Source organism: Microtus oregoni, unplaced genomic scaffold, assembly GCF_018167655.1.
Source record: "Microtus oregoni isolate MIOR12 unplaced genomic scaffold, Mior012 000011F_ref0000422, whole genome shotgun sequence".
In the NCBI taxonomy this organism is placed as follows: Eukaryota; Metazoa; Chordata; class Mammalia; order Rodentia; family Cricetidae; genus Microtus; species Microtus oregoni.
The window spans coordinates 51,672,951-51,812,970 of NW_024543070.1; the positions used below are offsets into that span (position 1 = coordinate 51,672,951).

At 46.0% G+C, this 140,020-nt stretch overlaps 7 protein-coding genes and 1 long non-coding RNA gene across 15 annotated transcripts; 4 read left to right on the top strand and 4 right to left on the bottom strand.

The window, feature by feature from the left end:
• The first annotated feature begins 1,694 nt into the window (after positions 1–1,694).
• On the top strand, positions 1,695–22,241 carry Cltb (clathrin light chain B). Of its 2 annotated transcripts, XM_041659765.1 has the most exons (6): positions 1,695–1,977; positions 6,613–6,659; positions 16,465–16,582; positions 16,787–16,898; positions 18,569–18,622; positions 21,797–22,241. In XM_041659765.1, the coding sequence occupies exons 1-6, from the start codon at positions 1,800–1,802 to the stop codon at positions 21,966–21,968; spliced, it is 681 nt and encodes a 226-aa protein (XP_041515699.1). In that variant the 5' UTR covers positions 1,695–1,799; the 3' UTR covers positions 21,969–22,241. The 2 variants fall into 2 exon arrangements, with proteins under 2 accessions (XP_041515699.1, XP_041515700.1); XM_041659766.1 differs by lacking the exon at positions 18,569–18,622 and having other exon boundaries at positions 1,697–1,977.
• Positions 22,242–24,406: 2,165 nt separating this feature from the next.
• Higd2a (HIG1 hypoxia inducible domain family member 2A) lies at positions 24,407–25,348 on the bottom strand. The gene is made up of 2 exons (XM_041659768.1): positions 25,143–25,348; positions 24,407–24,826 (listed from the first exon to the last, which is right to left on the bottom strand). The coding sequence occupies exons 1-2, from the start codon at positions 25,294–25,296 to the stop codon at positions 24,660–24,662; spliced, it is 321 nt and encodes a 106-aa protein (XP_041515702.1). The 5' UTR covers positions 25,297–25,348; the 3' UTR covers positions 24,407–24,659.
• Positions 25,323–33,092, top strand: Nop16 (NOP16 nucleolar protein). The gene is made up of 5 exons (XM_041659767.1): positions 25,323–25,697; positions 25,784–25,892; positions 27,032–27,101; positions 29,452–29,558; positions 32,523–33,092. Exons 1-5 carry the CDS (start codon positions 25,591–25,593, stop codon positions 32,664–32,666), a joined length of 537 nt encoding a protein of 178 aa, XP_041515701.1. The 5' UTR covers positions 25,323–25,590; the 3' UTR covers positions 32,667–33,092.
• A 2,143-nt stretch (positions 33,093–35,235) lies between these two features.
• Positions 35,236–43,760, bottom strand: Arl10 (ADP ribosylation factor like GTPase 10). The gene is made up of 4 exons (XM_041660635.1): positions 43,506–43,760; positions 42,875–43,073; positions 39,438–39,613; positions 35,236–37,215 (listed from the first exon to the last, which is right to left on the bottom strand). The coding sequence occupies exons 1-4, from the start codon at positions 43,686–43,688 to the stop codon at positions 37,042–37,044; spliced, it is 732 nt and encodes a 243-aa protein (XP_041516569.1). The 5' UTR covers positions 43,689–43,760; the 3' UTR covers positions 35,236–37,041.
• An 8,474-nt stretch (positions 43,761–52,234) lies between these two features.
• Kiaa1191 (KIAA1191 ortholog) lies at positions 52,235–66,492 on the top strand. 6 transcript variants are annotated; one of them, XM_041659908.1, is made up of 9 exons: positions 52,235–52,372; positions 52,939–53,045; positions 53,268–53,354; positions 56,647–56,825; positions 59,913–60,039; positions 62,220–62,344; positions 64,304–64,410; positions 64,531–64,670; positions 64,750–66,492. In XM_041659908.1, the coding sequence occupies exons 3-9, from the start codon at positions 53,327–53,329 to the stop codon at positions 64,956–64,958; spliced, it is 915 nt and encodes a 304-aa protein (XP_041515842.1). In that variant the 5' UTR covers positions 52,235–52,372; positions 52,939–53,045; positions 53,268–53,326; the 3' UTR covers positions 64,959–66,492. The 6 variants fall into 6 exon arrangements, with proteins under 6 accessions (XP_041515842.1, XP_041515844.1, XP_041515845.1 ...); XM_041659910.1 differs by having other exon boundaries at positions 64,753–66,492; XM_041659912.1 differs by lacking the exon at positions 52,235–52,372 and adding an exon at positions 52,384–52,701 and having other exon boundaries at positions 53,268–53,374.
• Positions 66,480–106,214, bottom strand: Simc1 (SUMO interacting motifs containing 1). Of its 2 annotated transcripts, XM_041659905.1 has the most exons (10): positions 105,993–106,214; positions 95,347–97,314; positions 92,225–92,457; positions 91,508–91,577; positions 82,410–82,564; positions 79,279–79,431; positions 77,141–77,269; positions 71,552–71,708; positions 71,319–71,403; positions 66,480–66,937 (listed from the first exon to the last, which is right to left on the bottom strand). In XM_041659905.1, exons 1-10 carry the CDS (start codon positions 106,119–106,121, stop codon positions 66,687–66,689), a joined length of 3,330 nt encoding a protein of 1,109 aa, XP_041515839.1. In that variant the 5' UTR covers positions 106,122–106,214; the 3' UTR covers positions 66,480–66,686. The 2 variants fall into 2 exon arrangements, with proteins under 2 accessions (XP_041515839.1, XP_041515841.1); XM_041659907.1 differs by lacking the exon at positions 77,141–77,269.
• Positions 106,215–116,138: 9,924 nt separating this feature from the next.
• On the bottom strand, positions 116,139–128,947 carry LOC121453151. The gene is made up of 3 exons (XR_005974978.1): positions 128,820–128,947; positions 127,185–127,248; positions 116,139–116,294 (listed from the first exon to the last, which is right to left on the bottom strand). It is a non-coding gene; the product is annotated as an uncharacterized LOC121453151 (long non-coding RNA).
• A 131-nt stretch (positions 128,948–129,078) lies between these two features.
• On the top strand, positions 129,079–136,745 carry Thoc3 (THO complex 3). Its single transcript, XM_041659618.1, has 6 exons — positions 129,079–129,401; positions 130,162–130,318; positions 131,541–131,745; positions 133,105–133,266; positions 133,359–133,459; positions 135,721–136,745. Exons 1-6 carry the CDS (start codon positions 129,135–129,137, stop codon positions 135,882–135,884), a joined length of 1,056 nt encoding a protein of 351 aa, XP_041515552.1. The 5' UTR covers positions 129,079–129,134; the 3' UTR covers positions 135,885–136,745.
• Positions 136,746–140,020: the final 3,275 nt, after the last annotated feature.

The window sequence follows — 140,020 nt, forward strand, 5'->3', positions numbered from 1 at the left end:
AGGAAGGAAGAGAAATAGTCTCACTGGTACAATAATGGCATGAAGGCTATCAGGATAACCAATCGCTTTTGGGTTGGATTTGAGGCCTGTCCGCAGGACAGAATTCATACCTGGTAGTGTAAACTGGTCAAGAGTCTCATGGTTCAAGAGGTCACAGGCTCTAGAGGGAATCTGCTACTGTTGTCCAACTGACTTTTAAACATTTATGTTTATAACCATAAATTAGTGTTGCTCTCAATTTTAGCCAGATAATCTTTTCTCTGCAGTAGTCAGCCGTGCATGCAGACTCATAACTAGTCAAAGTGCTGAGAATAGGTGACTGCTGGATGTCCAGCCCTATATGGGACATTTCTATAACACCACCCATCGGGGCCAGGGACCACTGCAGCAGAGGAGGCAGAAGGAACGCACACACCAGGGGCCAGGGACCACTGCAGCAGAAGAGGCAGAAGGAACGCACCCACCAGGGGCCAGGGAATGCTGCAGCAGAGGAGGCAGAAGGAATGCACCCTCCAGGGGCCAGGGAATGCTGCAGCAGAGGAGGCGGAGAGAAGGCAAGAACCAGAGGATGAGGATGAATGCTGTTTGGGGGCTGACATTGACCATGAACTCACTGCAGCTATGATCACCTGCCCAAGAGCAATAAGATAAATTAACATTCCATAAGACAGCATTAATTGAACTCAGTGGGCTATTAACACAGAAAGGAGAGGATATAAAGGTAGAGGGAGATGTGTTGGGGGTACCTGGGAGGAGTGAGATATATGAGGGGGATGCAAATGACCAAGATGCATTATTTACATAATGAAATTATCAAAGAATAAAAAGATAGTCTATTAAAAAAAAAGTCCCAGCCTGGTCTACAAGAGCTAGTTTCCAGGACAGGATCCAAAACTACAGAGAAACCTTGTCTCGAAAAACCAAAAAAAAAAAAAAAAGGCATGATGTGTGCAACATCTGGGAGGATGAGGCAGGAGACCAGCCTCAGCTACATAAGAGTTCGAGGTCAGCCTATGGCTATATTTTAAAAAAAAAGATTGAGGTTGGACTTTGAGGCATGACATAGAATCTGCCCAGTCTCAATACATATGTTAACTATCAAGGAAAATAGCATTTTACTATGGAGAAAGCAGGCTCCACCTTAACAGAGTAATCAACGTGAACCTAATCAATAACGGGACAAATTGGCATTCTACGCTACGAACTCGGGGTCACTATAAATATGAATAACTATAAAGAAATGTAAGAGCTCAAATCCAGAGACAAAACAACTGGCCCACTTCATGAACACCAGTGTCACCAGACACAGAGAAAGAGGAACTATCCTGATTTCAGGGGACCGTCACGCAGATACGGTACGCAGCCAGAAGGGGCGGCAGGATGTCACAGACAGTCCTGGGCCAAGTGAAGGCTCCGCTGCACGGACTGGCATGCAAGCCTTTCCGAGCCTCAGTTCCCTCCTCTCACGCAGGAAGAGGACGGTCGTGTTCCAGAAGAAACTTTTGGTGAATGGACCCGGAGTGGCCTCCGCGCAGCATCATGCCCTGGAGCAGGCGAGGCGGGGGCCGGGGGCGGGGGCGGGGGGGGGGGGGGGAGGCCGGGAAGGCTGCGGGGGCCTGCGGGCGGGGCGACCACCGAGCCTCGCCGGCCCCGCCCTCGGACGCTGACGTCACCACATTCCCGCGGCGGCTCCTCCCGCCGCCCCGCCGCTGCCGCCGCAGTGACAGGCGAGCCTGGCGGGTGACGGGAAGTGCGGGCCGCGGGCGCGGGCGGGAGGTGACAGCAGCCACGCGGGGAAGATGGCTGAGGACTTCGGCTTCTTCTCGTCGTCGGAGAGCGGGGCCGCCGAGGAGGACCCGGCGGCCGCCTTTCTGGCCCAGCAGGAGAGCGAGATTGCTGGCATCGAGAATGACCCCGGTTTCGGGGCACCTGCCGGCAGCCAGGTGGCCTCTGCGCAGCCGGGACTCGCGAGCGGGGGTGAGTCAGCGCAGCGGCCTGGAACCGGGGACTGAGGCCAGCACCGGGGGCAGGAGGCCCAGGCTCGGTCAGACCCGACCTGGGTTCCTGCAGTAGTCTGGAGCCTGGCTATCTGGGCTGATCAGAGGCACCCCGGGGGTTGTGTGTCGGTGGGGCCTAGGAAAGCAGGGAGGAGCCGGGGAAATGAGTTGGAGTCTGGGCTGAGACTGGATCCGCTGACTCTGGGGACAGGAATTTAGTCGTGACATTTTATCCCCAGGCCAGCTCCTCCACTCTCTGGCTTCGGAATCCTCCCCCTGCTCCGTTCTGAGAGTCATTGTCCCAGTGTCCTAGCTAAGTGGTACAGGTGTGGGACGAACGCAATCCTCCTGATCCAGGGTTTAGCGTTCATTCTGCCGGGAAGCAGGGGACTCTCCAGGAAGTCGCGGCTCTTCCTTGGGGACCGACCACCTGCTGTCCTGCAGCAGTGGAGGAGACATGTTAATTACATTTAATAATTTCACACATGTTACTGAACCCATTTCAGAACTGGCCACTGGGAGCCTCGAAAGGTACACTATTGAAACAGCTAGGAAATAGCAATCAGGAATTAGACTCCTTCTGTCCTGACCACACAGTCTTCCGTGTAGGGCTGTAAGTCTGGACAGGAGCACAAAGGGCCACGAGTCCTACCTTTCCTGTCTATAACTGTCTGGTTAGTGGATTTACAAAGGTGGCCCAGGACCTTTGTGGATGGCTTCAGACTTAAGGGTTCAGGACCTGTTTCCTGCAAGGTTATGTTTACGATTACTACTTCTGCCATAAGGAGCGATTTCGTATAAATATTTAGTTAAAAAAAAAAGGACCTTACTCCTAATAGACCCTGTTTCTTATTTCTGGTTGTAGTTTTAGAGCGGTTCAGTGGGCCTGCTGCAAATAAACATATGTATGTGAACACAAGGCTCTCTGACAGACATGTATTTTTCATTCAACATTTTGCTGTGTCGCCATCTCCACTGTGGACACAGAATGAAGGAACCGTATCTATGTATGGCTGAGGGGTTGAATCAATCAACTCCGACATGAGAAAAGTAGTAAGCCTTCTGTAGCATGCAAGGAATTAGGGTTTGCGGGGTTATCAGGGCGGCCCAGTGGGTGATGGTGAATCAGGGAGATGACACACGAGTTTGATTTCTGGAACCCACATATAAGAGAGAACTCACTCCCGCGTGTTCTCAGACCTGACATGTGTGTGCGCACCACAAACATACACACACACACACACACACACAATGAGTAAATAATAATAATGGAGAAGAAACCAGAGTTTGAGTGTCTGGCCTAGGGCTCCACAGCCGTGAGAGGTAGGCTTGGTTTCAGGCCTTCTGGATCCATACTGTTACTCCACAGACTAACTGTGTAGGTCTGCCTAGGAGATGACTGGATGCGGCAAGGAGAAGCAGAGGCCTAACCAAGCCATACAGGTCTGAGGCAGCAGCTCTCAGTTCCTCAGCATGGGCCCTTTATGTTCCTCCGTGGAACTCACTTGTCCAATTACTCCTTGAGAATGCTCTTCCCTCATCATCGGAGGCCCCAGGTCATTAGAAAGTCATGAGAAAGACAGATGACATGCAGGGCATGCATTCAGGCTGAGGACAGCCATGAAGGCCCCGGGGGTTAACAAGCTGTGGTCTTTCCAGGGACTTACAATTGGGACCGGTCACTGACTGGCCCTAGATATGAGACAACCAGGAGACAAGCAGTAGGTGATAATCCTTGGGGAAGCTGCCAGGGACACAGCCCTCTGAGAGTCTTCCAGACTCCTACATGTGGTGTTGCAGGTGCCCAGCACAGAAGTGGAGATCAGAGGGCGTTCAGGCACAAGCAGAATGGACCTGATGCTTTTTTGTTTTTGTTTTTGGAGGCAAGGGGTTTCTCAGTCCTGGCTGTCCTGGAACTAGCTCTTGTAGACCAGGCTGGCCTAGAACTCACAGAGATCCACCTGCCTCTGCCTCCCGAGTGCTAGGATTAAAGGTGTGCGTCACCACTGCCCCTGTGGACCTAAGGCTCTTAAGCCTAGCCAGTGCTAGGCAGCCTTCTCCTCTGAGTAGCAGGAGTGGGAGGAGCCTGGTAGTCTGAGGGAAAGGGCCAGGCCCTTCTGGGAGCTGGGAAGAAGCTAGCTCCAACAGCAGCCACCAAGGCACACCTCTGAGTCACCTCCCCTTATACAATGGGGTCTTCTGGCTCCATGTTGAGCTCACTAATGCTGGCTCTTAGGAGGCCCTGGGGAAAGTCTTGTGTGGTGTAGGACTGAGCCTTTCCTCTGAGCAGATGCCCCGCAGCAGGCTTGAGCCATGGACACTTTGTTTCCACTTGTCGGCCTTGGGTAGGGCCCAGATGGTCTACGTTTTCACTGACTTATGGGCAAACTCTGTGTGATCTGTTGCCCCTGCTGGGCCTCAGTAAGCTCACAGGAATGTTCTGGATTCCCAAATGGGTCAGGCATCTGAGGAGGCCCCACACAGAATGGCATATCCTTGGGACTTGTATTTACTTTGCTGTATTTGTTCTTGGGCTCTGCTGTAGACTCAGGGTCATAAATGTCTAAGAGCCAGAGAACACCGTGGAATAGACACTGGAGATTCTGTGAGTGGGTGTGTATGCCATCCCAAAGAAGCTGACTATGCTCCACCTTTCTGGAGGCTGAGGTGGGCACCAGGAAACTCATGTGGCCTTGCCAAGAGAGGTAGTGCCACTTCTCCAAAGGCTCTTCCCATAGGCACACAGTATCAGGAGTGGACCCTGGCAAGGGAAAGCTAGGTAGAGAAGCTACCCAGAAGCCCTGCTGAGGAGGATGCTCATACCCATTTGGGCTCACCCTCAGTTAGCGAGCAGGTCTCCTATGCAGTAGAAACCCTGTCTGAGTGGGTGAGGGGAGAGCTATCATAGTAGATCAGGACTAATCACTGCTTGACTCTGTAATGAAGCTAGAATTTATATCAGTGACAGGTGACTGACTGCCCTCCCCCCATGTCCTTTCAGGCTCGGGCAGAAGTACTGCTGTTTTCTCAGCCCTGTCTAACTTGTACAGGGCTAATTGTCCTTCTGTGATGACTGCATACGGCCTGCTGTGGGTCACAGCTAGTAGGCATGACAGGTTCAGAGAGGCCTTGCCAATTACAGTGAGCCCCAAAGAGCAATTGAATTGTCATTTGGCCAGTTGTGTCTGTTCGCCCATTCTATGCAGGAGCCCTTCCTGGGGAAAAATACGCATTCAGAGCCTGGTTAGGAGATCAATTCCCAGCAACCACATGGTGGCTCACAACCGTCTGTAATGAGGTCTGGTGCCCTCTTCTGGCCTTCAGGCATACACGCAGGAAGAATATTGTATATATAATAAATAAATAATTATTTTAAAAAAAAAAAAGGAGTTTATGCCCCCAGGCATACCAAACCATTGCACAAGAGTGGGACACCCTGTGTAGTGTCATTGCACGAGAGTGGGACACCCTGTGTAGTGTCATTCCACGAGAGTGGGACACCCTGTGTAGTGTCATTGCACGAGAGTGGGACACCCTGCACAGTGTCATTGCACGAGAGTGGGACACCCTGCGTAGTGTCATTGCACGAGAGTGGGACACCCTGTGTAGTGTCATTCCACGAGAGTGGAACACCCTGTGTAGTGTCATTGCACGAGAGTGGGACACCCTGTGTAGTGTCATTGCACGAGAGTGGGACACCCTGCACAGTGTCATTGCACGAGAGTGGGACACCCTGCGTAGTGTTCTACAGTACCCTAGAGATGAGACCTTCTTTAGTGCCTTGGGGAAGTAGAGAAAGCAGACTAAGGCTCCCTGTAGGAGGTGACTTGTACACCATTGAAAAAAAAGAAGTCCTTTGTTTATTCAGCATCTAGTGATAACTTGTACAAAGGCCCAGGTCCCATGCATGGGCATGGCTTTGAAGAACACAGCCATGGGGCTCTTCCGGGTGCTTGCCACTAGCAGGACAGACCAACCAAAGCAGGTGTGTAGGTATGAGATGGGGAGCACAGGCTGGACTGGTATAGGAGCGAGGGGAAGGCAATTTTGAGGGTCACTGTTGCAGCAGAAACCACAGGTAATTTGTGACTAACTGGATGTTAGACAAAGGAATTGGGAGGAGTCACTCACTGTGAAGACAAAGTGAAACCTTGGGAGGGGCACAGAGAGAGAGAGAAATAGGCCAAGTGTTGCCCAGGGGGAGCTGTGAGTCCTGCTCTCCCAGGCAGAGCGGTTGCTCAAGACTCCACCAGGACGTGCAGAGACACAGACCCTCTCTTCCTCATCCCTGGTGGCCTCTCCCTAAGCCTGCAGTACCCTTGCCTACTTACCGGGTCCCAGCTCCACAGTGTCACGTAGGTAAGGAACAGTGCACTGACTAGGTAATCTTGAGCAATCACAGTAGCCTTTTTGAGTCTCCACTTGAGAATCTGTAAAATGGGTCACTAAGTTTTATTACAGGGCTGTGGTAAATATTAATTATGACAGCGGGTGCACAGGGAACAGCCAGTTGTTTATATATCTATTATGTGTGTGGGGAGAGTGTCAGTATATCCATGGTTGTATGCACTTGTCAACTGGACGGTGAATGATTCTGTCTCCTTGCTCTTTCCAGCTGCTTCTGAGGACATGGGGACGACAGTCAATGGAGATGTGTTTCAGGTAAGCAAAGATGAGACTGTGCCAGGCTCAGCACCTTTAGTCTCCACTGGAGGTCACTTAGTGCTCACTGTCTGCTGCCTTGACCATTTTCTTGTCATGTTGGGGAGGGAACCATTGAAGGTGGGAGCTGATGAGTTGCTCAGGTTGTCCTCAGGAAGGAGTAGCATGGAACAAAGGAAATTAGAGCTCTGCCCAAGCAGGCGCTTCTGGTGGGAGGCTGGCCTGACTGAGTACTTTAGGTGGGCTCTTCCATTGGGAGACTACGTTCAGAATTTCTCCAAAAGGGTACCCAGAGTCTCTGCAGCGTGATTCCTAACACATACAAACTAAAACAGTCTGGATGTCCCAAATCAGGGGCCTAAACAGACTGGGAATCAAAGGTCCTGATACGAAGGGCTATCAGAGCTTCTTGCCCTTCCAGTCATACATGCCCTTATTAAAGCGTCCTGCGGAATGAATGACAGAACATCGTGGCACGTCACTTTCATTTTTAAGTGTTTGCATCAAATATTTGGAAAAGGCATTCCAGTTGTGAACGATGATACTGCTGAGAGTGAGGGGCCCTGGCTTCTATTGGCACCACAGGGACTGGAAGGGGGTGGATGAGGGTAGAGGGTGTTGTTGTTAAAGATAGTCTGGGGATGGAGCTCAGTGGAGAAGCTCCAAGTTAAACCCCAGCACTACAAAGACAGAACAGAACAAAAACAGACCGGGAGAGTGCAGACGCCAGTGGCACCCCCAGATCCCCACATAGGAGTGTAGAACTCCAATGTCTAGACGGAGCCTAGTCTTCACTCTGAACTTTGGTAAGACAAGGATATTGGGGACTGCAGCTTCCTGATCTCCTGAGCCCCACCCTGTGGAGGAGTTGGCCTCTTGGATCCTGGGAGAGTAAACAATACTTTCTTATGTAAGTGGGATGGGCTGGTCCTTACACAGGAAAACTGGCCTAGCCCCATTTCTGGAAAATGACTCAACATCAGGGAGTTAGAAAAGTGTCTCCCTAGGACCCCTCAGCTCCAAGTCCAGTTGCATACAGCAGAGCTAAGGAGTAAGTGTTATTCTTGTACTGTTAGGACTCTTGAGGGGCCACTTCTGGGCTCTAAGAACACTCATGAGGACTTTAATGGCTCAAAAGGTCTCTCTGTTCTAAAGTGGCTGTGCTGGAGCAGCACTTGGAACTGCAAGATGATCTAGACCATACTGAGCAGCAGATTTGTACTTTTCAATTGACAGAAGTTTGAGATTTACAGATGTTGGAGGGACTTATATGAAGTCACAGGGTCATATCAACCATTGCTGAAGTTTTCCTCACTTGGATGATCTGGCTGTCCAGGTCTTGAGCCACCCCTAACTACCACCTCCACCCCTCACTCCAACATCACTCTGCCTTTGGAGATCTGAAGAGCACAGTCTCAGACGTAGTTATTTTAATTAATTCTTTTTTTTTTTTTTTTACAAACCAATCCCAGTTCCTCCTCCCTCTTCTTCTCCTGTTCTTCCCCACCTCCCCCCACCCCACCCTCTTCCACTTCTCAGAGATAGTAAGGCTTCCCCTAGGAAGTCAACTAAGTCTGTCCCATCATCTTGTTGAGACAGGATCAAGCACACACACACACACACACACACACACACACACACACACACCTCCATGCCTATACCGAGCAAGGTATCTCTCCATAGAGAATGAACAGTCAGTTCATGCACTAGGGTTAGATCCTGGTCTCACTACCAGTAGCTCCATATACTGCCCAAGCGCCACCATTGTCACCTGCCTTCAGGGGGCCTAGTTCAGACCTATGCAGGTTCCCCAGTTGCCAGTTCAGGGTCCGTGGGCTCCCACTAGTTTGGGTCAGTTGACTCTGCAGGTTCCCCATCATTATCTTGACCCCCTGTTCTTATGGCTCCTCTTTCTCTTCGATTGTACTCCAGGAGCCCAGTGGTTCGTTGTGGATCTTTGGTTCTGCTTCCATCAGTTTCTGGATGAGGGTTCTATGACGTCAAGTAAGGGAGTCTTCAATCTGATTACGGGGAAGGCCAGTTAAGGCTCCCTCTCCACTATTGCTTAGAATTCCCCCGGGCAAGGGAGAGGGTCACAGAAGAGACGATTCCCTTAGTTTAGCAGCATAGCTCCGGCCTACCTGCATGGGCGTACACTCTGCACTGTGCTTCACTCTGTTGCTGGACCCAGAAAACTATCTTTAGGACGATCACAGCAGCATTTGGCATGCACTTTTAGGGGTGGAGACCTTGGATTGTGCAAACCCAGCACATCCAAGAGCCTCTATACCTCTTTCCTGGTAGACTCTGTGGGTGACAGCTACCAACCTCATCCCACAAACAGTTCAAGGGTTAGTGACCAGCACCTATTCCAGCTCCTCCGGACCCATGGGGACAGGGACAGGGATGGAGGACCCTTGCAGGACTCCTCCTGTCCTCTCCACCCTCCCTTGCATCTCTTCTCTTCTGTGAGCTACTGACAGGACTCAACAGCTCAGCCCAGCTTAGCTTGAGCTGCCCAATCCTGAAGGCGGATATGCCTCATCATCCTGGCCATCCCTGGAGCTTTAGCGTGCTCTTGGCCTGCAAGAAGTCCCTCAGGAGGCGGGTGGGGCAGGAGGCTGGGTGGAGATCAGCTGGCTTGTCTGTGGCCTCTTGCTTTCTGCTCCTGGCCATACCCAGCCCTTTCCTCAATGGAGCTTTGGAGGAGTTCAGAGTATTTCTTCAGCCACTAGTATGGCTATTATAGCCCTGGGCTGCTACACCTTCTGGAAGTGACCCCACCTCCTAGCCGGGAGGCTGAGCCTCGGTTGTGGCCTGACACTCACTGGCACAGACAGGAAAATAAATCCAAAGTGACCAGGAGAAAAGCCAGTGAAGTATTTCTCGGACCTGCCAGCCAGCAACGCTGCTAAACTCACGCTGTCTGGTAGTGAGGACCCTAGCCACACGGTGACAGTAAGCCTCAGTAGTCATACTTCCTTACGCGAGTGGGCAGTGATTCCATGGCTGTTGCTTTGTATAAAGCATTACTAGGTTCCTTGAGTGGGATGCTGTCATTCTCTTTCAGAGTTTGGAAATCAAAGTTGCCTAGGGAAGGGATTTTTCTCGACAGTAATCACCCAGTGCGTGGCAGAACAGGCACTTTAAGCCAGGCCTCTGATACAATGTTCAGTGTCTTTCCCGGGCCTTCCCCTGGCTTTATAATAAACCATTTGTTCATTCATTTCTCAACTCATATTCTTTGTGGGCCAGGCCTGCGCTGCGGTGGTGGATGTGAAGGCAAAGCCAATGGAGTGTTTGTCCCCAAAGCTCATTTCTAATGGAGTACAAAGACCTGGAAAGAAGTCACGATAGCCCAGGAGCTTGGATTTGAGAGTAATGCTGAGACAGGAGGTCATAAGTTCAAGGCTAGCATGGGGCACATTTTGAGGCCTTAAAAAAATCTAACAACTTGAGTGTTTTGTGTCTAAAACCAGCTGAGAGCTTTACAGGAATTAACCTACTTAATCCCAATTCCCCCTTACGAAGCTTCTTTTAATACCCTTTTTCTCTCAAGGAGATTCAATAGCTGTGCTAGTTACATGGCTTCAGTAACTTCAGGAGCTGAAGTCTGGGAGCCCAACAGGGAAGTGACACAAGAAGTGGGTTTCAAGGCCGTCTAGGGAGGCCTTGTGGTCCTGGCTGAGGGAACAGAAGGTAATACGACATTTGGCTCGGGCTCATCTAGAGCGCCTGTGGGGTCTGCTGCATAGAGGAACATGTCAGGAAAGCCCGTAGAGGCCACAGACCCAGGGCTGATATGACTGCCTAAAGAGGAGTCACACGTAACTCTCAGCCACAGCACGACAGCGGCCTCCTGTGTGGTGTAGGAAGTGGTCCCAGCTTGAGCAGATCTCATATCCTGGCCCTGGAACGAGGCCAGATCTACCTCAAGGTACGGGAGGTGTTTGGAACCGAGACTCATGTGCCCTGGGTGTGTAGGAGAATTCCTACAAGGGCTGCTCAGGCTTCACACCCAGACCACAGACAGCAGTGGAAGCCAACAATTCATTTTTCTGGCTTTTCCCAGCTGGATGACATTAGATTAATAACCTTTCAAGGCCTGGTTTCTCATTTGTAGCCGGTGTCCCCACAGGGTTGTTGGGAAAAGTACTCTGTGACCAAGACAGCGTCTTATAAATTACTGACTTGTCCACTAAGTGAGCTGAGGAGTAGCCTGGAGGTAGCAGTACAGGAGCCACAGAACAGAAGCAGCAGTGTTTCTGTCAGCTGTCTTGTGCCAAGGATGTTCACACCCAGTTATTCAGTTTGAACCTGGCTCTGTCACTTGCTTGCCAAGGGTGACCGTGGCACTTTGGAACTAGAGTTCCCTTACCTATAAAACAAGGGCAATCAAACCTTCTCAGAGGAACTGTAAAGATCAAAGACATCTGTTTAGTTACAAGTGCTCAGGAATCCTAACTTCTTCTTTTTTACATGATTTATTTATTTCTAAGTTATGTGTATTGGTATTCTGCCTGTATGCAAGTCTGTGTCAGGGTGTCAAATTCCCTAGAACTGTAGTTACAGACAGTTGTGAGCTGCCATGTGCTGCTATGTGGGTGCTGGGGATTGAACCTGGGTCGTCTGGAAAAGTAGACAGTGCTTTTAACGGCTGAGCCATCTCTCCAGCCTGGTAGATCATACTTTCTTAGGTGGCTAGAGGGCTGGGGAAGGGCATAAAGTATCCATGTAAACAGCCATTTCAGAAGCAACAAGTGCTCTGCAGACAATAAATACAGCTGTCCCCAGGTTCCAAAAGGAACTGGTCCAGAACCCTGAAAGTATAAAAATCCATATTGGAATAAAATGGTAAAGTATTGAGGCTGTGGTGTGGCTTAGCAGAACACTTACAAGGCCCCAGGTCCAATCCCAGCAGTGGGTGTGAGGGAAATGGCGTGATATTTGCATGTAACCCATCCACATCCTCCTGTGCACATTAAATTAGCTCTAGATTAGGTGTGATCCCTAATACAATGTAACTGCTTTGCAAAGAGTTGTCAGAGGATACTATTTAGGAAATAATGACAAGAAACAAAACTGGATATATTTAATTACAGAGGCCACTGTTGTGGAAATAACTTCATAGCTGAGGGTCAGTGACCGATGAGCAGACACAGAAGAGAGGCTGACTGTGGAGAAATTTTTTAGGAAAGTGGCCACAGCTCGGGGTGGGGCAAGGCCTGTAAACTCAGCTACCTGGGGGCTGAGGCAGGAGGATCAAAAATTCACCGCCAAACTGGGTAACTCAACAAGACCCTGTCTCAAAACAGGAAGGAAGGGAGGGAGGGGAGGAGGGAGAGAGGAAGGAAGGAGCAATATAGCTCACCCATTAAGAAGCTTGCTCTCAATCCTAATGACCTGAGTTTGATCCCTGGGACCTGCATGGTGGAAGGAGAGAACTGATTCCTGCAAGTTGTCCTCTGACCTCCATACTTACATGGTGTGTGCATACACACACAATAAATAAATGTAATTTGAAAAGAAAGCAGGAGGGGCAGGCCTGGGATATAGCTCAGTGGATCTGAGTTTATTCTATTACTAAGAAAACAAAACAAACAGTGGTCGTCATGGGAGGGCACTGGGTTGAATTAAACAGGAAGAGTGGTGAAGATGGAAGCCCTAGACCTAAGGGAAGAGAGCTCCAGACTAGGACACTTAGGGATGGGGAGGGACAGTGTGTCAAGAGTTCACTGACCACCAAATCAGGGGGCAGGAGAGAGCAGGACACTTGGATTTTTATTCAAATTGCAGTAGAAAGCCTTTGGGTTTGTTGTTGTTGTGTGTGTGTTTAAGATTAATTATGTATAGTGTTTCATCTGCATTTCTGCCTGCTGGCCAGAAGAGGGCACCAGATTGCATTACGGATGGTTGTGAGACACCATATATATGGTAAATGGGATGGGAATTGAACTCAGGACCCCTGGAAGAGCAGCCAGTGCTCTTAACCACTGAGCCATATCTACAGCCCTGTGTCTAGTCTTTTTTTGCGGTTTTTTTTTTTTTGAGACAGGGTTTCTCTGTGTGGCTCTGGCTGTCCTGGAACACTCTGTAGACCAGGCTGGCCTTGAGCTCAGAGGTCCTCCTGAGTGCTGGGATTAAGGGCGTGCACCACCATGCTCAGCTTTTGGGACATTTTAAAACTGGACAGGACATTATTTTAGTTAGGCTTTGCATGGGTCACTTTATTTGCATCTGGGGATTGAATCCAGAACAAAGTCATCAGGGGTTGAAAGGGAAGAAAATGGGAAGTAATCTGATTGGGGACATACCTTAGGAGAGTACCAACAGAGCTTCCGGTTAGACTGAACATGGGGTAGATAAGGGGAAAAAAAATCAAGGACACACATAAGGTTCAGGCTTCAACAGGGCCTGATGAGGTGTGGTTCTGTGTAGGAAAGTGTGTCCTAGGTGCAAGGCTGGGCATGTTTGGACCTGGCATGTGGCCCAGGGCTGGCCCTGCCCTCACTGCTCAGACACCTGCCATGGAGCCCTGCTGCTTCACAGAGTGCTTACCAAGCTCCTCCCCACAGCCGATACTGCCAGCTCTGGGGTCTTGGCTCATTTAGCCACAGCTCACTGAGCACCTATTGTATGGTTGGATTAGTGGTGAGACAGAAGGCTCCCAGATACTGTCCTGTGGGGGGGGGGAGAAGACATTAAACAACAGCAATACCTACAATTGCGCAAATGCATGAAGGGGGACAGGGAACCAGGATCTGGGGGAGTATAGGGGGCTGTGATGTAAGGAGGCCCTGCCCTGCCCACTGGGAACTTTGAGTAGATAGGAGAGGTGGAGAAGACTGTGACAGGGCACCTGGGATGGAGACGGCCTGGAATGTAAGGGTCTGGAGCATGCTGGGAGGAGGTGGAAATGCCTATGGTGGAGGAAGGAGGCAGGGCACATAGCAGTCAGAGCCCTGGGGGTCAGTGCCCACAGGAAAAGTGGAGGGCAGGGCACCAGCCAGGCACAGTGGCAGGACCTACTGAGGTTCACAACCCCCAACACTTCTGTCTCAAGCTCTAGCAACTCTGTCACCAGATCTGAACCCCACTACATCTCCTATCCACTTCTTGGCCTTGGTGTTCTCTTCTGTACAATGGGAATGAAAGATGAAAGTGATGGGCTGGTGAGATGGCAAAGCAGCAAAGGCACTTGTTGCCAAGCCTGAGGACCCGGGTTCAATCCCAGAACTCACAGAGTGGAAGGAGAGGACCAACTCCCTTAACCTGCCCCCAGACCTCCACACTCAGGTCCTCTCTCACACATACCAATAAATAAATAGAATGATTCTACTACAACCCTCTGGGCCATCATTCTGCGCAGGCACTGTCTGTCTTCCAAAGGGTTCTGAGTGTAGCTTGCTTAGCTAGCACAACACTCTGAGTTTCATCCCCAACACTTAATAAAGCTGGAACAGTGGCACAACCTGATTCCTACACTCTGGAGGTGGAGGCAGGATAATCACAAGTTCAAGATTATCTTCATTAGAACAAGTTCTAGGCCATCCTGGGCGACATGAGGCCCTGTCTCTATGCAAAGAAATAAATGTCTTACAAATCCTGTTGTATCAAACCCCAGCACCAAGTCTGAGAGGCCGTCTTACTACGAGTCCCATTCTTAGCAAAGAAAACAGGCTGGATATGTCCAGGAACTCACTCAGCCAAACGCACATCTTCCGGCTTTCAGCACTGGGATTGTATGGCTTTAGAGTCCAAGTCTGCCACAGCAAGGTTTTAGTATTTTATGTGTATGGGTATTTGCTTGTGTCTTAAGTTACTTTCCTATTGCTGTAATAAGACACCACGGCCAAGGCAGCTTAGAGAAGAAAGTTTATTTGGAGATTACTGTTTCAGAGGGTCAGAGTCCACTACCATCATGGTAGGGAGCACGGATGGCAGCAGACAGGCAGGCGTGGTGATGGAGCAGTAGCCGAGAGTTGGCTTCTTGAGCCACTAGCACGAGACAGAGAGAGCTAACTAGCCATGGGTGAGCTCTGAAAGCTCCAAGCCAGCCCCCAGTGACACAGCTCTTCCAACAGGCTACACCTTCTAACCCTTCCTAAACAGTTTTACCAACTGGGGACCAAGCATTTAAATATATAATATAGAGACTGTTCCCATTCAAACTTCCAAAGCCTGCATGTATGTCTATGCCTGGAGCCTACAGGCTCTATGTCTATGTCAGACCCTCTGGAGCTGAAGTGACAGATGGTTGTGAGCTGCCATGTGGGTGCTTGGAACCACATCTGGGTCCCCTGAAAAAGCAGTCATGCTCTTAACTGTCACAAGTCTTTTTCTGTCCTGCCACCCAACTCCCAAATAATGACACAGAAGCTTCTTATTAATTATGAAAGCTCGGTCTATAGCTTAGGCTTGTTCCTAACTAGCTCTTACAACTTTTATATTAATCTATGTTCTATCACGTGGTGTTACCTCTCTTCCATCTTGCACCTCCTCTTTCCTCTCTGTGTCTCCTGACTTTTCCTGCACGCCTCAATTCCTCCTCTTCCTTTCTCTCCCTGGAAATCCTGCCCATACTATTGGCCATTCAGCTTTTTATCACACCAATCACAACAAATATACCTTTACCCAGTGACCAAAGATCCCACGACACTTAACTGCTTAGCCAACTCCCTAGCTGTTCCCATCCCTGCCATCATGGCAAAGTTTTAGTATGGTAGTTCTGCCTGTCTCTGGGCTGCATGCTCACTCAGCAAATGTCTGTAGTCTCCTGTGTGCCAGGCACTGTGGAGGGCTCTGCACACAAAGTGATGGAACATAACAGACAAGGTCCCTGCTGTTACAAAGGTGATACTCTGATGACAGATGAATACATTAGTAGGCTGTATAAATAAGTTTTACCATGTAATACAACAGTAACAGATTTTAATAATGGTAGCACAAGGGACTCATTGTGTGCAAGACAAATGACGTCTACAGCTTTTTTTGTTTGTTTGTTTTTGAGACAGGGTTTCTTTGTAGCTTTGGAACCTATCCTGGAACTAGCTCTTGTAGACCAGGCTGGCCTCGAACTCACAGAGATCCATTTGCCTCTGCCTCCCAAGTGACAGCTTTTTTTTTTTTAAAAAAAGATTTATTTTATGTGTGTTTTGCTTGTATGTATGTATGTGTACCACCAGCATGCAAATGCCTATAGAGGCCAGAAGAGGGCGACTGATCCCTTAGAACTGGAGTTACAGACAGGTGTGAGCCACCATGTGGGTGCTTGGAACTGAACCCAGATCCTCTGCAAAAGGAAAAAGCCTCCTTAATGATGGAGTCATCTCTTCAACCCCAAATTTAGTTTTAAAACTCATTTTTTTGTTTGTTGTTTTTTTCGAGACAGAGTTTCTCTGTAGCTTTTGGAGCCTGTCCTGAAACTAGCTCTTGTAGACCAGGCTGGCCTGCTGAGTGCTGGGATTAAAGGTGTGCACCACCACCGCCTGGCTTAAAATTCACTTCATGTATCAACTCTACGGGAGTGGGTGCTATCACTTATCCTGTTTTCTGATGAACAAAAGGGAGTATAAAAGAGTTGGCTGGGCTTGAGACAATGATCAGGCACAGAGAGGTTGAGTGTCCTGCCTGGGGCCACAGGAGAGCAGAGCTGCTGGCAGAGGGAACACAGAGAGTAAAGTCACTGGGTGGTGGAAATGGGCTGGCTGGCCTGATTGGGGGGGGGGGCTATCTTGGTTGCAGTAGAGGAGCACAAACAGCAGGGCAGCCGTGATGGGCCGGGAACACTGTGCTTATGTTGTAGGAGGCTAACGGGCCTGCCGATGGCTATGCTGCAATTGCCCAGGCAGACAGGTTGACTCAGGAGCCTGAGAGCATCCGAAAGTGGAGAGAGGAACAGAAGAAGAGGCTGCAGGAGCTGGGTGAGGGCATAGCTGGGAGAGCTGATTCCAGCAGGGATGGCTGGGGCCCGGTGGGTGGGACAAGGTGAGGCAGCCTTGGAGTCTGTACAGGCCCACTTGGCTGAGGGTGGGTGCTGGGGCTGCTGCCTGGGGGCCAAGGGTGGGGCATCCAGGGTGGCTGTTCCCCACAGAAAAGTTGTGCTCATTCTTCTGCTGGGCTCACAGACGCTGCCTCTAAGGTGACTGAACAGGAGTGGCGGGAGAAGGCCAAGAAGGACCTAGAGGAGTGGAACCAGCGCCAAAGCGAGCAGGTTGAGAAGAACAAGATCAACAACAGGTGAGTGACTCTGGGGACCTGAGGAGACTGAGGGCAGTCATGGCAGCACGAGGGGTGGCTGTGAGGAGATGAGGTGAGCCATGAGCACCTGAGGGGTCTGAGGAGGCAATGAAGGCACCATGGAGGCAATGAAGGGCATGGTGGTGTTGGGGGCTGTTTTGAGATGGGTGATGTAGTAAAGACATGGAGGAAAGAGCTGCTGGAAGTCTGGGGTTCCTCAGCACGCCCACTCCTGAGCCCTCTCTGTGACTGACAGCAGCAGAACGGGTGCCACAATGGAGTGTGACTAGACTCTCCAGGACCCTGAGCCCTCTGTAGGTAACTCAGAGAGGCACAGGCCTGGTAGGGAGTCAAGAGCCAGCCTGAGTATTTGATTTTACTTTTTATAGAAATGACAGTACTTCATCCCAGTGTGGCTAAGGGATAAGCATTAATGGCCTGTATAAACGAAAAGGCCAGGACAGTGGCATTGGGGCACAAACAAAGTCAGTCAGCAGTCTCTCTGCTGCTCAGCTGAGCTTCCTTCTGCTCTGGGCTTCCTGTTGGACGTACACTGTGTATGGGAGCAGCAGCTTAGTTTTCTGCTCTACTGGGTTGGCAAGCTCGGTGAAAACAGCAAGCATCTAGCAGCTCCTGCCAGAGTTGGCTCGGGCTATGTGCCCAGGCCAGGCCCCTGACTGTAGAAAGGAGGGGGGCACTCCAATGGGACCCAGCCAGGGTGGAAGTCTCATTCACTGGGCTGCACAAGGGGGCCAGTGGACTGCAGGGTGAGCAGCTGATCCTGTAAAACACAGGCCAGATAGGGGCGTGGGTGCAAACCAGAGAACATGTTTGTGGACATGGATGCTCTCCTGCTTTGGATGCTGTGCCCTTCAAGATACAAGATCTTCCCGGGAGGGAGATATAACCAAAATGCTGCGTGCCAAGTTGGACACTGGGTGTCAGATGAGGACCCTTCTGTGTCCTCTAGGAGTTCAGAGGAGTGAATCACACGTGCGCAGCCAAACTTGGATCTATTGGGACTCTATGCGTGAAGATCATAGAAGCAAAGAAACAATTAGCATGCCAGAGAAGAACCAGTGTCTAGACCAGTGTTTCTCAACCTGTGGGCCACAACACCCCCCTCAGGGTCGCTTATCCATATCTCACATATCAGATATTTTCATTATGATTCATAACAGTAGCAAAATTACAGTTGTGAAGTAGCAACAAAATAACTTTATGGCCGAGGGTTAGCACAGCATGAGTGTTAAAGGATCTCTGCATTAGGAAGGTTGAGAACCACTGGTCTAGAGACTTGTCTTTGAGGGATGACAATGGTTCATCAGGAAAAGGATTAATATAAGGAAGAACATTCTAGAGCTGGGAGCATATAGTGTGTTGTTGTCTACAGGGAGTCAAGGTATAGAGGGAATGGTTTTAGGAAGTAGGTGGCTTATGGGAATGGCATTGGAAGGGTCTTGGGAAGAGACCTCATTGAGCAGTAGGAAGCCATCAAAGGTACAGCACTCTCCACTCTTATGGGTAATTGTTAGCTTTTAAATTGTACTTCCTAACATGTCTCCTATGGAGGAACTAACACATGTTTCTCTTTCTCTTTAACCCTGTGCCTGCCTGTCTTGCTGTCTGTCTTCCCCCACCTAACTCCTTCTCCTAACTTTCTCCTCAAGGATCGCTGACAAAGCGTTCTACCAGCAGCCAGATGCTGATGTCATTGGCTATGTGTACGTGTCTCTGCTCTCTGCAGGCAGCTGTGGAGGGCAGCCCAGCGGTTTTTCAGAGTCTCTTGTCTGTGTGGTATAAATGCATGTGGCTGGGCTCAGAGCAATGACCAGAGCAGCAGGCGAACTCCAGGGCCAGTGCAGCCCTTGCCTTTCACCTTCCATTTCTGTCCCTCCACCAAACTGGAGGCAGCTTTGTCCATTAGAGTTCCCAAGTGGGGGCGGAGGAGGGCGTGCACTACCTAGCGTCACATGGAAGGGCAGGGGTCACAGCAGCCTAGTTCTTCTCTGAGATGCTTCTTGTGGATGGGTAGGTGAGAAGGGGAGTTTTATTGGAGAAACACCAGGCATAGAGTGCTGAAGGCATAAACAGTAAGGGATGTCTTTGTGTCTACCCTGCCCCCACCTGAGCGCACTGACTTGACTGTGATGCCCGGCCCACTCCACAGCAGCCCCTCTCCTGTGTATCTGAGTTTGGAATCTGGCTGGCACTGTGCTGCTCTGGATTTGGAATGGCAAGCGGGTTTTCTCTCATACCAGCCCCAGGCGTAGGCAGTGCGCTCTGGACAGCAGTGTTGTTTACCCATTTCACACATGTCCTTACTGTTCCTGCTGGAGCCAGGCCTGCTGAACCACATGCCACTGCAGCCTCTGCTGCCATCTGCACTGTTCCTCCGTTACACAGCATGGGCACAGCAGGTAGCAGCCTTCCTTTCCTTCTGCCCACCCCCTCCTTTGCCCATCTGGCCCTTACCTGCTGGTACTAATCCCATGCCAGTCACTGGTCAAACACAGAGAAGAGACACATAGCCCTCACTCTGCGAGTTGCTCATGGATGGGAACACATTTATATTACGAGCTCTGGAAGCCGCCCTCTCTGCTGGGGACCCAGTGCTTCAGGCTCATGACTCTTGGCTGCACCTTAAGATTTAAAGATGAACTGCTGGGTAGTAAGGGTTGAGAAGGGCACTCTAGATGGAAGAAGCAGCTGGGGCAGAGGCCTGGAGGGGACTGGAGGGGTGGGGCTTGTGGGGATGGATGGACACTGAGGCTAGGAGGTCCCAACAGGACTCTCTGTTGTGCTAGGCTAAGAAACGTAGATTTAACCTCAAGGCAGTGGCGAGCCATGGAAGCTCCTAACAGGGAAAGGGACACCTGGCAGGAGTGGGTGCTGTAGAACACTGCTGGGTTCAGTGCTCCTCATGGACCCAGGGAAATGGTCCAGAGGACCCAAGGAGGCTACGAAGGAGACAGAATTGGAATCAAGACTTCTCAGCCTTCTACCTGCCCACGCATTTCCAAGGGAGCTTGAGCAAAGCAGATTCTGGTTCTGCAGGACTGAGGTGAGCTCAGCCTGTTTCTAACAAGCTCCATGGGGATGCCCATGCTGCCAGCCATGGCCCACAGATCAGCAGTAAAGACAGAGGGCAACCTCTTGACCCTGATGGGCAGCTCCAAGGATAAATCCTTCATCACACCTGCTGTCCAGCCACACACAGCATAGACCTGTCACCATGGCTGCTCAGGTCAGAGAACAGCTCAGAAGAGTGGAAACCATGCTTCTCCCTGCACAGGTTAGCCGAGTACACTGCAGAAAGACAAGATCATGACAGACGGCCACGTCATTGAGCCTGGGCCAGCTCTTCTAGTAGGTGTAACACAGTGGGGTCACCTGGAGAGCTCTGCTAACATCCAGGCCCACTTCCCAACTGCCCCCCAACTTTGTATCCTTTCTTCCCCCTCCCAAATAACTGAGTCCAATTGGTGTTGTTCATCAACTCCTCAGTATGGACCTATGGGGAGCCACACCAATAAACAAAACTGACTTCCCCTCCCCCAGAAGCCATAGGCTGTCTATACAGCTCCTCAGTTACGGGTGAGGGCTCGTGAACCCTTCCCACTCCATGCTAGAATGCTGACTGGTTTGCTCTTGTACAGGTAACGAGCTCCTGTGAGTTCATGCCTGCCAGTGTCCTGTCATGACAGAAGACACTTGCTCTCCATCCCTCTTGACCGCTGGCTCTATAAGATCTTTCTGTCCCCTTTCCACTATGGTCACTGAACCCTGGTGTGTGTTACAATTACAGCTGAGCACTCTAAGTCAGTGACTTTCAAAACTATCAACCAGAAATTCTGAAGTATGGTAGAGTTCTTGCCTGTCATACCTACAGACAGAAATTCAACACCTGGCGCCATCTAAACAAGCAGAGACTCCTGAAGCAGAGATCACCCCAGTTTTTATTCTAGCATGATTCCAACTGGAGCAAAGTTTCCAATAGAGCTTTCCCCAGGCTGTGACTCCATCCACACAGAACTTTCGAGCTCAGGTTTCTGTAGTCAGATATGCTTGTAGGCAATCCTACAGCCATTACATAGTTGGTTAGGGGGTCAGTCAGTATTCTCTCTTGGTGAAAGTCTTGGAGGTGTTGCAAACAGTTGAGGTAGAGGTAGAGACATAGCTTAGTGATAGACTTACCCAAAATATCTGAGGCCCAGGTTCAATCCCTAGTACTGAAAAAGAAGGACAGAAAGGCAGGGGGAAGCTGGTGGCTTTTACCAGGAACCCCAGTGCGGGAACTAATGATGGAAAGATGCTGAGTGAGCCCGGTGTGATGGCACACACTGTGCTCTCAGCAAGGTCAGGAGTTCAAGGTCAGTCTTGGCCATGCACCTAGCCTGGCCTATGTGAGACCCATGTAAACAAAGACAAAAAGGAAGGGGTAGGAAGGGAGAGACAGAAAACAGAATACCCAGACTAGGAAGGCCTTTCTGAGGAGGTGAAGCCCACCCTGGGAATGAAATGATAAGCAATGTGCTAGCCGGGTGCAGTGGTACACACCTGTAATCTCAGTACTGGGGAGCTAAGGCAAGAGGACCCCCTGAGCTCAATAGTGAAAGAGCAGCTTGGGCTCTAACAAAAAGCAATAGGCATGAGCCAGTGAAAAACCCTCTCAGAAGGAGGTGACAGTAAGTTCAAAAGCCCTAGTCTAGATGATTTAGGCTTCCACACTTAGGCCTAGGTTTTTTTCCAGGTGGCTGAAATCATAGGGCGCAGGGCCAGGGAGACTTCTGGCTAATGCCCCAGAGTAGGCTGCACACCACAGACTGATGGGAGCAGAACATTAGTTACCCAGGAGAAGACAACCATGAAAACGCCTGTCCTTTCTCCACCTTTAGGGCATCCGAAGAGGCCTTTGTGAAGGAATCCAAGGAAGAGACCCCAGGCACGGAGTGGGAGAAGGTGGCCCAGCTGTGTGACTTCAACCCCAAGAGCAGCAAGCAGTGCAAAGATGTGTCCCGCCTGCGCTCGGTGCTCATGTCCCTGAAGCAGACACCACTGTCCCGCTAGGTGCCTGCCATTAAGAATGGCCACAGAGCATGGGCCTTGCTGGGGCAGAGGAGCAGCTGCTTCAGCCAGGGTGGAACTTCCTCTGGCAGCTGCCACACACATCCTGTTCTGTTCCTCTGCTTCTCTGGGAGCTGGGAAGTGGGACCCTTACCCCTTTGAACCCCCACTCCCTCCTGGCCCCATGTTCCAGCCCCTCAAGACTCCTGAGTTCACTCAATTGTGACTGTCCCTCCTGATATATTTTTTCTTGGCTTAAAGGGTATGTTAACTCTTTTTACACTTATTTATTATTATCCTCTTTCTTTGGAAGCTGCAACTGGTGTCAGGGCTCGGTTTGTGCTTACAACTTTCCCAGCTTCATGCCCTCAAGAGGTGAGGATGTACTCTTGCAGACTCAGGAGCTGCCAACTGGAAGCAGGAACCCCAATCTCTGTGTGCTGTCTCCCCCAACAAGAGGAAAGACAAGCTCTCACAGAACACTTTTGCAACCTTGCCCTTTATGATTCTTTAACAAGCCTGAAGGTAGGGTCTCTGCTAAGAAAACTATGGCTCCCAGAGCAGAATCAGCTTGCAGTGTAGAAAGCAGGTGAGGCCAGTGACCTCTGTGGTGTCTGAGACTGAGCACATCAACTGCCAGACCTTCTTTCCTGGGAGTGACCGGGACCCTCTAAGATGTGGCAGGCCTCCTGCACCTCCTCTCCTCAGTTGTTCCCGCCTGTGGACCTGGGGTAAACAACAGTGACCACACCTCCTTCCCTTCAGCTGAGGCTGTAAACAGGACATTTAAGCCATTATTCTCTCCATGTATTTAAAAAGATCTGAGTAACTGCCAACAGTATTTGTGCCCTAAGACTGCTATAACAAAGTGCTAAAACCTGGGTGTCATAGAGCATCAGAAATTTGTTCTCACAGTTCTGGAGGCTAAATTCCCAAATCAGAGACCCATGAAGCCACTCCCTTTGTAGCTGCTAAGGCAAGATCTGTGCCTCTTTCTAAGTTCCAGCAGCTCAGGCATCCCTTGGCTTGCAGAAACAGCCCAACCCTCTGGTTCTGCCTACACCCTCATACGGCTGTCTTCATCCTCCTCCCATATATGCTTGTCCATATGGAACAATGGGCATAATTGTCCAAGTTTTGTTAAAAATATGGATACTAGTCTTACTGGACCAAAGTCTACCTTAAAGACTTTGTTGCCGGGCAATGGTGGCGCACGCCTTTAATCCCAGCACTCGGGAGGCAGAGGCAGGTGGATCTCTGTGAGTTCGAGACCAGCCTGGTCTACAAGAGCTAGTTCCAGGACAGGCTCCAAAGCCACAGAGAAACCCTGTCTCGAAAAACCAAAAAAAAAAAAAAAAAAGACTTTAATTATTAATGGCTATAAAGTTCCTATTGCTAAAATAATACCTAAAGAATTGAGAGTTGGAATCCAACTCTCCCGTGTATTTTAGGGGGTGGGCATCGTAACAGGAACACAGTGGACATGACCTTGAAAAGGGGTGCCATCTTCAGTTCTTTAGGCTCTGCCCTTGCCCTTGCATCTTGCACTGGGCTTCACAATGCAGTGTTCAACGCTGGCAATCTGCCTCCCAGCTAAGACCATGAAGGAGGTGCAAACGCCTGGCTCTAGTCATGGACCTTCCACTCAGATCTAAGTCATGTCAGGCACAAGAAATGTACCTTCACTTTCGTCCCATTTCCCAGCTTGAAGCAGGTGTTGAGAGGGTGAGAGTCACACATGAGAGGAGCTCAGCTCCTCAAGTCAACACAGTGCTGACCACAGACCCACAAATGCCTGCTGAGACTTTCGCGTCAAAAGCTGGGTGGTATAGATCAGCAGAGCCTGAGGGCCTCTGCAGAGACAGAACAGGAGTAAGAAGTAGACAAAGGATGGTGGTGGTGTGGGTATTGGACATCCCAACTCCAACAGGACTATGATAGGCCTCATCTAAAGGCTATAGAAACTTGAAGATTGCTGGCAAAGTTCCCCCTATTCCACCAAAAGGAACAAATTTTGGCCCACTGAACTAGAATCCTAAGGATGAACATTTGGGACACTCTACTTTTAACTAATGGCCAAGTGACTTGACAGTTACCAGGAAAGTTCGGGTGGCACTAGGATCTATGTTTCTCTCTCATGACTGGAGGTTGAACCTAGGGCCTCACAACCTGCTGTACAACTGAGCTGTATCCCCAGACCACTTAAAATTTTGATATTAGGTCTCACCAAGTTACTCCTCTAGCTGATCTTGAACTCTTGAAATTACAGGTGAGAGTCTTCTCCCTCAATCCGCAGAGTAGTTGAGGCTATAGGCACTATCAGGCCCCACTGATTTCTACAGGCCAATCCTACCAACAGCCTCCTGTTCCTTCCTAAAAACATGGACCAAAAATCAGGGCTTTGACCATAGGTATGAGACTAAGAATTCATCACATTCCCAGTGTATTAAGGCTTTATTAAGTAAGTAGTTAAGGGGACGCATCACAGATTTTTAGTGTGCAACCCAGCTGAAGTGAACCTGGGATTTCGGGGGAGAGGAAGATAGACATCAGTCACAAAAACCGGTCACTTCCTCATCCAAATGATGACAACAGAGTACAGTCAGAAACGGAGGGAATACGTCTGACAGGACTGTTTGTAGCTCCTGGGTTTTACAATGATTTCCATGGAGCTCTCAAGGCCCGGCCAGACACTCAGGGTCGAGACTTCATAGCAGATGCCGCTAACCCCAACAAGATGGCTACGACCGTGAAACCCTGGGCAGCGATCCGGGTGCGCATCATTATCTGGGAGCGGTGGCTCTGGCCGCGGTGGAAGCAGTAAAGGCCATAGGAGAGGGCAGCCGCCGTACCCAGACAGCCTGGGGAGAGGACAACACACACAGGGGGCAGCAGGTTGGGTCCTGCACGTTCTTTGAAGATGTAGCCCACCTCCACTCTCCCAGAGCCTCGTTTTGTAGACGACAACAGGAGGGCGAGAGGGGGTAGGTCTAGAGTTCTCTTCATCAAGCCCCGCAACACGCTCCGATCCGTTTCAGTTCTCCCCGCCCTACCCTTTCGTCACATCTTCCGCACACTCCCTTTCCCTCACCCAAGGCGTACCTGGTCCGCCCCTATTTCATTCCCCCCAGGAAATCTCTGACGCCTCGGTCTTCGGTTCCTAAAGCACACACTTACCTATGGGGACCATTGGGTTCTCACGGGTCTTGCGAATAAATTTCTCCTTGAAGCTCTCTGGGTTGCTGTAGACCGTGGGACTGAAGCCCTCGATGACTGGAGCCTGGGACGGATCGAAAGGCGCCTCTGAACTGACAGGACGGGGAGCCGCCATAGTCACCGGCACAGAAACAGGACAAAAATCCGGACTTCGAACCCCGCCTTCTAATGAGGTCACCACGAGGGCGGGGAAAGAACCTGCTGAGGGTAGTACGCAGGCGCTATTGCCAACTTTATTCTGGGAGTTGTAGTAAATCAATGTGGAGGCGCTACTAGAAAGACTACATTTCCCGAGAATCCCTGCGCGCTTGCTTGAGCGCAGAGCCTGTTAACACGCGGTTCTGGTAGTGTGGTCAAGAGTTAGAGCTGTTGCTTCTGAGTTTGAGCTCCTGGTGCGGCAGTCTGCGAGATGCCCAAGGCCAAGGGAAAGACTCGGAGGCAGAAGTTCGGTTACAATGTCAACCGAAAGCGTTTGAACCGGAATGCTCGTCGGAAGGCAGCTCCACGGATCGAGTGGTGAGGGGCCAGTTCGGAGGCAGGGGCCTCGGCTGGGATCGACGGCGAGGTGACAAGAGTCTCCATCTCTCTTTCTTTGCCGTTAGCTCTCACATTCGACATGCCTGGGACCACACCAAATCCGTGCGGCAGAACCTGGCGGAGATGGGGTTGGCCATGGACCCCAACAAGGCTGTTCCCCTCCGAAAGAGAAAGGTACTGATAAAGCAAGGTTCAGGAATGTTCCTCATCTCCACCCTAGCCCTTCCCTATTTTTCTTCCTTCCTTCATTGAGCTGAGTTTCAGAATTTGATCTCCCCGTACATCCTTCCCATAATTTCGACAAAGTCATTTGCTTGCACTAATTCTGGCCAAAGCCCCTTAACGACTCACACTTCCTCCTCAGTACACGTAGGGGCTTGGTGTGTAGTGTCATTCCTCCTCCGCCTACCATTTCTTCTCGGGCCTGTTTGGGAGTTCAGTGGAATTTTCTAGACTATGTCTTTTTTCTGTCCTTGACTGTCCAGAGCTTGAGACTGCCTTCCGTTATCCTTCACGTGAGGTATCTAGTTATTTCCCAACAAATCTATCAGGATCACCCTTTGAGCCTTTCAAAAATAGCACCCCACTTTGCCCAATATCCTCTTTCCTGCTTTAATTCACAGTAATTGTAAGCACGTAATGGTATGTTATTCATTTGCACATCTGTATATTCAATGTGCGTCTTCATCCCTTAACATAATCTTGAGTTTTGTTCTCTACTAAATTCTCAGGAAGCTAAGCTGTGACAGGTTAGTTAACCTAATAAATGGGCTTGCTGAGTCAATTTGGTGCATTGACTTTAGGCAAGTTTCTCTCTGTTCCTTCAGGCAAGTGAAAATGGCACAGCAGTTCTTTAAAGCAAACTTTAAGCTGTAACTAAGCGCTGTCAGGTAACTGACATGAAGAAGCTATCAGACATCGCTACCTGTGCAGTGTTTCACCGGGTTACCACACAGCAGAGTAGGAAAGGCACAGTCATAGAAAGATGAAGGGCTTGCTAAATTGCTTGAGTGTGGGCGTGAGCTTTCGGTGGGGCTTGGCGGGTCAGAGGTCAGTTTTCAGGAGTTGGTTCTCTTTCCATTTCGGGTTTTAGGGATTGAACTCTGGTGGGCCATCTTGATAGCCCTGCTTATGTTTCTCTTGATAACTTTGCTGGGACTTCAGGGGTTAGTCTGTTATCTAGTTCTGCCTGACCTCAGGCAGGGATTTTCTTACACTATAGTTGTGTTGTGGACAGTGTCCTTGCTTAGTCCATCAGACTTTCTCTGATCAAAGGTGCTTGTTTGTTGGTCTCACAGGCTTTGTTCTTACAGGTAAAGGGCATGGAGGTAGACGTGGAGGAGAGACCCAAGGACCTTGTACGGAAGCCCTACGTGGTAAATGGTGAGTGTGGGCTGTGTTCTAGGCCACCATCCTGCCTGTCGAAGGTGGAGAGGCACTCGGTCCCTTTACTACGGTGGGAGACGACGCTGTCTGATTGAGGGCTCGGAAATAGCACTATGTCATAGCTGAGACATTTTCCGGCTAAGATAGATGAGATTTAAATGTATGAACTCAGGTAAGACAGAGACATTAACAGAAGAGAAAATTGGGTATGAAAGGATGAAGAAGAAACCAATAAGTCTCAGGTTTGTTCCCAGTTTTACACGAACTTAAGATGAGCTGATTTGTAGAGAGTCTGCTGTTGTTTAATCTTTCCAGTGACAAATCTAAATTCCCTGTGAGTTTGACCCTGCAGGAAAGAAAGAATATTCTGGAATTCTTACCTACTTACCCTTGCCTATTGTGGGTTTATTTTTAACTTTGTATTTGGGAGTTGAACCCAGGGCCTCATAAATGCTAAGTATACATTCAACTTTTTTTTTTTTTTTTTGGAGCCTGTTTTGGAACTAGCTCTTGTATACCAGGCTGGCCTTGAACTCACAAATATCCGCCCGCCTCTGCCTCCCTAGTGCTGTACCACCACCACCCCAGGCTCAACCTTTTAACTATACCTCCATTGAGGTGTTTTTTTGTTTGTTTTTCTTACCATATCTTCTGATTTGAATCTCCTGATTTGAATTGACAGATGTTTGATATGAAATTACCTGAGTCTTATCTTTAGCTTATCTTTACAATTCACAGGAGAATTTTTTACACTGTTCAGGGGCTGGAGACATGACTCGGAGGTTAAGAGCACTAGCTGCTCTTCCAGAGGTTCTGAGTTCCAGCAACTACATGATGGCTCACAACCTTCTGCAATGAGATCTGGAGCCATTTTCTGGCCTGCAGGCATGCATGCAGACAGAACACTGCATAGTAAATAAGTCTTAAAAAAAAAATAGTTCATTTAAAAAAAATTTACACAGTTCATTGTGGGTGTGGGGAGAATTACTACACCTGACTGTATATACAAAGCTACATATACGTAATGTAGTAATAAAATTTATTTATTTTTCTCCAGACAGGGTCTGTGTTGCCCTGGTTGGCCTTGAACTCACAGAGATCCACCTTCATCTGTTTTCTAAGTTCTGGAATTAAAGACGGCGTCCTATAAGAATTTTTTTTTTTTTTAAGTTTTAAATTGTCGCTAAAAATGTTACATTTAATCCCAGCTCTTGGAAGGCAGAGGCAGGTGGATCTCTGTGAGTTCAAGGCCAGCCTGATCTACAACAAAAGCTAGCTCTGGGACAGGCCCCAAAGCTACAGAGAAACCCTGTCTCGAAAAAACAAAACAAAACAAACACATAAATTTACCTTCTTGGTCTTTTAAAAATGTACGGTTAAGCTGGGCAGTGGTGGCGCATGCCTTTAATCCTAGCACTTGGGAGGCAGAGGCAGGTGGATTTCTGAGTTCGAAGCCAACCTGGTTTACAGAGTGAGTTCCAGGACAGCCAGCGCTACACAGGAGACCCTGTCTTGAAAAACCAAAAAGTAAACAAACAAATACAATGTACAGTTCAGTTATGTTGAATGTATTCATACTGCTTTAAACCAGCTCTCCTGAACTTTGGTTTTGCAAAGCCGGGGTTGCCTTTGACAACCAGGTCAAAGATGATTTTGACTGTAAGAAATTTTAGTGCCTCACACTTAGATCAGATTGGACGACATTGTTTCTATAGTTTGCCCATTTGCCTCACATTTTTTTCCTACTTGCTGTGCTGAGATTGGATCCAGGGTCTTATTTGTGCTGGGAAAGCATGCTCCGCTACTATCTGCAGTGTGTCTGGCTTTTATTTGTGGCTTTTGTTTGCTTGGACAGAGTTTTGCTATATATGAGGCTAGCTATGAATTTGAGATTGTTTTGTTTTAGCCTCCTAAGTGATTGGCTCCGTGGTCCCTATTTTCCCTTCATATGGTGCAGCAAGGGATAAGGTTCAGCAATTCAGACCTTCCCATTTTAGACACTGGCGTAATACACCAGGAAGAGCTCTTCCGGTGATAGTAGCGCTGGAAGGGAGCCCAGCTTTGCATCTTTCTGCCCTGGGGCCTGGGACTGGTTAAGACTGGTGAGCTTAGTGTATTTCATTTTAAATCATAAATTGGGAATTGCTTTTCAGGGAGTTGCCACCCTGATGGACGAGCAGTGGTGGAAGGCTGACTTTGGGATTCTAGGGCCTGAAGAAGGGAGCTCTGGCTCTGATTTTGGGACTGTGCTGTTCTTGTGTCCTGGGGTTGGGTGGAGGGGTGTTTGGGCAGCTCAAGTAGTGCGGAAGGTAATGCCTTACTCCATTTCTGGCTTCTTTTACCCCAGACCTGGAAGCAGAAGCCAGCCTCCCAGAAAAGAAAGGAAATACCTTGTCTCGGGACCTCATTGAATATGTTCATTACATGGTGGAAAATCATGGGGAAGACTATAAGGTGAGGCCTCCTGGGAAGAACCACTTGGGCTTACTGGGAAAATACACTGGGCTGTTTCAGCCTGATCTGAGATGGAATAGAATGAAAGAGGAGTCTAGAGGAAAGCATCCCGGTATTTAAAGATTCTTATGTGTATGAGTGCTTTGCCCCTGTGTGTGTGTATTACATGCATGCCTGGTACCCGTGGAGGTCAGAAGAAGGTACTGGATCCTTTGTAACTAAAGTTGAAATTATGAGCTGCCATGTGAATGGGAACTCTTCACTGCTGAGCTTTTCCTTCTGCCTCCCAGCACACTGTGAGGTTACAGATGCACACCAGTGCATTTGATTTTTTATACAGGTTCTAGGGTGCGAACTTAACACCAGGCTTAGACATTGTGCTGGCTAGGTTCATGTCAACTTGACACAAGCTGGAGTCATTGGAGAGGAGGAAGCCTCAGCTGAGAAAATGTCTCTATATACTTAGGCTGTAGGCAAACCTATAGGTCATTCTCTTCTCTCTTTCTCTCTCTGTATCTCTCTCACACACTCTCTTTTGTTTTTTAGACAGGCTTTCTTTCTGTAGCCCTGGTTGTCCTAGAATTTCCTCTGTAGACCAGGCTGGCCTTGAACTTGCAGAGATCCATCTACCTCTGCCTCCCAAGTGCTGGGATTAAAGGCATGCACCACCACACCAGGATAGGGCTTTTCTTTTTTATTTTCTTTCCTTTTTGTTTTTTGTTTGTTTGTTTTGATTTGATTTGATTTTTAGAGACGGATTTCTCCGTGTAGCCCTAGCTGTTCTGGAACAAACCAGGTTGGCCCTGATCTCAGATCTGCCTGCCTTTGCCTCTCAAGTCCTGGGATTAAAGGTGCGTGCCACAACACCTGGATTGCATTTTCTTAGTGATTGAGTTGCGGAGGACCAGCCCACTGCTGCCCTCGGTTCTATAAGAAAGCGGGTTGAACAAGCCAGTAAGCAGCACTTCTGTGGCTTCTGCATCAGCTCCTGCCTCCAAAGACCATGACTGAGGATATATAAGCCAAGTATTCTCTTTCCTCCCCGAGTTGCTTTTTTTTTCTTTCTTTCTTTCTTTTTTTTTTTTTTGTTAGCTGTTGCTTCATTTTGCAAATTCATTTGATTGAATTCCAGCCTTTTGTACAAAAGCACGTGTTAGGAATTTCCCTGATTTTTTAAAAAAGATCTGGTTACCCAGCCTGCTAGCACACATTTGTTTGTTTTTTGAGACAGGGTTTTGCTGTGTAACAGTCTTGGTTATCCTGGAGCTTGCTCTGTAGACCAGGTTGGCCTCAAACTCAGAGACCTGTCTGCCTCTGCCTCTGCCTCTCAAGTGTTGGGATTAAAGACGTGTGCCAGAACAGCCACGGCTGTTAGAGACCCTGTCTCAAAAATAAATAGATAAGGGCTGGAGAGATGGCTCAGTGGTTAAGAGCATTGCCTGTTCTTCCAAAGGTCCTGAGTTCAATTCCCAGCAACCACATGGTGGCTCACAACCATCTGTAATGAGGTCTGGTGCCCTCTTCTGGCCTGCAGACATACACACAGAATATTGTATACATGATAAATAAATATAAGAATTTTAAAAAAAAAATAAAAATAAATAAATAGATAAATGAATGAATGAATGAATGAATGAATGATCTGGTTATGCTGGATCTGAACTTACATGGAAATAATTATGATGGTCCCAGTTTTTTTAAATTAATTAATTAATTCATTCATTCATTATGTATGCAGTGTTCTGTGTGCGTGTACACCTGCACTGCAGGCCAGAAGGGGGCACCGGATATTATTATAGGTTGTGAGCCACCGTGTGGTTGCTGTGAGTTGAATTCAGGACTGCTGGAAAAGCAGCCAGTGCTCTTAACCTCTGAGCCATCTCTCCAGCCCCTGGACCCAGTTTCTTAAAGGCCCACTGCTCTTTCAGGCTTGTCTGGTCCCTTCCCTAAGGAGGGTATCCTTTTCCCAGCCTTTTAATACAGAAAGACATGTCTCTGACTGTTTTTGGTTTAATTTTAGAGAGGGTCTATGTAGCCCTGGCTGGCCTGGAACTCAAAATGTAGACCTAGAAATCTGTCTTCCACTGGGCAGTGGTGGCGAATGCCTTTAATCCTAGCACTCGGGAGGCAGAGGCAGGCCGGGTCTCTGTGAGTTTAAGGCCACCTGGTCTACAAGAGCTAGTTCCAGGGCAAGCTCCAAAACTATAGAGAAACCCTGTCTCGAACACCCTTCCCCCCCCCAAAAAAAAGGAGGAGGAAATCTGTCTTCCTCTGTGCCCCCCCTTTTCTCTTTATTATTTGATGTGTGTGAGTGTTTTACCTGCATGGATGTATGTGCACCACATGTATGTCTGGTGCCTATGAAAGTCAGAGAGAGCACTGGATGGGTCCTCTCTACGAGCAGCCAGTGCTCTTAACTACTGCACCAACTCTCCAGCCCTCTAATGACTTTTTTTAAAAAATATTTATTTATTTATTTATTATGGATACAATATTCTGTTTGCATATATGCCTACAGGCTAGAAGAGGGCACCAGACCCCATTACAGATGGTTGTGAGCCACCATGTGGTTGCTGGGAATCGAAATCAGGTCCTTTGGAAGAGCACGCAATGCTCTTAACCGCTGAGCCATCTCTCCAGCCCCTCTAATGACTTTTGAGGTGAGAAATTTGGACCTCAAGGAACGGAGTGGCAGGCTGGAGAGATGGCTCAGAGGTTAAGATCACTGACTGCATTCCAAAGGTCCTGAGTTCAATTCCCAGCAACCACATGATGGCTCACAACATCTGTAATGAGATCTGATGCCCTCTTCTGGCCTGCAGGTGTCCATGCAGGCAGAACACTGTACACATAATAAAATAATAAAACATTAAAAAAGAAAAAAGGATAGGAGTGGCATGCACAATTTAGGCAAAACTAGGATTTAGATTTGGCCTTCCTCATGTTGTCTTTCTTTCTTTATAGGCTATGGCCCGGGATGAAAAGAATTACTATCAAGATACCCCAAAACAGATTCGGAATAAGATCAATGTCTATAAGCGTTTTTACCCAACAGAGTGGCAATCCTTCGTTGATTCTTTGCAGAATAAGAAGATGGAGGTTGACTGAGTGGTGTGCATCCCCAGACAAAGAGTGTATTGTTTCAGACGATGCTGGCAAGGTGCCATAGAATCAAGTTTTACACACATACTCACTCTCTCCTTCATTAGAAGAAACTGTTTTTCTTTTTTATTTCTTTTCTCTTTTTTATTTTATTTTTGAGGGGGGTATCTCTCTAATAGCCTTAGATGTCCTGGAACTTGGCTTTATAGACCAGGCTGGCTTCAGACCCACAGAGCTCCACCTACCTCTGCCCTGAGTTCTGGGATTAAAGGGGAAGGTGTGCACCCCCACACCTGACTAGAGAAGGAACTCTTTAGAGGCTATGGTTTATACTTTCTTGGGGGCTCACAGAAAAGCCAGGACTGGCTCTTGTGTCCAGAGGTGATGCTTTATTTGAATGTGATCTGTACATAATAAAAGCATTTTACCTGTGTGATGGGGTTTTTGTTGTTTTGAGACAGGGTTTCTGTGTAGCACTGGCTGGGATTAAAGGCGTGAAATGGTTTTGTGTTTCCTATGCCCAGCTAAACTCTGTTCCAGGGAAAACTAACTTTATTAGGGCAGATTGCTCTTCAAGCTTGACAAGCACTGCAGTCATGGGTGCTTATGGGCACTGGCTTCCTCTTGAGTGCTCTCAGCCTTGGTTTCCTGGGAACTTTCCTGGAAGCCTGGGCTGCCTGTAGAAGGGTAAGGAGCAGGTCCTGTTTGTTCACCTTTGATTGCTTTTGTTGGCCATGGCTTAAAGAAAATATCAGAGAGCCTGGCAGTGGTGGTGCACGCCTTTAATCCCAGCACTCGGGAGGCAGAGGCAGGCAGATCTCTGTGAGTTTGAGGCCAGCCCACCTTCTGGGACTGGCAGATCACTAGGTACCACTCCAGTGTGCCACCCACTGGGCTTTCCGTGATGTGTCCATCCTCTGGTGCCAGGACTGCTGTATGCTTTGGCCTGAGAAGGTGATGCCTGTTTTGCAACAGGATCATGGGAAAGGGGTGAGGTGGGCATTTTAAGACCCAACTGCCCCTAACTATGAATCATGTGAAAACCTTTTAAATTGCCAGATGCTCTTGGGAGCACCTAGTCTGTAACATGCTCGGAAAGCATATCCTTCATACATTGCCTATGACATTTGGAAGATGTATTTTTTTAATAATTTATATTTTATGTATATGAATGTTCTACATCTACACCTGCACACCAGAAGAAGGCTTCAGATCCTATTTTAAATGGTTGTGAGCAACAATATGGTTGCTGGGAATTGAACTCCGGACCTCTGAAGAGCAACCAGTGCTCTTAACCTCTGAGCCATCTCTCCAGCCTCCTGAATGCTAGGATTAAAGGCACCACCACTGCCTGGCTAAGATGCACTTTTATCTTTGTTATAGGGAAGACAAAGTGGGGGTGGGGTGTGACATCAAATCTGTTCTGGAGCCGGGCGGTGGTGGCGCACACCTTTAATTCCAGCACTTGGGAGGCAGAGGCAGGCGGATCTCTGTGAGTTCGAGACCACCCTGGTCTACAAGAGCTAGTTCCAGGACAGGCTCCAAAACCACAGAGAAACCCTGTCTCGAAAAAGCAAAAAAAAAAAAATCTGTTCTGAAGGCAGCAGCCCATCCTTCCCACAGTATTGAGGGCCCTAGAATCTCATTAGTCCTTAGGATCTAGAGTATACAAGAAGCTCCTGTCTTTTGGTTTTGCATCTTCTGGCCTCTACAGAATTCAGATTTTGTGTCATTGACTATAGGGTCTCCTTAACTGTATGTAGTTTGGGTGCCAGCTTCCAGAAGCCACCTGTGCTATGTTCCTTGTTCCCAGGGCGTGTAAGCTTCCTGTGTCCTTTTAGCTGTTTCTAACACCCTCACTCTGGTCCCTTCAGGTAGATTCCTTTCCAAGGGTTAGAAGGCTTTGGGTCACTCACTGTTCCAAAGGTAAGGGGTAAGGGACTGGAACTCTAAGCACTCAGCAGACTCCTCCCTCAGGATGAGGACTCATTGAATATACCCATTTTGGCATTGTATACCTCAGAAAGCTGACACTCCTGTTTATGCAGTTGCATCTGGGTACATGGGGTGGACAGACTCCACACATTGAGGAACTGCACCCCTGTCCCTTGATGGTCATCTTCCAGGTGTAACAGTGGGGGAGGTTGAAGAGTCCCTCTCCATAGCACTTAGAAAGGACTCTGCCCTCTGAGGCTGGAAGGTAGTGTCTGCTCTGCCTGAATCTGGTCTGAGGTCTGGACCCATGGCAGGAGGATGCCATAGACAGTCCACAGATGGCTTCTGATGCTGGCCAATTCTTCCCAAACTATTAAGTACAGAATGCCCAGAAAGTGGTTACCTGGTTTTTTCCCTAGTACTGAGGATTTGAACCAAGTATGTGCTAAGCAAGGACTCTACCAAACTTAGGTCATCAGCAGGTTTCCATGGCAAACTACCCACCGTAGCATCTCACAGGCCTTTTACCTTGAGTCAAGGTCTCAGCTAATTGTCCAGCTGTCCTTGAACTCACTATAAATGAGGCAGACTGATGCCATGTAGCTGGGATCACACACCAATAGGCCTGGTCTCAGGTAAATCTGCTTCAATAGACACAGTGAAACTTTATTCTGAAATTGATCCCTCCACCTGGGGGAATATGACAATTTAACACAATGATACTCATTAGACAAAGGACTTGAAAGTCAAGAAAAAGGGTCCCTCTCATCAAGTCTGGTTCCAAGGTAAGCTTTAAGCACTGGAGAAGAAGGTGGGATTCTTAAAACAATGACAGTTTCTTACCTTCCTAATGATAAGATGAAGAGTTGTCAACAAAGTTTCAAATACTGGAAAATCCAAGTCATTCCTTAAGTATTTAATACAAAAGCAGAAAGATCACTTCTGGTGAGATTGCGGTAATTCCGTTCTCATGGGCAGGAGGAGTCCAAGGGCACAGTGGGCCCCTCTTCTGATGACTGTGCTCACTTCAACTTGGAAGCTTTCCACTTCCCAGGCTGTATGTTGGGCAACTAGCAAACAGCACACAGCCTATTTTCAAAAAGCAAACTGGAAGCCAGGCATGATGGCCCAATGTTTCCTGCAATTCCAGCAGGAAGGAGGAAGGACAACTGTCATGAATTCAAGGCCACCCTGGGCTAGAGTAATACCTCATCTCACTCAGCAGTCCTGGCAAAGCTCCTTTGCTTGTGCCTAATGAAGACTGGCTGTGCACCGCTTGATCACCAGTCACGGAATGTTCATTGCAGCTTTTGCTGGCGAATAAATGGTCCCAGAAGGCTTGATGCACCCAGGGCCACTCTGTTGGCTCTTCTGCTGGTCCTGTCCTGTGTCCTGGGCTACAAGGCAGAATCTAAGTACTAGATTCCCTTCAAGTATTTATCTCCAATTATGGTCTCAAGGCCAGGCTGCGGGAGGGGGAAGCTATAGCTCTGTCTCCACTGACACTCATAGGTTACCTCAATGTCCGTCATGATTCCAGATAGTTCTCAAAGCTTCAAATTTTTTTTTGACAATCTAAGGTTTCAATTACAGCACCTAGAAACAGAACTTTGAACTTTGGCCTATTCCTTTGATAAATACATAAATAAATAAATAAAATGCTCCTCCCCCCAACTTCAGGCTTGTTCCAGTACTCAGGTTCCTTCCTTCTGCAGACTTATGTAAACATGGGCATTGGCACAGTTAGTGCAAAAGCAGCAGGCGGTCTCCAGACCTGGGAAAACCGTCCTTCACCTGTGTGGTGAACTGCACTTTGTGTGGGCAATAAAGGCTGGCAGGCCAGGCCTTAAGAGCAGGGAGGTGGTCAGAGCATTCTATGCTAAAGTCTTCAGGTTGATCCTCATTTGGCATTGCCAAGGCTGGCATTTAGGAAAAACTAGAAAGTCACCTCCTCCCTTTAAAAATGATGGTCCTGGGGCCAGAAAGGCAGAAACACAAGGCCACAGACGAAGCAAGGATATACTGTGCTCCACCCAGACCCTTCCCACATGGAAAACGTATGACATCACCCAGAGTGAACAGTCAAACGGGAGACCTGAAGGCTCAGGAGTACCTGTGATACCCACACTGGTTCTTCAACCAGTGGGACCTGCAGGGAGAGAGCACAAGTCCATGGAGCATTGCACTGTGTAGGAAGGCAAGGAGAGATGGAGCTACACTAACTACGGTCTCAGGTGAGGCAATCACCGTCTTCCCTCTGCCTTACACCCTCTTGCCCCAGGTCCACCTCATCAGGAAGGCTTCTGCGTGGTTCTGGCCTTGCTCTCGAGGGGACAAAGAAGGTGCTGCTATGATGATCCTGCCCAAGGCTTAGGCCGGCAATGAAGATGCAGGAAGAAGCAGAACTGTGGTCTCCAACGCTGGGCAGCAAGCAGGTGGCTCCAGCTTAGGAGAGAAGCTCCAAGAGCAGTTTCCAGATGCGCACAGTGCCGGGTTCCTGGAAGCCAGATCCTGCAGGGGCAATGCTGGCTGCCAAGAGGAAAACCTCCCTCTGGTTGTTGCTAGCAAGCAGGCCCAGCTCCTGCTGCAGCTCCACCATACTCATGGCCCCGCTCAGGTCCTGCAGTGAACATAAGCCAGTGACACATGGCTGTCAGACAATGCTTGCAGTGTGACCCCACCCTTGTCAACTATGAAAGACAGAAATGTTCAGCTACTACGCTGGGAAAAGCAGAATCCTATATCCCATGAGGTACCTCTAGACCCTACAGAACAAACTCAGTGCCCTCCTCCATCCTGACTTTCCTTTGTGGCTCCCTCTTTTCACGACACTTTTCACTAGTGTGGTAAGAAACAGCCCTTCCTACTGTTAGGCACCATGAAGGCATCTGCCTACCAAGTTTCTGATTGACAACCCACTGAAGTGATGAGGAAATTGGTTCAGTGAAGTCACTTAGCTCCAGTAACAGAGATAATGGCAGAGCTAGGTTCCAAATTCATGTTGATGGCCAAACTTTTTGAACTTTTTGGAATCCCTACTCCCCCTCCTCACACACACACTTTTTTTTTATAGACAAGATTTCTCTGTGTAGCCCTGACTGTCCCAGAACTCACTCTGTAAATCAGGCTGGCCTTGAACTCAGTGATCTCCACGCCTCTGTCTCCTGAGTGCTGGGACTCCAGGCGTGTATCACCAGTACCCACTACACATATCTACTATGTAAGACCATAGAGAGGGGTAAGTTCCAGACAGTCTAGCTTGGGTGGAGGTAAGGGAAAAGGCTATGGTTGGCGATGGTCTCTATAAGTTTCATCACTGGCTCAAGATTCTCGGAGCAATCGTACACAGGAGGCCCTCCCTCTCCTGCGGTTCGAAATTGCTCCCACAGGCTCGTATATTTGAATGCTTGGAGCGAGGCTAGCAGAACGGTTTGGGAAGGATGAGGAGGTGTGCTCTGAAGGAGAAGTGTGACGATGATGGTCTTCAAGGCTTCAGAAGTGAAACTGTAAGCAAGCCCCAGTACACTCTTAAGTCACCTTGATCATGGTGTCACTTCACAGACCCAGGAAAGGAATCTAAGACACCTCCAGTTGGTTCAAAATGCTAGAATTTTTTTTTTGAAAGAAAATAAAGTATTTCTAAGGCTCCAAGACACCATTAATAGTGGCAGTAGGGCTGGGCTTGGTGGCACACGCCTTTAATCCCAGCACTCAGGAGACAGGCTGGTGGATCTCCATAGTTTGAGACCAACCTGGTCTACATATCAAGCTCCAGGACTGCCAAGGCTATCTCAAAAAAGTGAAAACATACAAAAAGGTAGAGCAGAACAGGCATAAATGGGAACTGTCCCAGGTAGGTCAGGAAAAAATGGTAGTCAGATTTAAAATAATTATCAAGAGTCCTCTGATAGGCAGGGCAAATCTGACGTCAAAGAGACAAGTTAGAAACGTTGGCACAAGCCTCAAGGCACTGATTGTGGCGGTCGTCCTGGAGTTGAGGATGCCACATAAAGTCTGTCTGTCTGTCTGTGATCCTGAGGGCTGCTGAACCTGAGACAGCCCAATAAACCCAGGAAAAGTGTCAAGGACAAATCAGTTTGCAGAGGGGTTGTGGAGGCTGGGACTTCAGAACCTAGGGCCTCGTGCATACTAAACAAGTAACCTACTACTGAGTTCCATTCCAGCGAAACAACAGACTCTGAGGAAGATTGTTAGTGACAGCAGGGCCTGTAATGGGGTATAGCCAGACTGAAGAGGGGTGATGGCTGCCAGGTGTCCACACTGAGCCCCAACACAATGCATTCATATTATTACTTAATTCATATAATTACTTAATATATTGCTTGTTACTTTTCAGCTTAGTGTAGGAGCAGGATGGTTCTAGAAACAGGCAGGCATTCCAGCTCCACCGCCCTGTATGTCCCTATGGAGATTACCATCCTGCACCTCCACCCCACCCCCAGCAGCAGGTGTAGTGGCGCACAACTACAATTCCACTACTCAGGAAGAGACAGGCTTATGAATCCCAGGCCAGCCTGGGCTGCACAGTACACCTATCTGAGTGCTCAAGACCCTGTCTTAAAATCAAAATCTTCAAAACTACACCTGCCATATAGTAAGCATTTAATAACTGTTCCTTCACCTCTCCTGGGTTAGAGAAGAGGGAGACGAGAGAAGACACCAGTTAGGGTGGAAAGATGACAGGGAAGGGGGGTAGACACCAGTTAGGGTGGAAACATGATGGGGAAGAGGGGCAGGCTTTCTCTGGACATATGCACCCCCATCATGCCCAGGAATGTACGAGAATTCCCTCTGGCCTCAGCCCACCTCTCATAATCTCACCTGCTTGTTGGCCACCACCACAACAGGCAGATCAGGGTCCTTGTCCAGCAGTTTCTGTAGTTCTTGCCGAGCCCAGGGCAACCGCAGCCGATCAGTTGAGTCCACCATGAACACCAGCACGTCCACCTCATTCACAAACTCCTTCCAGTAGAAGCGCAGGTTCTGGCTGCCACCAACTGAAGAGAGGCCAAAGGACAGGTCAGAGCCCAGAGCTCCCTGTGGCCTGGCCAGACCCCCACCCCATCTCCAGCTCCTAAGGTTCCACTAGCCAGGGGCAAAGAAAGCACCATAGTCTAGAGCCAGGCAGCCCTCTTAAGAGAGGTCACTGCACTGCCAGACTCTTCTTACTGAGTGAAGAAGTTTCAGCAGACCCCACAGGGACTGTCTGTGACAGCCACACAGCACTAGACAAGTGATAGTCTTAGGCCACCTCGCCTCTTTACCAGGTCCTAGCTTCCTCCCTGTTAGTGATAACTGAGATCAGAAGTCGGGGTCCCAATGCCAGAAAAGCCAGCGCAATGCCACTCTCAACTCCATCCCCACGCACTCTTGTTGCTCCTTCCTCTTCCTCTGGAAACACTGTATGGAGTCATACTGAACAAGGTTACGGACATAGTGCCTGCACCTGGAGCTGCCCTTCTGTTCCTTTTTGCCCCTCTGCTCAGTTCCCCTTGGTTACCCTGCATCACCCCGTTCTGGTTCTGGTTCTATTAACTGTCCACTCTAAATCCCCCCAAAGCCCCAGCACAATGCCTTGGCACACAGCAGGCACTCATCAAGTATTTACTGAGTGCCTACCAGGTGCCAAGCACTGATCTGGGTGCTGGGGATGCAGACACACGGGCTGGAGTCCTGCTCTCAAGGGACCCCCTCCCTGACCCAATGCCAAGCACTCACTGATCTGAGTGCTGGGGATGCAGAAATGAGCAAGCTGGAGTCCTGCTCTCAAGGGACCCCCTCCCTGACCGAATGGACCAGGCAATTACAAAAGGCATATTCTAGAAAGCAAGGAATCAGAACACAGGGAAGTGGCTAGGGGCTGTGGATGGTCTTGGACTGGGTGGTCTGGGAATGTCTCTTCAAAGAGGCTGGATGTGAAGTGAGTAGAGCCGTGGAAGAAGCAAAAGAAAGCATTCCAGTCACAGCAAAGAACAAATTCCATCTATCTGAGAAAGAGAAAGCAATGTGGTAAGGGACCTCGAGAGAGCAAGAGGAGAAGGGACAGAAGCTGGCCCTTTAAAGGTCTAGAATCTGTTTCTCAAAGGTACTAGCAGCTGACTGTGGACAGAAGTAGGAAGATCTATAAGGAAGCAGTTGTAGTCCTGGTGGGGGAGGCGAAAGCGGCTTGGACCAGGCAGCAACAGAGGGAGTAGGAGAGAGACAGTCTATCCAAGCACACAGCTGACAGAACCAATACCCCAGACTTCACAGTGAGTTCAGCAAAGTGTCACCAGTATTGAATTTGTCCCCCTACCAACTCCGCTCAAACCATGCACTCTCAGTTGGACCCAGGCCAGAATGCTGAGACCATGTGAGGGATGAGAGCTCTAGGACTTAATTGGACATTTGGGATTTTTTGCTGATGTTGAATTTTTTGAAACTGTGGCAATCTTCCTGCCATGGCCTCCTGAGTGCTGGAATTAGAGGTGTGACCCACCTTGCCTGACAGCAATCTGGGTTCGACTCCTAGATGAGGGAAGCCCTGAGCCTGGACTAAACACAGGCACATGGAAATATCTTTTCATATGGATGGGGAAAAGAAATGCTATTTCTGTCAGATAATACCCTCACTCAACACATGTCCTTGGCACAAGAAAAGACAGAGGGGCTGGGGAGATGGCTCAGTGGTTAAGAGCACTGGCTGCTCTTCCAGAGGTCCTGAGCTCGATTCCCAGTAACCACATGGTGGCTCACACCATCTATGGTGTGATCTGATGCCCTCTATCTGAGGCATACATTCAGATAGAGCACTCGTATATATAAAATAAATAAAATCTTTTTTAAAAAAAGAGAAAAAAAAATCAAAATCAAAAACAAACAAAAAATAAAAGCAAGAAGAAACAGAGAAAACTTGATGGGAGGTCCAAAACCTCAAGTAAGCATCAATGTTGTCTGCTACAACCAGGGAGAAGAGGTATGGCCAGGTTTGGCCATACCACAGTGCCTAAGACCAGAAGAATGAAGTCCCCTCAGGCCCAGAGTTAGGTTCTCAAAGCTCAATTTTATCACCCAGTACTTAATAAACACATCTAGGCCTCAAGGTTTTAGTCCTGTGGCTGAAAGTGCCCCCCTGCTTCCTCAAAGACTGGGATAGACCCAGGCTGACAAGAACTGCTACCTTCTCCATATTCTGGAAGCCCTTCCAACATCCCAAGAGGTTAGGACTGAGGATAGGCTCCTCAGTTCCCTTCTGATTACTCACTCAGTAAGTCCTCCCAGATACCTGTGACAGTCTAAGCCTTTGGTCAGAGTGGAGGACATCAGTCTTTGACCAGGATGCTCGCAGCTCCATCAGGGACAGAGGGTGACGTGACAAACAGGGCAGCAGAAGGGGTGCAGAACCAGGAAGGAGTCAGGGAAAGCGTCAAAGGAGTCACTCACAAACTACAACTGAGAACTGGTCATGGTGGCAGGGACCTGTAACCCCAACACTCACAAGGCAGAGAGAGAGAGAGAGAGAGAGAGAGAGAGAGAGAGAGAGAGAGTTCAAAAGTTCATGAGATCATCTCAAAACACTCAGGAGGCAGAGACAGGTAGATTGCTGTGAGTTCGAGGGCAGCTTCCAGGAAAGCCCTACAGAGTGAGTTTCAGGAAAGCCAGGGCTAATACAGAGAAATCTTGTCTCAAAAAATCAAAACCAACCAAAGAATGTCTAACAATAGTTATTAAGCATTCCAACAACAACAAAACTAAAACAAACAAACAAACAAACAAAAAACCCTAAAGAATGGAAAAAAGGGAACCACAGTTTAAAGAAAGAGTAGTAGCGGTTAATCAAGCGTTCCAGTGCATACCAAGAAGAGAAGGTAAGAAACTAGTGCCCTTCCTAAAGGCCTAGAGGAGGGCCTTCTGCATTAGGGCACCGGGAAGCTGGGCACCTGTCATGAGTCACCCGTTCCTACAAGTATCTACCAAGCAGATTAACTGGTTATAGTTTTATGGTGTCGTCTGGGGTATGTTATCAGCAATGACTGTCAAGCGCTTGGCATATGAACCCTTAGCTGTCTGTCTGTGTAAGGCATGTGTGGTGAAGGGTAGGAGGACCATTTGGAGAAACCGGATAGGGAAGAACCCTAAATGCCAGAATGTTCTGTATCTTGTGTCCTGGAGACGAGCAGAAAGGATTTCCTAAAGCGGAATTCCTGTTTAGATATGCGTTTTATAGACTCCTCCAAAGAATCTAGGCCCGGGCAGCAGTGAAGGGGTCCCTCGCTCACTCTCTAACAGGTCCACCTCGAAATTCTTGGTGGGCAGCCGCACAGAGTTGAAGCCCCAGGTGGGGACATGGCCTTCCAGCGGTGGCTTCCCAGACAGCATGCGCAGGAACGTGCTTTTCCCGGAGCCATCTAACCCCAGCACCAGCACTTCGCGCTGCTCCAGTTCCTCCAAAGCCGGCTCCTCTTCCTCATCCTCGGGCTGCGGGACAGACATCAAGGCTGCAGTCTCCAACATCCCTCCGGTTCCCTCCTTCCCTAGGGACAACGAAGGGGCGGCGGTACCCACGCACGCCTTCCGTGCATCCCAGGACAGGCAGGTGTACTCTGGAACAGCGGGGCAGGAGCTGCCTTTCGAGTCCTGAACTGAAAAACCTCACTTTTCTGTTTGACTCCCAGCGATCTCGGGCACATTCTTCCCCATCGCAGATCCTTGGCTTCCTCAGTCTGTTATCCCAAGCCTATCCCAAGCCACTCCCAAGACCTCAGCGTCAGGCACACCCGGCTTGACGGCTCTACCCAGCTGGCTCCTGCCGCGCCCTCGGGGATCCCGAACCCGACGCCGGTCTGGCGTGGCCCAGGCCCTAGCACGAGCTCTCCGCGCTCCCAGAACGCGCAGGCTTGCCACACTCACCTCCCATTCGTCCCACTGAGGGAGGCGGGCGGTATCCGCGCCCCAACAGGCCTCTCCCCGGTCCCAGCGCCGCTCCTGGCTGCGGCCGAAGTAAGCTTTCCAAAGAATAAAGAGCACTGAGCCCAGTACGGCCGCGGCGCCACCCAGAGCCAGCACCAACGGGCCCAGTGGCCGCGGCGCCATTTGGCCAGGTGGAGTCGCTGGGATCGGCGAAAACCGACCAGACCAGCCAGCCGTGGAATATGGTGCTGTGGCCGCGCCCACCCGCCCGACCCCGCCACACTACAAGCCCCACAATGCACCGCTTTATGCGACGGCCACGCGCTTCTTGCGGCGGGGATAGGGGGGCTCGGTGGGGCTGGCCTTCCGGGTAGGGGTCGCATGGTCTGGTCTTTCAGTTAGTGGTTTCGATCTTGGGTGGATTTTCCGCTCCGTTTGCCCAGTGTGGGAGGCCCTAGTCTGTGCGGACCGTTGCGACCCCTCAGAACTTCAGAGAAAGGAACATTGAGACTTAGGAGGTGTTAAGGACGCACCGTAGTACAGTGGTCTAATTTTGCATTCAAACCCAAGTTATTAGCAATCACTTAGGTATTTCTCAGAATCACAAAGAGAAAAATCGAAGCTATTCATATGGGATCATACACCAGTGGGGTGGCAGAAGGGAAAAGAACTGGAGTTCCCTATTCGAAGCAGCCTCTAACCCTCCTTTGACTGCCTCCCAGAGACCAAAGCGGTGATGAAGTATGTGGAGTCAGAAAGTTTAGAGCAGCCACTTCCAGAGACTGCGAGATCTCCAGGTTCCCCGTTAGAAAGAGAAACAGGGGCGGGGCTGGAGATGGCTCAGTGGTTAAGAGCCCTGGCTACTATTCCAGATCAGAGAAACTGGGTTCATTTCCCGGCACCCACAAGGCAGTTCATAACTGCCTGTAATTCCAGTTTTGGGAATCTATCACCTTCATACCAATGCACATGAAGTAAAGTTAAATAAGAATTTTTAAAAAGGGAGGAACAGAAAAATGATTCAAGCAACAGCAGTCCCTTGGTCCTTCACTGTGGCTGCAGGATATGGAAAAGAGCCATTGACTCCCAGTGTCCAGGTGTGCCCCCTCCTTACAGTACAACTTCTCTGTGTCCCAGACTGTCCTAGTTGGATCCCCTTTCCTTTTGGCTATGTATCTATGCTGCTCCCCTTCTACCTTTTTTATTTTTAATTTATTATTTCTTATATGCTTTAGTGTGAAGGCGTCAGATCCCCGCTTACAGACAGATAGGTGTGAGCTGCCATGTGGGTGCTGAGAATTGAACCTGGAACCTCTGGAAGAGTGACCAGAGCTCTTAATCACTGAGTCATCTTTCCAGCCCTGCTCCTTTTCTATCTTTTATTTTTCAAAAACATTTCTATAGGGCTTAGAGAGATGACTTACTGGATAAGAGTGTAGGCTGCTCTTCAGAGGACCTGAGTTCTGTTCTTAGGACCCACAGTTGCTTACAACTGTAACTCCAGTTTTAGGGGATCCAACACCCTTATCTGTCTTCTGTGAACACCATGGACACACGTGCTCATGCCCAGACAAACAAGCAGGGAAAACACCTATATAAAACAAACAGCCAGGCGGTGGTGGCACATGCCTTTAATCCCAGCACTTTGGGAGGCAGAGGCAGGCGGATCTCTGTGAGTTCAAGCCAGCCTGGTCTACAAGAACTAGTTCCAGGACAGGCTCCAAAGCTACAGATAAACCCTATCTCGAAAAACCAAACAAAACAAAGCAAAGCAAAGAAAAACAAACAAAAACAACCCATCTCCATATCAACACCTTTGTGGGAGAGCAGTTCATGTAGCTTATTTGAGATTGATGTCTGGATGCTGTAGAATAGTCCTTTTGTACACTGTGAATATGTATTTCTCCCCTTGGTTTAATAAAGAACCAACTGGCCAGTAGTGAAGCAGGAAGAGGTTAAGCAGGAGAGGCAGACCAAAAGAATGCTGGGAAGTGTTAAATGGAGACTGCGCGTTTGTTTTCGGACTGCTCAGACCCGAATAATCACACAGAAACTATATTAATTACAACACTGTTTGGCCAATGACTCTAGTCTAGCATATTCCTAGATAGCTCTTTCTTTTTTAATTTTATAATGTATACAGTGTTCTGTCTGCATGCATGCCCACCAGAAGAGGGCACCAGATCTCATTACAGATGGTTGTGAGCCACCATGTAGTTGCTGGGGATTGAACTCAGGACCTCTAGAAGAGCAGCCAGTACTCTTAACTTCTGAGCCATCTCTTAGCCCTCCTAGCTAGCTCTTACACCTTAAACCTTAAATTATCCCATTTCTATCAGTCTTTGTACTGCCACAAGGCTGTGGCCTACCTGTATGGTTCCTAAGGGTCTACAATGTGTCTTTCACCTTTGGCCGCTACATGGCATCTCCTTGACTCCGCCTATTCTTTCTATATCTCTGTTCAGATTTCCCACCTGGCTTTGTTCTGCTAAGCCATTGGCTGAAACAGCTTTATTGATCAACCAATAAAAGCAACACATATACAGAAGAACATCCCACACCAGGGAAGAAAAAAGACAGAGTTGCCAGCAAGACACAAAGGAAGCAGGAGATGATCGTGCCATGCCGAAAAGAGGTTCCACCATGAGATAAAGTGTAGATTAAAAATATGGGTTAATTTACGTCTAAGAGCTAGTTAGTAACAAGCCTAAACTATTAACCGAGCATTTAAAATTAATAATAAATCTCTGTGTGATTATTTGGGAACTGGCTGGTAGGACAGAAAACTGCCTACTTCTGGGGGTAGCAGAAAGAAATAAGAGTATAAAAAGGTTTTACTCACAGTGATTCACGGCCTTCCTGTGACCCTCTAATACAGTTCCTCATGTTGTGGTGACTCCCAACCATAAAAGTATTTTTGTTGCTACTTCACAACTGCAATTTTGCTACTATTATGAATTGTAATGTAAATATTTGATATAGGACCCCTCTCGTGACCCACAGGTTGAGAACCACTGCTTTACTGTTTGCCTGACAGGAAAGAAGATATTTACTTCTTTTTTTTTTAGGTTTAGAGTGTGAGTGTTTGCCTACATGCATGTATGCTACCTGAGTGTCTGATACCTCCCGAGGTCAGAAGGGGATGGTGTAGCTCCTGGAGCTGGAGTTAATGGATCATTGTGTTGGGTTCTGGGAACTGAATCTGAGTTCTCTGCAAGGTACCCTAAAGTGCTGAACTGCCTCTCCAGCCCTCAGGGAAGAAGGCATTTCAATACATCCTTCCCTTTGGCTATTAGACCATTGACACAATGGATCCCAAGAGATTGGAATTTACCCCACTCTCCAGGAATTGAAGCAGAAGATGGGGAAGTTAAGGCGGTTAAAGTCTGGCCCCAGTAAGACCGGACTCCAGCAAGCTGTCCAGGTTCTCTTCACTTGGACTGGAAATAGCCCACAGGCCAGGCAGTGGTGGCACTTGGGAGGCAGAGGCAGGTGGGTCTCAGTGAGTTCAAGGCCAGCCTGGTCTACCAAACAAGGTCCAGGACAGCTAGGATTGTTACACAGAGAAACCCTGTCTTGAAAACTAAAAAAAGAAAGTAGCCCATGGATCAAAGCCCCTCTTCTCGATGACCGTTAGGCAGTCATGGGAGAGCGTTGGTCTGGGTCAGGGTGGGATCATCATTTTGTACACCAGGAAAAGACAAGTTATCTTTTTACCTCTTATTCACTATTGTTTATTTGTTCTGTAGTCGTTTTAAAACACCTAACCCTTGCCACTTGAACCATGCCCCCTCATGAAACCCCTTCTCCTTTGATGAAAGTTTCTCTTTTTTTAAAAAATAAAAATTATGGGGGTAGGAAAGATGACTGAGCAGTTAAGAGCACTAGTTGCTCTTCCAGAGGACCCAGGTTCAATTTCTAGCACCCCCATGGCAGTTCATAACTGCCTGTAACTCCAGTTTCAGGGATCCAACACACAGACATACATGTAGGCAAAACATGAATGCATATGAAATAAAAATAAATATTTTTTTAAATTATCACATTTATTTTTAAATTTTATTTTATGTGTATGTATGTTTTGTTGACATGCATATCTCTATATCACATGCATGTCTGGTGTCTGCAAAAAGCAGAACAGGGTATGGAAACTGGAGTGACAGAGACCTGTGAGCTGCCATGTGCATGCGTCACTGGATACTGAACCCACGTCCTCTGGAAAAGGACTTCTAACTCTGAGCCATCTTCTCTAGTCTCTATTTCTCTTTCTAATAGGTGATGTTAAAGCACTCACCTTTGACTCATTCCTCTTCTACAGGCCAATATCCTGGAGTCAGCAGCTTACAGCTGTAATCACTGCAGCCTCCCCTCCCCTGGAACCCAGGCTCATGTTCAGAGAAGGAAAGGTTGAAACTCGGTGCTAAAAGCTTGTAACCTTTCAGATGCCTCAGAGGAGATACTGTAGCCAAAATGAAGGTTCACTGATGGGTGGGACTGTACCATGACCAGACTGTTTTCCCTTTTCTCTTTGTTTTTTATTTTTTATTTTTATTTTTTTTTCCTTTTTCGAGACAGGGTTTCTCTGTGGCTTTGGAGCCTGTCCTGGAACTAGCTCTGTAGACCAGGCTGGTCTCGAACTCACAGAGATCCGCCTGCCTCTGCCTCTCGAGTGCTGGGATTAAAGGCGTGCGCCACCGCCGCCCGGCTCTCTTTGTTTTTTAGAGTCAAGGTCTTACTCTAAAGCCTTGATTGGTCTGCAGCTTGCTCTGTAGACCAGGTTCTTCTCAAACTCACAAAGATATTCCTGCCTCTGCCTCGTTGGTACTGGGATTAAAGACATGCACCATCAAGCCTGCCAGCTTGCCTATTATTTAAACAAACATCTTTCCAGGATCTGAAGATGCACTCCAGGGGGTCATTATAAAAACCTGGACAGGGCTCTTCCAGAGGTCCTGAGTTCAATTCCCAGCAACCACATGGTGGCTTACAGCCATCTATAATGAGCTCTGATGCCCTCTTCTGGAATGTAGGCAGACTTGGAAACTAACACTATATACAAAATAAATAAATAAATATTAAAAAAATAAAGACCTGGAGTAGCTGGACGGTGGTGCACACCTTTAATACCAGCGCTTGGGAGGCAGGAGGATCTCTGTGAGTTTGAGGCCAGCCTTATCTACAAGAGCTAGTTCTAAGATAGGCAGGCTCCAAAGCTACAGAGAAACCCTGTCTCAAAAAACAAAGAAAGGAAGGAAGGAAGGAAGACCTGGAGTTATGAAGGTTTGTAAGCTGCCATCTCAGGACCAGAATCTGAGCTGAAGCCAGACCCCAGCACTGGCTGCCCTTCCAGAGGACCCAGATTCGATTCCCAGTACCCCCATGGCACCTCACAACTGCTTGTACTCCAGTTCCAGGGGATCCAGTGCCCCCTATGGCCTCTTGGGACACCAGAGACTCATGTGCTACACATACATACATACATGCAGACACTCACACATACAAATAAAATAAAAATAAAGCTGGGTGTGATGGTGCATTTCTCTAACCCAGCAGCTGGGAGTCAAAGCCGGCAGATCTCTGAGTTGGACGCCAGCTTAGTCTACACAGAGAGTTCTAGGCCAGCCAGGGCTACATAGTAAGACACTGTCTCAGAAAAATGTTTGTAAAAATTTTAAAAAATTATGTCTATGTGTATATGGATATGTGCGCATGAATGCAGGTACCTGCAATATCCAGATGAGGACATCAGATTCTCTGGAGCTAGAGTTTGCAGGTGGTAATCAGCCTGATGTGGGTGCTGGGAACCAAACTCGGTCCTCTGAGCAAGAGCGGTATACTCTGAGCTGCTTTATCTCCAGTCTCTTTGAAGTTTCTATTAAAATCTAAAGTTCATGTCAGAGCCCCAGAGATGACCCTGGTGCTCAGACTTTGGTAAGTGGCTACACTAAGCAAGCTTTCCACATCTTACTACTGTCTCTTTCAACTGTGTTTGGGTGAGTGACTGAGCGTAGATTATTGGGGTCGTGAAAGCCAGGACTTTTGCTTTAAATTTTCGTGGCAGTGTCTTTTTTTTTTTTTAATTCTCAGTATTCTGACTGCATGTACACCTGTAGGCCAGAAGAGGGCACCAGATGGTTGTGAGCCACCATGTGGTTTCTGGGAATTGAATTTAGGACCTTTGGAAGAGCAGGCTATGCTCTTAACTACTGAGCCATCTCTCCAGCACCTTGCTTTGAATTTTCTTTTGCAGTATGAACTAAATGGAACCAACACTAACTTGAGGCTTTCAGCCAGGCGATGGTGGCGCACGCCTTTAATCCCAGCACTCGGGAGGCAGAGGCAGGCGGATCTCTGTGAGTTCGAGACCAGCCTGGTCTACAGAGCTAGTTCCAGGACAGGCTCCAAAGCCACAGTGAAACCCTGTCTCGAAAAACAAAACAAAACAAAATAAATAAATAAATAAATAAACTTGAGGCTTTCAGTATATGTGAGCACCAACTTATAAACCAATTTGGTACCATATACAGGACATGGCAAACTTGAGCACACATGTAGACAGTGCTTAAACACCTGCAGACGACATGAAGTTGGACCAAGAGATTTTTGTAGCCTTTCATTTAGTTTTCATTTGTTAATGTTAAGTTATTTCTGTTAATCTGATTATTTTCTCCATAGCATTAAGTAATACTTATTTTAAAATCTGCATATCCAAAGATCTGACTATTAGAGATACAGTAGATTTTAGGACATTTTAAAGTTAAAAAAAGTTTTATTTTTTAAATGTGTGTGGGTGTTTTTCCTGAATGTACGCCGTTTGCATGCCGAGGCCATAGAAGGCATTGGATTCCTTGATTGGGAGTTACAGACAGTTGTGAGCTGCCATGTGGGTGCTGGGAATTGAACCTGGGTCCTCTGGAAGGACTCTGAATCCCCGAGCCTCTCCCCAGTTTCCATTTTCACATTGTAAATTGTGATAGAATGAAAAAAGGAAAAGTCACATCTGCTCCTAGGTCTGGTGGAGAGGGTTGAGTGTAGATCAAAGGGAGCGCATAGGTAGAGGCAGGGATGTCTGGGAGAGTCAGGCTGAGCTGGGCCATGTGGGGAGAAGGGGAGGGGAAATGAGAAAGGAGAGAGGGGAACCAGGTGTAGCAGTTAGGAGGCCAAAGGTAAAAAAAGGGTAGGTAACTAAAATGTCTGGACTCTAAAGAAAAGAGTCTCTGTGGGAAGGGCAGCCCAGCCCCTGGGTTAGAGAGCTCTGGGTAGAGACCAGCCACACCCTCTAACAGGTAGGGACTGAGGGATGCTGGGAGAACCTAGAGGCTTGGTCCACTGTGTTGTGTTAAAGAGGCACCTTGGGCTCTTGTTTGAAACTTAAGAGATGTGTACTCCTCCCTAGCAGTAGAAGGGGTAAGAGTTAAGACATTTACAAAAGTTAAGAAAACTTGGCATATTTTTTTTTTTTTTTAAAGTCATTCTGTAACCCAATTGTGCTATCCATGAGCCAAGTAAAGAATCGACAGAAGACTTTGATTTCTGGTGCACTCAAGGTCCTAACAGAAGGCAGGCAAAGTCAAATCCTGAACTCTGCACTTAAGATTCTGCTCCTTTCTGCCGGCCTGGCGGTGGTGGCACAGGCCTTTAATCCAGCAGGTGGATCTCAGTGAGTTCATAGGCCAGCCTGGGCTACAAAGGGGCTTCCAGGCCAGTCAGGCCAGGCCAGACAGGACTTAAACGGATAAACTCTGTCTCACACAGAGAAGCCCTGTCTTGAAAAACTAACCAACCAGCCAACCAATCAACCAACCAAACAAAAAGATGGCCCTCCTTTGAACACCTGAGGTGATTGCAAACCTTGGACTTGGAGTAGAATTGAAGGTAGGTGTTTTCAACCTTTTCTCAGCAGAAGAGTTATGTTTTTTTTCTTGACATCTGTATGGCTGCCTCTCCAGCTCCATTTTCCTCAGTTATTCTCACCTGCGCTGGGGAGGCTAGGCTGTGGTATGCTCCTGTATTTGGTCAGTTCTAGTGTGGAGACTGCCCGTTTCAGATACTTCTGAAAGACAGTTTGCTCACTCCATTGCTTGTTAACTGAAGTGATTAACTCTATTGGATCCATTGTGTGTATGTGTGTAGTTTATGGACAGACCTCCACAAGAAAGAGAGGGCAGGAAATGGTGACAGGGTCACAAACCCAGGGAAGTCCGTTGTGAACTTTCTGGCTTTGATTTCAAGATATATTTACTATACCGTCTCCATCTTTTTTAAAAGATTGATTTTATTTTTATATGTATTACGTGTGCGTGTAGTGTCCTTGGAAACCAGAAAAGGGCGGCAGATCTCGTGAAGCTGCAGTGAGATCCCGAAAGTCGGTGCTAGAACAGTCTCAGGTCCTCTACAAGTGTGGGACTTGCTCTTTAACTGCTGAACCATCTCCACCTGTCTTCATTCTTTTCCCCTCCCTCCACTCACCCCACTTCCTGCCACGCTCCTGTCTCAGCCTCCAAGTGTTTGGGTTACAAGCGCAGAGGAAGTGCGGCAACAGGCGACCCTCGCTCCGGGAACCCCATGGGGTTTGCCTTAAGATTCCAACCTACACGGAAGGTGAAGGTGGTCATGGTGATGATCCCAGATCGTGGACTACAGCTCCCAGCAAGCCGCGCCAACCGCCGAATCAAGTCTCGCGCGACGTGCTGCGGTATCTGGCTGGGCTGTGCTTTGGCTGCCGGCCGGCGGCAGTGCTTAGTCGGGAGAGTGAATTGCGCGCTCACGATGGCTCGGCTTTGCTCAGCTCCTCAGCCTCTTGGGCCATTTGGAGCCTCGGAGCCTCTTTAGTGCCGGAGTTCGGGCCGCAGGCGGCTGGCGAGCAGGTGACGGGCCGCGACCTGGCGCTGCTGGAGGGGGCTTGAGCCCCGGGGCGCCGCGGCCTGGGGGCCGGGTGGGGGCCTCGAGCCCCTCTGAGATCTCCAGTGAGGCTCCGTGCACCCGCGCTCCGTGCATCCGCGGGCTTGGCCTCGAGGGGTGGGACCGTGGAAGGATCCGGCCGGGCTTTATACATCCCGGAGGCTTTGTTTTGTACCTTCTGAAGGAAAGACTTGGGCTTGGGGTCGCTGTGAGAGAGGTGAAGGGCGTGTGTCTGGCTTGCCGATGCCCTCGGGGCTGCGGTGAGGGGCCCCAGTGAACTTGAAGAAAAATTCGGGTCAGTAATGCCTGCTGTGCAGTGCGGCGCAAGGGTTTTAAGGATAGTTTTGTTAAGAGGCGGTTACTGTTAGCCGGCGTTAGTAAGAGTTGTGTTGGTCTTCGCTGCTGCATAGCCCATTTCTGTCGAGGGGAGATGCTATGTAATACGGCTTGTGATGGGAATGAACGAATGTACAGGGCATCGTTTGGTGGGCTTGGGAGCGCTGTACCAACCCTGGTTGTTTATTGTTATTAGAGCCTCTGGATGGAGTCTTCCTCGGAAGCTTTGCTAATTTGCAGCAGCTGGGCAATGCTCCTCATTACCATCTGTCTGTCCGCATAGTTCAGCTTCATTTCATTGTGGTAAGGCGTCTTCACTGTGTCTTGTCTTTACTTTCTCCGTTGTTAAGATGAGCCAGGGGATGAACCGTTGAACTTTATCCTTTGGGGTGTGTTTGTCACACATTGGTTCTAGTGTATGTAAGTTTCAGCCTTATTAACAAGCCATAAATCGCTGAGAAGAGCAGCCCTGGAGTGATCATCCGCTGTTCAGCTTAAGAAAATGCCCTTTGTTATTTTTATTAGGTGGCAGGGACTCCGCTCCGAATTCTGTATAGAAAAAGCTCCTGGATCCCAGTCTTTCCATGGCTTCGAGACAACCAGAAGTGCCTGGTAAACAGAGTTCTTATTTGGTTAAGTCTGTTTTGCCTTTATTGATCTAAACTTATTTTCTCCAAATCATATGTTAACAGTTCTCCCATTTGCCACTAGGGAAGTAGTCAGATTGTCATCATTTTAATATTATCTCATTATCCTCCTAGCCACGCTCAGATCTTTACTTAGAGCCACTGCCCTTAAGTGTATGACAATACATTATACCAAAGGAGAAGAATTAACAGTATGTTTGTAAGGTGTGTCAGTGTGAATAAATTACCCTATTTTGAGGGTGGTTAGTGTAGGATGGAGGTCTGGGCAAAAGATAGAATCACTGTTAAATCTAACTCAGTTGTAAAAATGTTTGTGTCAACACTTAGTGTGTTCTATTGGTTTGTGTTCTGCAGTACTGAAATCATTGGTTCCTCTTTGGACTGTTACCAGAAAGGAAGGCGATTTGTTTTTTGTTTTTTCGAGACAGGGTTTCTCTGTGGCTTTGGAGCCTGTCCTGGAACTAGCTCTGTAGATCAGGCTGGTCTCGAACTCACAGAGATCCGCCTGCCTCTGCCTCCCGAGTGCTGGGATTAAAGGCGTGCACCACCATCGCCGGGTTTAAGGAAGGCGATTTGTAAATCAGGCTGAATCACTGAGTCATTCTCAGAAGTGTAGACTGTGTTGCCTGCCCATCTAATGTGAAGATTAAACAGTTTTTTTCTTTATTTGTTCTTTGGAGACTGGGTCTCTCTCTGTGGTTTGTACTTCTGGCTGTTTTGGAACTCTACTTGCTTGTTTGTTTTTCGAGACAGGATTTCTCTGTAGCTTAGTGGCCTGTCCTGGAACTAGCTCTTGTAGACCAGACTGACCTTGAGCTCGCAGAGATCCTCCTGCCTCACCTCCCAAGTGCTGGGATTAAAGGTATGAGCCACCACCACACCATCTTAAATAAAACATATTTTGCAAATTGAGTTAAAAGTGGCTGCTAAATCTGCATTTACTGCTCAAAAAGTGTTTGTTTGTTTGTTTTGAGACAGTCTCACTTTGTAGACCTGGCTATCCTGAAACCCCAGAGATGCTCCTGCCTCTGCCTCCTGAGTGTAGGATTAAATGCATGTGTACCATGCTTGGTTCTTTGTAGGCACATGTTTCTTAGGAGAGGTTAGCTAACATTATCGTCATGGTTTTTATGAAGCCACTGGGAACAGTCTTTTTTTTTTTGAACCCCGGTCTCCCGCGTGACAGGTGGGGATACTCACCACTATACAAACGAGGATGGGAACAGTCTTGAACATGGTTATGAAATTGCTCCCCAGTAGGTAGGTTAATGGAAGCGTCTCAATGTGTCTTAGAATCTCTTGTCTCAGCTAGGCGCACGCCTTTAATCCCAGCACTTGGGAGGCAGAGACTGGAGAATCTCTGTGAGTTCGAGGCCAGCTCTGGTCTATAATAGAGCTAGTTCCAGGCCAGGCTCCAAAGCTACTGAGAAACCAACCCTGTCTTGAAAAACAAAAACAAAAATCTCTTGTTTCTACCATTATGTGTGTCTTCCATTCATATTGCATTGCCATAAACTCATTGTAACCATGCAGAACTGTGGTGTCACACTCATTGGGTTAGTGCTTTGTAGCATGGACGCATGGAGTGGTGGGCACAAGGTGGGAGCCCTGACTTGACTGTCTACTGCACACTAAGCTGTGTGATTGCTTGTGCTCTGTACCAGTTTCCTGGTCTCTGGGACATGGGAAGAGCATTTGTTTAGTGATGATTGGATACAAGGAGGGATATTAGTGCCAGGTAATTTCTATTTGTCTATTTTAGTTGAGATACAATGCACATCCTGTAAATTCACCACTTACAGTGGGTAATGTAATGGCTGGTGTGTTCTTAAGGTTTGCATCTATCAAATTAACCTACTTACAGAGTATTTTCCTTCTCTCAGAAAGACTTTGCTCCCATTAGGAGTTACACCTCATTGCCCTCTCTCCCTGGCTCCTGGCAACCTCTTGGGTTTGTTAGTAGTTATTAATATTGGAAATAGTCACATGGTAGCTGTAGGTCTCCTTGCTGTCTAAGTGAACTTTCTGGGGTTTGGGACTTGCTGCCAGGCAGGCTGCTGTCTTAAGGAATATGATTGTATAACAGGAAAGTATCACCTTGAAGGCAGGTTCTGGATCAGTAAACCAAAGTGAACCTTCTTGCTCTCTGTTGTGGCACAGCTGAGAGTGCCCTTGAAGCATGGTGCTGGCGTCACAGCTCTACATTCCAGCAGGCCTGTGGACAGGGCTGGCAGGATCAGGCTGGTAGTGCTGATGAGAGCGGCTGTCAGTCATTTCTTTGGAAATGTTCAGTCATCAGAATACTAGAAACTGGAGGTGGTGCCAAGCTGTGAACTACTGCTTGTAGTTCTCTTTGTGGGGAGACAAAAGGCATGGGGTTTGTCGTAGACTTGGTCAGACCTCAGCCAGCTATTTTCTCTATGAACTAAGGCAGATCAGTTCACGCTAGGGTTTAGTTTCCTCATCAGATGAGACAGAGACAGGTAGAGTGAGGGGGAAAAGAAGAGAAGATACCTCAGCCACTTTATGTCCCTTAGTCTTGTATGTCTGCGAGTTTAGTGTAGAAGTTTTGAAATGAGATAGATTTGAGTTTTGACTGGAAATCATGCTTTGAAATTGAGACTTTGCACAGGTAAATTTAAACTGAGTTTAAGGTTCTTTAGTCTTTAAAAGTGGATTAGGTCTTGGTGTAGTGGTGCATGCCTGTAGTCCCAGCGCTTGGGAAGAACTGAGGCAGGAGGACTGACAGAATTTGAGGCCAGCTGTGCAAGTTATATAGTGAGTACCAGCCAGCCAGGACTACATAGCAAGACCCTATGAAAAAGGAGGAAAGAAAAGAGGATAATATTGAGTGGCTGTGTGGAGGGAGACTCCAGAGTGTAGTGGGTAAAGAAGGCAGTTAGCACTGCTATTACCCTTCCCTTGAATGGATTGATAGCTGCCACAGACAAGCTGTCCCTAAATAAATTTCATAGCTTCCTTGTCTATAGATTATCTTTTTTTTAAAAATATTTATTCATTTATTATGTATACAATATTCTGTCTCTGTGTATGCCTGCAGGCCAGAAGAGGGCACCAGACCTTATTACAGATGGTTGTGAGCCACCATGTGGTTGCTGGGAATTGAACTCAGGACCTTTGGAAGAGAAGGCAATGCTCTTAACCTCTGAGCCATCTCTCCAGCCCTCTACAGATTATCTTAAAGCCACTAGTATGTTGAGTTGATATCCCATATTGACAGGTATCTCTGTTCTTAGCTCTTGCGTCCAGTGGGCCTCTAGGCAAGATGTCCCTGCCCATCGGGGTGTGCCGCCGGGCATTCAGCTATGATGATGCCCTAGAGGACCCTGCGCCCATGACTCCTCCTCCATCGGACATGGGCAGCATCCCCTGGAAGCCAGTGATTCCAGAACGCAAGTATCAGCATCTTGACAAGGTACCTTACCCTGCTGACGACTTCTGAACTCTCACCCCTTTGTTCTCCTGCTCCAGAAGCCTTCAGTGAGTCTCTGTCCCCATAAGGTCGGGCAGCAGTTGTTCCCTTTGTGGATCTTTTACACTTCACGCTTTTTTAAAAATTCAAAACTTGAGCCGGGCGATGGTGACGCACGCCTTTAATCCCAGCACTCGGGAGGCAGAGGCAGGCGGATCTCTGAGACCAGCCTGGTCTACAGAGCTAGTTCCAGGACAGGCTCCAAAGCCACAGAGAAACCCTGTCTCGAAAAACCAAAAAAAAAAAAAAAAAAATTCAAAACTTGAATGTAGTATTGTCTGTATGAGAGTCTTCTGGACTCTGCTTTCCCAACTAGAAAGGCAACTCCAGAACCTTTGAATACCTGAGTTCTGATGAATTCTGCTTACCTCTTTGGAGCTTCTCTGTTATCTAGCCAGAGCATTATTGGAATATTTGCATACATACAATGAGCTAGTGGGGGAATAGGACCCGAGTCTAAATATGCTTAATTTATGTTGTATACACTTTCCACTCATAGCCTGATTACTCTTAGGTAGTCATTTTTTATGTACAAAATGAAGTTTTACACTGTGTTATCGCAGCATTCTAAAGGCTTCAGACTTTGGGGCACTCTGAGTGTTTAGGGTTTTGGATAGTGATGCTCAGCCTGTATTCTATTGCTGCATTAAGCTGAAGGTTTGGCAGAGTCCAAAAAAATCCTTTAAAAGTTGTTCTTTTGTTTGTTTGATTTTGGTTTTTCGAGACAGGGTTTCTCTGTAGCTTTGGGACCTGTCCTAGAACTAGCTCTTGTAGACCAGGCTGCCCTCGAACTCACAGAGATCGCCTGCCTCTGCCTCTGCCTCTGCCTCTGGAGTGCTGGGATTAAAGGCGTGCGCCACCACCACCCGGCTCTAAAACTTGGTTTTGTGATTGCCATAAGCACAGTCTCTTGAACGCCTGCTGTACTGTTGCTTTTCCTTTTCTGTTTCCCTTGTTACACTTGCAGAACAGGGACTTCTTTCTAAGAAGCATTTCCCACTGCTCTGTGGAGAGCTCTGTAGTATCAGTTGTCTGTGGGAATCTGATCCAGGTGGCTGTTGAAGAGAAAATGTTCTAAAGACTGGGAAGCCAGCCGGGTGGTGCTGGCACACACCTTTAATCCCAGCACACTGAGTCAGGTGAATCTCTGTGAGTTTGAGGCCAGTCTGGTCTACAGAGAGAGTTCCAAGATAGCCAGGGCTACACTGAGAAACCCTGTCTTGAAAAACAAAAGCCCCAAACGAAAATAAAGACAGTCGTAAGAACAGTGGCAACCTGTGTACAGACGGTCTTGAGTCTGAGGCCAGCATGAGCTCCATACAATGGTCCCCACCCAAAGCAAAGACCTCAGGTAACAACTCCAATAAAAATCTACACAAAAACAAACTGTAGCTGTTTCCAATGCTGGTACAGGAGGATTGCCTGCTTGGACTACACAGTAAATTCAAGGCAAGTCCAGGCAACTTAATGAGGTCTTGTCTCAAAATAGATGTTAAAAAATAGGCAGGGATGTACTTGGTGGTAGAGTGCTTGCTGAGGGTCAGCCCTCAGCCTGGGGGTGTGCAGGGGAGACTATTGTGTGAGCCTTTGTGCAGTGGTCCTGCGGCAGTACTTGCTGGCCCAGCCTCCTTTCCTGTTGCTCTGATAAAATGTTCTGGCAGAGGCAGCTTCAGGGAGAAGGGCTCATAAAGCTCCCAGTTCAAGTATGGTTCATCCTGTGGGCAAGGGAAGGTGGAGGAGCTTGAAGGAGTGAGCTACATCTCATTCAGAGTCAGGGGATAGAGAGGGAATGTATGCTGATGCTCTATTCGTTTCCCCAGCTTATCCAGCCCAGGAATCCCTGCCCAGGGAATGGTGCCATCTCTAATAAAGATTGGTCTTCCCACATTAATTAAGAGAATCAAGATAACCTCTCACAGACACTCACAAAGGCTAATGCTCATCTAGATGATTCTTCCTAGGTGTGCTCAAAGGCCTCTCTCTTGGTGGTGTTAGGTTCTGTTAACACTGTTCACATTAACCATCGCACTTGGGAGTTTGTTAGAAACCTAATTTTTACTTAAAAATCTTATTATTTTAGAACCCAGGGCGTCAGACATGCTGGGCTAGAGACAAATTCCTTTTTCTTTTGATACAGGGTCTCACTCTGTAGTCCAGGTTGACTTTGAACTCACAGCAGTCTTTAACCTTCAGAGTGCTGGGACTACAGATGGGTGTCACCATACTTTGTTTATGTGGTCCTCGAGATGGAGCCCTTGTGTCTCACCTGACAGCCTAGACCTGCCAAGTAGCCTGAAATGTATTTAGCCAGTACTCAGGTGACTGATGCGTGGTCAAGCCTGAGGGAATATTCTGCTCAGGCTGAATAAGGCTCAGTGGTTGGCATATGGTCAGTGCTTTGTAAGAAGTGTCTCTTCTATTTTGTTTCTGTTCTCCCTGTTTGTCCTTTCTTTCCTCCGTCCCGCATTAATTTTCCCTCTGTTTTGGTAGGTATTCCATCCTTGCCTTGACCTCACTGTGTAGCCCAGACTAGAGTTGAACCCACACCAGTCCTCCTGCCTCAGCCCCTCCAGCCCTGGGATTACATGTGTGTACCACAAGACCAATGTTTTATCTGTAGTCTTATGGGCAGACAGTCTGGAAAGTTAGGTCTCAGGGCTCCAAATTCTGCCTCTCCTTGTGTGATTCCAGGCTCTTCCCCTAAGGTCTTTTCCTGTTGTCACTGGACTAGTAGAGGCTTCAAATCTTTCTTCTCTTACAGGTTACATGTTCTTGTAACTCTTCTCTTAAGAAGTAAGTTTAGGCTGGGCGGTGGTGGCACATGCCTTTAATCCCAACACTTGGGAGGCAGAGGCAGGCAGATCTCTGTGAGCTCGAGGCCAACCCAGTCTTCAGAGTGAGTCAGGGCTAAACTGAAAAACCCTGTCTTGAAAAACCAAAAAAAAAAAAAAAAAAAAAAAGGAAAGACAAAGAAAAGAAGTAGTTTAGGTGTGACTCCTGCTCATGTGCCTCCTTACCTTTCTTGAACAGACAGAGGAAGGAGCGGCCAGTGTCTCTTCCCTTGCTGTGACTTCATCAACAGCCACTGACAGTTCAGACAAGGCCCCTGTGGTGAAGGCCAAAGCTACCCATATCATCATGAATTCCCTTATCACAAGTAAGCACCCTTGGGTCTCAGCAGAGGAACTGAGGGAGGGAGTGCTTGCGCCTCAGCTGCAGCTGGTTCTCAGACCTGCTTTCGTGGGGCCCCACATTCGCCTGGCTGCTGAACCTCATCAAGGAGGAAGATTTCTGCCTGTTAAGCATCTCATTGGCTTCATCCTGCTGTTGCTTGATACAGCCTCATTTTCCTGGACTGACCAGTATGATCACTTTACTAGATATGACACCCCACTTTCTGAAATAGGGAATCTAGCTGGCAGGTCGATGTTAAGGTTGAATATTAGCAGGAGCTTTGAATCCACTGCTGTTACTGGCCTGGATGTGTTGCTAGAGAAGGTGGCACACTGGAGGACAGCTCTCTGGCCTTGCACTGCTATACACGTTTATTTGGTTTTGAGACAGAATCTTGCTGTGTGCTCTCACTGGCTTTAAACTCAAAGCAGTGCTCGTGCCTCAGAGTTCTTATGGCTAGTATTGCTCATATACTACTGTACCCAGCTACTTTTTAAAAAATTTACACCCGGGTGGTGGTGGCGCACGCCTTTAATCCCAGCACTTGGGAGGCAGAGGCAGGCGAATCTCTGTGAGTTCGAGACCAGCCTGGTCTACAGAGCTAGTTCCAGGACAGGAACCAAAGCCACAGAGAAACCCTGTCTTGAAAAACCAAAAAAAAAAAAAAAAAAAAAAAAAAATTTACATATGCATTTAAAAATCATTTATATTTTCACAAACAAATTTTGATAATGCTGATCAAGGCCTTGAACATGATGGTCCACCAGGAGGGAGACCAGGTTTGGCGCCTCAGTTTCTTTAATTTTTAGAATGTGTTATTGATGGTCCTAATGAGGCTTAATGAGAGCTTTTTATCTTTTTAAGCTTTTTTTTTTACATTTTTTAAATTTATGTATATAGTATGTGTGTGTGAGAGTGGAGGTGTGAGAGACCAGAAGGCGACATCAGATCCTCTAGAGCTAGGGTTACAGTTGTGAGCCACCCAGTATGGGTGCTGAGATCTGAGCTCGGGTCCTCTGGAAGAGGGGTAAATACTTTTTAACCACTGAGCCCTCTCTCCAGCTCCTCTTCTTAAACTTCTGTCACAGTTGCCTAAGCTTCTTCCTTCTCAAGGGCTGTCCTAGTTGGTATGGGGAGTTAATTATTCAGTGCACGGCTCTGCATGTCAGCAGTAATACCCGCCCCAGGGCTGAGGTGCACAGAACTTCTCCTTGGTTGGCCTGTATTTTCCTCTCCAGGAGGGGATCAGTGTGTCTTGGTCACTTCTGGAAAGTTGACTCAGAAAGTCAGAGTCCAGACCCCCTTTGTTTCTCTGTGATTGCACCACCGGAACAGCAGCTACTACTTGTGTTCTGTAGCTTGACCATTCTGGCGTTAGGAGGGCACAGCTGTTGTGGCTTCCGAGGCTACCAGACATGCTCATGGTACACAGATATACTTGCAGGCAGCACACCTGTTACATAAAAAGGAAGTGGAGTGTGTAGATCCCAAAGTCTGTTGGTGTGGGGACTGTTCAGAGCTGCCATGCTCGTGTTTAGTGTGAAAACTTTGTACCTTAAGAAAAAAATCTGTCTTAAACACACACAAACAAAAAAGAAAAGAAAAAAATCATCTCTTCTTGTTTATTCCATAGTTAGTGACTTGTGAAATAACAAATAATAAACCAAGCTAAAAGAACATCGTTAGCTAGGGCAGGAACAGCAACAGGCAGATCATGTGTAAGAAATGTGGGGTCTGTAGACCTTGGCTAGTTTAAGGCAGGTGGCTGTACTGTGAATCTGACTGGTACCTTGGGGACAGCTGGCAGGAATGTGACCTGCTTCTCTTTGACAAATTTTCTGTGCAAGTGCTAAGTCTCTTAGGAGCTTAGTGATTTGAGAATTCTTACTGTGTCTGGATGCCAGGGCCTCCTGGCCTGTTGTTGAATGTGAGGGTGTTATGGAGTCTAAGTGAGAGGAGGTGAGGCATTCAGCATCCCTGTCCGGCAGCTTGCTTTTTAGTATGCTGTGAGGGAAGGCTGCACCTGAAGGTCAGAATTGCCGTGCCAGGGCCTGTCTGGGGGCACCCTTACTCTCACGAGGCAGTGTGGCCTCTTCTGGGAAGAACAGCAGAGAGTACTGTTGTCCTGGTTAGGAGCTGAGCGTGACTGTTCTCTCTTTTCAGAACAGACCCAGGAGAGCATCCAGCGTTTTGAGCAGCAAGCAGGACTGAGAGATGCTGGCTACACACCCCACAAGGGCCTCACTACTGAGGAGACCAAGTACCTCCGAGTGGCAGAAGCACTCCATGTAAGCAACCAGTGTTGTTCATGGCTTGAAACATGGCTATGGTTTAGAAGTTTACAGCTCAGTTGTTCGGCAACTAAGAGTGACAAGATAATGGGCAAAGGGACCAGGACTGCCCTGCTAAGGTGCACTCCTGCTGAAGGCCTGCACTCCTGCAGATACTTTGTCTGTAAAGTGTTCACATGGATCTTTAGAGAGGTCTCTTCGTACTGAATGGTGTTCTGTGACTTATGCATTCACATCATCTTGACATTGATCCTTGGAGGTAGATACTATATTGTTTTGTAAATAAAGAAGATACTGGAGAGAGAAATCAGTCAGTAAGGTGCTTGCTATGAAGCATGAGGATCAATCCCTAGAAACCATGTATAAAGCTGGATATGATGGATGATCCATGCTGGCTGCCTCAGTGCTAGGGAGATAAAGATAGGTGTATTCCTGGAGTTTGCTGGCCAGCCTACTCTACTCAGCTCCAGATTGCAGTGAGAGATATCTCAAAGAACACAGTGGTGCCAGACAGTGTGCATGGTTTTACTCCCAGCACTTGGAGGCAGATGTAGTCAGGCCTCTGTGAATTCAAGCCTGGTTTACATAGCGAGTTCCAAGACAGCCAGAGCTTACATAGTGGGACCCTGTCTCAAAATAACCCAAACCAACAAGGTAGGTGGCTTTTGAATAGTGACACAAGTTGATCTCCATATGCACTCCTACCCCGTGTGCACACCTTCTCTCCCACAGTTTATATACACACATGCAGGCACTCGTGCACATAAAAATAAGGAAAGAAAGAAAGAAAGCAGGGCAGTAGTCGCGCATGCCTTTAATCCCAGCATTCAGGAGAGAGAGGCAGGCAAGCAGATCTTTGAGTTTGAGGCCAGCCCGATCTACAAAGGGAGTTCCAGATCAGCTTGGGCTATTGGGCTGTTATACAGATAAACCCTATACAAAAAACCAAAACCAAAACAAAACAAAAAACCCAAAGAAACGAAAAAACATATATATATGCTTTTATTTATTTATTTTAAAGAAAAAGCTGGGTGGTGGTGGCATACGCCTTTAATCCCAGAACTCAGGAGGCAGAGGCAGGCAGATCTCTGAGTTTGAGGACAGCCAGGGCTACTCAGAGAAACCTGTCTGGAAGAAAACAAAGCACAAAACAAAACCGAAGTAGCCATGGCAAGTTCCTGTGGGCATAGGAAGAACATAAAAAACACAGTGTTGTGGGGGGGGGGGGGGAATGGGGGAGCTATGTGGTGAGTGGATAGGCTGCATTGTGGAATGAACATTCCGATGAATCTACAGGCTAAGTTTAAAAGCCACTGCTATGAGAAATTAGTCTTGAACTGGTGTCCATCTGAGCTTAGACAGGACTGATGCTTCTTGGGGAGTGTTCAGTTTTTACCATTCATCTTGCCAACTTACACAGATGTGTTGAGAAAGTGAGCTTAGGTCTAGCAGAGGCATAGCCCTCATGGAGGACAGACATACTACTATGGAGCTTCAACTTAGACATAGAGCTCTGACTCTCCCAGCTAGTGTACTGGGCACTATTTTAACAATGGTGTGGAGGTGGTTGGTTACGGGAGAGGAAGGAGAATGAGGTAGGTTTCTTAGCATTTCACTACAGAGGACAGGCAGACAGCAAGTCCGAGTCTTAGCTTTGAAAGTCTGAGCAGTGCGGGGGTTATACTGAAGTACAGGAGCAGAATTGAAGGCCAGACCTAAGGGCATCTCTTCCCTTAAATGACTTGGCTTTTTTGGACACGTAAGTGGTAGTGCACAGCTTGTAGCATGAGTGTAAGGTGCTGTGGAGCACAGTTCCATCGAAACATGAAGTCCATACGGTGTGGGAAAGACAGAATCTCTCCTGCCTGAAGTTAGGATGTGCATCGGAGTGCATACACTGACTGCGTGGCTCTGTGTCTGCTCTCCTCTGAAAGTCTCTTCTCACCGTCTGAACAGAAACTAAAGCTGCAGAGTGGAGAGACAACAAAGGATGAGAAGCAGCCTGCATCGACCCAGTCCACCCCAAGCAGCACCCCTCACTCCTCCCCTAAGCAGAAATCCAGGTGAGTCCTTCCTTTAGGGAAGCCAGTGCTGAGGTGGTAGTGGCCTCCAGCCTGTGGAAGACACTTCTCATGATATAGGAAAAGGACATTCAGAAATACATATTTACTTCTCCGTTCCAGAGGCTGGTTCCCCTCTGGCACTTCCACAGCTTTACCTGGCCCGAATCCTCAAACCATGGATCCTGGGAATGGAAATGACAAGAACTCAGTAGACAAGTGGAGCCTCTTTGGACCATGGCCCCTGCAGAGGTCTGACTCTGGTAAGAGCTCCTTCAGAAAGAGCAGCGAGGCCCTGGCTGGTGTATGGGCTAGGGGCTATAATCATTTGCTTTTCCTTAGCAGGTTTTGCCATCCAGGCTTACAAAGGTGCCCAGAAACCTTCTCCTATGGAGCTAATGCGTGCCCAAGCCACACGAGTAGGTGAAGATCCAGCAACCTTCAAGCCGCCTAAGATGGATATCCCAGTGGTAGAAGGGAAGAAACAACCACCTCGGATCCATAATCTCAAACCCCGTGACCTGAATGTGCTCACACCTACTGGCTTCTAGAATGCTTTCTGTCCAGGGTCTGTGGTTTTCCCTGGGCTCTGACATAGGAGTTACATAGTTAACTGGAGGCCTGAGTGACATTGTGCAGATTGTCCTTGTGTGCAACCATTTTGCACTGCTTTTAGGTTGGTAGAATATGTCAGTGGTGCTGAGTGACCTCACCTTTTTTTAATCACTTATCCTAGGGAAGGACTTTGACCCTTGCTCTCCTAGATAAATAAGTGCTGGTGTGCTGGATTCCTTTTCCTTGATCAACATGGGCAGTTACAAATCATGATAGAGGTGCCCACCAACTCATCTGGACAGCCATGGCTTCCTGACATGCTTTTTTAGCCTTGTGAGTGGGCCTGGACTTGTCTGAGAGACCACACTTGGCAGGGCCACAAGTTCTTTGTCTTGATTAGTCCGGTGTACACTTTGTCCTCCTAGGCCCCCGTAGTTGAAGGCCTGCTTACTTGCTGTGTCACAGAACAAACACTAGTCTCACATGGCCTCTTTTGCACTTTAACAGGAAATTAATTGAACTGAGTCTACTGGTTTCATACTGATGATTTCCCCCTCCACCCCATTGGAGATTGAATCTAGGGTCTTGCTCTACCAAGTTAAGTTTCACCCTAGTTCCTGGATCTTAAGCTTTTCTTAGTTATGTGTGTTTTGTTTTATGAGACAGGGTCTCGCTATGTAGGCTTGGCTAGGCTGGAACTCACTCATTAGACTCAAAGAGAAGATCTACTGCCCCTGCCTCCCTGTGCTTGGATTAAAGGCATTCACCACCACAGCCAGCTAAAACTTTTGTTAGAGATGATAAGTACAATTGGATTATAGTCTTCAGGTTCACCTGAATTTGGTGTCACCTTATTCTGGTAACTTTGAGACCATTTTCCATTAAGTTAGCCTCATCTGTTCGGTAACGCATCTTACTGAGGAGAGGAAGCAAGAAAACTGCTTTTCTCTCTTCTCATTGTCCACAGGTCTGCTGGTCTTGGACACTGTCACAGCTGCTTGCTAGATCATTTTAGATAGTAGTCTGTTTACATAATAACCTTCTCACAGGGAAGCTCTGGAGTCTCAGATTGTTGTAAAAATTAATTTATTTGTGTTATCTTGTATTGACAATAAAAATCTTTACTACTTTCTCAAACCCAGGTCTCTCATGTCCATTCTGCCTGCCCAGTAGTGGAGCCGGAGCTTTGTAAACTTGGTGCCTTTTGATATAACTTTTGACATCAGATGTTTCATTAACAGGCTCTAATTTTGTTTCTTTGCCTGCTTTGTTATATTAGCTTTAATTAACTGGCCACAGAGTAATATTCATAGGCAATATGAAAAGTCTAATTAGAATGTGCTGTATTCAGGAAACACTCTTTCCAGAAACAGGCAGTTAGTACCTTGACTGATGTAACACTGATGAAGATTGTTCAGCAGAAGGGGGTCTTCACATCTTGAATGGAAATGTTGGACATATAGTGCATATTGTATTGCCTATTTCAAAAGCATACATAAATAATTTAATAAAAAATATATACACCTTGTATATTTAAGCCATATTTGAATAGGCTAGGATAAGGATTATAAAAAAAGATACTGAGGAGTTATAAAGTTATTACAGCCTACTGATAGGTTTGGTCCTATGATATTCCTAACTACTGTTTGTACTTCAGAGCTTCTAAGTAGCTGGCCACAATCAGGAGGTATTCTTGGTACTCAGTGCTTAGAAGTCTGGCTGCCTCAGTGCTGTGGGGCAGGCTCTGTGTCGGGGTTTAAGTCCGCAGCATAGAAGAGCAGCAGCTTCAGCAAGTGCACTTTGTCTTGGAGCTGGGGGACTAGAGGTTCTCCCAGCATGTGGATTAGGCGGCTGCGGAAGGCCTCGATCTGCTTCTCCACATCCACCACAGTGATGTCATCTCCTTGCTGGGGCTTGGGCTTGATTCTTTTGATGATCAAGTCTTTCCGATCAATCACTGAACTCCGTAGGTGCTCTGTAAGAGGGAAGGAGTCAAACATCTTTTTGTTCCTTGGGATTCAAAAGTTAAAGCCTAACTTGGTAAGTAAGGCCTGGTGCTTGGCTACTAGGAAACAAAAGGTCATGTGAGTTACCGTGGGAACCCCAGTTCTTAAAGGTTTGTGTTCTTGCCTCAACACTGATGTAAAAAAAAATGTTGCTGGGCAAGGCAGTCATGACTAAATAGACCCTGTCTCAAAAAAGGAAAAAAGAAAAAAGAGCTTCTAAAAGGTATATTATTGTGTGTGTATGCCATGTGTGTGCAGCTGCCCACAGAGGCCAGAGGAGAACATCAGATTGAACTGGTGTTTCAAGACAGCTATGAGCTGCCTGACGGGGTGCTGGGAACTGAACTGCAGTTCTCTGGAAGAGCAGGAAATGGTCTTACCTGTTGAGCAATCTTTTTATTTATTTATTTATTATGTATACAATATTCTGTCTGTGTGTATGTCTGCAGTCCAGAAGAGGGCACCAGACCTCATTCCAGATGGTTGTGAGCCACCATGTGGTTGCCGGGAATTGAACTCAGGACCTTTGGAAGAGCAGGCAATGCTCTTAACCACTGAGCCATCCCTCCAGCCCCTGTTGAGCAATCTTGCCAAGAAACTATATACAATCAAAATCAAAAGTATTTTAGTTTCTTTGATTTAAACAACTCTACTAAAACCTATAATAACCACTTAGGGAGAAATTCATGTGGATTAATTTTTTTTACTACTTAGTGTATGTATGTGGGTGTGCCTTTCACTGAGGGTGCTAAAACATGTACACACTATACAACTGTGTACTGCGGCCCGACAGTGCACCCTTTGACACATCTAGTTGTAAGGACTGGGGTAAAGTGGAAAGTGCTTATCTAGCATGCAGGATTCTTCAGTTTACTCTCTAGCACCACAACCCCAGACCGCTGTAGTTACAAGAGTATGCAACAGAAAAGACCCTGTCTGCCCCCAACCAGGCAGACAAGCAGGCTGAAAGATTTACTACTTTTTCTCATACAAGAATAATCCATCCTGGGCTGGAGAGATGGCTCAGTGGTTAAGAGCATTGCCTGCTCTTCCAAAGGTCCTGAGTTCAATTCCCAGCAACCACATGGTGGCTCACAACCATCTGTAATAGGGTCTGGCGCCCTCTTCTGGCCTTCGGCATACACACAAATAGACTATTGTATAAATAATAAATAAATATTTAAAAAAAAAAAAAAGAATAATCCATCCTAAGTTACGTATCACCAGCATTGTAGAGAAGTGAACCTAGACACCCATGTGTAGCTCACCCTATAATCCAGGTCTTAGGAGGCCACGGCAGGAGGATAGCCATGAGTTAACCAGCCTGGGCTAGAGAAAGAGACTTTAATTTAGTGCTAGTATTTTAAAATGTCCTGCACAGCACTTTTGGTTCCAGGCTGAGCAGGTTTATGAGTTCTCTTTCTACATAACAATCACCAAGTTAAAGTCAACCTCAACATAGGCATGGGCAAGTAAAATTTCCTCATTACTCTGAGAATAATCTAATGACAGGATGATCAATAATGCAGCATGTATTTCCTGATATCGAGAACATTTACTATTGTAACCTGGTGTAATCAACAAAAAGAAGCTATCAACACATACACTCTTCAGATTGCCCAGTCCTGGGACTGAACCGTGGCCTTGCATGTGCTAGGCCAGCGCTTTATTGCTTATCCTCAGCCCTCCAATACCACCTCTTTCTAATTCAGAATCTTGCTGGGGATCAAACGTTATACTTAACATTCATATGCTTTAGCTGCTCTTTAGTTGGGAACAGTACTTTTGATAGGGAAAGGTCATTCGTTAAAAATGGTCTCTGTTCCAGCAAGTCAATTTGACACTTCAATCATTGGGGAGGAGGGACTCTGAATTGAGAAAATGTTTCTGTAAGATTGGTCTGTAGGGCATTTTCTTGAGTGATCAGTGTGAGTGATACCATCCCTGGAGGTGGTCCTGGGTGTTGTAAGAAAGCAAGCTCAAGCTGGGTATAGTGGTGCACACCTTTAATCCAGCACTCGGGAGGCAGAGGCAGGTGGATCTGTAAATCCGAGGCCGGCCTGGTCTACAGAGCAAGTTCAGGACAGCTAGGGATGTTACAAAGAGAAACACGGGCAGGAAGCTGAGGTAGGGGAAGCATGTCAGTAAGCAGCAGCACTCCTCCATGGCCTCTGCTCCAGTTCCTGTTTCCCAGTTCCCCTGGATGCTGGGCTGTGATAGGAGGTGTAAATGAAATGAGCCCTTGCCTCTCCAAGCTGCTATTGGTCATAGAGTTCTATCCCAGCAATAGAAACCTTGATCAGGGCAGCCATCAGTCTGGGTTTGTGGGGTCCTTCCTTGAGATCAGAACAAGGTCACAGGCTGTGGGAAGAACAGCATGAGGCTGTGTTCTCCATCCAATGTGTCCAGGGGAAATGCCCCATTTCTCCTGTGATGTTACTGTTTTCTGTCAGGTGTGGTGGTGTATTCCTGTAAATCTAGCGCCTAGGAGCCTGAGGCAGGAAAACTAAATTCAGTTCAAGCTGGGATACACAGGTTCCAGACCGTGTTGAAATACAAAAACAAAGCCGGGCAATGGTGGTGCATACCTTTAATTCCAGCACTTAGGGAGGCAGAGGCAGGTGGATCTTTGTGAGCTTGGGGACAGCCTGATGTACAGAGCGAGTTCCAGAACAGGCTCCAAAGCTACACAGAGAAACCCTGTCTCAAAACGAAACAAAATACCCCCCCCCCCAAACAAAGTCCGAAAGAAAAAAAAAATCTATGTACTTAGTACTTTGATTTAAACAATTTTAGTGACAAGGTCTCCTATATCACAGGCTGGCCTTAACTTGCTAAGCAGCCAAGGGTGACCTTGAATTTCCGGTTCTGCCTCCATCTGACTGCTAGTTGATGCTGTGCTAGGACTGAACCCAGGATTCCATGAATGCTTGGAAAGCACTCAACCAACTGAGCCATAGTCCCAAACTTCCTAATTATTTATTAACTTGCCAGTTCTTCAGCTTTACCAGGGTTCTCATTAATTAATCCCTGCCTACTAAAATCATTCTCACTTGATGAAGTTATTCGACTATGATCCTTGCTAACATGTGCAGTCTGCATGTTACCCAGTCTAACTTTCCCAGCAACTCTGAATGGCACTGTTTCATAGACTTTAAGATTCCCTCTCTGCAGTACTGGGATCGAACCCAGGGACTCACACATTCAAAGCAAATGCTCTAACCCTGAGCTACAACCCGATCCATTTTAAGGCCACTCACATCTTGTTGCAGACATGCTCTGTATTTGTGCTTTACTGACAGCTGTTTGTAATGTTGCTAGTCTGTGAACAACTGACTCAACAAATGTGCTCTGAGAAGCCAGGGTTCTCATGATATGATGGTTTTTGCTTACCTACACAACTTCCTCACTGGGAGGACCACTGTATTACCACCAGCTGTAAAAAAGTAAGGACGTTTCCTAATCACCACAGTGATCCAGCTGTGCTCTCTATAGTTATAAACAAGGAATAGTGCTTTAAATTTTTATTTTGTTATTATTATTATTATTATTTTGAGACAGGGTTTCCCTGTAGCTTTGGAGCTTGTCCTGGAACTAGCTCTTGTAGACCAGGCTGGCCTTGAACTCACATAAAGGTGTGTGCCGCCGTCGCCTGGCTATTATTGGTTTTTTGAGATAGGGTTTCACTGTGTAGCCCTGGCTGTCTTAGAACAACTCACTCTGTAGACCAGGCTGGCCTCTAGTTCACAGAGATCCATCCGCCTTTGCCTCCTGCGTGCTGAATTAAAGGAGTGTGTCACCACCACCCGGCTTCTTGCTTCTGTTTTTAAAACGTTTTAAAAATTGCTTATTTTTATTATATGTGTGGGTGTTTTTGTTTGCACCTCTGTCTGTTGACCACATATGTGCTGTTCCTAGAGGACAGAAGAGAGCATCGGGTTACCACGTGGGTTCTGGGAATCAAACCTGGGCCCTCTATAGGAGCAACAAGTGCTCGTAATCATTAAGCCATCTTTCCAGCTTATATAATAATAATAATAATAATAATAATAATAATAATAATAATAATTTTTTGGTTTTTCGAGACAGGGTTTCTCTGTAGCTTTGGTGCCTGTCCCAGAACTAGCTCTTTATTATTTTTGAGACACATTTTTACTATGTAGCCTTCAATTCTTCATCCTTCTGCCTCAGCTTCCTGGGTGCTGGAATTAGAGGCCAGCGTAACCACACCGGCCTAGAACAATGCATTACTTAGGTGAACAAGTGAGAATTATCTGACAAGCTGTCCTTTTTGATAATGTCCACTGTGAGACTTCTCACAGGGCCTGCTTGTGAGAAAGTGCCCCTTACCTCTCAGCACATGCTGATAACTGGACAACAGGAACTGCAGATGCTCAACCAGCTCATCCCATGTCTGCCACTGGGTTTTATCTGACTGCAGAGATAGTAAAAGCAGCAGGTAATGAATGCTTGCCCAGTTAGAGGTCCCAGTTACAGCATAGTTTCCAAAGCTCTTCCATGATGGCCAAACAGCAGGAAGGAAAGATGCTCTGGGCGAGGAGCTGAAGCAGAAAGGCAAGTACCTGACACTTGAGCAGCGATGTTGAGTTGTTCAGAAAGTAGAGGGCCTGGGCCAGAGACAAGGGGAGGCGGGTGGGCGTCTCACAGCTGTGGAGAAAGATGATCTCTAACACCTTGCAGCGCAGAAGGTGGCTTTCCATAGTAGTGAAGAACATCTCCCTGTATGGAGAAGAGGGAGTTAGGCAGAAGTACACTCAAAGACTCTACGGTTTGCCCTGGATGCTCCGACATGTAATGGAGGTCTACAAAAACACAGGCTGCAGACAGAAATGGATTTGTTGATGAAGTAATAACTTACAGGACGAGGGAACAGCCTGACATCTGAAAAAGACAGAGGCAGGTATCCTGGTGCACATCCAGGGAGGAGGCAGGAGGATCATGAGCTTGAGGCCTGTGCTTCAGAATGCTGTCTGCCACTGAGACGGACCCCAGACTTTAAGTTTCTGAGTTTTTCATCAGAGATGATATATTCAAGAGAAACAGAATATCTTTAGCTTTTTTTTTTTTTTTTGTTTTTTGTTTTTTGTTTTTCCGAGACAGGGTTTCTCTGTAGCTTTGGAGCCTGTCCGAGCACTAGCTCTTGTAGACCAGGCTGGCCTCGAACTCACAGAGATCCACCTGCCTCTGTCTCCCGAGTGCTGGGATTAAAGGCGTGCGCCACCACTGCCCGGCGAAACAGAATATCTTTAAAAGACATAAAGTACTTAGTAATTAGGAACTGTATTAAAAAATGGTGAAATAAAACAAAATCAAGATAAATAAAACAATGTAGCAAGCCTGGCATGGTTGTGCGCACCTTTAAACCTAGCACTTGAGTCAGAGTCAGGAGGATTTCTGTGAGTTCGAGGCCAGCCTGGTCTACAAAGTTAGTTACAGGACAGCCAGGGCTGTTACACACAGAAACCCTGTCTTAAGCCCTCATCCCACTCCCTAAAAATCAACAACAATGTAGGTAGGTTGATTCTCTTGCCTCAGGCTTGAGTGCTGAGATCACAGGCTTCAAACAACCAGGTCCAACTCTCATTTACTAGAAGTTTCCTTATATATTTAGCTACATAATGTTCCATCATGTTCAGGTATCATAATAAGTATTCATATCCCTTGTATGGATGTTTGGGTTGTTTCCAATATTTTACAATTGTAAACATCATTGTAGTGAATATCCTCATGCACATGTTTCATTATTATCCCAGCACTCAGGAGGCAAAGGCCAGCAGATCTCTGAGTTCGAGGAGAGCCTGATCTCTAGGAATACACAGAGAAACCAAAACCAAACTAAACCAAACCAAACAAACAAACAAACAAGCAAAAAAGGTAAACTCTGGCATGCACACGTGGTTCTGTCAGACACTGCCAAATACTCCTACATTTCTAAGGTTTGCATCATTTTTGCATTCTCATCAGGAATTAATAAACACCTGTTTTCTTGAAACCTTCTTTTTTGAGACGGGGTTTCTCTGTGTAACAGTCCTAGCTGTTCTGGAAGTCTCTTTGTAGACCAGGCAGGCCTCGAACTCAAGAGATCCGCCTGCCTCTGCCTCTAAAATGCTGGGATTAAAGGTGTGTGCCACCACCGCCTGGCTTTTCAAAACCTCTTTAATAGAGAATATTATTGATCCTATTTCTTTTCTCTATTTGGATATGAAATGGTATCTCATTTTACTTTCTAAAAACGACGACGTTGAACATCATAGGCGAAGACAATTACTGACTGTTATGTGCTACCAACAAGCCACTGGAAAATGACAGGTCAGGCATTTGTCAGGACTCACGAATACCACCTATGTAAAGCTGCATAGTTATAAAAATAACTGCAAATTATACCAGAATTAATAATGAATAAAAGTAAAAGGTACTTAATGTATCTGCTAGTATAATTTGGGTGGGTGGCTAATTTACCCCTTCTGAGAAAATTAGTGTTAGTGGTGATTCAATCAAATCAATATGGTAGGGACATTCAGATTCTCTTGATAGCGTTTACTTCTTCCCAAGGAATTATGCTTTGACTGCACTTCGATTGTTTGGGAACCTACTCCTTTCTTCTCAAAGACATAGATAGTCCCCTACTCCTTTCTTCTCAAAGACATAGATAGTCCCCTACTCCTTTCTTCTCAAAGACACAGATAGTCCCCTACTCCTTTCTTCTCAAAGACACAGATAGTCCCCCTACTCCTTTCTTCTCAAAGACACAGATAGTCCCCCTACTCCTTTCTTCTCAAAGACACAGATAGTCCCCCTACTCCTTTCTTCTCAAAGACACAGATAGTCCCCCTACTCCTTTCTTCTCAAAGACATAGATAGTCCCCCTACTCCTTTCTTCTCAAAGACACAGATAGTCCCCCTACTCCTTTCTTCTCAAAGACACAGATAGTCCCCCTACTCCTTTCTTCTCAAAGACATAGATAGTCCCCCTACTCCTTTCTTCTCAAAGACACAGATAGTCCCCTACTCCTTTCTTCTCAAAGACATAGATAGTCCCCTACTCCTTTCTTCTCAAAGACATAGATAGTCCCCTACTCCTTTCTTCTCAAAGACACAGATAGTCCCCTACTCCTTTCTTCTCAAAGACATAGATAGTCCCCCTACTCCTTTCTTCTCAAAGACATAGATAGTCCCCCTACTCCTTTCTTCTCAAAGACACAGATAGTCCCCTACTCCTTTCTTCTCAAAGACACAGATAGTCCCCTACTCCTTTCTTCTCAAAGACACAGATAGTCCCCCTACTCCTTTCTTCTCAAAGACACAGATAGTCCCCTACTCCTTTCTTCTCAAAGACACAGATAGTCCCCCTACTCCTTTCTTCTCAAAGACACAGATAGTCCCCTACTCCTTTCTTCTCAAAGACACAGATAGTCCCCTACTCCTTTCTTCTCAAAGACACAGATAGTCCCCCTACTCCTTTCTTCTCAAAGACACAGATAGTCCCCTACTCCTTTCTTCTCAAAGACACAGATAGTCCCCCTACTCCTTTCTTCTCAAAGACACAGATAGTCCCCTACTCCTTTCTTCTCAAAGACACAGATAGTCCCCTACTCCTTTCTTCTCAAAGACACAGATAGTCCCCCTACTCCTTTCTTCTCAAAGACACAGATAGTCCCCTACTCCTTTCTTCTCAAAGACACAGATAGTCCCCCTACTCCTTTCTTCTCAAAGACACAGATAGTCCCCTACTCCTTTCTTCTCAAAGACACAGATAGTCCCCTACTCCTTTCTTCTCAAAGACACAGATAGTCCCCTACTCCTTTCTTCTCAAAGACACAGATAGATAGTCCCCTACTCCTTTCTTCTCAAAGACACAGATAGTCCCCCTACTCCTTTCTTCTCAAAGACATAGATAGTCCCCTACTCCTTTCTTCTCAAAGACATAGATAGTCCCCCTACTCCTTTCTTCTCAAAGACACAGATAGTCCCCTACTCCTTTCTTCTCAAAGACACAGATAGTCCCCCTACTCCTTTCTTCTCAAAGACACAGATAGTCCCCTACTCCTTTCTTCTCAAAGACACAGATAGTCCCCTACTCCTTTCTTCTCAAAGACACAGATAGTCCCCCTACTCCTTTCTTCTCAAAGACACAGATAGTCCCCTACTCCTTTCTTCTCAAAGACACAGATAGTCCCCCTACTCCTTTCTTCTCAAAGACACAGATAGTCCCCTACTCCTTTCTTCTCAAAGACACAGATAGTCCCCTACTCCTTTCTTCTCAAAGACACAGATAGTCCCCTACTCCTTTCTTCTCAAAGACACAGATAGATAGTCCCCTACTCCTTTCTTCTCAAAGACACAGATAGTCCCCCTACTCCTTTCTTCTCAAAGACATAGATAGTCCCCTACTCCTTTCTTCTCAAAGACATAGATAGTCCCCCTACTCCTTTCTTCTCAAAGACACAGATAGTCCCCCTACTCCTTTCTTCTCAAAGACATAGATAGTCCCCTACTCCTTTCTTCTCAAAGACATAGATAGTCCCCCTACTCCTTTCTTCTCAAAGACACAGATAGTCCCCCTACTCCTTTCTTCTCAAAGACATAGATAGTCCCCCTACTCCTTTCTTCTCAAAGACACAGATAGTCCCCTACTCCTTTCTTCTCAAAGACATAGATAGTCCCCCTACTCCTTTCTTCTCAAAGACATAGATAGTCCCCCTACTCCTTTCTTCTCAAAGACACAGATAGTCCCCTACTCCTTTCTTCTCAAAGACACAGATAGTCCCCCTACTCCTTTCTTCTCAAAGACATAGATAGTCCCCCTACTCCTTTCTTCTCAAAGACATAGATAGTCCCCCTACTCCTTTCTTCTCAAAGACACAGATAGTCCCCCTACTCCTTTCTTCTCAAAGACACAGATAGTCCCCCTACTCCTTTCTTCTCAAAGACACAGATAGTCCCCCTACTCCTTTCTTCTCAAAGACACAGATAGTCCCCCTACTCCTTTCTTCTCAAAGACACAGATAGTCCCCCTACTCCTTTCTTCTCAAAGACACAGATAGTCCCCCTACTCCTTTCTTCTCAAAGACACAGATAGTCCCCCTACTCCTTTCTTCTCAAAGACACAGATAGTCCCCCTACTCCTTTCTTCTCAAAGACATAGATAGTCCCCCTACTCCTTTCTTCTCAAAGACATAGATAGTCCCCCTACTCCTTTCTTCTCAAAGACATAGATAGTCCCCCTACTCCTTTCTTCTCAAAGACATAGATAGTCCCCCTACTCCTTTCTTCTCAAAGACATAGATAGTCCCCCTACTCCTTTCTTCTCAAAGACATAGATAGTCCCCCTACTCCTTTCTTCTCAAAGACACAGATAGTCCCCTACTCCTTTCTTCTCAAAGACACAGATAGTCCCCTACTCCTTTCATCTCAAAGACACAGATAGTCCTCCTACTCCTTTCTTCTCAAAGACATAGATAGTCCCCCTACTCCTTTCATCTCAAAGACACAGATAGTCCCCCTACTCCTTTCTTCTCAAAGACACAGATAGTCCCCCTACTCCTTTCTTCTCAAAGACACAGATAGTCCCCCTACTCCTTTCATCTCAAAGACACAGATAGTCCCCTTACTCCTTTCTTCTCAAAGACATAGATAGTCCTCCTACTCCTTTCTTCTCAAAGACATAGATAGTCCCCCTACTCCTTTCTTCTCAAAGACATAGATAGTCCCCCTACTCCTTTCTTCTCAAAGACATAGATAGTCCCCCTACTCCTTTCTTCTCAAAGACATAGATAGTCCCCCTACTCCTTTCTTCTCAAAGACACAGATAGTCCCCCTACTCCTTTCTTCTCAAAGACACAGATAGTCCCCCTACTCCTTTCTTCTCAAAGACATAGATAGTCCCCCTACTCCTTTCATCTCAAAGACACAGATAGTCCCCCTACTCCTTTCTTCTCAAAGACATAGATAGTCCCCTAATCCTTTCTTCTCAAAGACATAGATAGTCCCCTACTCCTTTCTTCCTTTTTCAATTAGTTTGTGATTTTTCTCTCTGTAAATTCTGTTTCTGGCAGGCAGAAATAAAAAAGCTAGTAAAAAGTTACCTTTTAGTTCTCTTTTTAATGGAGAAATCAACCAAAACCAAAACAAACTGATTAAACCAGACCCACCTTTGACTCCTCTCAGGGATGTCCAGCACAAACCCAAACATCATCTCAGCTATTTTATTGGAGCTGCAGGTAGGAGTCCTGTCCACCTCTACAGCAATGGACAACATCCTCTGAAGCTGACACACAATCCTGGATCCAGAGCACAGGATAGAAACAAGTGAGCGGAAAGACTTGGTGACAGGCTTTCTGAAACTGGAGGTCCCCACCAACGTATACCAAGACCAGATGGCTGGGTGTGGAGGTGCAATCAGAAAGCAGAAGTGGGCAGGCCTCTATGAGTTCAAAGCCAGCCTGGTCTACATAGTGAATTTCAGGCCAGTCAGAGTTACATGGTGAGATTCTGTGGCAAACAAAACAAAACAAACAAGCAAACAGCAACAACACAACAAAAGAACAGAGACTATTTAGAGGGTCAGCTAAAACCCCCAGGCCAAGGAGAGTAATAAATTATTAGCTTGCTCTCATTGAGCAATTCATCTACCTGAATCCTTTTGCCAGATCATATGTGAACCTTTCAGAATTTGAGGGTGAACTACATAAGCAAAATGCTTTCAAATTAAAACCAGAATCACACAATCCCAAGGGTCTAGAGAACTTTAAAGACACTAACTTCCTGGTTTTGTAAATGAAGAAACAGGTCCAAAATGACTAACTTTATTTTAATCTCTTTGTTATAGGAGAAGACAGGCATCTGCCATTTTTTTAAGATTTATTTATTTATTATGTATACAGTATTCTCAGTATTCTGTCTGCATGTACACCTGCATGCCAGAAGAGGGCACCAGATGGTTGTGAGTCACCACACAGTTGCTGGGAATTGAACTCAGGATCTTTGGAAGAGCAGGCAGTGCTCTTAACCACTGAGCCATCTCTCCAGTCCCTGCCATTTAATTTTTTAAAAATGTAAACTACTTAATTACTTTTATGTTTGAATATTTTTCGGGTAATTATGACTATGCACTACGTGCATGTCTGGTGTCCTCAAAGGTCAAGAGGGCTCTAGATCCCGTGCAACTAAAGTTACAAATGGTTGTGAGCCACCATGTAGGTGCTGGGAATTGAACCTGGGTCCTCAGGAAGAACAGCCAGTGCTCTTAACTGCTGAGTCACTTCATTTCTGTAGCCCTACCATGTAATTTTTCTATTCTTAGTTTTTTTCTTTCTTTCTTTCTTCTTTTTTTTTTTTTTTTTTTTTTTTTGGTTTTTCGAGATAGGGTTTCTCTGTAGCTTTGGTGCCTGTCCTGGAAATAGCTCTTGTAGACCAGGCAGGCCTCGAACTCACAGAGATCCACCTGCCTCTGCCTCCCGAGTGCTGGGATTAAAGGCGTGTGCCACCACCGCCCGGCTATTCCTAGTTTCTTTACAGCACAGCAGTTCTTACTAAAACAAGTTTCAGAATGTTCACGGATGGACCTCTCTCCCATCAGACACAAATATGAGAGAGAGGCAGAGACAGCTGGAAAGCTGGGCAACACTACAGAAGGGAAAGTCAGGTTCGACAGCAGCCATTTAAACACATCTTATTTGATGGAAAGGCATTATTTTCAGAAACAACCGCAGCCAGGGACAAACAATGGACAGGGTGGGCAGGTTCCGGCTCTGCAATGATGCATTTGTAAGTCACTGTGTTGTCTGTGTCCACAGCTAACCAACATGAGGACCATTTGTTAGAGTTTGGAGAAAACAACAGGGCATCTGGCCAGGGGGTATGAGATGGGTCAGAGTTAGAACTCAAAGGGCAGGAAGGCTAATCGAGGTAAGCCTTTGAGCAGCGACATTGGATGGGGGTGTCCCCAAAGGGGGCAGCTGCCCAGAATATCGGACAAAGTAGGCTCAGGACTTCAGTTAGGGAGCTGGAAAGAGGGGAAGTGACACTCTGAAAGGGAACTAACTGGAAGGTTAGCAGTGAGGGCCTGTAAGGAGGAGTCCTCCTTGTCTGCTGGTAGAATCCAGGTCCTAGAGCACACGACATAGGGATTCTACCATAATTATATTCCAAGTCTAGACTAAGTCTTTAATGAGAATCAGGCTGTTACAAGAGCTGGTAATCTGGGGCAAGCTGATCTTTGAGACTGGTCCTATTCTTTAAATATCAAATCCTTGCAGCCCTGGAAGACAACTTTGTGCTTGCTCCTTACAGCTGGTTGGTGTTCCTGGTCAGGTTAGGCTGGGGAGACAGATGGCCACTGCTAGCTTTCAAGACTCCTGTTCCTGAAGAGGTCTGAGTTCCACCTGGGGGTTGTGTTAATTCATTTTCAGTCACCGTTTTGACCAGCCACTTGATGACATCTCTGGAATACAGAAAAGTAAGAAAGGAAAGGTTTGCACTGCTGTTTTACCTATAGTGTCCAGACCTGCATACTTACGCTGGGCTCCCAAACCAGGAGACTCCTCCAAACAGAGTCAAGGACCTCTAGGTTATTTTTTAAATTTTTTATTCTTTGTTTTTCGATCCAGGGTTTCTCTGTGTAGCTCTGGCTGTCCTCAAATTCACAAATATCCACCTGCCCCTGCATCCAGAATGCTGGGATTAACGGCGTGCACCACCATTGCCTGGTTATTTTCAATATTTAAATAAGTCTAATGAAAATCACACATTTAGCTGCAGTCTGGTTATAAAAGCAAGCTGAAATATAAACATTTTTCTTTTTTCTTTTGTGGTACTGGAGACTGAGCCTAGGGCCTTGTGCATGCATGCATGTTAGCCAAGTATTCTATCCCTAGGCTGTCCCTCTAGCCCTCAACATGTTTCCAGAAGCTATGTATTAGTTACATTTCACCATAGTGTGGCAAATCCCTGACAGAAATACCTTAAGGGAGGAAGGATTTAGTTCAGCTCACAGTTTTAGAGGGTTCTGTCAATGGCACTTGGACTTGTGCTGTCATGGAGAACACCCTGGGAGGGAAGCATGGAGCAGAGGCTGTTCTTCACTTCTTAGTGGATAAAAATCAGAGAAAAGAGGCTGTAGGAAGTGGCCAGTATGAGCTGTAATGCCCAGGACAGCTGCACCCTGTGACCTACTTCCTCCAAGTAGGCCAACACCTCTAAATACTATCAGTGTATTGTGAATTCATAAAGGAACTGACACATTCATTAGGGCAGAACCCCAAGATCTAACCATCTCTGGAAATATCATCACACACCACTGAGGTGTGCTTTACTAATCCAGTCAACTGGACAGACAAAAGTGGCTACGTAAGTTATAATTACAGAAAAGCTCTTCTGGGGCAAAGATGACTTTCTGAGCAACAATACTACCTAACTAGGTAGAAATCAGGACTAGATGGCCATGTAGGTTTTCACCAGCTCTCCACTATCATGTACCATCTATGAAGGTAAGAACTAGGGCTGGAGGATGTGCAGTGCAGACACTATATAGGGCTTAGACTCTATCAGTAAGGCAAAAACATTGTTAAGATGTATTTTGTTGTTTTTCGAGACAGGGTTTCTCTGTATAGCCCCAGCTGTTCTGAAACACTCTTTGTAGACCAGGCTGTACCTGAACTCATGGAGATCTGCCTGCCTCTACCTTCCACTTGCTTAAAGGCGTGCACCACCACCAACTAGTCCTAAAATTTATTTTGATGATTACTGACTATTTAAATAACCTATATAAAAAAGTTGTATTGAGCTGGGTGGTGGTAGGACACACCTTTAATCCTGGCACTTGGGACGCAGAGGCAGAAGGATCTCTTTGAGTTCAAAGCCAGCCTGATCTACAGAGTAAGTTCCAGGACAGCCAAGACTACACTGAGAAACTCTGTCTTGAAAACTCAAAAAACAAAACAAAAAAATTTATTGAATACACACACTTAATTGTTTCCCTCCTAAAACCACAGTAATACTAGAGAAAATAAAATTGTAAATACTGATTTGGGTGGGACACAAACCTTTAATCCCAGCCCTTGGGAGACAGAGGCAGGATGATCTTATGAGTTTGAAGGCAGCCTGGGCTACACAGTGAGTTTCAGGCAGCCAGGGCTACATAGAGACCATGTTTCCAAAACAATTCCACTCCTCTGCCAAAGGCAACTAACTTGAGGAAAACAGATGTTATGCACAAAATCAGAGAAAATTATCAAATCAGATGTTTGGGCTCTAGCCCCTTTCTTTTGTTTTTGTTTTTCTATAAATTATTACTGATGAAATTTAGACAGCTCTTTATTTTTTACCTTATGTGTATGTTTATTTTACCTATATGTATGTCTGTATATCATGTATATGCCTGGTGCCCATGGAAACTAGAAGGTGGTGTCCTATCTTCTAGAACTGGAGTTACTTATGGTTTGGAATTGCCATGTGGATATTGGGAACCGAACCTAGGTCCTCTAGAAGACTAGCCAATGCTCTTAACCATTGAGTCACATCTCCAGTACTGCTTCTGATTTCTAAAGATTTATTTATTTATGGTTATAAGTGCTCTATTTGCATGTATGCCTGCATGATAGAAGAAAGCATCAGATCCTACTACTGTCAGCCACAATTCCCACAACCTAGGAATTGAACCCAGATCCTCTAGAAGAGCAGCCAGTGTTTTTAACCACTGAGCCATCTCTCCAGCCCTGCTTCTGATTTCTAGACACTTCTGACAGCTAGAAGACAATTTCTTCAAAGTTCTGCACAAAATTTATTTCTAAATATCTAAAATAATTAGCCTACTTATTAGTCAATACATGAGAAAAAAGAAGAGATTTTTCAGACATGTGAGATCTCAGAATTTTACTTTACAAATAATCTTCAGAACAAGGGAGTAATCCCCGCTACTTAGCCACATAGTTCAGTTCTTTTGATTTCCACAGTTTTTGGTATTTATCCCTTTTCCAATATTTAGCAATGAGGACAATCTCATTCTCTTGTATTCTCTGGGTTCATCGTCAATGACTGAAAACACCCAGCAGATCAGTGTGTCAGGAGAGCACTTTTCTAGTGGTCCGATCTATTGATGAATCCAGATCTAAGTGGACTGTTGAGAGATGGCAAAACTGGAAGGGGAGGCCCTAGCTGGAAAAGTGATCACTGGGGTCTGCATGCTGCGCTGGCCCCTTCCTTTACTCCTTTGCTTCCTGGCTGCCACGAGCTGAATAGCTCTGCTCCTGCCATGACAGACTGAAAACCTCCAAAACTGTGAACTTAAATAAGTCTTCTTTCCTTGAACTGTCTTTTCCACACAGTTGTAAGCGATGAACTGACGAGCACACTGGCCTTTACTCGTTACACACCTACAGTCCCGACTCTCGGCATACTAGAGCTCTAACAGCTGATTATTACCTGACGTTGTGAGGCTGTTTGTCACATGAAAGAACGGTGTTTGCGATGGATTGCTGTAGGTGCTGCCGCTGCTTCCTCAAGGTCTGCTGGAAGTCATCTTCCAGGGTCTGCACTACGTAACGCAGAAAGAGGACTCGTCCAGGCAGAGTTTGGCCCTGAGGAAGAGCAAATAAGCAGTCATGCTTGTTTCTCAGTCCCTTGAATAACAGGAAACCATGGGCTGTCATAACCAAAAGTCCAATGAAAGGCCATGAGCCAGTAGGTTTGCCTGTATCAAAGAGAGATTGGTGGGAGACAGCAGGTATTCTGAGTCTATAGAATCCACCATAGATTCTACCATACTCTACCAACTGTTTTCCAAAGTGGCCGTACCATCTGTGTTCTCACAGTAATGACAGACTCACTTATTCTTCACCTTCTTGCCTAAAAATGTGTGCAAAAGAGATACTATATTAAATTCTATCTTAGCCCCTTTAAATTAGTGTTACAGTTTGAATGTGTGTCCTCTACAGGCTTATGTTCCAAAGAGGACAGCTCAGCTGGTGCTAAGTCACTGAGAGTATGCCTTTAAAGGATACGTCTTGATCCAGCCCCCTTTCTCCCTGCTTTGTGAATGCTGTAACTGATGACTTATCTCCACTGCCACAACTTTCTACTGGACTGTCTGACTCACTAGTTTGGAACAGAGCCAGCCAGCCATGGTTGGAATCTCTGAAACCAAGAGCCCAAATAAATCTGTCCTTTAAAATTCTTTCAAGTAGTGGTCACTGTGAGGAAAATTCTGATACAAGGATCAGCTTACCCATAGTCATGCACAAGGATACAAAAGTTGGTCATTCTGCAAAACTGAGAACCAGGGGGGGATACACTCTTCAGAGGAATGTCCTAGAATGTCTCTAGTATCCAACTTCCTCCAATCAGTACCAATTTCCTCTAATGTCATCAACCATGAACCCGCCAATGGAGTAAAAGCCCTCATTCAGTCACCCCCCCCCCTTTTTTTTCCCTTCTGAGACAGGGTCTCTGCGTAATCCTGGCTGTCATGGAACTCACTCTGTACACCAGGCTAGCCTTGAACTCAGAGATCCACCTGCCTTTGCTACTATCCCCTGACAAGTACTGGCACTAAAGGTGTGCACCACCTCTGCCCTCTATTCAGTCACCTTTTTAAGGGTTAAATCTACAAGCTGGGAACAAAGCCTTTAACACATGAGTATTTATAGGACCACTGGAGGTGGTATATATATTTTATCATTTTTGATCATACAGTTGTTTAATCTCTAATGATCCCCCCCTCCCTCCCTCCTTCTCTCTGGCTTTCTCTGTATAACTGTGTAACAGCCCTGGCTGTCCTAGAACTCCCTTTGTAGAGCAGAATGGCCTTAAACTCTTCCACCTGAGTGCTAGAATTAAAGGTGTGTGCCACCACTCCCAGCTCCTTTATCTTAAAGTTTTCAAATGTTCTGTTAATTCACTAGTGTGGGATTTTTCCAGCTTTTTTATGTAAGCATTTAGTGCTATAAACTTGCCTCTTAACACTGCTTTCATTGTGTCCCATAAATTTGGGCATGCTGTGTGGTCATTTTCATTGAATTTTAGGAAGTCTTTAATTTCCCCCTTTATTTCTTCCTTGACCCATTGATGATTCAGGTGAGCATTGTTTAATTTCCATTTGTTTGTGGGTTTTCTGGAATTAGTATTGCTGTTGACTTCTAGTTTTAAAGCATGGTGATCTAATAAGGTACATTGGATTATTCCAATTTTTTTATATTTGTTGAGGTTTGTTTTGTTACCGAGTATGTGGTCAATTTTTGAGAAGGTTCCATGAGGTGCTGAGAAGAAGGTATATTCTTTTCTGTTTGGATGGACTATTCTATAAATGTCTGTTAAGTCCATTTGAGTCATAACATCTGTTAGTTCTCTTATTTCTCTGTTCATTTTTTGTCTGATTGACCTGTTCAGTGGTGAGAGGAGAGTGTTGAAGTCTCCCACTATTAGTGTGTGGGGTTTAATATTTGATTTAAGCTTTAGAAGTGTTTCTTTGACATATGAGGGTGCCCTTGTATTTGGGGCATAGATGTTCAGTATTGAAATTTCCTCTTGATGGATTTTTCCTGTGACTAATATGAAAATGTCCTTCTTTTGTCTCTTTTGACTGATTTTAGCTTGAAGTCTATTTTGTTAGATGTTAGGATAGATACACCCACTTGTTTCTTAGGTCCATTTGATTGGTAGATTTCTTCCCAACCTTTTACTCTGAGGCGATGTCTGTCTTTAAGGTTTGAGATGCATTTCTTGTTTGCAGACGAGGGATGGATTCTGTTTTCGTATCCAATCTGTTAGCCTGTGCCTTTTTATGGGTGAGTTGAGTCCATTTACATTAAGGGATATTAATGACCAGTGATTGCTATCTCCTGTTAATTTAGTTTTCATCGTTGGTGATGTTAATTTGTGCATTTTTTTCTTCTTCAGGATCTTACCTTTTTTACTCATCTTTTCCTCTAATAGGTGTGGTTGGGGCTGTCTGAGATTCTGTTGAATAATTTTCTAGGTGCCAGTGAATCCAAAGGTCAGATGGTTGTTCCTCAGGGTACAGTCAGTGTCACAGTTCTAGTTACCCTATTGGTTATTCTTGTTCCTGGAGGTAGCTCAGTGCTCCTGTGCTTTGGTCTGCTCCCTTGGAGTTTGCTGTCTGAGGCCTACTTTGGCCTAGGCTGCTGGCTTTGATCTGTTTCTGTAAATCTTGATCTGGATCTCCTCCTGCAGAAGTCCCTGGCTTGGAGTTGGACTTGTTCTGGTAGAGATCGCTGACTCTAGATCTGGTCGCTGGGTCAATCCTGATCTGCCTGTGTCCTGGGACTGGGTTTGCTCCTGGCTTCTGCTCCTGGTGGAGCTTGTTCTGTGTCTCAGGTAACTGGTTCAGTCCCACTCCAGTTCTGCTGGAGGTCGCAGACTCTGAGTCAGGTCGTTGGTTCAATCTTGGTCTGCCAGTGTCCCAGGACTGGGTTGGCTTCCAGGGCTGGATTTGCTCCTGGCTTCTGCTTTCCCAGCTCCTTTAATGATCTCCTATGTTTATTTCCTTTTCCATCTCTTATTTATTTAAATATTTTGTTCTTTCCCTTAACTCTAGCTAACAGCTTTATTTATTTTTAGTTTTTGGAGAATGAACTCTTGGGTTGTGATCTTTTTTGAGAGTTACATATTTGAAGAAAGTAGCTTTTCTACTATGTACAGATTGGATTTATTTAAGGTAAGACATTTAGCAATTAGCATGGCTTGAAATTCTGGACCTGTCCCCTTTCCAGTAATACCCGCTTTAGGCATGTACATGTACTGCCCCTATTCTGTTTTCTTTTGTATATGTGGGTGCACGCACTTGCAGGGAGGGCAGAGGAAGACATCAGGTGCCTTGCTCTATCACTTTGTCTTATCCCCATGGTCTCTCTCTCACTAACTTAGAAGCAGGCTGATGGCATACAAGCTCAAGAAAATCCTCTTGTTTCTGCCCCCACAGTGCCAGGGGTTACAGATATGTATAGCCACACCCATCTTTTTACATGGATGCAGGGGATTTGAACTCAGGTACTCACGCTTGCACAGAAGATGCTGAGCTATCTTCCCAGCCTCCTGCATGATAGTTAAGCTTTTTGGGCTGGGTGGTGGTGGCACATGCCTTTGATCTAAGCATTTAAGAGGTAAAAGCAGACACATTTCTGAGTTTGAGGTCAGTCTGGTCTATGGAACGAATTCCAGGACAGCCAATGGAATACAGAGAAACCTTGTCTCAACCAAACCAAACCAAACCAAACCAAACCAAACCAAACCAAAACTTATTGTTTAAATATTAATTATATTTACATGAGTGTATATGCATGTGCACATGTTCATGTAATATACACATGTGTGGAAGGCAGAGGACAACTTATGAAAGTCAGTTCTCTCCTTCTGCCATGTGAGTCCAGCAGATTAAACCCAGGCTGGTAGGCTTGACACCTAGTTTCTTTACCTGGTGAGCCATCATGCTGGTCCTCATATATCATACTTTTATTTCTTTTAAAGATTTATTTATTATATATACAGTGTTCTGCCTGAATGTATGCCTGCAGACCAGGAGGACACAAGATCTCATTACAGATGGTTGTGAGTCACTGTGTGGTTGCTGGGAATTGAATTCTGGATCTTTGGAAAAGTAGCCACATGAGTCAACTCTCCAGTCCCTATACCATGCTTTTAAATGTATATTTAGCATGCCATGATCTGCATGTGGCAGTTAAAGGTCAGAGGATAACTTAAGAATCCCATCTCTCCTTCCATTTTGTTGAAACAGGTTCTCTCTTTCTTGCTTTTCAAGACAGGGTTTGTGTTCCTGGCTGTCCTGGAACTCTCTTTGTAGACTATGCTGGCCTTGAACTCACAGGAATCCACCTGCCTCTACCTCCTGAGAGCTGGGATTAAAGGTGTGCGCCACCACGCCCAGCCTGTAACTAGTTTGTCTGCTTTACTGTTTATTCCAGCACACCTACCTAACCTGCCATCTCTTGGGGGATGCTGTCTCCAACTCACTACGCTCACTATAAGAGTGCTGGGATTACATATTTGTAAACCATAGTGAGTTTTCTAACATAGGCTCTGGGGATCAAACCCAGGATGTCACAATTTTACCTACTGAACTATCTTGCTAGCCTTCATGTACTTTTGTTTTCTTTCTAGACAGGGTTTCTCTGTGTAACAGTCCTGGCTGTCCTAGAACTTGCTCTGTAGACCAGGCAGGCCTTGAACTCGCAGAGATCTGCCTGCCTCTACCTCCTGAGTGCTGGGATTAAAGATGTGCACCACCACTGCCTGGCTATGTACTGTACTTTTAACTGTCTTATTTTCCCAAGTGGCTTGATTCTCAGACCTCTCTTGCTTCCCCTGGTGTCTGTCTATTGAACTGTAGACACTATTGGTAGTTTCAACCGGACATTATGGCCTGTTTTCAAACCATTCTATTGTTTTTGCCCATGTTCTGATGCAGGCAGGTCAAAAGTTAATCTCTTGAGCAGCTCCCCGACAAACTGACACACTTGGGGTATGGCAAGTCTGTCTCTAAGAAGGAGCTGGGGAATAAGTGGTTTCTTTCTGGACATAGCTTGTTACATTAAGAAAGGGGTGGGCTGGAGAGATGTCTCGCAGTTAAGAGCACTGACTATTCTTCCAGAGGACCCTGATTCAATTCCCAGCACCCACATGGCAGCTCACAACTGTCTGTAACTCCAGTTTCAGGGAACCCGACACCTCACACGGACATACACACCAATGCACATAAAATAAAAATAAATAAAAAAAAGAAAGGGGTAAATACCTGAGCATGGTCAACAGTACAAAGTCGCTCCCTCTACTGATGGAGCACCCTCATGCTCCATGGTCAGGAGTCAGACTGCTCTGCAGCTACTCTGGAGTTCTCACAAGTCTTGTGATCTATTTGTCGTCTGGTAGTTTGAGTAAGATGTCTCCCATAATTCTCAGGCATTGGAATATTTGGTCCCCCATTGGTGGTTGTTTGGGAAGGATTAGGAAGCGTGGCCTTGAAAGAGGTGTGTCACTGGGGTGGACTCTGGTTTCAAAAGTCTCCTACTGTTCCTATCCTGCTTTTAGATCAAGATGTGAGCTATCAGATGTTCCTGCTGTCATGACTTTGCTCGGTCATCCTGGACTCTAACCCCCTAGAACCATAAGTCACTTCTACTTTACAAGAGTTTTGATGTAGTCATGTCTTAAGCTTTGTTGTACATATGTGACTGAGTTCATTATCACCAGGAAAGTTTTTCCTCAAACTGTGTGCTTAAATATGCCTAAAATAAACTTCCAGGAGTCAGACTCTCAACGTTTGAAATAACACTGGAGTTGTGCTGAACCAAATTTCCTTCTTGCCTCCCATGAATCCACATTCTGCTGGTTTTGGTTGTAGGCAGAGACCCCTCCACCACTCTGACTGGCTATGACTACGTGGTGTTTTTGGATAAATGTGGGCGACTTTGGGGCTTTGAACTAAAAGTGACTAAATGCTCTAAGAGTTTAATGGGCCAAGTTAGTAGGAGCCTGGAAGACAGTGCAGAGAGCTGTGTGGACTTTGGAGGCCCATTCAGAGGTTTTGGAGGGGAACAATATTTGCAATTGGGCTGGAAACTGTTCTTGTGATATTCTGGCAAAGAACATGGTTGCTTTTTGACTTTGTCCTAAGAATTGACCTGAGGCTAAATTGTGAAGTATTAGAAGATTAGTTTCCTTGGAAGATGACAGTCCAATATTCACCCTGTGTCGTGGTTATTAGTAATCACTCTCTCAAGTCTATAATGAGGAAAGAAAGTGGAACAGGAAGAAATATAAAATGTACAGTTTGACAAGAATAGCATCCAGGAAATTTAAATATTGGAGCTAGCTTTGTGCTGAAAGATATGAGGAGATTAAGAAAGCCTGACCACACTGGAGCAAATGGAGGGACACCTTCACAGAGATCTCACCCAACTAAGCTTCCAGCTTCTGAAAGGAAAAGACAGGAGAAATTTTCTGCTCCTAAAAACTGCTGCAAAGCCAGGTGGTAGTGCATGCCTTTAATCCCAGCACTTGGGAGGCAGAGGCAGAGGCAGAGTCTCTGTGAGTTCAAGGCCAGCCTGGTCTACAAAGCAAGTTCCAGGACAGGTTCCAAAGCTATAGAGAAACCTTGTCCTGACAAACCAAAAACAAAACAAAACAAAAACCAAAAATCAAACAAACAAACAAAACCTGCTGCAAATATGATTCGAGGGGGGCAGGATCTATCCCAAGCAAGCAGCCAAGCTTGGCAGTATTGTCCATGTAGTTCTGGCTTTACAGTCATGCAGGGTATATGAGTAATGGGGCTGTGCAATCTTCCTCCACAGTGAAGGAGAGCTGCTGAGAGCAGGTTTGTGGGAGGAGAGTCCCTGCACAAAAGGCCTGAGAGGTTATTGCACAAAGCATTGAAGACCCCAAAATACTGGAGATGCCAGAGCCATTAGACATCTCCTAAGGGAACTGCATACAGGGAGTAGGACCAGCTCAAGAGAGAGAGAGAGAGGAGAGAGAGAGGAGAGAGAGAGAGAGAGGTATGTTGCAGGCTGATGTGGGAGTGTCATATCAATCTGTTGCTTTCATTGGTTAATTAATAAAGAAACTGCTTGGCCTGATAGGTTAGAACATAGGTGAGTGGAATAAACAGAACAGAATGCTGGGAGGAAGAGGAAGTGAGGCAGACGCGATGAAATAAGCTGCCAGGTCAGACATGCTGAATCTTTCCTGGTAAGACTGGTGCTACACAGATTACTAAATATGGGCTAGGCAAGATAAGTCACCACCTCGTGGTGCTACATACATTAATAGAAATGGGCCAAACAGTGTTTATATGAATACAGTTTGTGTGTTGTTATTTTGGGGCATAAGCTAGCCAGGCAGCCGGGAGCTGGGTGGCAGGAACGCAGCCCACAGCTCCTTCAACAGCAGGCAGCAAAGCCAGAAGAGTGGAGTCATTTAGCCCTTTGACATTAGACATGGAGATACAGGATTTGGAGTTTGCTCTACTGTGTTTCCCTGTGGTCCAGCACTTCCTCCCCTTGCCCCATTTCCTCTCTTTTGGAATGGTAATGTGTATTCTGTGCCATTGTAGAGGGAAGTGTATAATGTGTGTTTTGAGTTTATATAGGGTTACAGTTAAGAGACTACCTTGAGTCTCATAAGAGACTTTAGACTTTTAAACAGTGTTGAGTCTGAAAGACTATCGGGCTTTTGAAGTTGGACTGAACATATTTTGCATTATGATATGGCCACAACACTATGGGCCAGGAAGTAGACTGTGGTGGTTTTAATGAGATTGGTCCTCATAGGTTCATATATTTGACACTTGGTCCCCAGTTAGTGCAACTGTTTGGGAAGGATTACGATGTGTGGCCTTGTTGAAGGAGGTGTCTCACTGCAGGTGGTCCTATGGTTTCAAAAGCCCCCTTCAGTGCCAGTGTGTGTTCTTTGGTTCCTGTTTGTGGATCTAGATGAGAGTTCTCAGCTGTTGCTCCAGTGCTATGCTCCTTGCCATGATGGTGATGGGCTCTTATCCTTGGAGACTGTATGCCATAAATAAACCCTTCCATCTTTTATTTTATTGGTTTTTCAAGACAAGGTTTCTCTGTATAACAGCACTGGCTGTCCTGGAATTCACTTTGTAGACCAGGCTGGCCTTGAACTCAGAGACCACCTGCCCCGCTTCCCAAAAGGCAGGTGCCCTTGCTCTAAACTCTTCTTCTTTTTTGGGGGGGGAGGGGGTTTCGAGACAGGGTTTCTCTGTAGCTTTTGTTCCAGAATGCAGAAGTTGACAGCTCCATGTAATGACTCTCAGCAGGCACTCACTCACCATCCACACTGAACTCACTCTTCCCTCTCAGTATGTAATCTCCCTTGCATTTCTGAGTGAAGACTTCTTTGGGCTCCAGTGCAAAGATTTCCCTTCCACACGTGCTCTAGCTCATGACTGTCTCTGCCTAGCTTTGTTACTCATCACTCTGATGTTTTCCTTAGACCTTTTGAATCTTCATTCCACGTACTGTCCCTCTCTGTTTTCATAGCTATGCATTTGCGAGCACTTTAACAGTTACTAATCTGCAGCATTGGGGATTGGATTCAGGATCTCATGCATGGCAGGTAAGTGCTTGTTCCACCATTGAGCTGTTTCACCAACCCTTTTACTAATATTTTCAGTTTCATCTCAAGGAGAGAAGACATAATATACTAATATCCAAGTTGAGAAACCACATTTTTTTTTTAACAGTAATCTTTTGGTACAGTAGGGTTGTCAACAGGAAATAATGGCTCAAGGGTAAAGGCACTGTTCCAAGTCTGACTGTCTACAGGAAATAATGGCTTGGCAGTAAAGACACCTGGTCCCAAGCCTGACAACATGAGTTCAGTCTCCAGGACCCACAGGACGGAAGGAGAACTCCTAGAAGTTATTTTTTTGACTTTCAAATACACAACCATACTCACACCCACACACAAATAAATGTAATTTAAAAATTCCTCTGCAAAAGATATATCTTCGTAATTTATGTTACCTCTTCCTCCATGACGTAGGTGAGCAGTTTCCAGTCCCATTCCACTGTCTTGGCATTGGCTGGATGCAACCTGAAAGTCAGGTGACATCAGTCAGAATTCTAGAAAATTTAGTGGCAGAAGGGATAGGGTCTGTAAGGTGACAGGCAACTACGCATCTTCTTACCCTCAGCAGCTGACCTACCCCAGTACCACACCATGTCAGTCTGGCCAGCTCATAGTCATTGAGCTTTATGTACTGGGACAGCATGAAGCTGTTGATTTATTGTGTTAACTACAATATTCTATCGTTTGGTTCACTGTGACTGTCTCAAAAAGTGACTCATATCTCATGATAAGCGAATTATAATAGAACTCAGTTTCAGAATTGTGTAATTACGAAGTTGATTTTCTAACTTAAAGTACTATAAAAATCTGAAGCTGAAGACTACAGCGTAGATCCCTAAAGCCAAAACTAAGGCAGATTTGAAAACTGGGTACCAGTAGCCTTTTATGAAACAGTGTCAAATAATATCTTATTCCCAGGTTTCTAGTGAAAACAAGTCATTAAATTCTTTTACCAGCAATTGAAGCCAGTTTTGATTGGGTTTCCTATCATTTGCAATCAACATTATTAAGAAACTTCCCTAGGTCAGCTGAATAACGCTTAGACAGGAGAAGCTGTGCCCTGAGTCTACATTCCCTAGAAGATTTGGTCAACCAGTGGTAATGATTCATACTGTTGGATTTTCATGAGAAGCATGTAGGCCTCCTTGAGGACATCCACAGTCTCAGAGCCACTGAGCAGGATTTTCTGGATGATGTGAGCCACAATTTCTCTGGGTGGGTAATGCTGGGGTGAAACAAAGTCCATTAAAAACTGCACAGTCCCCAAAGGAAAGTTTTCTTCAATAGTGTTTGCCACCATTCTTAGTCTTCGATGAGGGATGGGTTCTAATTTCTGACCCTTGCTCTGTAGAGACAAAGAGATAGACAGACATCAGGATGGGTTCTACACTTCCTGAAAGCAAGAGGTTCTGCAACAGATTGAGAACAGCAAAGGTTTCTATGCATTTCAAATATTGTACTAGAGACAAGAAAACTCTAAATATAAATCTTTTAACGATGGATGTAGGGAAGCTAAAAGACACGAATTCTAAATTCTCCATACAAGATGACTTCATCTATATTAAAATGTAACAGAAAGCTAAATGTGGTGTGGCATGCCTTTAATCCCAGCACTTGGGAGGCAGAGGCACTTTGATCTCTGAGCCCAAGGCCAACCTGCTCTACGAGTTCCAGGACAGCCAGGACTACAGAGAAACCCTGTCTCAAAAAAACAAACAATAAGAACAACAGAAAAGTAACAGAATGGCAAATATCAAAGCAAGAGATGCCAAGAACAGTCAGAGATGGGTTTTAAGTTTCTAATCTTCCTGCCTCCACCTTCCAAGTGCTAGGATTATGGGGCAGTGACAAAAGTATAGTAGAGCCGGGCGGTGGTGGCGCATGCCTTTAATCTCAGCACTCGAGAGGCAGAGGCAGGCAGATCTCTGTGAGTTCGAGGCCAGCCTGGTCTAGTTCTAGTTCCAGCTAGTTCCAGGACAGGAACCAAAAAGCTACGGAGAAACCCTGTCTCGGAAAAAAAAAAAAGGCAATTTGATGGAGGAAGGTCATTGGCTAATAAAGGAACTGCCTTGGCCCATTTTATTGGTTAGGACATAGGTAGGTGGAGTAAACAGAACAAAACGCTGGGAGGAAGAGGAAGTGAGGTCAGACTCGACCTCTGTCCTCTCGGGAGCAGACGCCTGAGAGAGACGCCATGCTCCTGGCTCCTGGGCAGACGCACGCTAAGAAGCTCCGACCCAGGATGGACATAGGCTAGAATCTTCCCGGTAAGCGCACCTAGGGGCGCAACACAGATGATTAGAAATGGGCTAAATTAATATGTGAGAATTAGCCTAGAAGAGGTTAGATAGAAATGGGCCAAACGGTGTTTAAAAGAATACAGTGTCCGTGTAATTATTTCGGGGCATAAGCTAGCCGGGCAGGCGGCTGGGGTGTTGGGGACACAGCCCCGCTGCCGCCCCTATTACTACAGCAATTGGGAAGGGAATACATGGAATTATCCATAATAAATATTGTCTGATAGCACTATGGGTGACTTTAAACACATTCATTTTTATTTTTTTTATTTTTATTTTTTGTGGTTTTTCGAGACAGGGTTTCTCTGTGGTTTTGGAGCCTGTCCCGGAACTAGCTCTTGTAGACCAGGCTGGTCTCGAACTCACAGAGATCCGCCTGCCTCTGCCTCCCAAGTGCTGGGATTAAAGGCGTGCGCCACCACTGCCCGGCCTTCATTTTTATTTTTTTTTTTTTTTTTTTTTTTTGTTTTTTTTTTTTTTTTTTTTTTTTTTAAATATTTATTTATTTGTTATGCATACAATATTCTGTCTGTGTGCAGGCCTGAAGAGGGCACCAGACCTCATTACAGATGGTTGTGAGCCACCATGTGGTTGCTGGGAATTGAACTCAGGACCTTTGGAAGAGCAGGCAATGCTCTTAACCGCTGAGCCATCTCTCCAGCCCCTTCATTTTTATTTTTATGAGTGCATGTGTGTCTGGGTGTGGAGTACCCTGGAGCTGAAGTTCAGGAGGCTCTGACCCACCCTATGTGGGTGCTGGGAACTGAATCTTGTTCCTCTGGAAAAGCAGTGGACACTACTAAGCACTGAGCTATTTTCCAGTCCTGCTTCGTTGACTTTTAAAAGTTACATTTTATTTATTATCTTTTGTGTGTGTGTATGAGCACAAGTGTACACGGCAGTGCAGATGTGGGGTCAGAGAACAATGTGGAGGAGTCAACTCTCTGCTTCTACCAGTGGATTCAGTCTACAGGACACAAGTTGCCAGGCTTGGCGCAAGTGCCTTTATCTACTGAGCCATTTTGCCAGCCTACCTACCTTTTGATTTAGTTTTTGTTGTTGTTGTTTTTGAGGCTCGGTTTCTCTGTGTAGCCCTGGTTGTCCTCGAGCTCAGAGATCCTCCTGCCTCTGCCTCCAGAGTGCTGGGATTAAAGGCATGCACCACTACTGAGTACTTTAGACATACCTTAAAGCTGAGGGTTTGGTTTTGGATAACAAAAAGGTTTCATGCTATGAGACTGTCACAACATTTTTGTCCATATATGTCTAATTTAGTTCCCATAGGTCAATGAAGATATATGAGAAATGATATCCACATTAAAGTTTTAAAATTGAATTCTACTCCCAAATACAAGAGGTGACTTCAGACATGGAAGTGACAAGAGTCTTTTCTCTGTGATATGTATTGTATGGTATCAGGAAGAGAAGAAGAAAGGGAATGGAAGACAAGAATTTGATGAAGGGCAACGACGAGTCAGACTAACAGGTATTTTACACACATCATCTCATTTAGCGGCCCTAGGAGGTGTGTTTTTACCCCTCCTTTACAGACAGGGGAGGCTAAGGCTCACAAGGAAAGTGATGTGTACAGTGCTGGGTTTTAAAGAGTGAGCTGAGATTGGAACACAGCTCTAACTCCACTTTCAAGTGGGGGAAGATAAAAAATTTTATTTCTAGCTAGATGGTGGTGGCATAAGCCTTTAATCCCAGCACTTGGGGGGGCAGAGGCAGGCATATCTCAGAGAATTCAAGGCTAACCTAGTCTACCAAGCAAGTTCCAGGACAGCCAGAACTGCTACACAGACACAAATAGACAGACAGACACACACCATTTCTATTTGGCCCATTCTCTAATGTGTGGACTCTAGTCATAGTAACTTTATCAAGGGCCTATGGGAGCAGACATAATCCCCAAGGGAGTGAGTATACTAACTTACCTCCCGTGTGTCTTTATCTGGTATTAATGTCTGGAAGAAGAGATGATGTACTGGAGGTCGTAAAAAGTATTTCAGTCTATGCAGGCAAGGTTTATTGTATACCCCAACTTGTGGTACTTGTCCTTGAATCTGGGCAGACCCAGGGTTGGCAAACTGTGGCAATGATTTCTCTTTTCTGGCTAAGTTGTCTGTGAAAGGGAGCCCAGGAACTTTTTTTAAGGAAAATTCAGACTGTGGAGACAGTGGACTGGCAGAGCCACTTGGAGAGGACGGAGCTGAGATATCCATAGGAGTGTCACGATTCTGCACATCATCTGGGGAAGATTTTGGCTTGTCTCTTGCTAAGTCCAGTAACCCTTGTGGTGAGTGTGACACATCTCCTGGTAAGTGTGGTGTATCTACAACTGATGGTAGCACACCCTCTGGGGACTGCATCACATCTGGTGACTGTGGCACACCTTCTGGGGACCGCATTACATCTGGTGACTGTGGCACACCTGGGGACTGCATCACACCTCCTGATGACTGTGGCACACCTGGGGACTGCATCATATCTACTGATGACTGCATCACACCTCCTGGTGATTGCATCATACCTCCTGGTGACTGTGTTACACCTCCTGATGACTGTGTTACACCTGATAACTGTGTCACACCTCTTGATGACTGCATCACAACTCCTGGTGACTGCATCACACCTCCTGGTGACTGTGTTACACCTCCTGATGATTGTGTTATACCTCTTAGCGACTGCATCACACCTCCCGATGACTGTGTTACACCTGATGACTGTGTCACACCTCCTGGTGACTGCATCACACCTCCTGATGATTGTGTTACACCTGATGACTGTGTCATACCTCCTGGTGACTGTATCACACCTCCTGATGATTGTGTTATACCTCTTAGTGACTGCATCACACCTCCTGAAGGCTGTGTTACACCTGATGACCGTATCAAACCTCCTGGTAACTGCATCACATCTCCTGATGACTGTTTCACATATCTTGGTAACTGCCCCACTTTTGGTGACTGTGGCACATCTTCCAGCAGTGGTGGCAAATCTTGCAGTGACCGCAGCACAACTTGTAGTGACAGTGGCACATCCTGAAGTGACCATGGCATGTCTTGTAGTTGTGTCACACTGTGTGGATATGACAGGTTTTGAGGTCGGCCTGGAACATCTTGAGGTAGGCCCAGAGTGTCTTGGGGTGGGTAAAGTGGGTGTTGAGGATGCCACGATAAATTCTGATGTGTGCTTGGCATACTCTGCTGAGGGCATGGCACTTCTTGAGGTGGATGAGGCAAAGCTTGGAGTTGGCACTGCACAGTTTGTGATGGGCATGACAAAGCTTGTGGTGGACCCGACAAGGCTTGTGGTGGACATGAGGAAGCTCGTGTTGGACAGGGTGAAGCTCTTAGTGGGCATGCTAAGGCTTGCAGTGGGCATAGCAAGCCTTGTGGTTGGCAAGGCACATCCTGTTGTGGGCATGGCAAAGTGGCCCTCTGATTGCTGCTGCTACTGTTATTGCTTGTTGAGGAGAAGGAGCTAACGTCTGAAGAGAGCTGTAGGCTTGTCAAGAAGCTGAGGTCACCTTTGTACGTGATCGAACTACAGTTTGGCTCTGGTGGATAAACAGAGTCCTGGCTAATAGATGTAGGGGGTCGAGAACCTTCAAATATGTTTTCTTCCAACAAATCCAGATCTACAGGATCATTGTGGACGATTCTGTGTGTCGCAGGCTGAGAGTCTCTGTCTCTATGGGCTTCTGTTACCTCTTTGCCTGAAAGACTGACACTTGTCTGAAGACAGGGTGGCTCCTTCTGAGAGGAAGCTACAGGTTCCAAAGTCAAATCAAAAGTGGCAATAGGTCTATTTTCTTCCTCACTTCTTGTCAGATCAATCACACAAAGTCCATTACGGTCTTTTGCCCTTGTTCTGGTCTCTCTAGTTAAGTCAATGAAGTCCTGTTAAAGATGGGAGAAGAGAAGAGTGAAAGAAGGGCACATTAACTTTATTTGAGAAGACTGAGGTTTTAGCTTTTAACGATGAACATCACTTTACTTTTTCATCTCATTGGTATTTCTATATATACCTGCAGTGCTAGTGATTGAACCTAGGGCCTGGTGCATACTGGGTAAATAATTTCCCTCTGAGCTATATCTCAAGCTTTCTATGCATCTTCTATAACATAAATATTAGTTTTATTTTCTTTAGTTAACATTTTGCTAATGTGTTGTGGAATACTATTTTCACTAGGCAAAGGTGTGTTACATTTGTTTATGCTACAGAATATTACTTTAACTGTAATATTCAAACAGAAAGCAACCTTTACTTGAAGAACAAATTTCCAGGATAATCTGTAAAAGAAGTTAAGCAAGATGGTAAGTTAATATGAGGACCTTGGTACTAAGACACATTGAGTGTTTGTCACAGGACTCAGGAGTTCCCAAAGATACCTAGTTTCATCAGAGAAGGCTCTCAAGGATGGACATATAAATAGGAACAAATTTATTGGGAAAAAATTGCAAAAGTACACTCCTAAAAGGGAGAGAAAAGTAGGCAACTTAGCTGGATAATTGAATTTTTAAGGGTTAGAGAAAAAAACTTTCATTTATCCTATGCATTTGTAAGTGTAATTTTTTCTGGAAACTGGGAGGACATTTTGAGAATCACAGGAGAGGTTTGACTAAACACAAAATGTTTAGAGTCACAGGCAACATCTACACGTAAGTACAGCTATAATTAAATGCTAAAGAAGTTGACGGGGATTTTGGGTCTCTAAATCTCCTAGAGCACAGCTAACTACCCTTGCAGAACACACTATGTTGTGCAGTCTGTATCTGGATGAAGACATACCATGCGGTTGAATTTACATGTAGTGGGGCTGGAGATATAGTTCAGTAGTTAAGAGCATTGACTACTCTTCCAGAGGACTGGGTTAGACTCCCAGCATCCATAGAATGGTTTACAAGCATCTGCTGTTCTAGTTCCAGGGGACTGGATCTCTGGTCTCCATAGACATAAGACAAATAGCTGATACACAGACACAGGCAAAACACCCACACATAAAATAAAATTAAAAATATTTACATTCCATTATCTTGTCTCCCTGATTACTCATGTCATTTTTCTATGATTTCTTAAATTTTCACAATGATACTGCAGGATGGTATTACCATCTCCATTATATACATTCAAAAATTAGTTTTGAGGGACCAGGTTACTTACCTAAGGATTCTACAGCTAAGTAGTAGGGGAAGATATTCAAATTCAACTTTCTGTCTTTCCTATTGAATACCTAGGGATGCATTAACTTTTTCCAATATGTAATCAGCTTTACTCTTTTTGTTTTTAAATGAGTTATCTATTCTTATTTTGTATGCATTGGTGTTTTGCCTGCATGTCTGTCTGTGTGAGAGTGTCACATCCCCTGGAACTGGAGTTACAGACAGTTGTAAGCTGTCATGTGAGTGCTGGGAATTGAACTTGGGTCCTTTGGAAGAGCAGCCATGCTCTTAACCACTAAACCACCTCTCCAGCTCCCTGTCTTTACTTTTCTGAGACAGGATCTCACTTTGTAGCTCTGGCTGGCCTGGAACTCACTGTGTAGACCAGACTGGTCATGAACTGACAGATATCACCTTGTTTCAGTCTCCTGAGTGCGAGGATTAAAGGCATGCACCACCACACCTCACCCGTGATGTGATCAGCATTAAAAGGGATTGTTTTTAAAACAGTAAGGGGTAGGTATAAAAGCAATGGTCTGAGTTTTAACTAATGGAAAACCACTAATCTTTATTCCCATTCCTCAGCAGGTTGATCAAATTATAAATTGATGTCAGCCAGAGGTATTGTCACCACCTATTGTGCCAGGAGCCTGGAATAACACTGTGTTGGTCTCCAGGAGTCTTCTCACCTGGTTGGGTACCATCACTATTAGTATATTATGGTCTGGCAATGTAAACTGTAGCCACTATAGTCAGCACACAATTTCTCTCACTTTTAAATGTTATTATTGTTTAGTTAGCATACAAAGTGTTTCACTATGGCCGGGCGGTGGTGGCACACGCCTTTAATCCCAGCACTCGGGAGGCAGAGGCAGGCGGATCTCTGTGAGTTCGAGGCCAGCCTGGTCTACGAGAGCTAGTTCCAGGACAGGAACCAAAAGCTACAGAGAAACCCTGTCTCGAAAAATCAAAAAAAAAAAAAAAAAAAAAAAAGTGTTTCACTATGATACTTTTATACAAGAGTTTGACTTCTTGGTGGTCATGAACAGCTTTCTTCATCTTCCCCACTCCTTGTTGGTGTTGTAGGGAGGCCACTCATTTGTTCCCAGCTGCTCAGCTGGAAATAATCACACAGAAATCATATTATTTGCCATACTGTTTGGCCAATAGCTTAAAAGCATATTTCTGGCTAACTCATACCTTAAATTAACTCATCTCCATTAATCTGTGTATTGCTAACAGGTTGTGGCTTTCTGGGTAAAGTTCGGGTGTCTGTCCCTGGTGGGGCTACATGGCTTCTCCTGACTCCGCCCTCTTCTTTCTTCAAGCATTCAGCCTAGCTTTCCCCGCCTAGTTCTGCCCTGCACTGCCATAGGCTCAAAGCAGTTCTTTATTAATCAGTGGGATTCACAGCATACAGAGGGGAATCCCACATCATGTTGGTACCCTTCTTTCCCTTTGCTTTCATGCTATTTCTCTTAATAGATGTGAAGATCACATCTGTCAACAGATTCAAAGACATGGAGTTCTGAGAGGGTCAAGTACAAATCTGCTATGTGCGTAGTCCTAGAATAGGAATTGTTTGGCAAAATCAAAATCCTCAGTTTCTAGGAAAGAACCATACGGCATTGGTGCCTTTGATGATACCCAGTAGAAAGCTGAACATACAGACCTGAGCTCCAAAGGTTTGAATTTAACTCACCCCACCACAATCAACTGCTAAAATGCAACTCAGAAGGTTGGGTGTATAGTTTAGGATTAGAGTACTTGCTTAGCTCACAAAGACCCTGCACTCAATCCCAGCAACAGACACATACATACACATCACAAATCACTTCCATTTTCAACCATCAGTTTGACATGAACTTCAGGATTAAAGTCAAATGCATTAGCAATATTCATAAAGGTTCTTCATCATAAGTCTGTCTACTCCTTATTGCATGATGTATCCCCAAATGTGCTAAATTTCTCAATTATCTTTTCTTTTTTTTTTTTTTTTTTTTTTTTAGTTTTTCAAGACAAGGTTTCTCTGTAGCTTTGGAGCCTGTCCTGGAACTAGCTCTTGTAGACCAGGCTGGCCTCGAACTCACAGAGATCCGCCTGCCTCTGCCTCCCGAGTGCTGGGATTAAAGGCGTGCGCCACCACCGCCCGGCTACGCCACCACCGCCCGGCTACGCCACCACCGCCCGGCTATGCCACCACTGCCCGGCTCTCAATTATCTTTAATGTTTGCTTCTGCTCTTTCTTTTACTTGCAGTGACTATGGTAACTATTAATTGCCTGTCTCTTTTGAATTTCTCATTTTTCTAGTTATACATCTTTTAATTATATTTTCAGTGGCTGATCTGGAGATTATAGTCTGGAAATTTAGTATGTTGTAGTATGCTTAAAATTATTTATGTGTGAGTGTTCTATATGCATGTGTATCCTGATGCCTTCTGATTGCCCAGGATTGTGGTTATAGATGGTTGTGAGCTGCCAGGTGGGACTGGGAATTGAATCCAAATCTTTTGGAAAAGTAGGCAGTGCTCTTAACCACAGAGCCATCTCTTTAGCGTCTCCCTTCTCCACACAGGGCTTCTCTGTGTAACTTTGGAGCCTATCCTGGAACTTGCTCTGTAGAACAGGCTGTTCTCAGCACTCAGAGATCCACCTGCATCTGTCTCCCTAGTGTTGGGATTAAATGCATGCACACTACAACCGCCTGGCTCCAGCTTCTATTTCTTAAAGTATTAGTTTTTAAGCCTATATTTGGAATTTCTGATGCTTTTTATTTTTTTGTGAAAATACTCTTTCCACTTGATGTCACTGTTTTCAGCCTAAATATCTTGCCATACAGAGATTCTAGTGAAAAGTTCAATTTGTATTAGCTCTTATTCTTGAAGGTAATTCTGTAGACACAGAATTCTTTACTGAAGAGTTTTTTTCTTCCATTATTTGAACATATCAATCTGAGTCTTTTGGCCTCCACAATTATGTTAGCTGTTAACTGCATAGCTGTTTTCTATGTGCAACATCTAATTTTTCTCTCTGTAAATAAGAAGAGTTTCCTTTGTTTATTCTTCTATGTGTCTTATTTTTTGGGTCTGTACATTAATTCTCCCCCAATCAAATCTGATAAATTTCATCAATAGTTTTTCGAAAACATTTCTCTCATCTATCCCTGCTCCTTTAAGACTCCATTACACACACTTTAGTATCCTATATAACTATGCAGTTACTGAGCTTTATTTACTCTTCCTGCCCATTCTGTTTTTTTTTTTAAATAATTTATTTTTGTTTCATTTGCATTGGTGTTTTGCCTGCATGTATGTCTGTGTGACGGTGTCAGATCTTGGAGTAACAAACAGTTGTGAGCTGCCATGTGGGTGCTGGGAATTGAACCACGGTCTCTGGAAGAGCAGTCAGTGCTCTTAACCACTGAGCCATCTCTCCAGCTCCCATTCTGTTTTTGAACTTGGTGATGTCTGTTGATTTGTCTTGAACTTCCCTGTTTGATTCATCACTGTTTTCCAATTTTCGATGAGTTCATTTAGTATATTTACAAAAACATTCACTCAGTTATGGCAGATCTTCATCTCTTCCTCTCTCCTCCAAATCTAGTCCCCCAGTGTTGCAGCAGACAACTTGCTTCAGCTTCTCACCCACCATGCCCCCATCTCCAGTGGATTACACACACTTCCCCTCCTAACTTCTGCCCCACCTTGCTTTATCCCAGTCCTCAACTTCAACAGGCAATCCCTGGGAACCTGTAGACATCTTCAGCCAGAGAAGCAGCCCCAACTCCAACAGGTAACAGAAGATATCAGAAGACCAAAAAAAGCCGGGCGGTGGTGGCGCACGCCTTTAATCCCAGCACTCGGGAGGCAGAGGCAGGCGGATCTCTGTGAGTTCGAGGCCAGCCTGGTCTACAAGAGCAAGTTCTGGGACAGGCACCAAAGCTACAGAGAAACCCTGTCTAGAAAAACCAAAAAAAAAAAAAAAAAAGACCAAAAGATCACCCCATGCTCATGGATCAGTAGGATGAATACAGTAAAAATGGGCATCCTGTCAAAAGCAATCTACAGATTCAATGCAATTCCCATCAAAATTCCAACACAATTTTTTACAGACCTTTAAAGGACAATTCTCAACTTCATATGGAAAAACGAAAACCCAGGATAACTGAAACAATTCTGAACAATAAAAGAACCACTGGAGGTAACATCATGCCTCATTTCAAGTTGTACTACAGAGCTATGGTAATAAAAACCACATGGCATTAACACAAAAACAGATACATGATGGAGGAAGGTCATTGGTTAAAAAATAAAGAAACTGCCTTGGCCCATTTTATTGGTTAGAACATAGGTGGGTGGAGTAAACAGAACAGAATGCTGGGAGGAAGAGGAAGTGAGCTCAGAGACGCCACGCTCCCCTCTCCTGGGCAGACTCGATAGCTCTGCTCTCTGAGGCACACGCGATGAAGATCCGACCCAGGATGGACATAGGCTAGAATCTTCCCGGGAAGCGCACCTTGGGATGCTACACACGTTATTAGAAATGGGCTAGTCCAGGTGCGAGAGTTAGTCAAGAAGAGGCTAGATATAATGGGCCAAGCAGTGTTTAAATGAATACAATTTGTGTGTTGTTATTTTGGAGCATAAGCTAGCAGGCGGCCGGGGTGCTGGGGACGCAACCCCGCCGCTCCTATTATTACTACAGATACATGTTGAACGATGTAACTGAACTGAAGAGCCAGACATAAATTCACATACCTATGGACATCTGATTTTTGATAAACAAAACAAAACAAAACAAAAAAACAGAAAAACATACTGGAAAAAAAGACAGCCTCTTCAACACATGGTGCTGGTCTAACCAGACAATTGCATGTAGAAGAATGAAAATCGATCCATTCACACATCATTTTGCACAAAACTCAACTCCGAATGTATCAAAGATCCCAATATAAAAACGGATACACTGAACCTGATAGAAGAGAAAGTAGAATATTCAAGGGAATAGCCTTGAACTCATTGACACAGGAGAAGATCTAAGATCAACAATTAGTAACTGGGACCTCATGAAACTGAAAAGCATCTGCACAGCAAAAGACACCATCATTCAGACAAAGTGGCAGTACACAGAATGGGAAAAGATTTTTACCAACTACACATCCAAGAGAGGGCTAATATACATAATACATAAAAGCTCAAAAAACTAGATCAAGGAAACAATCCAACCAAAAAATGGGGTAGCATATATTCCATTGCAAAGAACTTGTCCTACAGACATCCCATTGTAGCTTTCAATAGCAAAATAGATCAGCTGTATCATTTTTTTATGTCAGAATAACATGTAGCTGATAAATTACCAGGATCCATACTATATACAGGGACTAACAATATCAATAAAATGGCCTATAATATGAATGAGGTAGAGATGTTCAATTTAAATGCTCAAAATTATTATGAGATTTTTAAAAAGTTACTACAATCTCAGAATTGGGGAAATATCCCAGTTTGTATCCTGTCTGCCCTAGGTTTGATCCCTCGCACCCCATATATGAAGTACAGTCATACATGCCTGTAGTCTCAATACCCAGGAGGTGGAAGAGGGGGAATCAGAAGTCAAGGTAATCCTCAGCTACACAGCAAATTTGGGGCTAGCCTGAGCTACAGGAGACCCTGTCTCAGAAGAAAAAAAAAGTTTGTACAACCCCATTAGAAAATAATTAGATACTTAAAAGCATTTGTGCACACACAGAGGGAAATTTCCTTGTGGTAACGCACACATAAAACTGTAGCTCTCCAGACAGTGGAAATGGGCAAGTCATTGCTCACAATCCTACAGTTCTTACCTCTACTGTAAAATTATGTTTCTAATCCAAAGTGGTGAAAATTCATTTTCCCAAAGATGACTGTGGACCTTAAGAACAGCAACAAGGCTTCCTTTTGTGGTGAAGTAAATGATTTATGAGAAATGAAGGCTGTACTTTCCAAGGTATTGTATGGATGAATTTTATTATATGGAATCGTACCATACCAAAGGTACTATTAAAAGATGCATTAGAATAAAGATATATTTACAAGCTGATAATACAAAAACACAAATTAAGTTCCTCTCCTACTATGCTGGTTAGTTTTATATCAACTTGTTTCAAGTTAGAGTGATCTGAGAGAAAGGAACCTCAGATGAGAGAATGCCTCCATAAAATGGGGCTGTAAGAAAGACTGTAAGGCATTTTCTTAATTCGTGATTTTTGAAGGAAGGCCCATTCCACTGTGGGTGGGGCCACTCCTGGGCAGGTGGTCTTGGGCTTTGAAAGCAGGCTGAGCAAGCCAAGGGGAGCAAGGCAGTTTGCATCCCTCCTCCACGCCTGTCTCTGCATCAGCTCCTGCCTCCAGGTTCCTGCCCCTCTTGTGTTCCTGTCCTGTCTTTCTGATGATGAACAGTGATGTGGAAGTGTAAGCTAAATAAGTCCTTTCTTCCCCAGATTGCTTTTGGTCATGGTGTTTCATCACAGCTATGGACCCCTAACTCAGACAACCTACGTTTGGGTGTAGGAAATCCCTTCAACTTCCCAAAGGCAACCTAGAATGAATGAGCACTCCAAAAGTGATTATGGGCTTCTGCAGCAGCTGACCTTGATTTAGGACACAGATTAGGTAGAACAGAGAATGACCCCTGCCCCTGGAGTAAGCGAAGCAACAGTATCTGGAGCACGGTAAGGGTACTCTAGATTTCTGTGGAGGGTTCTAGAAAGGCAGAGACCACAAATATTTTCATTCACCACTTCTGGGGCAAGGACAAAGATAAAGGATCTGGAGGAAAAACAAAGGTGCAAGTGCCCCGCCCTCGGGCTTTGTACGTGATTCGCTTTTGCAAAGCGAAATAAACTGTCCTTCTCCACAATTCAAAAATCGGGCCCCTGGCTAGGGAACTAGGCCCCGGAGCGCAGCCGCCCCCGTGCCAAGGGCGGCGCTTTCCTCGCTCGCAGCCGGGGCTCCTGTTACCTCGCTGCACACATCTGTGCCCCATCACAAGCCAAACAATTACGCGCTCCCGCGCGCCCGCCTCGAGGTCTAGCGGCGGCTGCGGCCTGGCCAGGACCCCCACCTCCTCCTCCCGCTGCCAAAGCTCTGGGGCCACCCGGGGCCGCGGGCCACCGCCGGCCACCGCACGGCAGCGCGCACTGGTGCCCACTCTGTCGCCCATGTGCTCGGCCCGCTCGGGCGGCGCAGCCCTGTAGGGCTCCGCGCCGGTCAGCCCGAGGCCTGCCGTGCCGGCGGCGCCGCAGCGCTCCTCGAGGCCAGAGGCCGCCAAAGGCGGGAAGACGCGGCGGCAGGGAACCAGGGTCGCAACCCCGAGGCCAGGAGGAGGCGACGCTCGGGTCCCGTGGGGCGTGGCGAGCCGCAGCGGGCTCACTCACCACAGTTCGGCGGGGCAGCGCGCCGGGGGTCCGGGATAGGGCCCGACGCAACCTCCGCGCCCTGCCCGAGCGGGTCCCGGACGAGCTCTCGGAGCCGCTGTCGTCGGAGATCACGATGAAGTCCTCCATAGCTACGGGCCCGGCTGAGCCACGCGCAAGCGGCCAGCGACCCCGGCGACGGCGACTTCGGTTCCAGCTGCTGAAGCGACTGCGGTGACCGCGTCGCCGACACTGGGGTTAGTACCCCGCCGGCCCCGCCCCCTCCATTGCCCCGCCCCTGCCGCCCGAGCCCCGCCCACCGCTCCTCCGGGAAGTGGCGCCTGGGTGAGGACACAGTCGCGGAGCCCTGGAGGCGCCGCTCTGCCTTTCCCTCCGGGAAAGAAAGAGAGGGAAAGGAGGAAGGGGGGGGGGGGGCGGGAGAAGGAGGTAGAGAACTGAGAGGCTGGGCCGTGCGGTTCGCGGGCGTGAAAAAACGTTGATGTTGAGGGGGTGTCCACCCCAGCTCTCAACTGACCACAGTGTGCGTGCGGTGCTGGTGATTAGCCCCCAGCCTGCAGGTGCAGGAAGGTGTGACCAGCAGCGTGATTCCCACAGAGAGGGGTCACTGGAGGTGAGCCGACCTGGCCACTGATAGAGCCTCTCACTGATGGTGGTGCGGCCTCCTACTGACAGACAGTGTGGGAGATTCCAACAGGTTAAGGAAGCCGCGAGTGGCTGAGATAGGTCACCTGAGCTTGGTGTCTTATTGGCTGAAGCCCTCAGTTGGTTAGAAAGTGACCTGACTTCTGACTGAGGTAGGGAAGAGACCCCACTTCTTCGTATGTGCAGGTAGATCTGTAGGATAAATTCCCAGAAGTGGAATTATTGGATCAAATCTATGTTTTTATTGTTACTTTGGCAAATGTTGCCAAATTACCCTAAGTTGTACCAATCTGCAGTTTCACTAACAACACGTGTCTCAGGAATTTAAACTGTCAGATGTGAAGAGTTATTGAGTTCCTAGTTGGCTAAAACGCAGAAAAGGCACACAGGTAGAGAGAGCTATGGGGTCCCAGAGTGCATGGATACTCCTGCTGGGAACAAGCAGAAGTTATAAGGATAAAATTGTCTCCCACAGAGGGAAGTGTTGGTAAGTAGTGAATTCTTTGGTTTGTTTGTTGGAGGGCAGGGGCATTTAAATAAAAATAGGACCCATGTTTATTTTTAAAATGTGGGATATTGGCAAAATCCTGTCAACTGGGCTCAACTAACTGAAAAATAGAGTAATAGATTCAAATTAATATGTCTTTAGCAAAAAGAGTTTTGTTTTGTTTTTGTTTTTCCCTGCAGGAACAGCTGTTGGGTGCTCTAAGCCATGTCTGGTGCGGTATTTTTAATCTTTAGTAAACTTCTGGGTCACACCAGCATTTTTGACTGAGAAACTGAATTTTGTGAGGTCCCCAAACTAGTATTTCTTTCAGGTTCCCAGGTGACTTTGACATTGCTTAAAGTCTGGTGAACACTTTAAGATTCACTGGTCTGAGCCAGGCACGGTGGTGCATGACTTCAGTCTAGTACTTGAAGGCTGAGATCAGCCAGGGTGAGAGAAAAAAGAGAAGAGGAGGAAGAAGAATAAAGATCACAATGAGGGGAAGAGGAGGGGAAGGAGAGACTGCTGGCCTGGTGGTCAGGTAGTTTTTGATGCATGGATTTCAGACCCAAAAGGTGAATTGCTATGAAGGGACTCAGTAAGCTGAGCTTCCTGGATTGCTATCACACATCCATTTTAGCTCACACACTTGCACACTGGGGCTTGAATCTAGGATGCTGGACTATCGCTGGCTCTCTGGGCCAAAGTCCCCTTTTTTGGAAACCTTGTGTTTTCTAGTCTTTGTGTTTGCATTTCTCTTATCAGTTCTTTGTAGTCTCTCCCAACTCCTATCCCTCTGCTCAGACCTAATATTTTTTCTTTTAGTTTTTTGAGATGGGGTTTCTCTGTGTGTAGCCTTGGTTATTTTGGAACTTGCTCTGTAGACCAGGCTGGGCTCAAACTCACCTAACTCTGCCTCCTGAGTGTGGGGATCAAAGGCATGCAATACCACTGCCCTGCTTAATTTTTTTTTTTTTTTAGTTTCTTGTTTTTAAAAACTATTTTAGATTTTTTAAATTTTATTTTATATGAATGAGTGTTTTGCTAGTATGTATGTATGTATGTACAAACAGATGCCTGGTGGCTTCAGAGGTCAGACAAGGGCACTGAATCCCCTGGAATTGGAGTTATAGGAAGTTGTGAATTATGTGGATGCCGGGAACTAAGCCTGGGTCCTCTGCCATAACAGCAAGTTCTCTTAATTGCTGAGCCATCTCTCCACTCCCAGTTGCAAGGAATCTTTTGTTTGTCCCGGCCGCCCAGAACTGAAATAATCACACAGAAACTGCATTAATTAAATCACTGCTTGGCCCATTAGCTCTAGCTTCTTATTAGCTAACTCTTACATCTTAATTTATCCCATTTCTATTAATCTGCATATCACCACGAGGTTATGGCCTACCAGCAAAGTTCTAGCACGTCCAAATCCAGCAGCGGCTCCATGGTGTCCCCTGACTCTGCCCTTCTTCCTCTCAGCATTCTGTTTAGTTTTCCCCACCAGCTCTGTTCCCCTATAGCTCTGCTATAGGCCCAAAGCAGTTCCTTTATTCATTAACCAATCAAAGCAATACATAGAAGGACCTCCCATACCACCAGTCCTTAAATCTTCATGATGCTCCTCAGCATGTTGACATGGGCCACTTCCGAATGTTACTTTCTCCTCACATAATCTCAACTATTCTCATGGCTTCAGTGATTATCTTAATGCTAACAATACCCAACGTGTTTATCTCCAACCCAGCCTGTCTTTAAAGCTCCATTTGCAAATCTTCAAGTGCACAGTGATGTTTCTCGGCATCTGAATTTACCTTTGTTCTCCCCATAGAAATTATTTTCTTTCAAAAACAAAAAGTTATTAGCTTTCTTGTAGTATTTTCCATTGGTCCTCCTGTCTGTTTTTATGCCAGTACCAGGCAGTCTTCAGTACTGTTACCTCTGTAGTAGAGTTTGAAGTCAGGGATGGTGATGCCTCCAGAAGTTCCTTTATTGTATGGGATTTTTTTGGCTATCCTGAATTTTTGGTTTTTCCATATGAAGTTGAGTATTGTTCTTTTCAGGTCTGTGAAGGATTTCCCTGGGCATTGCATTGAATCTGTAGATTGCTTTTGGTAAGACTGCCATTTTTACTATGTTAGTTCTATCTACCCAAGAGAATGGGAGATCTTTCCATTTTCTGGTGTCTTCTTCAATTTCTTTCTTCAAAGATTTGAAGTTCTTGTCATATAGGTCTTCCACTTGTTTAGTTAGAGTTACTCCAAGATGTTATTTGTGGCTATTGTGAAGGATAATGTTTCTCTGATTTCTTTCTCAGCCTATTTATCATCTTTATGAAGGAGGGCTACTGATATTTTTTTGAGTTAATCTTGTATCCTGCTACATTACTGAAAGTGTTTATGAGTTGTAGAAGTTCCTTGGTAGAATTTTTGAGGTCTCTAATGTAAACTATCATATCATCAGCAAGAGTGAGAGTTTGACTTCTTTTCCAATTTGTATCCCTTTAATCTTCTTTTATTGTTTTATTGCTCTAGCTAGAACCTCAAGTACTCTATTGGATATTGAGTGGACAACCTTGTCTTGTTCCAGATTTCAGTGGGATCACTTTGAGTTTCTCTCCATTTAATTTGATGTTGGCTGTTGGCTGCTGTATACTGCCTTTATTATATTAGGTATGTTCCTTGTATCCCTGTTCTCTGCAAGATCTTTATTGTGAAGGAATATTGTATTTTTTCAAAGGCTTTTTTCAGCATCTAATGAGATGATCATGTGGTTTTTAATTTTCAGTTTGTTTATATGATGGATTACATTGACAGATTTTTGTGTTTCCATCCCTGCATCTCTGTCTGGGTTGAAGCCAACTTGATCATGGTGGATGATTTTTTTTTTTAAAATATCCAGGTTTAATGGGAGATCTGCGCTCTCTGGTGGCCCCGAGGGGGAAACCTAGAAGCTGCAGGAACGCAACGCCCGGGAGGAAGAAAGGGAGACCACTGGTGGATGATTTTTTTCATGTGTTCTTGGATTCGATTTGCCTATATATATATATATATATATATATATATATATATATATTTTAGTTTTTCGAGACAGGGTTTCTCTGTGGCTTTGGAGCCTGTCCTGGAACTAGCTCTGTAGACCAGGCTGGTCTCGAACTCACAGAGATCCGCCTGCCTCTGCCTCCCGAGTGCTGGGTCGATTTGCCAATATTTTATTGAGTATTTTTGCATCAATGTTCATGAATGAGATTGATCTGTAATTCTCTTTCTTAATAATGTCTTTGTATGGTTTGGGTATTAAGGTAATTGTAGCCTCTTAACAAGAGTTTGGCAATGTTCCTTCTGTTTCCATTATATGGAACAATTTGAGGCGTATTGCTATTAGTTCTTCTTTGACAATCTTGTAGAATTCTACACTGAAACCATCTAGTCCTGAGCTTTTTTTGGTTGGGAGACTTTTGATGACTGTTTCTATTTCTTTAGCAGCTATAGGTCTGTTTAATTTTCTTATCTGGTCTTGATTTAATTTTGGTAAGTGCTATTTATCCAGAAAATTGTCCATTTCCTTTACGTTTTCTAGTTTTGTGGACTACAGGTTTTCAAAATATGACCTAATGATTCTCTGGATTTCCTCCATGTCTGATGTCCCCCTTTTCATTTCTGATTTTGTTAATTTGAATATTCTGTCTTTGTCTTTTGGTTAGTTTGGATAAAGGTTTGTCTATTTTGTTGATTTTCTTGAAGAACCAACTCTTGGTCTCATTGATTCTTTGTATTGTTTTCTTTGTTTCTATTTTGTTGATTTTAGCTCTCAATTTGATTATTTCCTGCCATCTAGTCCTCCTGAGTGAACTTGCTTCTTTTTGTTCTAGAGTTTTCAGGTGTTCTGTTAACTCACTAGTGTGGGTTTTCCCCAGCTTCTTTATGTAGGCATTTAGTGCTGTGAACTTTCCTCTTAACACTGCTTTCATTGTGTCCCATAGATTTGGGTATGTTGTGTGGTCATTTTTATTGAATTTTAGAAGGGCTTTAATTTTTTCCTTTATTTCTTCATGGATCCATTGATGATTCAGGTGAGCATTGTTTAATTTCCATGTGTTTGTGGGCTTTCTGAAATTAGTGTTGCTGTTGAATTCTAATTCTAAGCCATGGTGATCTCATAAGCTACATGGGGATTATTCCAATTTTTTTTTTTTTTGGTATCTGTTGAGGTTTGCTTTGTTACCTAGTATGTGGTCAATTTTATAGAAGGTTCCATGAGGTACTGAGAAGATATATTTTATTTATTTATTATTATTATTATTATTTTTTGGTTTTTCGAGACAGGGTTTCTCTGTGGTTTTGGAGCCTGTCCTGGAACTAGCTCTTGTAGACCAGGCTCTTTTATTTTGGATGGAATGTTCTACAGATGTTTGTTAAGTCTATTTGAATCATAACATCTGTTAGTTCCCTTATTTCTCTGTTAATTTTCTGTCTGACAGACCTGTCCAGTGGTGAGAGTAGGGTGTTGAAATCTTCCACTATGAGTGTGAGTGGTTTAATGTGTGATTTAAGCTTGAGAAGTGTTTATTTTACATATGAGAGTGCCTTGTATTTGTTCAGTATTGAGATTTCCTCTTGATGGATTTTTCCTGTGACTAATATGAAATGTCCTTGTCTCTTTTGATTGATTTTAGTTTGAATTCTATTTTGTTAGATATTAGGGTAGCTACATTAGCTTGTTTCTTAGGTCCATTTGATTGGAAAAATTTTCCAAACCCTTTTCTCTGAGGCAATGTCTGTCTTTGAGGTTGAGGTGTGTTTCTTTTATGTAGAAAAAGGATGGATTCTGTTTTTGTATCCAGTCTATTAGTCTGTGTCTAATTTATATTAGGGACATTAATGACCAATGATTGCTAGTTCCTGTCATTTTAGTTTTCATTGTTGGTGATGTTATTGTGTGTGTTTTTCCCTTCTTTGGGATTTGCTGCTGTGAGATCTTCTATTGTCCATTTCTGTGGATGCAACTAACTTCCTTGGGTTGGAATTTTCCTTCTAGTACTTTATGTAGGGTTGGGTTTGTGGCTAGGTATTGGTTAAATCTGGTTCTGTCCTGGTATATCTTATTTTCTCCATCTATGGTGATTGAAAATTTTGTTGGGTATAGTAGTGACTTCCCCAAGGACCGTCTACTGTAGCCTCTTTCAAAGGGATTATTGATGTGACCTCGCTCTAAGTATTAAAACTTCAGCCTGACTCCTTGAAATATTTCTATTTTTATTTATTTATTTGGTTTTTTGAGACAAGGTTTCTCTGTGGCTTTGGAGCCTGTCCTGGAACTAGCTCTGTAGACCAGGCTGGTGTTTTGTTTGGTTTTTCGAGACAGGGTTTCTCTGTGGCTTTGGAGCCTGTCCTGGAACTAGCTCTGTAGACCAGGCTGGTGTTTTGTTTGGTTTTTCGAGACAGGGTTTCTCTGTGGCTTTGGAGCCTGTCCTGGAACTAGCTCTGTAGACCAGGCTAGTCTCGAACTCACAGAGATCCGCCTGCCTCTGCCTCCCGAGTGCTGGGATTAAAGGCGTGCGCCGCCATCGCCCGGCTCCTTGAAATATTTCATCTCCTATTTAATAGCTCCTCTTATTCTAGTACAGGTAAATTTGTACCTACAATTGCTGCTTGCAGTGGAAGGGTTGGTGATATCTCCTCTCTTTCTCTCCCCACTTCTCTTCTAAGTAAGAAACACAGACAAGAAAGAATGCTCTTTGCAAGACTGTCCTTGAATCGTGGCAGTTGTCACTCTGCTTTCTTGAATAACAGATCTCCCATTGTGTCAGTGTTGGCTCTCTCGCCTGCCCTGTGTGCACTTTGTTACGTTCTGGGGCTCCTAAGTTCAGAAACTGCAGGTTCAGACTCTTTCTCCTGGAAACTCCCACCAATGCCTTCCAGGGATAGCTAACAATCTTTTACTGTTGAGGGATCCAGAGGGGTGTCTTGAGAAAAGCCAGCCCCTTTCTGAACTGTGCAAGGGGCTCAGAAACATGGAGAACTTAGCATAGTTCAAGGAGGAAGGGGCTGAAGGAAGCTCCCATCTTGGTTGCTCTCTTTGTTACTCCCATGAGTATCAGAAACTCCTTCACGTCAATCAGTGAGTCAATGAATCGGGAGAGTTCTTAGCTTGGGGAAAGTCGTGAGGAATTCCTTACTCTCTGGCAAGTGAATAGAAAAGGCAGAGCATCTGGTATGGAGAAGTCAGTCACCCATAGATATATTAACTAATTGGAAATTTCAAATGCCCCCTGTTTTGCTAAAGGGTTTATGGTAAAATGACTACAAGTATGAGATTGGTCATATAACTGTAGGGGTACAGCAGTGTTCTGGTTGTACAAATCTTTCTCTTCAGCGATCTGCCTCAACTTGGGAAGCACAGAGTCCCTGACTGCATTGTCTGAGGACTTCTGAAGAACAGCTTGCCAACCAGGTGGGATGAATACCGGCCCCAGAATTACTGTGCCTAACTGTACTTCACATCACTAACAGTTTCTTGGTCATCCTGAGTTTGACCTGAAACAACTTGTTTAATTAAGACTTCAAAAATGATGAGTCTTCTCCAGAAGTGTGTATGTGTGTACTTGCATATATTCTGTGAGGTGTCACTTCTACATAGATTTACCCCCTTAAATAGTAAAATAACCTCCTATCAACTGAGAGACCAGTGTAGTCTTTTGTAGTTAGTAAGATACTTATAAATTCTCTTTGTTTTTTGTTTTGTTTTACAAGACAGGGTTTTTCTGTGTAGCCCTGGCTGTCCTGGAACTCATTCTGTAGACCAGGCTGACCTCAAGCTCAGCGATCTGCCTGCCTCTTAAGTGCTGGGATTTAAGGTGTGCGCCACCACCATTTGGCATTATTTATTTATTTATTTATTTATTCTTTAATGAGTGCCAGTTGTGTGCCAGGTACCATGGAAGAAGCCAGGGCAAAACAATAAGTAATTTGTGTGCAGTGATGTAACCTGTAACCCCAGCACTCAGGCAGCTGGGATAAGAAGGTCACTATCAATTTGAGGCCATCCTGGCCTACAAGGCAAATACCAAGCCAGTCAATGCTAGATGGTGACGCCCTGTCACCAAACCCACAGACAAGCAAACTGAAGCATGAAAGCAGTAAGGCAGCTATTGCCTTATCCAGAGCGTTGCAGCTGAGGAGCTGTCCCTGCTTTGTGATGAAGGAAAGAAAGCCCCTCTCCCCACAAATATGCTGGGTGGTGGTGGCACAGGCCTTAATCCCAGCAGAAGCAGGTAGATCTCTATGAGTTCAAGGCCAGCCTGGTGTGCAGAGCTAGTTCTAGGACAGGCAGGGCTACACACAGACACACAGAGAAACCTTGCCTTTTATATATATATATATTTTTTTAAAAACGATCTTTTCTCATTTTACATACCTATCCCAGTTCCCTCCCCTCCTCCTGCTCCCTCCACCTTCCTCTCCACCCTTTCCCCATCCACTCCTTACAGAGGGTAAGGCCTCCCAAGGGGAGTCAAAAAGTCTAGCACATCACTTTGAGGCAGGACCAAGACCCTCCTCACTATATCTAGGCTGAGCAAGGCATCCCTCCAAAGAGAATAGGTTCCAAAAAGCCAGTTCAGGCAGTAGGGATAAATCCTGGTCTCACTGCCGGTGGCCTCACAGTCTGCCCCAGTCATACAACTGTCACTCACATTCAGAGGGCCTAGTTTGGTCCTATGCTGGTTCCTCCGCTGTCAGTCTGGAGTCAGTGAGCTCCTTTAGCTCAGGTAAGCTGTTTCTGTGGGTATCCCCATCATGGTCTTGACTCCTTTGCTCATATTATCGCTTCTCCCTCTCTTCAACTGGACTTTGAGAGCCCAGTGCTTTGCTGTGGATCTCTGCATCTGCTTCCATTAGTTGCTGGATGAAGGTTCCATGATGACAATTAAGGTGGTCATCAATCTGATTACAGGGGAAGGCCATCCTCTTCAGTATTGCTTAGGGTCTTAGCTGGGGTCATCCCTGTGGATTCCTGAGAATTTTCCTAGTGTCAGGTTTCTTGCTAGCCCCATAATGACTCCTTCAATCAAGATATCTCTTTCCTTGTTCTCCCTCTCTGTCCTTCCCACATCTTGACCATCCAGTCCCTCATGTTCACCTCCCCCCTCCTCCCTTTCCATCTTCCCTTTCCATCCTCCCTTCTACTCCCATCCCCACCCTCACAATTTTTTTCAGGAAATCTTGTCTATTTCCCCTCCCCAGGGGGATCCATGTATGTTTCTCTTAGGGTTCTTCTTGTTATCTAGCTTCTCTGGGCTTGTGGACTATAGGCTGATTATCCTTTGCTTTACATCTAATCTACTCATGAGTGAGTACATACCGTGTTTGTCTTTCTGGGTCTGGGTTACCTTACTCAGGATGAATTTTTCTAGTTCCATCCATTTGCATGCAAATTTCAAGATGTCATTTTTTAAAAAAAAATATTTATTTATTATATATACAATATTCTGTCTTTGTCTATGTCTGCAGGCCAGAAGAGGGCACCAGACCTCATTACAGATGGTTGTGAGCCACCATGTGGTTGCCGGAAATTGAACTCAGGACCTTTAGAAGAGCAGGCAATGCTCTTAACCACTGAGCCATCTCTCCAGCCCAAGATGTCATTGTTTTTAACCACTGAGTAGTACTCCATTGTGTAAATGTGCCACGTTTTCCTTTTCCATTCTTTGGTTGAGGGGCATCTAGCTTGTTTCCAGGTTTTGGCTATTACAAATAATGCTGCTATGTACATAGTTGAGTAAATGTCCTTGTGGTATGATTGACATCCTGCTGGATCTTGAGGTAGGTTGATTCCCAATTTTCTGAGAAACTGCCATACTGATTTCCAAAGTGGCTGTACAAGCTTGCACTCCCTCCAGCAGTGGATGAGTGTTCCCCTTACTCTACATGCTCTCCAGCATAAGCTATCATTGGTGGTTTTGATCTTGGCCATTCTGACTGGTGTAAGATGGTATCTCACAGTCGTTTTGATTTGCATTTCCCTGATGGCTAAGGGCGTTAAGCAGTTCCTTAAGTGTCTTTTGGCCATTTGAAATTCTTCTGTTGTGAATTCTCTGTTTAGATCTGTACCCATTTGGTATTTTGATGTCTAGTCTTGTCTTGAATCCACCTCCACTAAAAAAAGTTCCATTCCCTGCACTTTAAAAAATAATAATAAATCTTAATTAAGTTGAAAATTAAACTTAGAAAAACTATAAAATTCAAATTTAAGTCACAATTAGATACTGCTTCTTAAGATTATTATTGTTATTTATTTATTTTTTAAGACAGTATTTCTCTGTATAGCCCTGGCTGTCCTGGAATTCACTCTGTAGACCAAGCTGGCCTTGAACTTAGAGATCTGCTTGCCTCTGCCTCTCTGGTGCTAGGATCAAAGGTGTGTGCCTCTGCCACGCAGCTAAGATTTATTTGTTTTGTGTGTGGGTACATGTATGCACACATGTGGAGGTCAGACCTCCTACTGTGTGGGCTCCAGGGATCAAATTCAGGTCTGCAGGCTTGGCACATTCTGGCTTGTGTGTTCTCTCTCAAGTGGGATAAGAGCTGTACCTGTCCTTACAGGTTAGTACGCAGATTAACTAAGTTAATGTAGGCAAGCACTTAATGAAAAGTCTCTTTTACTAGTAACGCCATTTATTGGCCTTAGTATGAGCTGTCACATCTGAATGCCTCGGTTGGCCAAGATGGCAAATAAGATAATGATGGGAAGCAGGAACTGTGAAGGTGTCCAGAGGCAAACCTAATAATGTAGGGAGAGGAGGTCCTGACAGAAAGCCAGCCTCCTGCGATCACTGAGGTCCCAAACCCCTTGGGAATGACAGAATAAGTCTATTACAGCTTTAGCAATTGATTCTCTGGCTGCTTGAGGGTCTTTGAGGTTTTGCCCCAGGGCTCTGTGAGACTTGTTTTGTTAGTTCCTCTAATCTCTTCCCATAGGAATTTATGATCTGTATAAAGCTTTGTGGTTCCATCTGCTTTCCAGAGAGTCCATATCACAACTGAAGATTCCCTGGCAGCCTAAGATACCGTGTTATGGGTAATGTCAGTCACACGCCTTTTCCTCTGGGGTTTTTGACAAGTTTTGTCGGTCCTACTGCTGTGCTATCAAAATTTAGTGGAGCAATTAAAATGGGCCAAGATGGCAGAGCTGCTTCTTTAGTTTTTCTTTTTAATGTGTATGAGTGTTTTGCCTGCATGTTTATGCACCACAGTGAGTGCAGTGCCTTCTCAGAAGACAGAAGAGGTCGTCAGATTCCCTGCAGCCAGAAGAGGGTGTCAGGTCCCCTGGAGTTGGAGTTGTGGGCTGTTGTAATTCGGGTGCTGGGGCTCTATAACCTGGATCCTCTATAAGAGCAGCCAGCGCGCTTAACTTGAGGCATCACTCCAGCCCCAAGACGGTGGGGTTTTTTAATAACTACAATGTATATAATTGTGTGGCCAGGTGTGGTGGTGCATGCTTTTAATTCCAGCACTCTGGAGGCAGAGGCGGGGGGATCCCCATGAATTTGAGGCCAGCTTAGTTTGCATGATGAGTTCCAGGACAGCCAGTGATATGTAGAAAGACCCTGTCTCAACAAACAAACAGAAAAGATAAAATTGTGATATGAATACACACAAACAAGAGAAATGGGAGAGGGAGAGAGAGGGGGAGCAGGGGAGGGGGAGAAATGGGAGGGGGGAAGAGAGAGAGAGCGTCCAAATCTTACCACAGTATTTCCGCTTTGATGCAAGCTACTATTTATTTGTCCCATGTACCATTTATCTGTTCTAACTCATGTTTGGCCAGTATTTATTAAGACCAGCATGGTCCCCACTAAGGGTAAAGGCTCGTTTTATCTGTGTTTTGTTTTCTGAGTCACCAAGAGGGGTTCGAAGCTAAAGTTTCAGCTCAAGCATTGAATTTTACCTTAAGTCTTGCTAAGGTCTTGAGTTGGAGAGGAGACAGAACTGAAGCTGGAAAAGAGACTGGAGAGACCTTTGCAAGACTTAAGGTAAAATTCAATGCTTGAGCTGAAACTTTGCCTTTGAGCCCCTCTTGGTGGCAAAGTGAAGATAAATACAGGCTGGGGGATTAGCTTGCTGCACAGGCAGTAGGACCTGAATTTGGATCCCTACTACCCACATAAAAGCTGAGCATGGCCACGCATGCCTGTAACCTGAATGCTGGGGAGTAAGAACCGAGAAGGAAGGCCCACTGGGGCTTGCTGGCCAGTCAGCCTTGCTGGAAAACCGCCAGGAAAATGAGGTTTGAAGCGATGCCAGGGAAGTGACATCTAGTGATTGAGATGAACAACTTCATTGTTTGGTCAATTATTAATTTGTCAGTGTAGATGTACCATGCGGTTCTTCTTAACTGGTAGGAAGCCGGCAGGATGGAGAGGTCAGTTACGGACCAGTAATTGAGTTGGAATGGCCAAAACCAAGGCCGTGCCAAGTTATATCTCTGTTGATTACAGGAATATCCGTATCGCACATTTGTCATTGCTATAATGAAATAATTGACTTACAAAGTAACATAGAGAAGAGGGGTTTTAGCTCACACTCCTGGGGATGGAGAGCCCAAACTGCCTGGCACAGCACTGGCTCAGATGAGGATCCCCCTGCCTGCCTCACACCATGGCAGAGGCAACATGGTGGCAGTGGTTGTAAGAAGGGACCACATGGTGAGACAAGAAGCCATGGAAGGGTTCAGTAACTGGGGTTCTTTTTCAATCTTGCAAGAAGTGACCAGTGTCTGTTAAGTACCACACCAGTTTCCTCTGAGGGTGCTGGCCCCAGTGACCTACTCTGCTGCATATCTGTTCAGTTTCTGCATCATGGTCTTACTCTACAGCCTAGGGACTGCACACTCTGTTTGGTTTCTGCATCAGGGTCTTACTCTACAGCCTAGGGACTGCACACTCTGTTTGGTTTCTGCATCAGGGTCTTACTCTACAGCCTAGGGACTGCACACTCTGTTTGGTTTCTGCATCAGGGTCTTACTCTACAGCCTAGGGACTGCACACTCTGTTTGGTTTCTGCATCAGGGTTTCACTCTAGAACCTAGGGTAGCCTCCAGTTCACAGTCTTCCTATTTGGCCTCCCGTGAGTCCTGGGATCAGGATGTTGATCACTCTACTCAGCTTAGCCCACTTTTTTTTCTTCAGTTTTTCAAGACAGGGTTTCTCTGTAGCTTTAGAGCCTGCCCTGGAACTCACTCTGGAACTCGCCAGACTGGCCTCGGACTCACCGAGATCCACCTGCCTCTGCCTCTCGAGTGCTGGGATTAAAGGTGTGTGACACCACTGCCTGCTGGGTCCCTTGAGGACAGGCCTTCGCACCCCCACTTGATCTGTTTTGCACTCTTGTGGTTGGTTGTTCCGAAAACAAGAACAAAAACAAGAACAATCTGCTGTTTTCAGCAATATTTCTAAAGATGTTTACCCCTTCCTGCTTTTGCTGGCTCGGCCTCCCCTGCTGAGGGCTATATATACTCTGTGAGAAAGTGGAATAAAGGCTTCTCTGCATAACCTGAAGTTGTGCTGTGTGTTAATCCCGACGTCCCTCTCTCAGAGAACTACAGTTGCTGTTCTGGCATGGCAACCGCCCAGCCCACTTTTTTTTTTTTTAAACTTGGGTATTTTGCCTGCAAGCATATCCATATGCCCTGGAACTGGAATCACAGTCAGTTGTGAGCTGCTGGGAATTGACCTGGGTTCTCTAAAGGAGCATCTCGTCCTCTAAACTGCTGAGCCATTGCTCCATTCTGTAAGCCCTACCATTTGACAGGGCCCACTACTTAGTTTTTTTGGGAAAAAGGGTTAAAACAGACATCACAGGTTGGCCTCAAACATACTGTATAGCATAGATGATCTTGAATTCCTGACCTTCCTGCCTCAACCTCACTAAGATCAAGTCACCACACCCATCTTTAGGTCCACCAGCTCTTAACATTGCACGCGGGCATCAAGTGTTCCTCCCTCCCTCCCTCCCTCCCTCCCTCCCTCCCTTCTTTCCTTCCTTCCTTCCTTCCTTTCTTTTTCTTTTTCTTCTTTCTTTTCTCTCTCTCGCTCTCTTTCTTTTTATGGTTTGGGCACAAGGTTTTCAACACATAGATTGGATAATAATGTCCAAAACTATTCTGAAAATCAGTTAAGATTATATGTAGGGCCAACAATTATAATCCAAAAACAACAAGCCTCTGGTATGAACTGCTTCCTTTTGTTTTAATTTTTTTACGAGAACTTTTGTAAGTGTCTCTAGAGCATGTGAGGTGGGATCCGGGAAACCACAAACTGGAGCTCACTGTAGACTCAGAATACCTATGTGCACATGAGCTGTTGCCTTTTCCCCCTCACACTGGCACGGTCCAAGTGACACTTCTTATTCTGAACCTGCCAGTCGTGATGGAGCAGAACCACTTTGATCATGAAGCTATGGACTAATGAGTTCCCTTCCCGCGGGCTGAGAGGACAGGGAAGTGAGGGAAAGTTATGCTTCATAACTCTCTTCCCTAGAGCGAGGTGGGGCAGCTCCCAGTGAGCACAGGGGCTGGCTGCAGAGACCTTGTCCCTCCTGCCCCTCAGCTTGTTTGGTCCTCCCACAGCTGAATGGGCCGCATTAATCACCCAGGGGTGGGTGCTATGGAGAAGGCTCAGCCATCACACCTGGCCCAGTGGGTGGCACACTGACATGGCAGAGGGACTGTTTGCTTGCAGCCTGCTTGGGTCTGTGAGGGATTTGCATGTGCAACTCAATGCTGTGTGCCAGTGGGTGGTATGGGGGAGGAAGGCAAAGCTCCAGGTGGCTGGAGCACCTAGAAGGGGTAGATGTGGGGGAGGAGAGGTCTTGAGTACAGTGGGGTCACATGTGCAGGTGGCAGCACAGCAAGGTATCCTGTGGTGGAGAAGATGGTCAGGTGGAGTGGGGGAGGGGACTGGGTGGGGAGAGAAGTGGGAGTGTCAGTTGGTAGGGTACTGGTAGGCAGGAAGAGATGGGGACCTGGGCTCAAATTCTCTTTCTGGAAGAATCTGGACAAGTTACTTCACCTTCATGATTTTTCTTTCTTTTAAATATTTTTGAATTGTATTTTGTTGTAGCTCAAACCCAAGCCTCACACAAACTGGGCTGTGCTCTTCTACTGAGCCCATGGTGGTCTTTAAAGTGTTAATATTAGCAGAGTGGCTGGGGTAGAGTTTGTTGGTGTTAAATACCTGCACATTACAGATGTCTGGTAAAAAGCTCTTTTAGTCATGCAGGTATAGCATCCTAGAGCATGCAGGTATAGCATCATAGTGCATGCAGGTATAGCATGTGCAGGAATAGCATCCTAGCACATGCAGGTATAGCATCATAGCAATGCAGGTGTATCACGTGCAGGTATAACATCATAGCACATGCAGGTGTAGCATCCTAGCACATGCAGGTGTAGCATCATAGCACGTGCAGGTGTAGCATCATAGCACATGCAGGTGTAGCATCATAGCACATGCAGGTGTAGCATCATAGCACATGCAGGTGTAGCATCATAGCACATGCAGGTGTAGCATCATAGCACATGCAGGTATAGCATCATAGCACATGCAGGTGTAGCATCATAGCACTTGAGTATAGCATCATAGCTCATGCAGGTATAGCATCATTGCACATGCAGGTATAGCATCATAGCACGTGCAGGTGTAGCATCATAGCACTTGAGGTATAGCATCATAGCTCATGCAGGTGTAGCATCATAACATGTGCAGGTATAGCATCATAACACGTGCAGGTATAGCATCATAGCATGCGCAGGCATAGCATCATTGCACGTGCAGGTATAGCATCATAGCATGTGCAGGTAAAGCATCATAGCACGTGCAGGTATAGCATCATAGCACGTGCAGGTATAGCATCATAGCACATGCAGGTAAAGCATTATAGCACATGCAGGTATAACATCATAGCATGTGCAGGTAAAGCACATGCTAGGCTGTGCTCATGCTGTATAGACTTTGCTGCTGTAGGAAGGGCTTTCACTATGGCCTGGGCCCATCACCTGAACAAAGAGATAGAAAAGAGTCTAGCGTAGTCTTTAATAAGGATGGTGTGGAGTGGGAAGGGATTCACAAATGGACATTTAGTATTTCCGTCTTAATTACTGTTCAAGTGCTATGAGGGGACATTTAATTGGTGCTTGCTTGCAGTTTTAGGGGGTTAGTCCATTACCATCATGGTGCAGAGCACGGAAGCAGGCTGGCAGGCACGGCACTGAGAGCTTGTATCCTGATTTGAAAGCAGCAGGGAGAGGAGGGGGAAAGACTGGGCTTGGTACAGGTTTTTGAAACCCCAAAGCTCACTTCCAATGACACATCTTATCCAACAAGACCTCATCTCCTAATCCTTCCTAAATAGTCTACCAACAGGAAACCAAATATTGAAATAAATGAGTCTTTGGGGCCATTCCTATTCAAACCACCACATTCTACTCCCTGGCCCCCATAGGCTTGTAACTACATCATAACACAGGAATGCATTTAGTATAACTTCAAGAGTCCCCATAGTCTATCACGGTCTCAAAAGTTTAAAAGTACAAGCCTCTTCTGAGACTCAAGGCAATCTCTTAACTGTAACCCTCTTATAAAAGCAAACATTAAGGTACATACCTTCAATATTCAATGGCACAGAATATATATAATCATTCCCAAAGGAAGCAAAGGGGGGAACGATAGGAAACGCTGGACCAAAGCAAGCCAGAACCCAGCAGGGCAAACTCTAGATTCCCAACTCCTTCCAGCTTTGCTCCCTGCAACACACTTCTCTCTCACGGACTGGCTCCACACCCGGTTTGCAGCTCTCCTAGCCAGATATCCCATAGCTCAGGCATCTCTAGCGTCTTGGTGTCTCCAGCAAAATCCGGGCTTTACCATCAAAACTGTAGCGGGTTGCTGAACTATAGTTAACACCCATCTCATGAAAGCATTCTTCAGAAAAACTTTAAGTGCTAAAATCTTGGGTAAACTGGTCCTGTAGACCAGCCATACATTTCTACACAGCGTGTCCCTGACCTCAAGGTTATGAGAACAGCCTGACCCTGAACTGCCATCTTTCTGCTTCTGTAAACAGCACTCGCTTGCTTCCTGCAGATGCCCACAGCTGCCTTTCTGAGTAAGTGACACAATTATGGTTTTTGCCTGTAAAAGCTCAAGAAAATTGGAGGTCAGAGCTGTTTCCTTCTACTCTGTAGGGGACAGCTCTGCTGGTGGAAAGTAAAGGCTCCATGTCACTTGACTAGTTCAGGCCTCTCGGGCGGTCTCTCTTCAGCTTCCTGTAACATTTGGGGTACCACTGAGATCCCTGGGGAGAAAACCCCAATACCTGAGGTATTGCTCCTCCTAGGCAAGGGTTCCTGGTCCTAGTGGAGACCACTGAGGACATTCCTCAGTCCCACGAACAGACTATCCCCCCACCAACTTGCCCCTTAAAACTTTTGGAGGGAGTCCATCTGCATACTTGTATCTGGGACCTTTGGAGGTAAGAGAAACCTGGATAGCCAGGCGGTGGTGGCGTACGCCTTTAATTCCAGGACTCAGGAGGCAGAGACAGGCAGATCTCTTCGAGTTCGAGGTGAGCTTCCAGGACAGGCTCCAAAGCTACAGAGAAACTGTCAGAGAGAGAGAGAGAGAGAGAGAGAGAGAGAGAGAGAGAGAGAGGGAGGGAGGGGAGGGGAGGGGAGGGGAGGGGAGGGGAGGGGAGGGGAGGAGAGGAGAGGAGAGGGGAGGGAGGCCTGGGTTTTTTACTTCTGGCCAGTCTGGGGCACCAATCAGGGAACTTGTGGGAAAAATGAGTCTGGTATGTGGCTGGTATGCCACCACACACCCTAATCTGTGTCCTGTGTCCATTGATTTTGGGTTTGTTTTGGGTGTGTTTTTTTCCCCCCAAGACAGGGTTTCTCTGTGTAGCCCTGGCTATTCTGGAACTTGCTCTGTAGACCAGGCTGGCCTCAAACTCAGCCTGTCTCTGCTTCCCGAGTGCTGGGATTAAAGGTGTGTACCACCACCACCGCTGAATGCTAGGACTAAAGGCTAGTGCCATCACCACTGAATTCTAGGATTAAAGGTGTGTGCCACCACTGCCTGGCTTGTTAGTTTTATCTTCATTGTCTCTGTCCCTTGCCTGTACTTCTCTGCTCCCATTGATCGTCTCCAGTTTTAGGCAGACTTGGGAAACCGAACCTCACTGATGCTTTCAACCTTCCCCTTGTAATGAATATTACAAAACTTTAAATTAGGTTTCAAAACAGGGAAATCCGAGTTTGAGTCCACTTCTCCAAGGGAACTCCATTGTCCAGCTTTCAGTGTGTGTTGGCCAGATGCCAACATCTGCAATATCTAACAGCATGAGCCAGGTTGCTCAACATCGAAGTTGCTGCCAGGGTTTAGTCCAGCAAGAGCTGGGCACCCAGAGTAGTTTCTCTACATTCGAGCATGGCTAGACATCCTAGGAACACAACCTTTCTGGCTGCTGGAGACCATAAACATGGTATCCAGAAGGTCTTAGCAATGTGGAAGAATAAGTCCCCCATACTGCTTGAGAACCCTGACCCTGAGTTTCTGCTGCCACCCTATCTATCCCCTGCCCGTGACTCCTGAAGCTACTGCTCCTGACTCTACCTTTAGTCCTTCCCATACCCATAGTGGGTCCCCCTATGCCCTACCTCCCTGCTCTTGGTTGTGTTCAGGGTTTCTCTCTCCTGACTTGTCCTCATAGGACCCAGCCCCTCTGGGTTCTTGGTCCCTCTCCTCTAAGGGAAGCCACAGGTGATGGTGACACCTCTCTTGCAGCTGGCTCCATTTATGGATTATTGTCCCCATTTCCACCAGCGATCTTCATAACTGGAAGATCAAACCCCTCCCTCTCTGACAAACCCAAGGTTGAATGTCTGTTCTAGAGACCAAGTTTTCCATTCACCAACCTACCTGGGATGACTGCCAGCAGCTCCTCCACACTCTACCTCAGAAGAGAGAGGGGATCTGGAGGGAAGCAAGGAAGACCACAGCCTCTGAGGTCCTCCGATTCTGGCAACTATCACTCATTCAGAGGATCCTTTAAAGATTAAACTGACCTGGCTGGGTTCCAGAGGTGGATCCAGGTCCACAGTTTCCAGATAAGACACAAAAATTCCCAAGTATTATCAAAGCTGGCTCCCCTTCCTACTATGTCTTCTCTGCATTGACTACTGTGCTGGATAGCTTTAGGTTAACGTGACACAGGCTAAGCCATCTGAGAGGAAGGAGCCTCAACTAAGAAAATGCCCCCATAAGATAAGGCTTTAGTAGCGGAGGTGGTGCACACCTTTAATCCCAGCACTCAGGAAGCAGAGGCTGGTGGATCTCTGTGAGTTCGAGGCTAGCTGGGTCTATAGAGCTAGTTTCAGGAACAGCCAGGGATACATAGAGAAAACCTCTCGACAAAGATAGAACAAACAAACAAATCAGGTTATAGGCAAGCCCTGTAGGGCATTTTATTTTCTTAATCAGTGATTGATGGGGGAGGGCCTGGTCCATTGTGGTTGTTTCCATCCCTGGGCTAGTGGTCTTGGTTCTACAAGAAAGCAGGCTGAACAAGTCATGAGGAGCAAGCCAGTAAGCAACACCCTTCCATGGCCTCTGCATCGGCTCCTCCTTCCAGGTCTCTGCCACTTGAGTTCCTATCTTGACTTCCTTCGATGAACAGTGTGATATGGAAGTGTAAGTCAAATAGACCCCCCCCCCCCCAATTTGCTTTAAATGGTCATGGTGTTTCACTGCAGCAGTAGAAACCCTACCTAAGACAACTACCCAAGTCTAGGACAGAAATAAATAGAAATAAATTCCCTATGATAATGTTTTCATTCTAACACCTGGGTAAGATTAGCTCATATTGTAAACACTGCTGACTTCTGTCCAAAGGAGAAGTTAAATGCTGAAAGTGTGTTGGGTGCTTGTCTTGCTCCTGTGTGTAAACCTGTCCAGGATATTGCTAACCTAACAGGTTAACCCTTCAACTGGTGTCCTTAAGCCCTATCGTTATAAAGATTCTTACAGCTGGGGAACAGCTTCTAAAGATGAAGCAGTAGATGCAAGATACCTCCATACTCCGTGTTACAGTACACCCACAAGACTCGTGCTGAAATACAAAACCACCCCCCCGCCCAAGGCTTCCCCAAGGAACAAATTGTTCCCACACTGAGGCTGTCTTCTATGGGACAGTCGTATTTCTTTGCCTGAAGTTTTTAACTTGTGAACAACACGTCTATAATTATATTCCTGATAACTTGTCTCACAGTACCCCCTGTTGTTTAAGCAGACTGTCTGTTTTTTTCCCAACAGTCTAGGAAGAAAAAACCCAGGCAGGCGGTGGTGGTGTACACCTTTAATCCCAGCATTTGGGAGGAGGCAGAGACAGGCAGATCTCTGTGAGTTGGAAACCAGCCTGCTGGTCCATAGAGTGAATTCCAGGACAGTCAGGGCTACACAGAGAAACCCCTTCTTGAAAAACCAACCAACCAACAAAACAACCAAACAACTAACCAACCAAACAAAAAGAATACTTTGCTTTGTCGTATGTTAGTCCTGTGACTTGGAGTAGGCCACTTTGCCTCCAACACAAGAAGGATGCAAAAATATAAAAATATGTAATCATAAAAATATTTGAAAAAGAAGGGTAAAGAGGAAAAAATCAGGTAGCAGATACTTTTCAACCCAAAGACTCAGTGACTTCATTGGCACTTTATTTTCTATAAAATCCCCGCAGTTTCCAAACACGTCTGATTGCAATGAGACCGGAAAGAGAACGTGGAAGCAGGCGCTCCATGCACATGTGGCTTCATTTATTATTCAGGACCCGTATTTCCTCTCATGGCTGTACACATTCTTAGAAATTCCTCGTCAACTGTTTTGGCAAAATTGCCCCAATAAAGTGTGGCACTCACAAGTTTGTATAAAGATATTCACTGCCACATTATTGTGAGAATAAATTGATTAAGGAAACAAGAGAATAAAGGATTATATAGCTCTATAATTTAAAACTCACCCTTGAAGAAGAGACATCTGTATATCCCCACAGGAAATGCCCTCCTGGCGTGGAGTGGTAATACCTGCTCAGGATCCCAGCAGTGGGGGAGAAAGGCAGGGAGGGTGAACAGAAGTTCAAGGTCAGTTCTGGCTGTCTAGTGAGTCTCGAGCTAACCCCAGCTATAACTAACTGCAAGTCCCTTTCTCAAGGAAAAAAAGAAAGACAAAAACAATCCCCAAACAATTGAAAGTCTGTATATATCTATGAAAGAGAGAATTATCTAAGGAACGCTGCATCCTGCTATAAACCTTGCTAAGACGCTCCGCTCGCCTTGCCTCTGCAAGGCCGCTTGTTTTTTTTCCCCCACTATTAAAAAAATATTTAATCCCGTGTAAATAAGTGTTTTTTGCATGGGAGCCTGGTGTCAGTGGAGGCCAGAGAGGGAGCTCTCTTGGAATTGGAGTTACCAAGAGTTGTGGGTCACTTTATGGGTGCTGGAGAGAGAACACCCATCCTCTGCTAGAACAGCAAGTGCTCTCAACCACAGAACCATCTCTCCACCTCCTCTATTTTCTTTTTATTTCTTTTATGTGATGGAGCACACCTTTAATCCCAGCACTTGGAAGAGGCAGGTGGATCTCTGAGTTCAAGACCAGCCTGATTTACAGAGTGAATTTCAGGACAGGCTCCAAAGCTACACAGATAAACCCTGTCATAAAAAGCCAAAAAAATTTGCATATATATATGTACATATGGGTACATGTTTGTGCCTTTGTGGGTGTGTGTATGCACATCTGTGTGTATGTGCAGTCCATGGAGGTCAGTCCTCAGGCATGTTGATAGTTTTGTTTGGAGACAGGGTTTCTCACTAACGTGGAGTTTGCCAAGGAAGCTAGACAGCTGGCCAGTGAGTCCTGGGGCTCTGCCTGCCCCTGTTTCCCCAGTCTTGGGGTTACAAGCCTGCGATACCACAGTTGGCTGCATACGGGCGTTTTCACACACGTATATATTATGTGTTGAGCATATTCCTCTCATGGCCCTATCCTCCCTATCCTGAGCTTGCAGCTCTTCTCTTCTCATCCCGGGAGCTCACTACTGATTCTTTCAGCTGGATTTTTTTTTTTTGAGAAATTTTTTGTTTTATGAGTGACATAAGGATCTGAGAGGTGCATGTGGCATACACAAACGGTCATTTTACTTTTCACCCCTTTTAAAAAAAATTTGCTATCATGCATGAGCAATATATTCTAAAAACCAAGACCAAAAGACAAAACAAAACCCCCAAACAAACCAAACCCCAAATCATCCAAGCAACCTTGCCCAACCCAAATCAACAAACCCATGCCTCTTATCAATTCCTTACATTTACAAACAGCTAACGTTTCTCCTGGAGCGAGTACTAGCAATGGCCTCCTGCTTTAGGGGAGGGATGAGGGTTTTGTAGTGAAAAAAAAAACAACACAAGAAAAAGGATATTTTTAGCCTGGTGATGGTGGTTGCACACCTTTAATCCTAGCACTGGGGAGGAAGAGGCAAGCGGATCTCTGTTCGAGGCCAGCCTGGACTTCAGAGTGAGTTCCAGGACAGCCAGGGCTACAGAGAGAAACCCTGCCTTGGAAAAACAAAAAGGAAAAAAGAAAAAAGGTATCTTACTGATAGGTAAACTGGAGGCTTTAATCTTGGTTCTCTTCTTCGAATAAGCAAGACTAGAAAAACAGGTAAGAAGACCGTTAAAAAAGTTGAACTCTCCCAAACGAAGCAAGTTTAGGGACCAATCATTGCTATTCCAAAAGGGAAAGTGGATGCCCGTTGCATACTGGGATTTGTAGTCCTGCCCTCCCCCAGGTAAGACGCGCCTGCGCCGAGCGACGCAGCGCTCTTCTGTGCGCATGCGCGCAGCAGCGGCGCCAGGCCCAGTTGTCTAGCTGCCGGTACACAATCTTTGCTGAGGGCGGCATTGAGGGCGGCATGGCGGTACCCACGTCGATTCTCGGGCCCCCGCCGCCCCCGCAAACCGGTCCCGGTTCGATGGTGGCCTGGTGCTCTATGAGCAGTGGCCCGTCTCGCTACGTGCTTGGGATGCAGGAATTGTTCCGAGGCCACAGCAAGACGCGCGAGTTCCCGGCGCACAGTGCCAAGGTGCATTCGGTGGCCTGGAGCTGCGACGGCCGTCGCTTGGCCTCGGGGTCCTTCGACAAGACTGCCAGCGTGTTCTTGCTGGAGAAGGACCGACTGGTGAGCTTGTAGGGCTTAGCTCTGGCCGGGAAGAGGTTGCAGGAGGGGGCAGAGGAATGGAGAGGAGCGTGACCTGTCGGTGGTGGTAATGAGGAAGAGTGTGATGGGGCTGGAAGAGTTGGGGGGAACGAGTGGGGTGAGGCCGCCTGGAGGAGAGCTGAGTATGAACCTAGTGGCAGTAAAGAGGTGTGGCGAAGGGATTGTGAGCTAGGGAAGTTGAATCAATTGGCTGAGAGTGGTGAGGGTCTCCAAGAGCCCTGGGAAGGAATCCCTGACGGGGAGTGGCTGGGAATTGATGGAGTGGTAGAGTCCCTAAGGGTGTCGAGTAGGTTTTATCTGAACATGATAGCACGGGGTTGGAGAGATGGCTCAGCGGTTAAGAGCACTAGCTGCCTCTTCCAGAAGACCTGGGTTCCGTTTCCATCTCCCACATGGCAGCCCACAACTGTCTTTAACGACAGTTCCATCGGATCCGGCATCATCACACAGACATATATGCAGGCAAAACACCAATGCACATAAGACAAAAATATTTTTAAAAAAAGAAAATGATAGCACAGACTTTGGGAATGGACAGGTGGATTGGGATGATGGTGGTGGTAGAAAAGAAAATAGGGAGGGCAGGAAGGGCAAGAGTAAGGGTGAGTGTCGAAGCTCAGAGCAGTTCACAGGGGCAGAAGTTTCGGAAAGGGCTGGATTAAGCTAGGTTGCAGGTGGAGGCATGTACATCTGTGTGAAGTGGCATCTGGGTTCTTTTCAGGTCAAAGAAAACAACTACCGGGGACATGGAGATAGCGTGGACCAGCTTTGCTGGCATCCAAGCAACCCTGACCTCTTTGTCACAGCGTCTGGAGATAAAACCATTCGCATCTGGGATGTGAGGACTACAAAATGCATTGCCACCGTGAATACCAAAGGTAACCTTGGAACGAGGAGCTTTAGGTGGGAAAGCTAGGGTAATTGTCAGCAACCATTTACTATGTTCTTTGTAGCTAGCGCTCTACATCGTGGGTTATCAGGATGGATACGTATGTCTGCCTGGAGGAGACAAGGAAGAATAGAATTTGAGTACTTTTGATTATCTGTAGAAATTCCTGGTCGGAGTGAGAGGGCAAGCAGTCGAAACAATACAAAAAGGGATAGCATGTGCGAAGGCATGAAGAATTCGGGAGGTTCTGGCAGGTTAGAATGGCTAAAACTCCGATTGTCTTGGTTTTGAAGAAGCAATTGAAAAGTTGTACATGACATTTAAACACTGTTCATGTCATATAGTATCCTGTAAATCTTGAGCTATCATAATTGACTCCAAGAGGTCATTTAAAATTTTCTTTCAGAAGCATTTTTGTTATTATTATTATTTGGTTTTTTGAGGTAGGGTTTCTCTTTAGCTTTGGAACCTGTCTTGGAACTAGCTTATGTCGACCAGGCTGACGTTGAACTCACAGAGATCCACCTGCCGCTTCCTCCCAAGAGTGCTGGGATTAAAGGTGTGTGCCACCACCACCCGGCTGTATTTTTTCATTTTCAAGAATGTGTACCACATTTGTACAGATGCCCGAAGAAAGCATCTTATCCCCTCTAAGTGAACTTACAGCTGGTTGTGAACTGTGGGTGCTGGTAATTTAACTGGGGTCTCCTGGAAAACAAGTGCTCTTTGTTTTTCAAGACAGGGTTTCTCTGTAGCTTTTTGAGCCTGTCCTGGAACTCACTCTGTAGACCAGGCTGTTCTTTCAGACATCTGCCTGCCTCTGTCCCCCGAGTGCTGGAGTTAGAGGCATGTGCCACCACCACCCAGCTCCCACAACAAATTCTGATAGATTTTAAAATGCACTATAGATAGTAAAGTGTGAAAAAAAGGCATTTTTGATTCAATGAAGTTGAACATTTTAACTTCATGTGTTCAGCGTACGAAGCCTGGCTCTTGATGACAAGAATGGTACCTGGGAGTGGCATGGTGTGGTGCTTTAGACAAATGCTGAGACTCACAGTTACCATTTGGCCAGTGGATGCTTCCGTCCATTGACCTGGTGATGTGAGCACTGAAGATAGCTCTGATCTTCTTTCCAGGATAGCAGAATAAGCTTCTGGAGGAGGCTGGGCAAGGGTGATGTTGGTGACGGACTGTGTCTGGGTTCCCAGGGGAGAACATTAATATCTGCTGGAGTCCCGATGGGCAGACCATTGCTGTGGGCAACAAGGATGACGTTGTGACCTTTATTGATGCCAAGACACACCGTTCCAAAGCAGAAGAGCAGTTCAAGTTTGAGGTCAACGAAATCTCCTGGAATAACGATAATAACATGTTCTTCCTGACCAATGGCAATGGCTGTATCAACATTCTCAGGTGAGGGGTTCTGGCTGAGCGGGACTGTCATACCTCTGCACGGGTGCTATGTCAGGTACAGAGATGAGTTAGGTGTGAGCCTATCTTACAAGACCTGAAGAAGAATATTTAAAAATTCTAGTTTCAGACAGTTAGTGGTAGTGCATGCCTTTAATCCCAGCACTTAGGAAGCAGAGGCAGGTGAGTTTGAGGCCAGCTTGGTCTACAGTGTGAGTTCCAGGACAGCCAGGGCTGTTACACAGAGAAAGCTTGCTGTCTCAAAAAATAAGCAAAGAAAAAAAATCCTAGTTTCTTTTAGGCACATTTGAAGCAGATAGTCTGGATTTTATTGAGTTCTTACTGGTATCGATTGTATCATCCTATTTGACTGACAGGGGACTGAGTTTGTAAAGATTGCTGACCCAGGGACTTAATGTACCTTGAATTGTGGCTAATTGACTCCCTTAAAATTTCAACTCAAATATTATTTTCCCTCTAGCCAAGTCACTTCTATCCATTTTTTTCCTCTTTTTTTTTTTCTTCTTATTTTATGAGACAGGTTTCTCTGTGTAACAGCTCTGGCTGTCCTGAAACTTGCTTTGTAAACTCCCATCCTTCTATCCTGATTTCTCTCTGAGATAAGAGGAGGGTTTTAGTGTATCTTATGCACTTTCTAACTTCCTGTAGGAAGCATTCTTAATTCTATATTATAGTGTGTGTTTTATTTATCTCTGTCTCATTATACTAGCATTTTCATGGTGGAAAGGCTGTGCTTGTCTTGTTTTCCACTGAATTGTTGCCTAACCTAACGCCTGTCTTAATGGTGGGAGGTCAGTAAATATTTGTTCTATAAGTAATTGAAAACATGGCACTAAAATTCAGGTCCATAGGGTCTATGGCTGTATCAGTTATAATCATGCAAGACAGAGGGGCGTAGATGCTGTGGTGGAGAGGGTGGAGTTTGCTGTGCATCCCAAGTTAAACAGAACAGAAGTCATCATACTGAAGGAGTGATATGTTTATAAACCTGTAGGTACTTTACTGTGCTTTCTTTGTATTTCTTGTATTGGATAGTTTTGCTAGGTACAACAGTCCTGGCTTCATTTTTTTCTTCTGTGTCTTGGGTGTGCTACTCTTACTTTTTTATTTCTGCTATAAAGTGGTGCTCTCAGAAAGCCCAGAGGTGATGTGGTTTTCTGGGAAGCCCAGTAACCTCACCAGTTTATCTTGATGTTAAATGGTACAGGTTCACTTAGGCCTGTGTTGTGCTCATTTAGTGGCTTGAGCAAATCTTTCTTTTAGGGAAGTTTTTTTTTCTTTTGGTGTTTTAGTGCCACGGTCCCTTTCTGCACATTGATGGCTGTGTGTCTTGTTTGTCAGCTACCCTGAACTAAAGCCTGTGCAGTCCATCAATGCCCATCCTTCTAACTGCATCTGTATCAAGTTTGACCCTATGGGGAAATACTTCGCCACAGGAAGTGCAGATGCCTTGGTCAGCCTCTGGGATGTCGATGAGTTAGTGTGCGTGCGGTGCTTCTCCAGGTAAGGAGCTCTGCCGCCTTTCCTGTCGGGTAAACTAACTGTTCCTGCCTCCCTTGGGGTCTATTCTGATGTTTCTGTTCGTTTTCTTATAGGCTGGATTGGCCGGTGAGGACCCTGAGTTTTAGCCACGATGGGAAGATGCTGGCGTCGGCCTCAGAGGACCATTTCATTGACATAGCTGAAGTGGAGACAGGTAACTGTGTGAGACCTTGTGTCTGATACCTGGCCTCAGGCCTTTGTTGGCATGTTTCAGCTCTGCACCATGCTACTTCACCATCCTATCCGACATGGACTTGTCTTGAGACCAATTTGTTGATATGACTGTCAGTTTCACACAGCGATGGGATGAAAGCACAGGAAGAGGTGCCAGATTTGAAGGGAAGTGGCTTTGCATTTATTAGTTCTTCATTATAAAAGTGTATTTTTCTGAGACAGGTCTAACTTTGTAGCTCTAACTGGCCTGGAACTCCTGATATAGATGAGGCTGGCCTTGAACTTACAGAGATCCATCTGTTTCTGCTTCCTGAGTGCTGGGATTAAAGTGATACACAATTATGTTTGGGAAAAAAGCTTTTTAAATAAGAGACAAAGAGCTGGGCATTTGTGTGCATTTTCTCCCAAGCCCTACTGCCCTCCCACCTTCTGGTTTCTCCTGTCAGTTTTCTGTGTTCCCCAGTTTTGCTTCTACTTTGAAGTAGTTTGTAAATACATGCTTTTATGTATTTGTAAAATCTAGCACCCCAAATGCGAGAAAGCATGGAGTGTTCACCTTTCTGTTGCATTTTGCATGATTCTCACCAAGTTGTGATAATCTGTCTTGGTTTTTCCCTGTAGCTGTGATAAAACACTATTAAGAAAGCAGCTTCCTAAAGAAAGGATGTTCTGGCTCACAGTTAGTTACAGACCGTCACGGCGGGAGCCAGACAGAACATATTACATCATGACCAAGAGCAGAGAGCCAGCCATCTGTGCTCAGCTTCCCTTCCTCTGTTTAGTCCAGGGGCCAGCCCCCAAAACTCACATTCCAGGGGGTCTTCCCACCTCAGGGAACTCAGTTAAGAAAGCCCCTCCCAGGCATGCCTCTTCTGGACTGAAGTTCAGGGAGACCCCCTTCACGGGTTGTTGACAATGCAGACTGGCCTCACAGTCCTAACTGAACCATCTGCGGTATGTAAAGTACTTTGAGAGGATAGTGGGCCTGTGTATTAAAGAGATAAAGGCTTTTAATCTTGGGTGAGTGTAGCCAACCACTCAGCAATGCAGGGCCTTTAGGGCAGGCTTCTTAAACTTTCTCCAGCTGTGGCCCAAAGGGGGCCGGTACAGTTGCTTGAGAGTTTTCATGTGACCTTGGTTATATAGGTCTACAGAACAGTTACTGATAGTGAGTGATAGTGGGTGGAGCCCAGATCACCAGCTTTGTTTAGTAAACGCTGGTATCTGATGAGCTACTTTGCCAGTTTCACATTTTTAGGTCCATAATTTAGAGATAACTATTGCTAATTTTTTGTACATTTCTTTTCAGTCTTTTTTTTCTGTCTATGTATTTTTATTGGAGTAAATAACTCCTATTTTTGGTAGGTTGAAACAAGGTAAGAATGAGTTTTTATTTTATTCCTGATAATGTATAGAATAGAACTTATTTTAATAGAATTATTTCTGACACACCACACAATTTGCAGTAGTCTGTTTGAGCTGGTGGCTTGGATTGTATGTCATCTGGTGATTAAGCTCTGCAGTAAATCACCGGGGTATTTATCCTAGTTAGGTTGCTGTTGCTGTGATGAAACACCATGACCAAAGCGATTTGGGGTTTATTCCCACATCATCATCAAAGGGAGTCAGGACAGCAACTCAAACAGGGCAGGGACCTGGAGGCGGGAGCTGATGCAGACACCACAGAGGGGTGCTGCTTACTGGCTTGTTCTTTGTAACTTTCTCAGCCTACTTTCTTATAGAACCCAGGACTACCAACCCATGGATGGCCCCACCCAAATTGAGCAGGGCCCTTACCTGTCAATCACTAGTTAAGAAAATGCTACAGAGAAACCCTGTCTCGAAAAAACCAAAAAAAAAAAAAAAAGCTGCCTTACTGGGCAGCTTGATTCGGTGAAGGTCAGTCTGTATAAGGTGTCAATGATAGCTGTCCATTGTTCTTCAGGGGAGTATAGAGCCTGTCACCTACCTGTGTGTGACATCTCTATGCTTTGTATTCTCTGTGAGGACTTAATGAATGTGCTGCTTAATCATATTCCTTATGGGGCCTGGAGAGATGGCTCGGGGTTAAGAGCCCAGGCTGCCTTTCCAGACGGCCCGGTTTCAAACATTCCCAGCACCCACATGGCAGTTCACAGCTGTCTGTAGCTCAGTTCCAGAGAATTTCACACCCTCACTCCAATGGACATAAAATTAAACAAGTTATTAAAAAAATAACATTCTTTATATTGATTTCTGTAGGGGACAAGCTGTGGGAGGTGCAGTGTGAGTCCCCGACTTTCACCGTGGCTTGGCACCCCAAGAGGCCTCTGCTGGCCTTTGCCTGCGATGACAAAGATGGCAAATATGACAGCAGTCGGGAAGCTGGCACTGTGAAGCTGTTTGGGCTCCCGAATGACTCCTGAGAGCGGCGGAGACCTTCCTTTGTGCAGTCTGCTGTTCTCTGGACTTTGTGGGCACTCTGAGTGTTTATAAATTGTCGTAGATTGCAACGCTGTGGTTGGACTGCATCCCTAATGCTCTCTGTGGTTCTGAGACCAGAACTGACCTTACAGGGCTAAGCAAGTGCTAACTACTTAGCTACATTCCCCACCCTGTCCAGCCTCTTTTCCTGGTTTTTGTTTTTGGTGTTTTGTGTTAGCTGTTTCCATCCCTCCCCGATTGCCAGTAAGTTAATGAGGGCTATGCAAGTGTGGGTCCTGATCCATTTTAGGGTTCTCTATGGGAACAGAACTGATTGTGTGCGTGTGTGTGTGTGTCTATTCTGGTACTAGAGTCCAGAGGGATCCCTAGAGAGCTTACACTGGAGTCCTGAGGAAGTAGGTTCTAATACCAGCAAAGAAATGTCTTAGCAACAGGATAGATGAACTTGGCAACGAGAGTGAGAACAAGCAGGCAAAAAGCAAAATCTTCCTTTCTCCATGTCCTTTTTTAGGGTGTCGGGTGCCAACAGAATGTGTGCCCTGGATTTAGGGTAGGTCTTCCTACCTCAAATGATCAAGAGAAATCTCTGAGATGTGCCCTGCTGGTTGGGTTCAGTGATTTCCAGGTGCAGTCCGAGCTGATACCCAAGGTTAGCCATCACGTGACCAGCACACGTCCCCTGTGGGAGCCCTGTTCCAGGTTTGAGATCGATGGCAAAGTTTGCTGAGCACAACTTAGGCAGTGCTTAGGCAGTGCTTATTTAGAGAGAAGGCAGGACAGGGATGGGATTTTAAAAATAATTTAAAGAATTGAGCATTTAATAAAACTGATTTTTATTATAATGCTTCTAAAGTTATGATGTTACTATTTTTATTCCAGTCAGCTGCTGAAGTTTTTAAATTTTGTTTTGTTTTTAAGTCTGAGAGGTAGAGTTTATAATCCTGTGTAACATTCTAACCAAGAACTCTGAACTGTAGTGCTGGGCTGCGGTAGTACTTTAATTACATGGTGTGTGTGTGTCTGACCTCCTTCTACCTGATTTTGTACATAACAAATTAGGGCAAACACAGAGAAACATTGTAAAACAGAAACAAATACTAAATCAGATTGAGAAAAATGCAAATACTAGAGAGATGGTTCAGATTAAGAGACTGCTCTTCCAAAGGACCCTGGTTCAATTCCTGCAACTGTATTTTCAGCTCCAGGGTGTCCAACACCCTCATATAGACATGCAGGCAAAACACCAGCACACATACATAAAAAGGAATTTTTTAAAAAAGGAAATATATGAGGGGTTTGGAGAGATGGCTCAGTGGTTAAGAGCATTGCCTGCTCTTCCAAAGGTTCTGAGTTCAATTCCCAGCAACCACATGGTGGCTCACAACCATCTGTAATGAGGTCTGGTGCCCTCTTCTGGCCTGCAGACATACACACAGACAGAATATTGTATACATAATAAATAAATATTTTAAAAAAAAAGGAAATATATGAAAAGTGAGGACCTACATGGATGACTTAATTTAAATGACTTTGAACTTCCTGGCAGCAAACAGGAGATGAAGGTAAGTCAGTGTGCTATTCTTTGTTTTTGACACAAGTTCTCAACCTCCCAAGTGCTACTATTACAGGCAGATAGCACATCTGTTGTAGGGATCTTTCTGGAATAAGCACTCTGATACCAGTGAGAGTGGACGGAAGCCAGGCCAGCTTCTGAAAGCCTCAGGCCTGGGTCCAGTTTGCATTCTCAGTGTGAAGAAGCAATGGAGATTTTACAGAAGCGTACTGGCAGGCAGGTTGTTAGGGGCAACGCTCCGTTGTTTCAGCCTTGACCAGGTCCTTCTGTTCCGGGGAGTTAAGTGAAGTCATGCTTGGCGAGCAGGCAGTACAAGCCGTGCTGTGAGTGCCTCACTAAGTCAACAAATCAACATTTAATAATTGGTCTTTTCTAGCTCATTTTGCTTCATTATGCCTAGCTTCTTAGGAGCAGTGCTTGCCAGGGCTGGGCAGTGTAACCCTGCCTGAACTGGTACTCACCAGGGTGGCCTCTAATTCAAAGCAGTCCCCCTGCCTCAGTCTCCTGAGTGCTGGGGTTACAGATATGTGCCTGACTTAAGTCTTAAAGACATTTTTAGTTACAGCCTCCCCTGTGTCTGGGATGATGAGCATTTTGGCTGTTACCAGTTCTTACTGCCTTCTGAGGAGAGTATTTTTGGCTTTCTGGTCTTGGGAATTATAGGTAACCCACTGCTAGTCACAACGGGATTATGGTCAGATCCAGGTCTGCTGGAAGGCCATGCAAACCTTAACTTTGTTTCTGAAGATTGTCCTTCATGTTTCACAGGTCCTAAAACCTTGACTGCTGTCCCAGGTTAGTGAGGTGACCTGCTGTTTCCAGTCCTGGGCTGGGTGTTGTTTCTTCAGCTTCCCAGCAGCCTGTCAACCTTCCTTGCCACCCTTATTTAAGTCCAGTGGTGTTCATGTCACTGGTGTTCTTGTGGGCACTCTTTTCCTGTTTTCTAATTCCTGTGACCACTACTGTACTTAGCTGTTTCCCTTCGCACTGGGAAAGGATGTTGAGGGTTTGTGCAATTGATTTTCCCCTCATCTGTGTGGGAGTTTTTCTCCCTCAGTTTGTCTAAAGTGTGGTGCACACTGCTTATTTCTTAGAGATTTGCTGTCACCTACACTAGTCCACTCGAGAAGAGCTCCCCCTAGTGGCAGTCTTTGCACAGCGCTTGAACTTCCTAGAACCTAGGAAGTTTTGGTGTCACATGCATGACATACTTCCCATGGTTCGAATGCATTCTGTAGTGCAGAGCTAGTGGGAGGCTGAAGGGTGGTCTAAGGACTGGATTTTAGTTGGCAAATTAAAACTGGGATTTACTATTCCCTGATCTATCATGGTATTGGCCTGAAGGAAAAAAAAAGCTAAAGGGAAGGAACTTTTATCTGGGCATAGTGGCTCTCACCTTTAATCCTAGCACGTAGGAGGCAGAGGCCAGCCTAGTCTGTGCAGAGTTTCAGGCCAGCCAGGCCTGCAGTACTTCTGTAGCAGCCCTGGTGCTATGATGGATATGTTGCGGGGGTTGGGGATGTGTGTAGGAGATCCCCCTTGCTACCTGGTAAGATCGTGTGAGGTGACTGTGTGAGGAGGCTTTGTCCTGCCTCTAATCTATGCAAGGACAAGGGTTGGTAGAGTTCTGGCAGAGAGGATAAACAGGAGGGCTGGGAGTCCTGGTCATACATTGGTATCCCCAAGGACAGAGAAGTGGATCAGAAGAACAGGCCGAGCCTGGTGAGGGTCAGCACTGCTCACCAGGAGACAGCTGTGGCATAGTAGAAGGGAGGCGGGAAACACCAATCCCTGAAAGGCCCGTGTGTGTCCAAATGCCCTGTGCCTGTTAGGAACTGGCTGGAGTATAGTGTGATGCACTCAGTTTAAAGAGTGGTAGGGAGAGGCTGGAGGGATGGCTCAGTAGCTAAGAGCACTTAATGCCATGCAGAGCACCCACGTGGCGGCTCACGGCTCTGTAACTCCAGTTCCAGGGTGCTCACAACATCTCTGGCTTCCACAGACACTGCACATGTGGCACACATATATACTTGCAGATAAAACACAAAATATATAAATATAAAAATATATAAATATAACAAGTGTTAGGTATGTCCTTGAGTCCCTTAACTCTCTGAAGGGCAGAGTCCATTCCCAGAGACTTAATCCTGGAAAGAACAAACCATGGACTGTCGACCCTCACAGAGTAGAAAGGTACACCGTCTCAAAGATCAGGTAGCCAGGAAACCACACACTGGAGCTCACTGCAGACTCAGTATACCTATGTGCACATGAGCTGTTGCCTTTTTCCCCTGACACTGGCACGGTCCATGTGACATCTCTTTCTCTGAACCTGCCAGTCATGATGGAGCGGAACCACTTTGATCATGAAGCTATGGACTAATGAGTTCCCTTCCCGCGGGCTGAGAGGACAGGGAAGTGAGGGAAAGTTATGCTTCATAACTCTCTTCCCTAGAGCAAGGTGGGGCAGCTCCCAGTGAGCACAGGGGCTGGCTGCAGAGACCTTGTCCCTCCTGCCCCTCAGCTTGTTTGGTCCTCCCACAG

Excerpts from the sequence above, each read along its gene's own strand:
- Cltb (XM_041659765.1), top strand. The coding sequence starts at position 1,800 with ATGGCTGAGGACTTCGGCTTCTTCTCGTCGTCGGAGAGCGGGGCCGCC. Across the intron at positions 1,978-6,612 it reads GCCGGGACTCGCGAGCGGGG|CTGCTTCTGAGGACATGGGG; the intron begins GTGAGTCAGCGC and ends TGCTCTTTCCAG. Across the intron at positions 16,583-16,786 it reads GAAGAGGCTGCAGGAGCTGG|ACGCTGCCTCTAAGGTGACT; the intron begins GTGAGGGCATAG and ends CTGGGCTCACAG.
- Higd2a (XM_041659768.1), bottom strand. The coding sequence starts at position 25,296 with ATGGCGGCTCCCCGTCCTGTCAGTTCAGAGGCGCCTTTCGATCCGTCC. Across the intron at positions 24,827-25,142 it reads GAACCCAATGGTCCCCATAG|GCTGTCTGGGTACGGCGGCT; the intron begins GTAAGTGTGTGC and ends TCCTCTCCCCAG.
- Nop16 (XM_041659767.1), top strand. The coding sequence starts at position 25,591 with ATGCCCAAGGCCAAGGGAAAGACTCGGAGGCAGAAGTTCGGTTACAAT. Across the intron at positions 25,698-25,783 it reads GCAGCTCCACGGATCGAGTG|CTCTCACATTCGACATGCCT; the intron begins GTGAGGGGCCAG and ends CTTTGCCGTTAG. Across the intron at positions 25,893-27,031 it reads TTCCCCTCCGAAAGAGAAAG|GTAAAGGGCATGGAGGTAGA; the intron begins GTACTGATAAAG and ends TTGTTCTTACAG.
- Arl10 (XM_041660635.1), bottom strand. The coding sequence starts at position 43,688 with ATGGCGCCGCGGCCACTGGGCCCGTTGGTGCTGGCTCTGGGTGGCGCC. Across the intron at positions 43,074-43,505 it reads CTCAGTGGGACGAATGGGAG|CCCGAGGATGAGGAAGAGGA; the intron begins GTGAGTGTGGCA and ends TCTGTCCCGCAG. Across the intron at positions 37,216-39,437 it reads TGGTGGTGGCCAACAAGCAG|GACCTGAGCGGGGCCATGAG; the intron begins GTGAGATTATGA and ends TGTTCACTGCAG.
- Kiaa1191 (XM_041659908.1), top strand. The coding sequence starts at position 53,327 with ATGGCTTCGAGACAACCAGAAGTGCCTG. Across the intron at positions 60,040-62,219 it reads CATGAATTCCCTTATCACAA|AACAGACCCAGGAGAGCATC; the intron begins GTAAGCACCCTT and ends CTCTCTTTTCAG. Across the intron at positions 64,671-64,749 it reads CCTGCAGAGGTCTGACTCTG|CAGGTTTTGCCATCCAGGCT; the intron begins GTAAGAGCTCCT and ends GCTTTTCCTTAG.
- Simc1 (XM_041659905.1), bottom strand. The coding sequence starts at position 106,121 with ATGGAGGACTTCATCGTGATCTCCGACGACAGCGGCTCCGAGAGCTCG. Across the intron at positions 97,315-105,992 it reads CGCTGCCCCGCCGAACTGTG|GACTTCATTGACTTAACTAG; the intron begins GTGAGTGAGCCC and ends CATCTTTAACAG. Across the intron at positions 77,270-79,278 it reads ACCAGGAACACCAACCAGCT|GATTGTGTGTCAGCTTCAGA; the intron begins GTAAGGAGCAAG and ends CTCTGGATCCAG.
- Thoc3 (XM_041659618.1), top strand. The coding sequence starts at position 129,135 with ATGGCGGTACCCACGTCGATTCTCGGGCCCCCGCCGCCCCCGCAAACC. Across the intron at positions 131,746-133,104 it reads GGCTGTATCAACATTCTCAG|CTACCCTGAACTAAAGCCTG; the intron begins GTGAGGGGTTCT and ends CTTGTTTGTCAG. Across the intron at positions 133,460-135,720 it reads CATAGCTGAAGTGGAGACAG|GGGACAAGCTGTGGGAGGTG; the intron begins GTAACTGTGTGA and ends TGATTTCTGTAG.